This window comes from Python bivittatus, unplaced genomic scaffold (genome assembly GCF_059951505.1).
Source record: "Python bivittatus isolate LINGU-HERP-01145 unplaced genomic scaffold, Pbiv_v1 ctg000020_np1212, whole genome shotgun sequence".
In the NCBI taxonomy this organism is placed as follows: domain Eukaryota; kingdom Metazoa; phylum Chordata; class Lepidosauria; order Squamata; family Pythonidae; genus Python; species Python bivittatus.
The window spans coordinates 47,683,870-47,817,001 of record NW_028277030.1 but is presented as its reverse complement, the minus strand read 5'-3'; the positions used below and the strand labels follow the sequence as shown (position 1 = coordinate 47,817,001).

The 133,132-nt window shown below is 37.5% G+C and overlaps 2 long non-coding RNA genes across 5 annotated transcripts; one reads left to right on the top strand and one right to left on the bottom strand.

The window, feature by feature from the left end:
• Positions 1–32,830: 32,830 nt before the first annotated feature.
• Positions 32,831–124,102, bottom strand: LOC112541014 (uncharacterized). 4 transcript variants are annotated; one of them, XR_015797877.1, is made up of 6 exons: positions 124,016–124,102; positions 95,601–95,686; positions 79,032–79,165; positions 41,289–41,362; positions 39,485–39,597; positions 32,831–36,609 (listed from the first exon to the last, which is right to left on the bottom strand). It is a non-coding gene; the product is annotated as an uncharacterized LOC112541014 (long non-coding RNA). The 4 variants fall into 4 exon arrangements; XR_015797878.1 differs by having other exon boundaries at positions 41,289–41,359; XR_015797881.1 differs by lacking the exon at positions 79,032–79,165.
• Positions 55,350–99,461, top strand: LOC148217051 (uncharacterized). Its single transcript, XR_015797883.1, has 3 exons — positions 55,350–55,440; positions 97,010–97,199; positions 99,438–99,461. It is a non-coding gene; the product is annotated as an uncharacterized LOC148217051 (long non-coding RNA).
• Positions 124,103–133,132: the final 9,030 nt, after the last annotated feature.

Below are 133,132 nucleotides of genomic sequence, written 5' to 3'. Positions count from 1 at the left end.
AATTCAATCAGTAATTACCTCAGTAATTTTCATTTTCCTCACATGCTACCAGTTTATCAGTTGGATTTCAACCTTTCATCTCATCATTTCTCTTCCAAATTCACATCCTTGGGGCCTGGAGTATCACAATGTTTTTTTAAAAAAAAGTTATGTTAGTCCCAGCTATTCAGGACCCATTAACTACTGATCTGACCAACATCCCATTATCAAGGGAAATTCATGGTTGTGTTTGGTTTCTTCAGCAATATTGCTCATCTAATCCCTGTAATAGCCTGTAATCCATTTAATGTTGAAATCATCCTGACAGAATATATTATCAAAAAATATTAAATCTGCCTGTCAAAGAGAATACAGTGAAAAACTCCTAATCCTTATACGGCAGGGAGCCAAATTAGAGTCTGTGGTACAAAACAAACTTCAGAGCCAGTGGGGAAAAAAATTTCCCCAAAGCCAAACTCAATTAGGTTAAAATTCTTGTTGGAGCCCAGTGAAGTTAACAGCACATTTCCAGACTGTTTTACTTCTTAGCAAGACATCAGAGGAGCTGTCAGTTGGTCCACATGCAGTACCTAAATCTGTTACCAGCATCAGCTGTGCATTTTATGAGGCCTCTGCGTGAGAGGATCCACCTCTTTGGCACTGTTGTCTCCCTACTTCTTTGCATTTCACTGGCATATCCTGCTGAGCATCAGCAATATGTTTCGTCAGCCTCTGTGAGAGAGACCGTGAACTCCTACAGAGGGGAGCTCTATGTGTATCTCAGCAGTTCTGGCAGAGAAATATGTAGCTTACACTTTAAGTCTACACTATCATGCTGAATCAGGACAGGAAATTAAATGCATTGTCTCCTCACTGCAGAAGTTTGCCTTCTAATATGGGCAGGATGGTGGTGGTGGGCCTGGGTCAGCTCTGCTACCCCAAGTGGTTCTAATGGGAAAGGAGAGCAGAGAGCTCAAACAATATCAGATGTTCCGAACTGACTAAGTCTTCCAAGAGATAGACCTATCTAACTGGTAAGTCTGTAGAGTATCAGGATTGGCAGTATGTTACCCATGGATGGCACAATACCTGTTACTCCCCTAACTAATATATACTGACCTCCTAAATTCTGTGTGTGTGAGAGAGAGACAGAGAGAGAATATGAGAGAGAGAAGGAGATGCAGGATATATCTACATAATGAGAAAACTAAATCTTGAAAGACCTTTATATTTTCATATGAGATTTTGGCTACTTTTATTTGTTCACTTAAACAAATATTTCGTTCCTTGAAAAGTATGTGATGGCGTCATCATTCAGCAAAGCATGTCATACACACACACCCCTTTGTATGGTATATATACAGAGAGAGTGAGAGACACACACACACACACACAGAGGTGCTAATAAACAGAAGATTGCAACATCTCAATTTATTGGTTTTCAGTATATAAACACATTTATTGAAGAAATCTGTATGGCAGAATTAAAGCCAAAGCTTTCTAGCTCTTTGAACTATCCATAACTGAAAGGAATAAGTAAATGAAAGGGCTGTATATAATCTGGAATATAACTCACATCAGTCATAAAATTAAGGAGGGAAATCACAAATATTTCAGTTTTGAATGGGGACTTTTTTATTATACACGAGATGAAAACCAGAATCTTCTCCGGCCGCTTTTTTTCCCATTAAAGGCCAATTCAGAGAAATGCAGTTCCTCCCACACTTAAGTCCTTAAGTAGCCTGCATTAAGAACTGTAGATATGTTTGTTGGAAATGCAGATTGATAGGTTTTTGATTCTGAGTGAAAAGTTTAAGAATAGGGCACTTTCTATAACTAAGTGGGTGGGTCGTTCAGTCGACACTAGTGGGAGGCAATAATCCTCAAATGAGCTTGGCTGTGAGTGCCGTATTATATCCGACCATTACACCATGGTAGTACAAGATTGCGGTTCTGCCTGGTTACCTTCTCAGCAGAGTTGTCAGACTGCTGCAAGCTTCAGTAACCAATCATGTTATTATCCTTTCATTCATTTTTCTTCTTTTTTTTCCCCCAGCCTGGCCTAAATTATGTACATTCCTGAACCAAATGCAATACCTAAGTTTGAAGAAAGGGAGTATTGTCTTGATCAAACGTGAAATATAGTGTGATTAATGTTGTTTTTATTTCCTGAATTTTTATAAACAAGTAACTTTGTAAAGCTCTACTATTTGACCAGCTTCAGGTATAAGAAAAACATGTTTCATTTGATTGCCAGTACAAACTGTATTGTATTTTCCCATGAAAAACTTCTCCTGAATTTTGATGGAACAAACATACAAACATTAATTGTATTTCTTTTAACTACATGACTACAGACTTATAATGCTATAACAATATAAGCATAATAGTCATGTCACTGTCATCAAAACACTATACAGAAAATCAGATTGTAAACCTATTACATTCAAAAACTGATTCAGTAATTTTTTTTTATTCAGTCTTGTTTGTTTTACACTGTAAATCACTTTGAATATTCAATGAATATAATAGCTGGTTATACATAGAGAATATAATAGTAACAATAATGTAATAGTAATAATAACTCAATCATAGCAAAAACATTAAATTAATAATAGAATCTATTCTAATAAGATGATGAATTCTTCTGGTAGCCACAGATGATAAAGAATTGCATGGAGGCAGCTGGAAGATGTTAGGGAGCTTTATCCAGTGTAGAAACCAAGTGGGTTGGCAGAGAAAGGAAAAACCTCTTCCACATCTAGCATAAGAATGTAAAAGTACTTGTTGCCGCTCCTGGATCAGGGCTTGTACAATGTTTGCACCCTGCTTATTTACAGGGCTGTTAATGTCAAAACTGTAATTTGTATGTTGTATTTTTTCAACATAAACTCAACACGGTTGCCCTTTAAATATCAAATATTCCTCATTTACTAAGTCACATTTTGCTATGCCACCTTATCTCTAGAAAAGCTGATGTCCTAATTATGCACTGTTTAACATATTTGAATATTCTAAGCATTCTTTCTGAACTATTTGTTCTAATGATGTTACATACTTTTTTTTCAGTTGTTCTGAGCACTTAATTAGCATCTAATATCATTTTCAGAACTTCTGACAAACATTACTACAATCTCTAAATGTTTGAGATGTTTAATAGCACAACATTATTAGAAATGCAACTGTTGTATTTTGTTTCATCTAAAAATTCCCTTGAGAAGTCTCAGGTCTTTTCCAAGCGATGTACCCACAGTCAGAGCCTATACACTGCCTACACACTCTGAATCCTGACAAGCCTTTTACTTGAGTTTAAATGAATCTGCCCTTGCAGATTTATTGTCCTAAATGTCCCGGTCGCCAGTCAAAATAATGCTATCACTTCTGAAAATATTTTCATTTTCTGACATGTACCGAGGTGCCATAAAACGGTGCTGACAACTCCATCTCTCACCTTCTACAAATCTTATCAAGATACATCATCAAAAAACCCGCACACGGTCTATGCTGGCCTCTGACAAACCTGAAGCATGGCCTGCCAGCCCAGGAGATAAGGTCTGAAATGTTGGTTCATGAAAAGGTGATAACAGTAACAAGGACTGAATACATGTACCATGTCACCTTTAGACAGTTTCACTTTAGACAGTTTCACTAGAGTCACAAGGTAAGAGTGACTGTGTGGCTTTAAGTGATATGTGTCTTGACAACACTCAGACCGGGGTCTGGGAGCATTTAAGTAGCTGTCCGTGTGCTTTGTCTGGGCCCTGGAAAGAAGAGAGTAGCAATCACATGCAATGGCAAAGGTTTCCTAATTATACTGTGGATAATCCTCAAAAGCTATTTTAAATACATTTAGATGTTTGTTAGACAAAAGCACCATTTGTACTTTAAAAAAACCTAAAGGGTTGATCCATCTGTTCTTTAAGCCGAAAGGCAAAATTGTTTGGGACAAAGTAATTCAGGCAAATTTGCCAAGAAAAAGACAATTTCATTTTTTTTTTCTTAAAATATAATAGGTTGTCTTAGCATCAAAATAAAGATGCTTTATTGCATAATTGCTTTTTTCAAAAATGTGCCCAGCTACATTGATCAACATACGTGTTATATCAGATCCATGTTTTATCCTTACACTTTAAAAAAATAATTTTAAAAAATCCAATTATTTTTTAATTCAATTAATTTGCAAAAACATATCACTTAAGGCCAACTTTACAAAGCCACTTGGTTCTTAAAAATCTTTTTCTCATGCCATCAGTTTTCAAACAGTTTTATGACTATCAAAAGAGATTACATTCTCATACAGTTGCACTATTTCTTGGTATAATGATTTATTTTCAAAGGTTTCACCATGATAGCTCTCCAACTTTGTTCCTTCCTGTGTATCACTGTTCAGGGTCAAAAGCTGGGAAAAGGGCTGGTCCCAGAGGCCTAACATATTTCACCAATGGAGACTCTGGCTTTTCACTTCTCCTTCTCTCCTCATCACTTTATGTTTAAAGAATAACAGATGTGGAAACATTTAAGGGAGGGGGGGAAGGACTAATTGAATTTCACATAACACAATTTAGCATTGTTTGAGGAAGTACCTAAATCAACAGCACATTTTCTGAAAGGGCCAGCCGCTGCCTAATTAGAACACCAAACGTGTGACTAATTGGCCGCACTTCCACCAAAGAGAGGCTCTGTTGCAGATGTTATACGTCCAGTGGTTTGGCTGCAAGGTAACTGTGGCTTTTGGAAGAGCTGTGCCAGGCATAACCTGGAGAAGAAAACACTCAGCATTTGAATCAGGAGAAGGATCACATTCTAGTGGAAGATTATCAGGAGATTATCAGCACATAAATTATTTGATTCTTGATGCTCTGTAACTGGGATACACAAATAGCCTGCCGTTTGTTAGGGCTAACTCCATTGTCTCTCCTCCTCCCGCTCCCTTTTTAAATCCAGAATCTAATTAAAAAAAATAACTTAATATTAAAGTAGAAGAATGCATTATGCCTATTATTTCCCACAGGCAGATCTACTTTTTACGTTGAATGGGATGTTTCCTTTCTTCACATATCCACACCCATTCTTCTTACAAAATAAGGAGAAACACTATGGCAAGCAGACTGGAGGAAAATGAGAACTGTATGCCACATTCTTTATATCTGTCTGAAATGGGAAACATGTCTTGAAAAATTTATACAGTATTCTTTCAGAAGTCCCAAGCAGATTCTTTTGAAAGGATTTGTTTTGAGGTGTTATCCATTAAAACAAAATATTCTGACAACGGGATTGGAAGAGGTAGAAAAATGGGGAGATAACATTAGATGGTTTCATAAATAACTGCTAATAAGCCCAGTTGGTGTGGGATTGTCCAGAAGCTAAGGTTGAGAAATCCTAGACCTGGCCTATGTCCCAAGAATGTTGGCATCCTTCAGCTGATGCAATCTCCTGTTCATGTCTGGTGACTACCTTTGGGGTTTATTTATAGCTGTTACTTAGGCAAAAGACTAACAACTCAGACTTCTATTTCTAGCCAATAGACACAAGGTTTCTGCTGTCTCATAATTGTTCTTCTGTGAATTCATTTTTTTTCTTGGGAAAAGAGGGAGGAGGAATACAGAGGCAATCTCTAGATAACTAAATAACAAAGCAAAATGGGACTTTAGATGCACTGCATTGTATTCCTGATTTAACTGTAAGTGATCTTGGCTAATGGAAACTATGGATATCCAGGGGAAAATCTAAGACAAACCTGACTACCAAGCAAGGGTACAATAGTACAAAATAGTTCTTTCTAGGCTTACAATGAGCATACATCACTCGCCCCCTGGCACTCTCATTTCATTTGGCACCAAAAAAGCAGCAATAAAGCACCAAACAAATGAACTAAATAAGTGGCCACACTTATATCAGAAATCTGTAGTAAGTAACTGTTCAGACTGTTGCTACTTGGTTGTTCTGTTTGCTTCACATTTTGTTCTAAACCTCCTTGTTAGCTCTCCTAATCCTTGGTCCCATCACAGATTTGCCCAGATTCTTGCTCAAATGGCAAGAATATGAAATAAGCACTTGAAAAAGAATCACATATATAATACCATAATACTGCCTTGCCAAAATTTAGATTATAAGACTGTATACTGTATGGGCGCTACAATACAGTGTCAGTGTTCCTTGATTTACCATGGAAGTATTGTAAGCATCAAATGGATATTGAAGTAGCCACAATAGCCTATTTCTAGAGGACAGTTATGTTTGAAAGTTACCAATATAATCCTCCATTTAATAGTGGTTTCTGGTAGAAATGATGCAAAGAATAAGCCTGATGTAAAGATAAAGAACAATCAAGAGTGAGTAGGGGCCTTGAAGCTGTTTGACTACATCATCTGCCCAAGATTATGAGTAGACATGAGTCACCTAGGACTTTTCCCATTTGTACTTAACCACAGTACAAACAGACCCTCACAACTTTTTTGGCTCTATCCCCAGGAAATTGCCTTCATCTCATCCCCACTTAGCTGTGTTAAAGTACTGCAGTGTTTTCCCCTTTAAGCCAAGAGTATTCAATAACAGCAGCAAGGTATATGAAAACGGCTACAATTCATCACCTATTACAGAGAAGGTGAAGTCAGGTGACCTGTTGCGAATGGGATCAGAGGAGAGGGGATGTGCTTATTGGCTGGTTCAGGCTGAGGTAAGCACACCCCCTCTCCTCTGGTTCCCAGTCAGCCTAGCCTGCTGTCATTCTGCTGTTGTCTTCCTAAAAAGCTGGACACAACTTGCTGGGCTGAAAACAATGTAACATGAAATAACATAGCAGGCCAAAACAGTGAAACACTGAAATGATTTGGTGGCATGGATTTGGAGGACTCTGGTATGTGCTTGGGATGGAAGGCTTAACCCCCTTTCAAGTTGCCCAAGTAAACCTGGGCCTATCACTCTTCTGGAAAGCTGCTATTCCTGTGTCCAAATAAAATATCTTAGTTGTCAGGCTAGTGGTATATAGGAGGATGTGTGATTACGCAGGAGCGAGCCTGCAGACACATCAACTGAGTTCACTCCTTGATTATCTTGTGCTGCTCTATGCTCCATAAACTTGGCATTTACAAGGCAAAGGGGGCAGGATAGGAACCAGCAGCAAATTTCCTGTCAATATGATTTTCTCCTCATTCAAGAATAAGGGGGTAGCATTCTAATTCAGTACTGCAGAAAGCCACTATTCAGTCTTATACATGTACGTTGTTGTTCAGTTGTTAAGTCGTGTCCGACTCTTCGTGACTCCATGAACCATATTGCGCCAGGCCTTCCTGTCCTTCACTGCCTCCCTGAGTTTGCTCAGTTTCATGCTCATTGCTTCAGTGATGCTATCTAACCATCTCATCCTCTGCCGTCCTCTTCTCCTTTTGCCTTCAATCTTTCCCAGCATCAGGGTCTTTTCCAAAGACTCCTCTCTTCGCATATACCTGTACACATACAAACAAATATAGGGACATTTTATGCAAATCTACATCCTATTTTATCCTCCTTTCTGCCACAGCCACCTGATAAATATTATACTTGAGTTGGTAACGCACTCTATGGATATTATGCCAAAGTTTTTAGCCACCCTATGAAAATTATTATATTGGTTTCTGAGACACTCTCTTGAAGCATATATTTAACTCTGGAGTGTTAAATGAGCTAGTTATTTCCTTAGAAACATGTCCCACTGGGATAATTATGATTTATCTCAAACAACCAGGTGAAGGATTGTAGCTTGAGGCCTTTTATGGCATTAATTGTTGTACTCGATGTATATTTTAAGAGAGCCTGCTTTTGTTTGAGTGGTCAAGCACTTATGAATTGTGGCAATTCTTAGTTTATCCAGTCTTGTTCCCTCTTTTTAAAAATTACTTTTTTTTTCTTTGCAGCCAATTGGAATTTAGGTGATTTTTGTTTTTTGTTTGTTTTTTAATCCCACTCTGACTCTCTTAAAAAAAAAACAATATAGAGAATTTAAAAATAAACAAGAAATGTCTGTGTTGGTGTATAAAAACCAACAGATTCTTCTGTAGCAAATGAATTGAATGATCTTATGAAGAAAGCCACAAACTGGATAAGCATCTCATTATAATATATGGTCTGCCTTGTCTGCAACAAAAATATCAGGAAATCAGTAAGTACAGGGTTCCCATTATTGTTTGAATATGTTGTCACAGATTTATACATATACATATACATATACATATACATATACATATACATATACATATACATATACATATACATATACATATACATATATATTGTGTGTGTGTGTGTATGTGTGTGTGTATATATATATACACACACACACATATACACACACGCATACATATACATACGCCATAGAATTATATCGGGAGAGAAAAAACAGGACTTATTTTCTTTACAACACTCTGTGTGCTGGAGAAAAAAAAATGCCCGCCTGTATTTGGTTTGCTTTATACATGTGTCCTCTCCTAACCTTCAGCTTGTATCCCTGATTTGTTTCTGTAACATTTTAAAAAATCATTTTCTTACCCACTTACAGTCTAGATGGCCAGGCAATAAAATCTTCAAAAACTGGAAAAAACATTTACATTTTATTTAATCAATGTGTCACTGATGACCAGTTTGAAAATATGGATTGTTCTTTGTAGGTTTTTGTGGACATATCTGTTAAGTTTTCTGTGTAGCATGTATTCATAAATAAACATGCATCATCTCTCATGTAGATAAGTCCTGCTTAAAATAATAGCCAACAAGCCAGCCTGAGGGAGAGTTCAGTAACTCCACTGCCAACATCAAGGACATTTCACTTTTGACAAGCAGTAGATGAGCAGACACATCTGCAACGTGTAGTCGCTGCAATGAAAACCCAACCATACACTCTTCTTGAGGCAAGATAAACTATAGTGCAGACATGCCCTAAATCCTCACGACCAATCCAGACAGCCAAACACAACTGCCTCCTGTCTGAGCCCCATTAAAATAAATATGATTCACTCATGAGTGAATGAGTAACATGGGAGGGGAAATGTTGATTCAGTGCAGACTCTTGCTATACAAGGAACATGGCCTGGTGAACTTTCCTCCCATGCTATTTGCTGATGGCTGAAAATGGCAAACACAGTTGATGGATTTATGGCATTCTAATTTCAATTTCTGATTGTATGTAAAAGCAACATCATATGCTGCTTAGTCTCTTATGGTTCTAATTTTTGCATTACTGCATAGTAACCCTCTGACCTTGTAGTGGTTATATTACTTATAGCCTGGGTGGAAAGCTTGGGCAGTGGGTGTTCAAAGAATAAGAGCTGGGTCTTAATAACAAGCAGCCTGGCCATAAGCCGAGCATTCGGACAGCCAGCCAGCTAGTAGCAGAGTCACCAGATTCTGCAATGTATCAAAGAAGTCCCTAGTCACAGAGGAGAATGGACTGTGCAGACCCCTCCCGTATGCATTTTTTATTTTCCATAATATTAAACATACATTGGGACTGAAATCCAAAATTGGGCATTCAGGACAGAACTGGCTCTACAGCTAGAACTTTGCTTATCATTTCCTGCCATCAAAGGGAGGAGGCAATGGAGAGAGAGTTGACAGTGCCCCAGTTTTTAGAAGTGAGGGGGCTGAATCCCAGAGGTACTGTTTCTCGGTGGTGGCTCCGGATCTCTGGAATGGCCTGTTTCTGGAAGGTCATCAAGGAGGTGCTAATCTGAACTTCAATTCACTGTGGATGTGTTATTGCTTTCTACTAATTTTTATTCAATTATATTATGATATATATTTTATTATTGTATTGTTTTATCCATTTTTGGATGTTGTGTATCGCCTAGTACAACTAGTATCCTAGTTGACTGAGAGAGTAAATAAATCCAAACCGTCTCTCCCTCCCTCAATCAAATGATTGTATTTTAAACTTGCATGAAGCCAACAGTCATGCAATGTGGAGGTATTATAAATTTAACAAACAAATATCTGAAGAGCAGAGTACATATGGGTACAGTACTGCTAAAAAAAAGCAAAGTAATTTCTACCCATGATGCAGCTGGAGCTTTTGACAAGCAGTTGTAAAGACAAAAGACATTTTTGGGGCTGGGGGCTACCTTTTTTTTTTTTTTTTGCAATTTTGGGTGAGTCCAAGAGCTGTGGTATTCAAGGTGATAATGCAATGATACCATGCAAAGGAATAGGGCCTGGAATTCCTGCCAAATGTGGGAAGTGCAATTTGCAGGGGACCCTGGGAGGATCAAAATAAAGGGGATTCATAAGCCTTCCTGTAGCCTGCAGGCCATCAGTTACCCACTCCAGATATTACTCAATTTATGAGCCTTTAGGGGAAGGGAAGGCCAAAAAGATGCTGTGGCCATGGAATTCACTACTCATTCCTAAAATAACCAGCAATGGCCCAAAGCAACTTTCCTGCTCTGTATTTTGTAATATTTTGATTTTAAGTGATAAATGTCTTGGCAGAAAGACAGTGTATATAAATACAGTGCATGAAATAGTGTCTCTTAAGGCTGAAGGCTGTAGGCTATAGGCAACCAGTTGCTTAATTATTATTATTGATCAAAATAATCATTTAGAATACTTTTCATTGACTAAAATATATTTTCAATTAATTGGACATTTTTTTAAAAAAAATACACTTTTGATACAGAAATTATGATACGGCATCTTAGAAGGATATTGGCTAATCTCTCATAGAGCTAAGGTAGTGCCTCTCCTGAAGCTCCCCATGATGACATAATAATGCACTGCTTAAAAAAGTTTTTTCAGACCATAATATTGTATCCATGTGTAAATCTAGTACATCATTTAACTGACTGATCAACTAGAATTTATGAAGAATTGACTCATTGAATGAAAGCCCAACTAATTAGCACCAATAACCTCTTCTTCTTCTCCTCCGCCTCCTCCATATAACTTGAAGGCAGAACTTTCGGCTAATAAAATCTCTTGAATTTTTGCTGTAAGAATTCAACACTTTGATAATGTTTTATGGAAAATACTTATAATAAGTTGCTATCATATTGTAGTGACTATATCCACACTATATTAATACTATATCCACACATAGGTGTCCATTTCTAACCATGAGGGTATCAAAATGACAAAATGTGCAACATGACATACCTGCATCCAACCCATCATCATGCAAAGTACGTAAAAGATGGGTTTGCATCATGAAGTTATAATTCATCACTTCCCCTACCTCTGCCTCTCTAGGGGAGCCTATACATCCAAGAAATATTTTTACTGACTGACTGCAAACAATGGAGTTCCCACTTCTTGAAATAAGGAGGCATGAAGCTAGAATTGATCCAGCTGGTGGATTTAGAAGTGGGGTCCAAGACAAAATATACTGTTTTATGGGAAGAGGCATCTTCTTTTCAGTTGTAGCAACTTCTACTGATAGTCAGCAGAATGCTTTGGAAATTAACATCCTAGCAGACCTGTTTAGTAGTTAGAATTCCTACTTAGATGGCTACAAACTATTTAACAGCCCACAATCATAGCTTAAAAGAGAATTCATAAACTTTCAATAATAATTTTAAAAGCCAGAAAGTTCTAGCAGCTGATCTCATTCTGTATTTTCTGCTTGTTTGACAACATTGCAAAACACTCTGGCACAGGCCCTCTTTGAAATTTCTGGGTACCATGCGAGCTTTGTGATTTCTCAAGAAATCACATTTCTAGTTTATATGAGCACTATGGAGAAGAACAAATTTGGGGTATGGGTGTGTCTGCATGTGTGGGTATGGGTGTGTGTGTGTGTGACAGAGAGAGAGAGAGCTGTTCCTTTTCACTGAAGCACACCATTCTAAGACCACAAAAAGATGGACTGTTGAGTGCTTAGATGACATACTTGGCAACGTCAAAAAGAAAATGAAATGAGTGTTTGACATGTATGAATTATTCTTACAATAATATAATTAAGTACAAGTGGAACCTGTAAGAACATATTCCTATCACTGTGCTCCAGTCCAGGTTTCCATGTGCTATACACTTTCCAAGATACTCCATTATTTTTCTCAGATTTTACAACAGCTCATCAGCATTCAGGAGCCACTAAGCATCTTGAACCCTCTCTGTTGGACATTTCCCCTTCTTTTAAGACTGGCACCATTTTGATTACTTAACAAGTCAGTTCTCTAGTCTGACAGATGATAATAACCAAAGAAATAATCACACAACTTCTCTTAAAATTTCCCAGGATTTTTTTGGGGGGTGGGGGTTAACTGTGAGCTTTTACAAAAATTACTTTCTTCGATCCCACTGGGAGCTTCTGGCATCTTTCCCATCAAATTTGTTGAAATGAAGGGAGGTCCCGTGATCTGTTGTTGTAGCTGAATATGTTCACACAGAATTGAGTAATTTCTCTTGATCAGATATACTTTTTCTATAGCTAATCATCAGTTATGGAGAAAGAGGACACTGATGTCCTGCATAAATGATTCCCAAATGCATCTGTTGGCAACTATACAAAACAAAGTATGGTTGGACTAAATAGGCCTTTAGCCTACTGAGTTCCTTCTGTTATAACCTTATTTGCTTTATGAAGTTATATAACTTAAAAGAATTAGACATCTGTAATGATGTCTGGTTGTAGATTTCCCTATACTTTATAAGCCATCACAGATGTTTTGCAAAGCCTAAATTGCAGTAGAACTGATTTATGAACTCTGTTTGCCTTTTAGTTATTCTAGTCCTCATTATTCATATTCATTGCTACTCACACTTAACCTTTTGACTCCAATTCCTTCTTTTGAATGATACACGCACAGAGACTTTGTTCTTTCTGACATGTCTTATAATTTTTATGTGTTGTCTATTTTTCCAGCCATTAGAAGAATCCAAGCACTTGGTATCTAATTTGTTTACATTCTTTGTTTACTTTGTTTTAACGTTCTTCTTTCAACTCTCTCTTTAAGTTGTTATTTCCCCTTGCCTCTTGCCTTTTGCTTTTCATCCAAATGTCTTTGTAGGATATGGTAGATATAATGGTGCTTGTGAAACCATTTGGTCTGCAAAGAATCTTGGGGTGAATGCCAATGTATGATATAGGCACACATTTCCAGATACAGCAACAGTGAGAGTGAAAGTGAGAGACAGAGATGAGATGGAGATAGGATGATTCAAATATTAACTCAAATATTAGCTCCCAAAGCTGGTTTTTATATGACTGTAGATGCATTGGTCCAAATTCTGGATGAAGTAATTTCTGGGACTTTTCTAAAAGATAGCCTATTGTCGTGTGACTATAGGATTATATATATCTTATTTTGTGTTTGGTTATGACAATAGCTCATACATGTCAATCCCCTGAATCCAAGAAAAAAACCTTCCAGCAGTGCTAATTGACAAAAGCTCCCTACTCTTCTGGTTTTGCTGACACTGTCAAACATTCCAGCCCAAAGTCCAGACAGATTATAACATAATTTATGGCATATCGAGCACATGCCTTCTTGCTGTTTCTAGCCAGCCTGCATGCACAACTTATGATTTACCATGCTAATCATAGCCCAAGAGCCATGTTCTGTACCTCTCTTGATGCTATAGTAAATCTGGTGGATTAGGGAGTCCCTGGCAGATGTTTTCAGACTGGCAAATCAGTTTCTTATGGAAACATTATTCTAATTCTATTAGAGTGGCAAAATTAGCAGCATTAACTCTACATTGATGATTGAGAAATTCTTAATCTAATTCTGTATAATCTCCAGGAAATCTTCTCCTAGCAGTATTTAGCACTGAACTGGAAAACGGAGTAAATTCCATAATTTTGCTTCCAAATCTTTAAGAGATAGCTTCTTGAGGATAAGCATTCTAGATAGACCACTGCTGGCACACTCACCTTCAGAGCAACATTGCTAGACTGCACATTCCCCTACTCTCAGAGTAATTGACTAGAGTTGGCAGGGCCCATTCAACACATCATGTCAACACAGAGGAAACGGTCCCTTAGGAGAAGAACTTAACAATGGACCGCTGTTATCAATGGCACTGACTTATCTAATCTACATTTTAGCTTCATCCCATACCACTTTCTAGATTTTAAAAATCAGGATGCTATGGAATTCACTCTGGCCAGTGGAAAAGTGCTATTTACTGTAAATGTGGACAAAATGGAAAATGAGCATGGGTGGAGACAAGACTTTCAATAGCAAAAGCATCCTTTGGCTCCCAGTCACACAGGGGTTAAGGTGGTTCAGGTACAAGTATGGTGTAGGGCTGAACTTGCACTAGCGGTGCCCAGGTTCATGTCCACCCTTAGCCATGGAAGTTGACTGGATGACTTTGGACTAGCCACTCTCTCTTGGCCAAAACTACCTCACGGGATTGCTGTTGTGGGGATAAAAGGAACAGAGATCCCCGTGTAAGCCTTGGGCTTGAGCTCCTGGAGATAAGACATTATGTAAATCTAACATATAAATAAATCTCCATTTTTTTAGGGACTTACAGAAACTACTTAGTCCATGAAAACTGAGCTCAATTTGATAGAGACTTTACCTTTCTTACCATGCCTACCTGCCAATACACCCTTCTACACACCCAATACACTGAACAAAGTGTAGAGGGGCATACTGTATACAGAATATAAACATGCCATTTTGGTCTAGGAATTTGTTTGTCATCAAATATCATCCCTGTTTGTGGGGGGGGACTTCACTGAGTGCTATTCATTGTGGAAATGTCATGTCTGTCAACCACATTTAAAGTGCATGTGCATGACATTTATTAATACTGTATGTAAATTGTGAGTCCGGTTATACTATTTTTAAGATGAACTCATGAACTGCTGATCTAGCCTCCTCATCAAGAGACGGGGGTACCATCATCCTATGAGTCTGTTTTCTTACTGGAAAATGACCAAACTACACTTCGACATTGCTCGGCTGTTCTAGATAAGAAATACTGAAGTAGCAATAATAAATTAATGACCATGCAAGATGAAACTCCAGTTGCTCAGACGGCTGTCTCCATATAATCTGTATTTTATACAAAAGGAGAAAGAGCTCTATGGAATCTCAGCTGTGACCGGAGGAAAACTGCCAACACAGTGTGATAAGGAAAGTCTAATGTGCGTATTAATCATGTTTATAGCTCCTCATTTGCTGATATATTAGCTTAAACTCCCTTTACATTTAAAAAAAAAATTTAGTAGATACATCTAATAGGATTCCTATTGTTGCTCTGAGCTTAGATTAATTAAAACAAATTGACAGTGACGGTTTTTACAATAAATCATATTTTGTTTATATTATAGAATATATAATATAGTAATTGTATTATAGGCTATATAATATAACAATTTCAGAATTCTTGAAATAGTTAACTCTTTGATAATTTGAATTTTTACCTTGGATCCTATTAAGATGTTCCAGTTCCAATATATTGGACAGCTTTGTAAAGAGTAACTTTAAATTGGCCATATTGCAATTTAGGTAATGTTTATTACTGAATACACATATCTATCCAAGTATTTTAGAAATGTAGATTGTACCCAGTCACTTAGAATTTATTTACTTATATTTGTAGGAATTAAAAGCTTAATTCTCTAGATGGACAAAATTTATAATGCAACAACCCTTTTCATTCTTTATATGTGTCCAATTTAACAGGGCTTGATTTTGATTGACTGATTAAAATAACGTATATGACTCTGAAAAGTCATATACATAAGAGAGAAACTAGATAGATAGATAGATAGATAGACAGACAGACAGACAGACAGACAGACAGACAGACAGACAGACAGACAGACAGATAGATAGATAGATAGATAGATAGATAGATAGATAAAGACGGCCAATTGATATGTTAAAGCATGGCTACCTGCAGTATTTCAATTTTCCAGTTTGTAATAGCTGCTTCTCTTTGAATTTTTGCCCGTAGAACAAAAATGAATAATTACGCAGGTCTTGCAGTGCATGTTGTCCTTAATAATTTGAGTGCGGTCACTTTAAATCATATTCATGCAATATTCTGTCCAAAAATTGGTTTCAGCGCATGCTGCTACAACACACTAGTCTGTTAATATTCATACCAAAAATGAAAGTTAATTTCTAATGATCCTATAAAATCACTGCAATCAATCTACAATAAGTGTCCTCTATGTATCAATGGGAACATTTGCTCATTAATCCAAATAATTTGTTTTACTATACAAATTATTTAAATCGTTTCTTAGTTTTTCCTTAAATAGAAGATATAAAGTTTGACTCAATCCCTGGAATGGAATGGTCAGATGATGTCTGATGATAAAATAAAAGATTAGTGAGAACTGTCTAATTGTAGCCAGTAGAGCTAATGTAGTAATACTTAATGTGTTATGAGACAGCATCTATTTCATTCATGGCAAACTTTGTCCTTCATAGTATGACTTAATCCATCCAGCTTCCTTGTTTGTCAAATAAAAACATTTTAATTAGTGATTCAACATTAGTATTGCCTGTATACACTTTCCAATTCCAACCATCTCTTTATCTATAAAACAGAAGAGCATGGTTGCTAATAATCACTGATTGCGGCACACAATTGAAAATAAGGATTATAATCCTTTGGCATATCATATCAGCCAGCAAGTATACACATAATCACTCCAATTACTATTATGTTGTCTTGTAAAATATGTTCTGATAAAATAATTTCAAATTTATCATTTTAATTGTAAAGCAGGGATATACAGTTTGCAATCAGCTTGAGTTCACTGCTTGGTTGGTAAAATACTTTAGTACGAAGTTTCACCGGCAATATAATGCTGCTGTAGAACTTGTGATTTTAATTTTTTTTTTTAATTTCAGCAGAGGAGGTTAGTTTTAGTAAATAAATGCATTTATCATCATCTACATGCTTCTATGGAAACATTTTAAACATCTCTGTTTTAATGTGTCACCCATAATTATGGACTACTGTACTGTATTTCATAGTTTTCATTTAGGCTACTTATACATTTTTACTTGCCTTGAAAATCCAAATTATAACATTTAATAATAAGTAAAATTCCCAGTTGCATTTTCAATCAGGAATACATTGCTGCAATCCTATACCCACTTACCCATGAGAAAGCTTCACTAAAATCAATGGGACATATTTTAAAGATGACACATAGGATTGCAAAGTTAGTGTCACTGACAAATAGTTTCCCTTCAGCTGCTCTCTAGCAGGTCCTCTCTGTTTTCTTTGAAAATTTTTATTTTGGTTTCATCAACTGGTTTCCAAGCAAACACTGCAAGATTAGATGCTATCATGGATGAAATTTCCTGCAACTGGTATCTCAGGACAGTGACAACTGATTGAGGAAATCCTTGTTATTGCAAGACAACTCCAGGCAAAACTGGAACAAATCACCATCTCCTCCCTCTCAGAACAACTGTCAGAATTCACTGTGGAAGTTAAAATCCATATATTAAAGGCTGCAGGCACCAAGAGCGCCTTGGTTCTGTAAGCCTGAATACGTAATACATTGATGCCAAAACCTAACAAAGTGTTGACTGAATTCCAGCTGGTGGCAACATATGGTACATCAGCAAGCTTATCTTGGCTATCTCTATGTGCAAACAAGTGTGCATTTGTTCCAGCACCAGATTGATTTCTCCTCTTGTCCCACGGGGCAGAGTATCGCCTTTTCAAGGAAACCCAGCAAACTATTTCAGGCTGCAATCCTAAACAACAGCGAGTTAGCTTTGCTGAGTGTATTGGGACATGTCCAAGGAAAAATCTATAGAATTGCACTGCCAGCCTCCAAATACCATTATCAAACTCAAGATAGTGTTTCTCCCAAGAATTTTACCAAGAGAAGAAAAATAATAACTAGCTTGACATTAATATAGTACCGAAGATAGGCCAAGAGTGCTTGAGATCTATAACCAACCAACCTTTATATTCCTTGCAGAGACTAAACAGTTAAATCATCCATAATTACTATAGCCATTTGTCACTATAAAAATCCAATCCATTTACTGTCTATATTAGTAGGGCAATATTCCAGCGTATCAATTTTTGCAGTGTTTTAATCTGTTAAAAAATCTGTATCTATTTTCAATTTTTCTTAACATATTGAGCTTATGTACATAGCTTCCTTTTTTTTCATGAATTTGTACAAATCATGTCCATATGAATCCCTCCTTCCCTTGTCCATGCACTCACACATAGAATGTCTAAAAGGGGTCATATTCTAATTTTGTAGATCAGTAAATCAGAGACTGAAATGTTTTGATTTTGCCAAAACAAATCAAGCAGTATTTATATCAATAGGGCAGGCATTTGAACAAATTTCTTAGCTTGGTATTTTGTCTATTCAGTCATGTAACTGAGCATCTCAGCCCTGCTTAGAACTTTGTAAAATTGTTGTTGCTGTTGTTATGGTTCATTGAGTCAACCCCTGGTGACTGCAGGAACAAGTTAATGCAGTTTTCTTGGCAACACTTTCAGAAGCGCCTTACCAATATCTTCTTTCTAAGGCTGAACAAGTGACTAGCCCAGAGTCACTCAGCTGTCTTTCATGCCAAAGCCAGGACTAAAATTGACAGTCTCCTGGTTCTAATCCAATACTTTTAACCATACCAAACTCACTCACTATAAAGTTACCACTGCTATAGAACACTCAATTTTATTTTAGAAATACAATTTTTATTATTCTTTCTGCCATCTTTAGTTATCCTGTGTGCCTTGAACTAATGCTGGAAGGAAACCTGCACAACATTCCACTTCCTTCTCCAATGTTTACTGACTGGAGGAATATATAGCTCTTTTCTATACGCAAGGACATCTGACACTAACCTCTCAAAAATGGAAGAAAGACTTTTTTCTGGATTTAATTCTGAAAGAAGGAGCAGTTCTGATTTCCTAAGTCTATGGGAACCAGACAGCCATAGGTATGAATTACTCTTGGATTCATCATCCTTGGAAGAGTCACAGTAGCCCATAACAACGCCTACGGTCTTAATCTGGAGAAAGTGGAACTACTTAGGCTGGGTTACTAAAACATGCCAAATATTGGGGATGGGGGGCTGTTAAGAAGGGTTGGGCAATCTCAGGTGGTGAAGAATATAGTAGCAAGCACAAATTCTTTACTACTTATACCAGTGGTCTATTTCTTTCCAGGCTCAATTTAATTAACTCTAGTTTAGAACCAAGTGATTTCCTGATTTTCATGATCAGCTATTAAGGTCATGCTCCCTTGCCAGTCAGCAAGGCATGTGAGATTGATAGGGGCCAATATCTGTGACAGTTCTTTGACCAAATACTATATGTGGCTCCCTATTTGGAAAATGGTAAAGGAAAAAATGGTAACACATTTCACTTCCATTTTTATTCATAGCTGGATTGAGTTTTAAAAAGGTACAATGTGACTTTTATTGAACTGTTAGGCTGTTGTTAAAGTATTCTTGCTTTTTTATAAACCCCATGGACAGGGTAATGAACCCAAAGCAGCAGCTTAAAAGTAATGTACTATAAAACAAATACATATTTGAAGTGGATCTGCAGAGAGATCATTTCGGAAAATATCTGAAAGACAAAGTAACATGGAATGATAAAGAAGTCTATACCTAAAAAGATGTGGGATAAAGAAAAAGAGCTTGAAACCTGGTGGGCAGTAGGCCAAATTCCTTAGGCCTCCTGAAATTCCCACTCTGTCCCTTCCTGTCTCAAGATGTCTGAAGTTCACTGAGGCAGCCCAGGGATTCATTCTGCTCTTCCAGAAGACCAAGGACAGCTGACTTATTCCTTGCACTTTGATCTTTATGTGTATGTAGGAAAGGTACAAATGTTCAAGCAAGTAGGTTGGCAAGGCATGATCCTTGGGGGCTGCAGTCCAGGTCTTATTAAAACTGAAAGGTGCTAGGGCAGATTATTCATCTGAGTCCCTGCACTCACTGTTCTATCAGTATTTTGATATTAATAGATTATTTTTCCTCCATTTTTTTTTTGGTTTATTGATACTAGTGAGCTAGGGAATGGGAGTACTGTATTGGGAAAATCCAAAGTACTAATATACATTGCCTTAAATAAATTGGGTCAATCTATCTGATTATGAAGGACTGAGCTATGCGGCAATTGCACTCTCCTACAATTACCAAATTGCTTCCTCAGAGCCAATTCAATTCTATTCCCCTTAGACTGAAACAGGGAGTACAGTGGTACCTCTAGTTACAAACGCCCCTACTTACGAATTTTTCGAGATACGACCAGCTCCGGCCCCAAAAATTTACCTCGACTTGCGAACTCGCCTCGACTTACGAACCGGATCCACGGCCATTTTCTGCCCGTTCCACGTAGTCCGTGGCCATTTTTCTGCCCATGCCACATGGTCCGTGGCCATTTTCCACCCATTCCACATGGTCCGCGGCCATTTTTCTGCCCGTGCCACATGGTCCGCGGCCATTTTCCACCCATTCCACGTGGTCCATGGCCATTTTTCTGCCCGTTCCACATGGTCCACGGCCATTTTTCCGCCCTGCCGCATGGTCCGTGGCCATTTTCCGCCCCTGACACGTGGTCCGCGGCCATTTTTCCGCCCCTGACACGTGGTCTGCGGACACCGGAACGGATTAACAGTAATTACATTGAACCTTATGGGAAAATTTGCCTCGTGTTGCGACCAATTCGAGTTGCAACCAGAGTCACGGAACGGATTAAATTTGTAACTCGAGGTTCCACTGTAGTTGATAAGGTACAAAAAAAAAAATGTTTAGCCATTGAGGATAACGTGAAACACTTCATTGAACTTGTATCAAAAGAATCATCTCTGTAATTAACATAGCAATTTTGCTATTAAAAAAAGGCTCCCAGAGAGATTTCAGGCCTGGATTCTTACCTAAATAGCGGAGCATCTATACAATGAGTAGGCAGAAGAACAAGAGAAGCTTCTGGCACCATATAGATAGGACCTGAACCCCAGCTGCCAAATACACCACCAAGTAGTTATTTGGAACTTTATTTCTTTGCTGCTGTCAGAGTTACAAAACTGCCCAGTAGTGTAATGTGAGTGTTGCATCTAATAAAGGATCCTGGAGCAATACAAAACTGTAATGATCAAGAAAGAAAGATGAAGAAAGAACTGGATATATAATTGCACAAATCTTGTGGGATTCCACATGCCATTAAAGTAATGGATATTTTCCTGTGCTTTGCTGCTTTTTGTCTTTTGGAGTGGGTAAGTTTATTATAGCATTCAATGTACTTTTCATTCCATAATTGCTCCACGAAGAAGGATGTTCTCTATAGAAACTAGGAATTTCTTTGGTTTATCTATGACCACATAAAAGTATGGCTTCTGGATCATAACCAATGAAAAGTCCACCCCATTCATAGGCACTCTCTGAAAAAAGAATTCCTCAAGATTCTACATCCTGAACAGCTTAATTTAGAACCAACAAGTTAAAAAAGGTAGAAGCTTAACATTTTGATCAGGGTCATATGACCTGGTAGTGGACACCTAAACAAATGCATAAACATTTCAGACAAAAAAGTTAGAGCCAGCCCAAAAAAAATCTCCTGGGTGGAAGACCTGCAACCTCATAATGAGAGGATAGATTTGCACAGAAGGTAAGCCTGTATTTTGCAGGAATTTGGAAATTTGGAACTCTACTCCTCCATTGAATGTCATGATGTTTCTCTTGATAGAGGCTGGGTCCTTACTTTCAGGATGCTACAGACCACTTTACCTTTCATATGAATCCAATGCAGACTTCTTAGCTCTATAGAAGTACAAGAGGAATTAAAGGAAAGTATTAGAGAGTCTCTAGAGTGTGGATGGTATCATTTTGCATTCCAGGTAAATACTGTATTTGATCAGGAACCACTCCCATTAAATGAATTACAACTACAACTACATGTATTGGATTTTTGCCTGTACTTCAATTTGCACAGATGTTCCTCACATTGGTCAGGAAATTTATTTGCAGTGGCAACAGAGGAGTTGACTTCCTAGTAACAACCACACACTTGAAATACATTGTGATCTGAAGCCAAATTTTCCCATTTGTGTTGGTTATATGCTATAATACTCATTTCTCCAAGCAACTGACTACAGCTGACAGACAAATGGGAGTGTAGCTGCAGCAGTACAAAGCAGGAATAGGTACCATCATATTAAATTTGGAACATACAGAGTTTACTGGGAGAGGAAGAACCCCAAATGATATTAGCTGGATAGAAGTAGAGAGCCTTAAATGCTGATGGGGGTAGAAAATTGCTGATGGAGATGGAAGAATTCAAGAATATTCGGACCACTCACTTTGTGGGAAAGAGACCATGTTATGAATTTGTAGGGCTGATGTAGTTCAAACTGGGTCTCTGTCAAGTTGTATTATATCCAATACATCTTTCCAGGAAATATTCACATAGGATTGTAACAATTTTAATAATTTGCTCCTTCTTTCCTCACCATACTCATTTTCTCCAGAAGCAACAAAGATGCATTCTTTGCTATTGGCAGCAAAATCTGTCTGGTGAGTTTCATATAATTCATTTATCAACAGTATTAAGTGTTTCATAGTTGCTGATGAGCAAAACTGAGATACTCCAAAAGTTCATAAACATTTTATTTCTTTAGGAGCAGAACTCTGAAAAAAATATTTAAATATTTTACAATTAACCAAGATAAACTGAGACTCTCATAAATAAGATCATTTCTATTTGTTTAATGACTTACTTGTGTCTGAAAGATTTGTTGAGCTGTGGCTGAAGTTTGATAATATTCCAGTATGCTAAAAATTCACAATCAGACACACCATTTTTTCCACATAAAAAAGCAATTACCTCATGTTTTTATAGCATTTACAGAATGATTAGATTTTAGCACCAGAGGCCTATCTAAAGTTTCAAAATCACAGCTGCCTCTTTCAATGTGGAAAGACATTCTTTTACTATTATTTTTTTTTCTGTCACGGTTATCTATCTGCAGAAAGTTCACTCCTAATGCTGGTGATGAGTATGAAATACAGGCCTACCATAACTGCTAGGAAGTAATTACATTGGAAGATAAATGACTCCATAGACCTGCCTCCTTGAATCAGTGGGATGATCCGGCTTCATCTGCTCCTCGCTATTTAATAAAGTGCTTGTATGTGCTGAAGAAAAATGCCAACCAAGGTCAAATAGCTGCTCCTAAGATGACTCCCAGCTTTGGACAGGCAGGGATTTCACTGTGAGAGAAAAACAGTGGAACAAATTAAGACTTGTGGGTGACAGTTATTTGGCAGCAACAGATAAATCTTCAGTGTGTTGAATCCTAAATACAAAATAACTTTGAGAAATAAATGCTTCTTCTGAAAGAATGTCATCCTGATACACGAGTAAACAACATTCTATGCAGATCTTAGTCTTAAACACTTCAAAAATGGAATAATCACAATCAAAACAATATAAACCATTTTTTACCAATTGCTCACTCGATGGAACTTGACATGTTGAATATATTACACAGACATATACAATGCACACAAACCCACATGCATGACATACAGACATGTCTCACTGGAGCTTGCTACTTTAAATATAGATACTTAGCTCAACTCCAGGAAAGTTACATGAACAGATCCATGCAGTTATCTTGCTATGTTATAAAAGTGGTTTGCCACTGCCGCCTTCTGTATATTGGGACACATGATACTTATGTCATGTCACCAGTGAATAGGTGTCTTCCACAGCCAACTATTTCCTAAACTACTGGAAGGAACTGTCTTTTAAAAACTCACTTTAAGAAAGCAGAGTGTATGTTTTCATGACCATGAAGATACTTTTAGATTAGCCTAAAACACTACCTCTTCTTTCGATATAACACTGAATAATAAAAAAAAAAGTATTTAAATATTATCTTTCCAAACTGTACTTCAGATCAGTGAATAATGATTCAGAAACAAGCTAGATTATTTTCTGCAAAGGCTAATACTTTTAACAAAATCATAGAAGAACAGGATTGCATCATTGGAAGTTCAGATGGAGTTTCTGAAAACCATGTGGAATTTCTGAAGAAACATCTTAAGCTCATCACTTCTTGAAAACAAGCAAGTGCTTATTCAAAAAACCCAAGCAATATCTATGTTGTTCTATACATCTGAGACAAATGGGAAGTTCTTGGAAAGCCAACCTAATTTAAAGGTGGTTACAATTCTATTGTAGGAATAGAGCACCTCAGTTTAAAAATTATCTTTAGTTTTGACTTGAAAACAGCTAACACATCTTTCACAATATCCAGTCCAACCGTAGATCTGGGGATATTTTTGATGCTTCCTTCTAGTAGAAGTATTCTGGAAGATCATCAGTTGCAGTTTCCTCTGTGACCAAAGATATTGCCTGGTTGGGACAAGAAATAACTTTTGCTGCTCTAGGAATGGTGGCCCAGAGAGCTAAAGCTTTTGAGAAGATAATTCTTTTTCCTAACAGAAACTGGAGAAATGAAGTAAATAAACAGGCTGCTAGTGCTGTTTATTGCAAGAAGATAGACTTCCTCCAATAAGCTGACTTTGTGAGGTTACTTATGAACTTCACATCTCATACATGCAGGTTGATTGGGGAAAAGGAGCTAGAACTAATGGAAGACACTACCACTCTTGCAAATGTCTATAGAGGTCAAGTAGTTGATCAAGATGCACTGCTGAAGGCCCTCCAAAGTAAAGTTATAAGGCTGCAGCTTTGGGCAGGATGAATCTAGAACCAAGCCTTGAGATCATACTTTATTACATTTAAAGAATGTCATTTTAATACCTCACATCAGGAGTTCAAATTCAAATCAGTTTATTACAGCCAGATACAGTAAAATATTTAATAGGAGAACTATTGCATGCATGCATGCATGCATGCGTGTGTATGTATGTATGTATGTACATGTATATATGTATGTATGTATGTATGTGTGTATATATATATATATATCAGAAAAACAATGAGTATAATAGGATCTAAAAATAAATAAGAACATATATAATACAATACAATAAAATAAAAATAGTATTATAAGGAGTGCTGAATAAATGAGTATCCAAACTTAATTGTTGGTGCAATGTATTGTATAGATGGTAGCACAAAACCGGGCGACTTGGGAGGATATTGTTGAACGTTGTCCAGAAGAAGTAACAGTAAGTAGAAATCACACTCTCTGCCTGGAAATTTCTTCAAGATCAGATACATAAATGAAGGCCTGTCTTCTAAAAGAAGACTCCCTTCTTATATAGGGTGCAGCATAGTAACATATGGTTTAGTTTCTACTGAGTCATCATCACATGAACATAACCAGAGAGTCATAGAACATCAGAAGCACAACTTCTCAAAGCTTTGCAAAGTTTTACAAAAAGCCTTATGATGAAAAATATTGTTGAAAATATTCTAGCTGGTATAAATGATCTCCCAGTCCCTTATGAAGTCCATGAGCAACATATTCTTCATTTATTGGGATAAAATGTAACTGTTCTTAACATGTTACAGGTAGTCCTCACTTAATGACAGTAATTGGGATTGGAATTTCCATCGCTAAGCAATGCAGTTGTGAAGCATGACATCACGTGATTGCATTGCTTAGTGACAGCAATCTCTGCAGTCCCCGTTGCTGTCATTAAGCAAGGATCATGGGTCATTAAGTGAGGACCTCACATGACCACAACTTGCAACTTCTTGCCAGTTTTCAACAAGCAAAGTCAATGGGAAAGTTGGCAGGAAGTTTCAAGTCCTGGTTACAATAAGCCTTTCCTTAGCAGCTCACAGGCAGGCTGGCAAGGGGTGGGTGCTGCGGCCTGGCGCAAGTGCAGACAGGGGGATTGTTGTGGTGTGGGGCAAGTGTGGGCAGGTGCACAGGTGGGTGCTGCAGCCCAGCATGAGCATGGCCAGGCAGGGGGGTGCTGCAGTGCAACGCGAGCACAGCCAGGCATGCACTACAAAGTGTGGGTGGGGGTGCTGTGGGCGGGATCTCATACTCCATAGCAGGGATTCTTGGGATAAAAAGTGACAGGAGAGAGTTGTGACCTTCTTTGGTGGCTTCCCCATTGACTTTGCTTGTGGGAATCTGGCAGGGAAGGTCGCAAATGGTGATCACGTGACCGCGGGAGGCTGCAACCATCGTAAGTGTGAGCTGCTTGCCAAGCACCTTAATTGTGATCACGTAACCATGGGGGTGTTGCGATGGCCACAACTTCGAGGACCGGTCATAAGTACCACTCATTCAGCACCATCATAGCTTCGAACAGTTGCTGAATGTGTAGTTGTTAACCGAGGACTACTTGTATACAAAAGTTATTAATTTGATTTTTATGTTCATTTGGGAAGAAAAGTCAGGTAAGTAATGTTCCTCAGAAGAAATGAAGAAACTTGCTTTTAAAAACAAAACAAAACAAAAAAACAGTGAATGAAACGCTCTGTATTTTCTTTGCATAAAATTAAGCAACAATGAACAACATATTAGAACTGGTTCTTTGTAGTTTGGTCCTGGGAACATTCCTTAATGTGACTCTCTTTACAACATTCTCCAACATAGTTTTGTAAAAAAACTATTACAACCAAGGCAATTTAAGAAATGATCACCAGTTTAAAAAAAAAAAGTAAGTTATCCTTAAAAATAGAATTCAAGTGCCCTAATTAACCTATTCATTTATTAAACAATTGTTTTGTTAATTAGGAGAGGATTGGAGTTTAATTATCAACGTTTGAAAACCAGAGGAAAATGTTTTATTGGCTTGTTCAGCTGTGAATCTTGATAAGAACAATTTATGAGTTTGTAATAAAGGATCTCTTTATGGAATGATGTATACAAGACAGCTGGCATACAGAGGAAAATTTAAATTGCTCTGTATATTGCTATCCTATTCTATACGAAGCGTTAGAATAGGAATGGCCAAGCTGAATGTATTGAAGAGCAATCTGAATGTTTATCAGAGTACAAGATAAGGATGTTAATGGAGCTTGTCTATGTAAAAGACAGTGCATGGTTAAGGCGTTTATTTAGTGTATATTTTCATTCCCATCTCTTTATTTCATTTGCATTATATTTATGTTATACTTATTAAACCCCCATGCAGCTTCTATCCCTATCCAGACTTTTCATTATCCTCTTCTGCAGTAGTTTCAGATGCAGGTGAGGCTTCTAGAGTGTGCTGGTCAGGAAAGTGACGTCAACACTTCTAATCTCTTCTGAATATAGAAAGAAGAAGGCTGATGCCAAAGAAAGGAGCTATTTATTTGGCCCTATATAATTTGGTATTTGGCCATATATAATTTAGTTTAATAAAATCTCAATGCTACCAAACACACAATTGCCCAAACTGTTTTGTTACTAAGCTAATGGTTTGCTTTAATTCCTCCTGCATTCAGCAAAATAGGCTTTTGGGAGGCAGTGCCAGCTGGTGGTGGAGAGAAGAAACAGAACCTGTTCCATCTGAGGAACATTTAAGTTCCAACTTTTAAACCCCCAAACCTTGACAATTCAACAACATCGTATCCTGAGCATAAGTTTCAAAGACTTTTTTTAAAAAATAGAGTCCATAATTTGCACAGAACATTGCATTTTTTTAATATTATAATGAAACCACAACTTTGTAAATGCTGGTCATTCAGAGTTAGATTTGAAATCAAACCAAACTATAACAATAAAGCAAATGTATCAGAGTCATTCACCCACATGCTGGTGAAGTGAATAATTTTATGTGCTATTTAAACAGAGGATCTTCTTAATGTTATTTATTTTCTTGGCTGTTTATAGGCCAAGCTTTGACAGCCAGATTAGGCTGCAAATGGCCAATAAGCAGAACTGTTCCTGCAGAAGTGAAAGTGGAGGGGGACCAGTATTATATAAATAAACATTGCCAGTCTGACCATTCCTCTAATTCTGCTTTCAACCAAGCATGCCATGAGTGAAAGTAATTAAAGACAGTGTGCAAACGTTGTTTCAGAAATGTGTAAACAGCCGTACAGCATGAGTCCAATCAGAAAAAAAGGAAGGGTTTTGGCAAGGTAGACAGTTCATCTTCTTTGACAAAGTATGGCATTCCCAATCAGGAAGCAAACGTTTGGAAAACCAGCAGGAAATTTTATCAGCGCAAATCACTTCCAAATGACATTTTTTGCTTGAAACATTTGTCAACTGAACTAAAATGACAAAGCAATCTTCCAAATCAGTCTTAATTTTGAACATCTCTCTCCCTCTTACTCACATACTAGGAAACACTTAATATTCTGGTTTCAGATCATAAAAATCTTTTGCCTTTTATACTTAATGCTTATGATACATCTATTTTTGAAGACAGTGTTTTGTAAGGCAGGGCCATGAACATTTGAATATCGAGAGATCAGATTGTTTCCAATGTATGTTTAATTCTTGCTTTATCTTTTGTGCTCCCATACTTCCAAAGGTGTTGTGAGCAAAATTGTCCATAAAGAAATTCAGTTTGAATTTGTAGCTCAGTCAGTTGGGAGTATTATTTGGATAATGAAAACAGCTTTCCAGAAATGTGCATAGATGCTTGTTGCTCAGTAGGCCCACGGGAAGGAAATCTGTGCAGCACACACGTGACTATGAGACAGCTGAAGAAATATGAGTGATGGAGAAGAAAGAGATAACAGAAAGGGATGTGTACTTTCTCAACAATAGTATTACAGGGACTTCACTGCCTGCACACAATGCCACTTAGTTTCATATGAACCTCCACTGTGGACCATCATTGTTGCATCTTGAAAAGTAGGGAGAGAAATAAAAGTTTGTGTCCTGTCCACAAAACCCCTCTTGCAAAGGTTTGTGAAAGCTCTTCACTGGCTCTTCCTGTTTAGGTACTGGCATTCCTCTGATTTTATTTCCATCGCTGCCCAGAAGTCTAACACCCACTTCTCCTTGGCACAGGTTGTTCCCTGACCCATGGCAGGAGGCAGGCAGAGCCATCCTTTAGCCTACTCTCACAGATTTCAAAACCACTGCACCCAGTGGAATAGCAGAATCTCAAGACTGAATTATATTTGACTAGAGACAGCACAGAAGCTGAAAACTCCACAAACAACCATGATAAAAGCAAGAGATAAAAACAAGTTATAGAGGGGAAATATCATTAGGTTGAAACATTGGTATATGTGTCATGTGCCCCATGACTTATTCATAAATGACAGCGCTCAGATAAAACTATGTAGTTTTCTTCCTCCTTGATTGTCCTAAGTGTTTAATGTGTTGCTTAATGAGTTTCCACTTTAATATTTAGAACTGTACTTATAAGTGTTATACTACATTTTTAGATAATAGCACTTCGAAGTGAAAGGAAGGAGACATTTTGAGCAAAAATCACAAAACCGCTATAACATCTGAATGTGTTTTGTGTCAAAAAAGTAATATGAGATAGGATTTCCCAAGTCTAGAGAAAGATTTGAGAATAACTTTCCTTACTTCTGTATCTCTTCTTGTCACTATACCATTTAAATTTGCTAACATTCATTTAGTAAAAAATTGATTTACTGTGGTTTCTTTAAAATGTTCTTTTAGCACAAGAGAGCACAATCGTCACCCCTCCCTGTCTTGGTGAACTAGCAATATTAACAAAAGGATTTCATAATCCAGTCCTTATCCCCAGTTTATTTAGCATAAATGTTTTAATTATACTGTAAAATTAATAGATCAACATAATGGAAGCTGCAGAGTCAAACAAATAAATATGGGTCTCCTTTCTCCATTTGGTGGGAATGACTTTGTTTGTTTGCTAAGAGCCGCTGCAAGAGGAGTGCATTTCAGATGACGGACTTACTGAACAAGCATAGCAATGGAGCACTGCCAAAATGTATCCCAAATTTCACATCAATGCATTCAGTAGGCTCTAATCTTTAAAAGAAACATCACTGGAAATGTCTATTAACATTTCCCTATGCTCTCCAGCCCACTCCCATGCCAGCCATTTCCCAAACCACCATAAAAAGCTGCTTCTTGCAAAGTTTCAGAGGCCAGTGGCCTAGTCAAGCCCACACTAAGATAGTTTCTGCTCTTAAAACAAGGCTATTTAAAGTATAATTCCATTTAATTGCAGTGAACATTTCTCTAGGGCAGTGTTTCTCAACTTTGGCAACTTTAAGAAGTCTAGACTTCAACTCCCAGAATTCCCCAGCCAGCATGGGAATTCTGGGAATTGAAGTCTAGACTTCTTAAGATTGCCAAGGTTGAGAAACACTGCTCTAGGGCTGGAGCTTTAAATTGTAATCAGATGATGGAAAGCTGGCCAAAAGAGGCACAATAGCACAATTTCTTAATAAAAAGAATAATTGTGTAATCTCAGAGCAAGACAGATTCTTTTTAAAGCGTGAGCTAAGTATTTCTAAAGAATTTCTGTTGTAGGATTTTAGTTCATACCAATGGTACCTATTAACTTAGCTTTTGGGAACTCGGTTATTCATGGAGTATTTTTTGTTGGGGTTCTGAAATGTTAGTAACAGAAGATCCCATGCAGAGTTCAGCTAGTTTTAGTGGTTTAGCAGAGTAGAAGCGTTCAAATTTGCACAAAGGCTTAACTAAGTTCATCAAAATAAACACCCTCCACACATTAGGAAAAGAGAAATAAAAGATAGCTCATGGTTTATTTTCAGATCTTCATACAAAACAATTTCATAGTAGAAACGGTCCTGTGCGGGTGAGTAATAAGTTCGAATGAAACCTACATGCTCCTGAATGCCAGCAACCTGAAGGGAAGTAAGAGAGCCACCAGGAGGAGAGAGGCTTCCCCCATACCTCCTGCAGGGCCACGAGGGAAGAAAAAAAAAAAGAGGGGGGGGGGAAACAGGAAAAAAAGGCGGGAGCCAAGCCCCTCCCACACAAAGCAGCAAAGCTAGGCCACAACGGAGTGGCCCCTTCTTTTGTGTTCGTGTGAGACAGGCTAGGTCGAAACCCCATATTTTTCCAACATTTTTGACACCATGAGGCAAAAGTTTAATTTTATGTAGAATATGCCTTGGATAAAACTAAAAGATGAAGATTTTCTCCTTTCCCAGTATTCCGCAGCAACCTTCTTACAAGTATGTATGTTTCTGTCTTTACAAATCCATTTTAAATCCATTTTAAAATAAATCCATTTTAAAATAATTGAATGATGGGGTCTGAAATACTACTGTTTTTGGCTAACGTAAGGCCAAGACATGGAAGAAATGGGCGTAAATTTCTGTCATTGTCACAGGTTTCTTGTGCAACCTTGTTTAACCCACTTATTGTTTACATAATACAGTTAAGTAAAATAGCAATGAATTCTTCCTTCTGGAGTTGCCAGCCCCTGAGAATATTAAGGCTGCAATCCAAAGCCCACATTTTCTGGGAGTAAATTTTATTGAACAGAAGGGAATTACATTTCAAAAGACATACTGTATGTCTCAACAGATTAATCCCCTCCCTTTCAAGTAATTGCTGAATTAATTGTTTAAATTTGCATTCAAACTTCAGTAATAATAACATTATTATTTATAATGTACAATCATAATTTATGATGTAACAAGTATTCATCAGAAAGAAAATCCATTTTAATGCTTTCTTTTTCACTCCCTATTTAATATGACAATTTATGCATTTCACTGCATGGGTTTTTGAGAGGACGAGCATCATAAAGATTATAGAGGATTTTATATCCTTTAATAAACAGCATAATAAAAATACCTTGGCCACAATCCATAAACAGCTGGATGCACTCTTGATGTCCATGGGTCTATGCTCCTATGCACATTTATGTCATGAAAATTGCTTAGTAATAAGCAAGCTGAAGCTTAGGCAATTTTATATTATGGCTGCTGTTTCTCCATTAACACTCAGTATGCTTTATTGGAAAAGACCCTGATGCTGGGAAAGATTGAAGGCAAAAGGAGAAGAGGATGGCAGAAGATGAGTTGGTTAGATAGCATCACTGAAGCAATGAGCATGAAACTGAGCAGACTCAGGCAGTGAGGGACAGGAAGGCCTGGCGTGATATGGTTCATGGGGTCACAAAGAGTCGGATACGACTTAACAACTGAACAACAACAAATGCTTTATTAAGAATTCTGCTCTGTTCTTAGAAGACCAAATAAATATTGACAATATAGCTCTGCATTTGTATTCCATCCATAGTCCTTTCCAACACCTGCTTGTTCCTTGTGCTAATCAGTCACTCCCACCTCCTTCCTTCTGCTCCACCCCATATTCAGGAACAATAGCTGAGACCAACTATCAGGGAAGACATGAAGCAAATCCATGGTATACAGTACATGCCAAGCCAGGAACCTGGGGCTGATGTCGCAATCAGTCTAGCATGGTTGTGCATGACTGACTTTTTTTTAAAAAAAGCTTAAAATATTCATGATTCTAAGTGGTTCATCACACTATATTCAACCAAATTGAATTTGTTCAACCAAATTTGCAGTTATTTTCTGCACATTTTCATTACTCAATAGTGCTTGCTGCCACATCCACTGTTAAGCTCCACTTAAAAGGTTAACATTTAGTAGTGAGATGAACATTTTTGTTTCAAAACCTTATTTTCTAGAAAATTGGCACTAGAAAACATATTTCTGTTTCATTATTATGACACATAAAACTTTATAAAATTGTCGTACTCTTTTTTTTTTAGTCATTGGACATGCTGAAATATGTAATGTATTTCCAGGTATATAGTAGTATTTTTTCTATGTCATTTTCAATAGGATTTTAAGTGTATTTGCAATAGATTCATATTTTAAATATGCAGTAAGTTACCTGCAACATAGTACAATGAGCAACAATAATTGGATTTCACAAAATCCTTTACACAGCTATGATGTGGCAAGTCAAACTATTTTTTTTAAAATATTTGTCTTTTCTCTTAATTTTTTAAAATAATCCTAAATAAATATAAGCCTCATTATATTGTATCCATCATTTTAATTTATTCATCAAATGTACATGGTAGCAAGTTACAGGTAATTATAAATATCTGTGCGCATGTATGTGCCTTCAAGTCAGTCTTGACCCCTGGTGACTGCCTGGACAAGTCCCTGAAGTTTTCTTGACAAGATTTTTCAGAAGTAATTTGCCCTTGCGTCCTTCCTAGGGCTGAGAGAGAGTGACTGGCCCAAGGTCACCCAGCTGGCTTCGTGCCTAAGGCAGGACTAGAACTCATAGTCTCCCATTTTCTAGCCTGGTGCCTTAACCACTATACCAAAGTGGCTCTGTACCACTCTCTATCTGTACTATCTATACCACTTTCCTAACCCAAAGAATTAGGATAAAGAACAATAAGCACTATAATCAGAACTAGAGTGGAGCTTCAATGGATGCCTGCAAGATTCCCATATGCCATGAAGTGACCAAAATAATAATAATGGATAAAAATGCCAAATCCAGTCTAAACATCTGGCTGACTATGCGACCAATAATGAAAATAAGAAAGACCAAATGAAGAATAGAAAAGAGACATGGCAAGGCAGAGTATTACATGGCCAGTACACAAAAAACTAGCAGGCAAAGCAGATAACAAGAAGACCTGGCAATGGCTAAGAACAGGAAAGTTGATGAAAGAGACAGAGGGGCTAATTCTGGCTGCACAAGACCAAGCCTTAAGAACAAATGCATACAAAGCCAGAATCAAAAAGAAACAAAAGACAGCAAATGCTGCCTCTGTAAAGAAGCTGAAGAAACAGTGGACCACCTAGTCAGCTGCTGCAAGAAGATCGCACAGATTGACTACAAACAACAGCATGACAAAGCAGCAACAATGGTGCATTGGAAAATCTGCAAGAAATACCGTTTGCCTGCAAGCAAGAACTGGTGGGACCACAAAACAAAGTAATAGAAAATGAAGAAGTGAAAGTGCTCTGGGACTTCAGAATTCAAACATTCAAATACCTGCCACATAACACCCCAGATTTAGCAATTGTTGATAAGAAAGACAAAAAAGTCTGGATAGTGGATACTGCAATACCTGGAGACAGCAGAAGAGAAGAGAAAGAACTGGAGAAAATCACAAAATACAAAGACCTGCAAATAGAAATAGAACGACTGTGGCAAAAGAAAGCAAAGATAGTACCAATAGCAGTAGGCTCCTTGGGTGCAATCCCAAAACATCTAGTACCACTTGAAAACTGTTGGCATTGACAAAATCACCATCAGTCAATTGCAAAAGGCAGCTTTATTTGGAACAACTTACATCCTGCAATGATACCTTTAACACCATCAAACAACAACATCTGCCTATCCCAGGTCCTTGGGCTGTGTAGTTTGATCAATAATTAAAGGGGTTGGTGTGAGTCTTCCGGGCTGTGTGGCCGTGTTCTGGAAGTTTTGTTTCCTAATGTTTTGCCAGCATTTGGGACTGGCATAGGCAGCCCAGAAGACCCACACCACCCATCGTATTCCGGCCGTGAAAGCCTTCGACAAAATTAAAGGGATCCTTAAGCCTCTCACCTCAATAGAAAAAAATTACACATTCCATCAAATTCTCTGCATATACAGCTGAATTATTACTCTCCATCACTGGATGCGATCAAGCAGAGGCTAGGCAGATATTCATCAGGGATCCTTTAATTAAGTTTCCTGTGCTGGAAAGGGAAGTGGACGATGCCTTAAATGACTCCTTTCAAAACGCTTCAAGCCTAGGATGAGGCTGCGTTTCTTTTAAAGTACTGTTTATAACTTACAGTATACACTCCCTTTGGGTATTTGCCCCATTTTTTAAAAAAATGAAGACCCTATTTCCTTGACTAAACTATTCTCACAAGTTTTGGTGGCCCAAAAGACTGACACCAAGTTCACTTTTACCCATGAAAGATTTTCTGGAAATTCAGCTTCTCCACTCCACCTTTTAAGGCACAGATTCTTAGGTTAACATGACTGGCTCTTGGCCCCAGGAGGGGAAAAGTCAAAGTTCATTTGGAAATGACACATTGTGACCTGCAGTCTGCTGTAGCACATTAAGTCTGACAAATGTTCAGAAATGATGACTAACACAAGCCAAGGGAGAGAGTCACACTTTGGTTATTGTACCCAGCAGTTCACCTTCTGTAGTCACAATGTGGATGGTATGTTGGTTAAGAATAAACACAGGCAGTAAAAGGGTTTCCTACATCGTCCTTCTGTGTTAATGTGGTTCAGTGCCTCTGTCATGAAAATGACAGTTTCCCACACTCTGAATCACAAAGAACGTAGTATGTAACTCATAGAAAGGTGGCATTTTAAACTTCCCTGAACACTTGGACATGGCAATGTTATATTACATAATTTGGAGAAGCCAAGCGTACAGAAAAAGTTTAAGCTTTGTGTGTTTATGTGGATATTAGATAGCCAGGGAAGAGTTCAATCCTATGCCAGATCATAAAGCATTAAGTCCCATTCCGTTCAAGATAAGTATACACAAAATTATATGTGATTTATATTTATCTGAACCGAGAATTATAATACAGTACCAAAGCAGCCATGCAGAGTTTTGGTTAATCAACCCAAAGGGTCATTTTTGTTATGTCATGTTTTGTTATCTTGCCTTCACAGAATAAAAATATTCCTTTAGGGTTTTTTTTAAGACTACGTAACAAAACAACAGTTGGAAATGGAATATTACCTTGCTGGAGGCAATGATCAAACCTATTCCTCCCGCCGCTTTTTTTTTTTGCATAAGTTGACTGTGCAGCCTTCATGAATCACATTTTATTAAACTCAGAGGGTACTTTGTGAAGCTTTAGAACAGCAGTCCTTAATCTAATGGCATCTGCAAGGAGGGTCAAAACAGGCAAGATGACGGTAGAGAATGGAGTATACCTGACTTGTCAATAGTACTTGTGGGGGGAAAAATTGAATAGTAGTTGACTACAGACTGAAAATCCATCAGTAATAGGATGTGACTGCAAATGAAATTTTAGGCTGCATTAACAGCCTACTTTCTCAGTACTAGGAAGTATTTAGTAGTTAGTATTTTTTAATATTTATTCTGAGTTGGTCAGACGTTATCTCAAGTATTATGTCCAGTTTGGGCTGATACATGAAGAAGGACTCAAACCAAGTGGAACAGTTTTGGAAAAGAGAAATGAGAATGATCAAGAGACTAAAAATTGTGACAGCACTCTTGAAATACCTGAAAAGATGTCACACAGGAAAAAGTCCAGGCCTGTTTTCTTTTGTTCTAGAATGAATGACACAGAAGAATGGATTTAAGCTACAAGAAAGCAGATTTTGGCTGAATGATATGATATGATTTTATTTTTTTTTAAGAAGAGCAATAATGAAACTTATAACTCAGAAAGTAGGTGAACAGAGGCTGGACATCTTTATGGAATGCTTTAACTTCGGGGGTTGGATTTGATAATCTAAATGGCCCCTTCCAATTCTTTAAGTTTATTACTGTATGATTTACATTTTTTTAAGCAAATACTATCAGCACTTATATCTAGAAAATTACAGGATTCATTTGCACTTTGTGTTGTTGGGCATGTTCGTGTGTCCTTGTATGTGTGTGTGTAAAATGAGCTTGATTGAGGCTTGGAATCTATTTTCAATAGCTAGTATCTTAAGTAAGGAAAAATAAACACAAAGTCAAAATTTCCTGCAGGACAGTAGGAGGGAGGGGGTGTATGCGATCAGATCAACTAAAAGTTGATTATATGTTTTCCCAGGATGTTCCCCACTGCATCTCTTTCATCCTTTGTCCTTCTCCATAGCTAGAATTTCTCCATGGTTTACAAAATAGTTTCAGAAGTGAATCCAATCTGCAATAGAAAACATTTTCTTGGTTTAATTGTTGTCAAGCCAGTAGCTTATAGCCCCAAAACAAAATAAAACAAAACCCACCTTTCCTAGGAGAAAGTCTTGTTCAGATCTGAGTATTAATGAATGCTCTGACAGATGGAAATCCTGCTGATAATTTTAGGCATTCGAGGAATGATAATTGGAATTTATGGGAAAGATGGGGGGAGGAGTAAAAATAAACTCCCAAGGCCCTAGCACCTCAACACCTTTTTTGTAAAAAAACTCAAGGCATACACACGCACGCGCGCGCACACACACACACAGTTGTTTCCCTTTTCCTTTTTTACATGATTGAATTTAGCACACTGAGGTCACTGTTTTCCTTCTATAGATAGGTGAGATGCAGTTTAGTTTAGAGTTGTCACCAGGGGGACTTCAATTTTCTGTAAGATAAACATTACTAAATCCAAACTTGTCTGTTAATTCCTCCATGTTTGTCCCTATGCTGAAAACATTTTTTTTCTTCTTTATATATCCTGCAGCTCAAGACAAAAGAAAATTTCTAAAACTCTAAATAATTGGGCTGTTTTCTGTGAAGTTAGATGCTCATTCACCACCAAATTTATTATGGCCATGAAATACAGTCTTTCTAAAGTTAAATTAAAAGAAACATTATTTGGCCTCAGTTTTCTTCACATACGTACATTCCTGCTTCTTAAACCAATTATTTCTATAATATATTTGAAAAGTAATTCTAAAGTAGAAAGAAAAGGAAAGGAAATTCAAGTTTCCAAGTTTGGGTTTAAAATGAGAACATAACTATTTGTTATGTATCTGACGAATCATGATTCCTCAATAGTTAACTTGTATGTCTTGGTGGCTGCAATCACAATACTTGAACCACAAGATCACAATTTGCTTTAAATTATGCTATTCCAGATTAAGACTTCTATGGAATGAAAATGGTGGATGGGATTGTGCATGAATCCATACTAAGCAGAATTCAGAATTTTATTCAGTATTTCAAAACTGCTAAGAGCCAGTTTGGCATAGTGATTAAGGCACCAGGTTAGAAACAGGGAGACTGTAAGTTTCAGTTCCACCTTAGGCACGAAGCTGGCTGGGTGACCTTGGGCAGTCACTCTCTCTCGGCCCTAGGAAGGAGGCAATGGCAAACCACTTCTGAAAAACCTTGCCAAGAAAACTGCAGGAACTAGTCCAAACAGTTGCCAGGAATCAACACTGGCACCCCCTCTCCCCCAAAATTCAAAACTCATGCTGAGATGATGTGGTGATGGTAAAATTAACCACCTGTCTGATCTGCAGTAATTCTACTTGAATGCATTGAGGAATTTATGTAAGGCACACACAGTTATGTCTGCATATTATACTTGTTATTAGTTTCGAGGGAGAACAGTATTCCTGAGGAAAAAATAAAGTGATTATGCATGTGGAGGCATACTCACTTGTACACCTAGCTCTTAGAACTAAAGCATATGGCTTACAAAAACAAAGATAGTAAAGTGGCATTATACTTAACTCCTTCCCCTGAAACCTTGTCCAATCTACATAGACAAAAATACAGGGACCAAACATGATTCACATATATTTATTTAAAATACTTTTAGGTTGCATTGCAGAATACAACCAGCCAAGGCGATCTATACCAGGGATTTTCAAACCTGTTCAGGCTACAGAACTAGTTAGTTTTTAAAAAAACTGTGGAACCCTTGATCAAAAGGCAAAGCTTCTGACAAGTCCTGCCCTTTCCACTGGACCTTAGAAAAATTGCTATGGATGCTTTTGGCCTGACTGAACTTTTTCTCCCCGCTTAATCCCTACTCCATCAAGTTCTCACGGAACCTTTGATTGACAGCCATTGCAGTCTCATCAAAACACAAAAGATATATGGCTGCAGAAAATATATGAGTCTTCCACCTTGGGTCTATATCACAGAGTTTGTTGCACTGCAGAAATGTGGTTCTTAAAACACAGGCGAATGGATGGTGCATCAACCAACATTGAATGGTTTCTGTGTATTCTCTTGTTGGGTCTATCCTTGGTGACCACTGTTGGTTTTTTTATTTCACTAATATTGTTTTTATTCTTTTAATGTGTTGTTAGCTACCCAGAGTCACATTTGCAAGATGGGTGGCCATATATAAAGTTTTCCCCAGCTGGTGAAGAAATTTTTGACTCTTCCTTATTCCTGTACAAGAGCTCCTATCCTAGTCATTTTCTTCCCCTCTCTTCTCTCATGCACCCGCTATTTGTAGATTTCCCTATGCCATAGCCAGTTGAAATCAAGAAGAGCAAGTTATTTCTTTTTAAATCTCACAGCAATATAGATACACTCAGCTACAATTGAGGAAATAATTAAGGATGGCCCTAACCCTGCAAAAATATCCAATCACAGTAAATGTCACATTTTCAAAATTAATAATAAATAAGCAAATTAAGGATGCAGTAGGCATAAATACTGAAAGGGACAATAACTTTTGTCAAGAGCTAACTCCCTGCTTTATCCAATTAACTAAGGGGTCCATGAAGCCATATACTGAATTTTCTGAATGGCCAACTTATCTATTGCTAGAATTGGCTTCTATGATATATGCTTATTGGGTCAATCTTCTGTAGTTGACTCATCATTTAAAATGCCTAAACTTCTCACTTTCCACTTCTGTTCAGCATTGACCAATACCTTTCTTTTAAGCTCTCAGCCACTACCTACTAATATCTCAGCCCAGATATGACAACATTTTCTTTACATAATGTTCCTCTCTATATAAATAAATATAAGGAAGCATACTGTTGTGGAAGCAATATATTACAGGAATATAAATTGGGATCTAATGGCGTAAAATAATAAGTAAATCAGGGATAGTATTTGCTCACCTGAAATTAATATGTTTCCTTATGAGATCCTGGGTATTTGGAAGCCAACAGTTGGCTTCAAATTTAGTCACTGAGTAACTCTTGAGATGAAATTTCTCTTCTTTCTTGAAGTTCTTTAAAAGCAAAGCAAAGACTGTTATGACATTCCCTAGAATTTTTCAAAAAAGAACTATAGAAATGTAGAAGATAGTGAAGGGTACATGTCTGCTCACACCAATTCATCTGTGATCATTTGCCCAGTCAAATAATCACCCCTAATGCTTCTTTTTTATAACTTATGAAAAGATTCAAGATTTAAAAAAAAAAAAATCAGATGCACAAAAGGCATGTGTGAGTATAGCCATGTAGGTTATAGATTGACAGTAAAACTGTTGCTTTTATGTTACCCCAAACTCACGATACTCCACAATGTTCATGATCACATATTCCGCTTTATGATAATTTTAAATAAAATGCTATGCCATAAATGAAATGTAATTGTATGTGCAAGTATTGACATTTCTTGATTTGCGTTATTTAAAATGTGTAGGTTTGTAACTGAAATCATAAATGCAATACACAGCTGAAGAATTTAATAAAACCTCAGGTATGAACTAGCACTTGAAGAATATTGGAAACTTGTGATCAGAAGCTGACAAAGGACCATATAATATCACAGTTGCAGTAGCATATTAGATATTGTTCTGACTTTGACTTGTCATAAAATAACAATTGTAAAATTTTCATTTAATAACCAAAAAAAAAAAGCAAAATAATTAAAATATTTGTGAGATTTCTTAGTTTTAAAAAATGTTGGGAAATTTCAGCTTTGACACATCAGTAAGAAAGAAATGTCCTGCTCCCAATTACCAAGATTTGAAAATATATATTAAAAGTTAAAGTATGCCATTCAATATTAGGGAAAACTGGAGCTTCCAAAGCCTATGCATCTCAGTTGTCACTCTGAACTTTGGAACAAAGGCTAGACTGTAAAAGCAGTTTATAAAAAATATTATGAAATACTCCAACTGGCATTTTTATGACCATATTAAACAACATTCAAGGGGTATAAATTATATGCAATGAAAATAAATAGGTTCTTTGACTTGATTTTAATATCAGATGCATACTTATTAGTTTCAGGGAGGATCTATTTTCTGTAGAGAAAGGACCTTTAATATTTTTGTTTTCTTGCCCTACCAGCTATCATGTGGAAATCATAAATGTCATCTTCCATTTAGTTCACTGAGTAAAATTATAATTAAATCACTTGAGGTAATGACCTGCTCTTCCCTGAAGGTGTTAATTTAGATTCAAAGCATTCTTGCTTATTTTAAAGACACATTACTTTCCCACATGTACAAGATGTATAAATCAGCATCTATAGTTCCAAAAGGTCATCCCATGAAGAATGGGAAATTCTGAGTTTCCTGCCCTCTACTTTCTCTTTCAGTAAGAACTTCAACATTGCTATTTATTCAAGGTTCAAGGATAGTGGGAATGGGGCTGGGAGGTTGGGACGATGAGCTAATAATTTATCATTTATAATTGTTAATTCAATGAAAAGCTATCAATGTAGACCAATTTATTGATTAGCACTAAGATACAAAAGAAGCACAAATGAATCAAAGGAGAAATTGCTGGGAGACATCATCATCACTTCTAGTTCTTCAAATTCATCATGCTTTCATGTAACAAAATTACCTGATTCCATAAGAAGTTACATGGAGAAGGAGAATTTATATTCATGGTTCTCAGTACATATACAAAGTTAAGAGGCAGCAATTTGATATTCACTGAAGAGGAGACAAAAACTTTATCTTACCTTAGATACTGAGGCTACCAGAGACATGGATAAAATTTATTTACCAACTCAGTTGCAAAGACAGGAAGCTACTGCTGAAAGAAAAAAACCCTGTGTTGAGCTCTTCCTTTTGTTCATATAATGTCTATGAATGTTGCAATCTTATGACAACAGTGTCCCACAAGAAAGTTCCTTTCTGAAGCCCAATTTTTCATCATGAAAAGCTGCTTGCCCTGGACAACAGAGTAACTGGCCAGCTAATAAGATGAGCCAACCCAGTTTAAAGAGCTAAGCAGCTGATTAAACAAGAAAGTTTAATCCTGAGATTTTTTTTATTCTTGCTAATGTGGGTTATACTGTATATGGATAAATAAATCCATTGTAATTAATCAATGTGTTCATTTTAGGAACATTTGGATTTTTTATCTGTGTCCATCTGAGCATAAATTTGTGCATAAATTTGTGAAATTCAATCTAGCAATTAGCAGAAATTAGAAAAGGGGTGGAATGATGGGGTGGAGAAAACACAGACATGTAATCTGGAATCAGTATAAGAAATAGAACTAACATTGTTGACTTTCCCAAATTGTAACTTTGCTCTTTTTGAAACAGGAGCTGATCAGGTCAAGGTACACAGTATTAGAAAACACAACAAAGGTGTAATATATTTATTGACTACACAAGGATCTTGTTTTACAGTGAAATTTTTGAAGCAATTGCTGCTTAAATAACAGAAATCAAAGAAATTCATGCTAAAAGATATTTTTAAATTATCTAAAATTAAGAAAACCAATAGCAAAACTATCAGTAAACCAAATGTTTAGCAAAGAAAAAAAATCACTAGTAGTAAATACAGTTGGTTGTAGAATTGTTTTCAAAAACATTAATAAGATAATATTACATATTGGGTTGGATTCAGAGTAGTCTTATTTAGAGTTAATTCACTGAAGTCATGGTTAATAAGTTCCAGTGATGTCAGTGGATATACTCCAGCTATGACATAATTCTATACTTTTGAGACAGGCCAAAACTTAAGCTATTGTTTACTTATTTATTGAATAAACCATAATTGGGTGGATTTGCATAACACATGGAGCCTTAAACTATAGTTTGCAAATCAGAGTTAACAAAATAGTTTAAGCCAAAACCAAGATAACCACACTGTGATTTAGTCTGATATATAAATCCAAACACAAACTTTCATTTGCTGTTATCACAATCTCTTACATAAGCTGAAATGCATAACATTTTCTTCTACATATATTCTATCTATCTATCTATCTATCTATCTATCTATCTATCTATCTATCTATCTATCTAATTTATATGCCACATCTCCCCCAGAGATGGGTGGCATATAAATATTCATATAAATATTCATCTTAATTGCACGTGTCATTTTCTCATTTTTTTTTAACTGTAAACAGGCCTCACTTGGTCATCCACAAAATGATTTGTCTTTTCATCCGATAGTCTGTCATGTAGCCACCAATGTAATATGCAACTCCTGCTTATCACAACCCCTTCCCCCCATTCCCATATTTTTGACAAGGTATCAGCTCTTTGAAAGGTTTTCACATATGCTTGAAACTGTATTGAGAAAATGTGGTTTCCCTAGGTCTCCATCTGGTGTTTTGGGACTGATAGTAAATCCATTTTAAATGAACCATGAACACTATAGAATTTTAACAAGGATAACATTTAAGACACAGTCTTTTTACTTACATAAACTCTATTCTGGAATTTGGACAGCAGCTAATTTACTACAAAAACACCCAACTTGATATATTGTCATTAAGCAAGACTTCTAAAAAGCTATGATAACTTTAGTTATCTGATATCTCTAGTATCTTACCATCTTACTTTTGTAAAAGATGTGACTTCTTTTGTTGTCAAAGCAGCCTTCAATTCTGCCATGAAGGTTGTCCAAGGACCTCTGGTAAAATGAATTCAGATGTCTTCCTCCCCACCCACTGGCCTAATAAAGACCACACTATGTTCCCTTTGAAATCTCTCTGCTGGAGAACTGCCATTTAATTTGCAGGGAACATATCAGCATATGGGATGGTCAGGATTTTATGGTTCATCCATCTGTAACTTCAGAATGTCTGAAATTGGTCTCTGGGTACTGCTAACATCAGGTGTGGTCTACTGCAAGAGACTTTATATCGGTTACATCATCTCTAGCTTCTTGATGAATCGTATTTTATCATTTTTTAATCTGTAAGTATAATATGAAGAAGGCATAAACCAATTTTAAAGTTCTGTATGAGATCTTTTTATTAAAAAATATGAATATAAAGAAAGAGAAAGAACAGCCTTTATTAAAAGAGATCTACTTTTCTTATGTATAAATAAATAAAAGAGATCTACTTTTATTATGTATGTTTTCCTGAGCTATTGTTGCATATCCCAGATTCTTGGAAACTGACAAAATGAAACATAGTTTCTTAAAAAATACTATATTACTATAGGGCTTACTTTTTCCCCTGCATTCAGTTTAACATCAAGTATTGTGCAATTCATTTATTTATTTGGAACTCAAAGTAGCATTCAGAGCACTCCTGTCTCCAGTATTTAACCTATTACACCAACCTTTTGGTAGATTGGGCTGGGAGAATCTGGCTAGTCCAAAATCAGTTGCTGAGTTTACATGGCCAAAGGTGTACATGCTGGAAATAGTGAAACCTTCCCAAAAAATATCATGCCCTCTTAAAATGTTTTATTCGGTTCAGATTATGAAATGATTGATAGAACAAAATACTTGAATCTTAAAGCCAACTGTGCACTAGAATAAATGATTGGTCCATCCATATAGTATGCTAAATGCAAAATGAGCACCCCACCAGGATCCCCTTCTGTGGGCCCCAGAACCTTCCAAAGTGGGGAAGGGTATGGCCAAAATTTTTTGTAATTCTGAGGTTACTTTAAGACTGGTAGTTACTTAAGGCAGTCATGCTGCTCCCTTCACTCCTGAACCCCTCTCCAAAGTGGCTCCTTAACCCACCCATCTTTGAAGTGCAACCCTTAGGTAATTCTGGCTCAGTTGCACTGGCTCACGGTTGTTTTCCAAGTCACATTTGATTTATAAACCCTTTATGGCTTGTGACCTGCCGATCCCAATATGTCACTAGCTGGAAGAGCAGCTCTTCAATTAAGAGTCACTTAGGATGTGATGCCACCCAGAAAAGGGCAAGAAATAACGAGGCCAGGGCCTTCTTAGGGGTGGCACCAAGCTGTGGAATTCTCTTCCCCTTGGGGTACAGCCCTTGTCCTCTTGGCTGCTTTTAAAGCAAATTTGAAAACCCACATTATAAATTGCCCTTCTCTTCTTGATTGGTACTTTATATTTATTACATTTAATATCTAGTTTAGGAAATACTTGTCTTATTGAACTGGTTTTATGTTTTATCAATTGCAGATTTTACCATTTATCTTGTTTTGCAAACTACCATGTGCTGGACTGCCAGAAGTGTACAGGTAGAATGATGACCCTAAACCAGTGGGCCTGGGATTTTCCTGTCCTTGGAGAACTCTAGCCAACTTATATAAATGGGAACCTTCTGCCATCCTCTTCAAATACATTCCACACACCTTTGGTATAGTTAGTGTCCTACAGATACAACTCTGATCATGATACTTGACCACCACAAGCCAGGCTCAGTTAGTCTGATGGATCCAGGCTGAGAAAGCCTAGGCAGAGATCATAGTTCTTTAGAGGCAAGTCAAATGAAACAGTCCATATCACTTTTGTCACTTTTCTTCTGTATAAATATACCTCCATTTCTGCAAGGCTATCCAGTAAGAAACACTGTCAAAGTTCATAGACTTTGTTCATAGAAGGTAGCAGAGAGGAGAGCCAATTTGGTGTAGTGGTTTAGGCACCAGGCTAGAAACCAGGAGATCAGGAGTTCTAGTCCCGGTCTCCCTTTAGGCACAAAGGCAGCTGGGTCACCTTGGGCCAGTCACTCTCTCTCAGCCCTAGGAAACAGGCAATGGCAAACCACTTCCAAAAAACCTTGCCAAGAAAACTGCAGGGACTTTTCCAGGAGTCACCAGGAGCCAAAAAATGACTTGAAGGCACCAAAAAGCAGGGGGAGAGAGGAGTGAAAAAGTTGGCTCCCTGACTACACCTGCCCTATAGGCATCTCCAGAAAGGGCAGCGGCTGCACACTCCCACCATCTGCTCCTTGCATTGAAGTGAGCTGCAAATTGAAATTCCATTGGAGTGTTTTCAGATTCAGCTGAAGCAAAGAGACCGTCAGAAATCCTCTTTAAACTCACCCTTATCCAAACAGGAAGCTGACCCCTGACCCCCGGATGTAACTGAACACCAGTGGAAATTTCATTATCCTGTTTCAGCTGTACTAAGTGAAAATTAATTGTGTAATTATCTGGATGAGCGCATGTGTAAAGGTTTACAATGTGCCAGTTACATTATGTAACTCGTTAGGGATATGGTTTTGAGCTGAGGCAAGACTGTTGTATTAAAAAAAGTGGAAAAGATGTTCATAAATTCTTTTGATGGAAGTACACAAAGGATGTCTGAACAAACTTTGATAATGACAAAGGAATGCTGCACTTAATATTGGAACAGGATTCTTTCCCTACATCTGGTTTGGGAAAGAGTTTCTCATGTCATGAAATAGATTGAGTGTGAACACATTAAAGACACAGCTTCACAAACCACAATTTATCTGATATTTAATGCTTTACCAATTGAACAAAAGGCCTTTATCTTGATATTTATGTATGTACAAGCATTAAAGAAATAAGAAAAAATGGACATTTTTCTTCATTATACAGTAGTTTAGCAGCAATGTATGATCGCAGCATGGTCTAATTATATTTTTAAATGTATAACAACGCTCATAAATTGAGGAGGGGGTAATATTTTATGACTCATTCTCTGTAGTCTTGGGAATAACAAAAATTACCAGGCAGTCAATGGTATTTGCATTTCAAAGCTACTGTGCTGTTTAGATAAGAGGATACCAGGATGAAAGGTGCAGTTTGGATCATTCTGCACAAGGCTTTGAAAAGACATATTCCCTTTCAACAGCCAGCATCCTAGTAAAATAGCCTTTATTTACCCAAAAGCAAAGGCGGGGGGGGGGGCTTTAAACAAAGAATTCTGAACATGGTTACATATTTGGAAAGAAAAGCAGCAGCTGACTCTTGATATAACTGTGCGGAAAACACACGAACTTCATGAAGTTTCAGTCATCTAGCAGAAGTGAAATGTTTGGGATTTCTCTCTTTAGAATGTCAAATCAAAGCAGTTGATTTATAAATCATCAGTTCCACATAGTGGCATTTCTTCCTAGTCCTAAATCATCCTTTAAAACAAGGCACATATGAAAACAATCAGTGAAATTTGCTTTAGATTAAGGCTGAATCTCTACATAGAGTGGAATGGGGTGATGGAGCGGGTGGCTGATCTTTAAATGCTCCACTGCATTTTTTAAATATCTTGAAATGAGGTGGATAAGAACTTTTATTATTTACTTGGGGTTTAAAAAAATAGAACACTGCAAAATATATTCCTCCCTACATTCCAGAGTGGTTCAGGCCTGTTTCTTTTATAAATTTCTATTACCTTATCCTCTAGATCCTCATCATCAACCTCATCCATTACAGATCTCCAATACTGTACCTTCTTGGTACATCAGATACCTTCTTCAACCACATTAAAACAAAGAAGAGAAGATGGACATCATTTACATGGGTGTCAAAAGCAAGGTGTTAATAGTGTCTTCTTTATCCAGAAGGATACTACCATAACAGTATGAAATCCACTGAGACATCCAGGAGAATTAATCTCCATCCAGTTCCTCATGATGAACTCACAACAGGTATGTCATGGGGAACGATACTGTATGAATTATAATTTTACAAAGAATAATCACTCCTGCTGGGAATCCACCATTACAGCATATATTTTAATGAAAATCTACTTGCATTCCATGTCAATAATAATTTCAAGAGAGCATATGTAGAACAATGCCATTGAGAATCAACTAGTGTAGCAAAAATTTTTATATATACTGTATATACTTATGATATCCAAGCCAGTTATTTTATGGATCCAGATTGATTCTGGCAGGCACTTGGGGATTTTTCTCTGTGATCTGACAGGCAGTTCTGTCAAGTGCTTGGTCAAACTGCTGGATGTGATTGCTTTGACCGGCATCTCCCTGTCCACCAATCCCAAGGAGCTCCTTAGTGTACAAATGAGCTCCAGGAGATGAAGTGACACAAGCAAAGCCTGATGTACCCATGGAAGAATCTGACAAACACTGGTGAGGGCTCATGTTTAAGTCTGCATTGTGACCATAAGGGCAGCAAAGCTCCAGTACTTCTCTTCCCTATTATGTCATTGAGATAAGCAGCTCTAGCAGCTCTTTTTAAAGTGATCCTTTTCCAGGTATGAGAAGACTGGGCAAGACAATCCACTTAGAATTTTTTGTAAGTTATTTGTGCAATTTTTTGCCAATAAAATCATTCACATTTGCTCAAGCCTCAACTCTGTATAGGCAGGGTCAGAAGGGGGTGACTAGGGCAACATAACAGAGTCACCTTGTGTGAGATGGGCGGCTATATAAATATAATAAATAAAACAAATAATATTACACTTAACTGGGCTTCTTTTTGGCTTGTAGATTTGAGGAAATGGATAGGGTACTCAGTGGTATGAGTTCCATCATTTAAGGGCTGGACCTATGCGCCAACTAACTTCTTCAGACAGCTGGGATAGATATGATTTTTTGAATCCAGGGGCTTTCAACTCTTCTTAAAACCTTTAAGAACTTTCTTCTTTAAAAAGGCAATGGCATGCCTCCTCCTTAAGAAGACTTTCCTGGATTCAACCATATTGGATAACCATCACGTCATCAACTTTTACTTCCTTAGGAGGATTGTAGAGAAGATGGGAAGAGTGTTAGCAGCAGATTGCCTAGATGAAAAGCATTCCCTGGACTTCTTTTTTTAATCTGGAAGTCCAAAATCAGTGTTGGGATAAAAACTGCCTTAGTTGTTCTGAAATTACGTTCATCAGGACCTGAATGGAAGTAGTGCCACTTTTCTAGTGCTTTCAGCTTTCAGTGGCATTCAGGACCATCAATCATGGTATCCTGCTAGACTGCCAAAAAGGGGTGGAGTTAGGGAATTCTTTTAACCAGTGGTTCTGCTTTTTCCTCTGTGGGGGTTCCAGTCAGTAGGGGTGAAGAGAGGTCAACCAGATGGTTGCTCCCTTGTTTTGCAACATCTACATGAAACTGCTGGGAAAGGTCATCTATCAGTTCAGGGTGAGTTATTATCAATATATCTTCATGCTGGGCCAAGCTGGAAATGTGATGGAAGTCTTGACCTGGTGTCTCAAGTTTGCAGGGGACTGGTTGGGATAAAACAAGCTGAAATCGAACCTTTCTAAGACTGAACAGAAATCTTGTACTGCTCATCCAAAAACCAACTGGTTTTCTGTCAGCTTCCTTTTTGACTCTGGACAAGGTGAAGGAGCAGGCCTGCAATGTGGGATTTTTCCTGGACTCATGACCACCGTTAGATTTGCAGATGGAGACCATGGCCAGGAGAGCCTTTGCCCAGCTTCTGCTGGTATATTTGTAGTAATGGTCCTTCTGGACAGAAAGGCATTGATTATAGTAACAAGTGCCCTTCTCACCTCAAAGTTAAATTACTGCAATCCTCTTTTCATGGGACTGCCCACGTGGCAGCCTACCTCCTAACAGGAGAGATTCAGTTCTACAGGCACTGCATTGGCTTCCAATAGCATTTTGGGAACAATTCAAAATGCTGATTTTAATCTATAAAGCACTTTATGGCTTGGCTCCCAGGTATCTTCAGGACAGTCTTGTTCAGTAGAATTGCCCTGCCATCATTCTCTTCTTGAGAAGAGATATTAAAGGTTACACCCCATTCAAGAGGCTGGAGGATCAGAGTCAAGAGGTCCCCTGCCAGGTTAGGATGACACCCACTTTGAAGTCACTTAGGAAGACCGTAAAAGCAGTGTGGCTTCAGACTGTTTTTGATTTGTAATTGCTGCCATGGGCATTGGTTGCCTTTGGGCATTATTCTCTAAATTGTTTCTTGATGGTTGTTGGTTGTGTTTGTTGTTATGTGCAAACTACCTAGTTCATAACATGCCTGATATAACAGTTACTGAAAAGAAGACAGTCTGGTTCATTGATGTTGCTATACTGGGTGATGCTAGGATTGAGGAAAAACAACTGGAAAAAATTACAAAATTCTGGGACTTGCAGATTGAAGTTGAATGCTGATGGAAAAAGAAATCTGCTGTTATACCAATTGTGATTGGAGCCCTTGGAGCAATAACTAAAGGTCCCCCTCAATATTTGGAAATTTTGTATTTATCGGACCTAAACACCCTAATTTTACTAAAAACAAACAAACAAACAAACAAACAAACAGCTCCCTGCTAGGAACTGTTTATATTCTCAGAAGTTATCTTAATAATTCTTAGGTCACTTGCTAGGACTTGAATTATTAGGCTTCTACCAGTCTTAGACTGTGAATTTAATTGTAGAATAATAATAATAATAACAACAATAACAATAACAATAACCGAAGGAACAGTGGACCATCTAGTCAGCTGCTGCAAGAAGATTGCACAGACTACCAACAATGGCATGACAAAGTAGCAACAATGGTGCATTGGAATATCTGCAAGAAATACCATTTGGCTGCAAGCAAGAATATCTGTATATCCCAGGTCCTTGGGAAGGACTCGATAGGTAGATAAAAATGCCAAATCCAGTCTAAACATCTGGCTGACTGTTTGACCAACAACAATAACAATAATAATAATAGGCATTATTACTACCTTGACATAACTGTGGGGCTTGAGTGCTCCAAGGAGGATGAGAGCTATACCAAAGGTTCATCCATACTGGGCAGGTCTCATCAGAGGAGCTAGATGAAGAGTGCTCTCCCATAAACAATATGATGAGACATAATTTACAGATATCTATACCGGATCAGTCGTTGCCTGGGTCAACAAGGACCACACTAGGTGTTCTAGTTCCTGGACATCTGGTGACAAGTGAGCTACAGGACTCAGGACTGTTGGCTGAGCAACCAGGACCAGCAGCTGCAGGACTACTGGAAGAAAAGTTGTTTACCCGTTCTAAATATATGAAGACTGAAAACAAAGAAATAATGATCTGCTATTACAAATCAAGTCCAATCTGAAAATAATGCACCAGTTCTGGAAAGAACATCCAGAATCGGAAATAACAGAACACAGGCTAGCAGATCAACATTAATTTGTAATACGAAATAAAGTATTCACAGAAGTAGAATTGGAAGAACTACAAAGGTCTACCTAGGGCAAAGAAACCAAAGCCTTGCCAGACTGTTGCTCAGATGGTAGAGGCAAACCAAAGGGAGTCAGCAGTAGAGGAAGCCAGCTTAGCTATTGAATCATTTTCATTCCCAAACCAGGCACCCTCTCCTCTGCCTTTTCCTCAGAAAGAACAAAATCTTTAACTAAAAAACAAGAACAATTGAAACAAAGAATAACTGAGCATCTAGAACCGCACAAAAACAACAGAGTAAGGTTGCCTGCATTGAAGCTCGTTACAAAGAAACAGCTAGCACAAGTATTAAAAGGTGCCAATACTGTAATATCAAATATAATCACCAGCTCACTGAAAGAAACAAACCTACTCATGTACAGCATGGCTGCAGTTATAACTGAATACCTTGGATGCAAAATCAACAAACAAGAAAAAAAGCCAAACAGTGCACCACCAAAATGGAAGATCAGGTTGGAAAATAAAATCAGCATGCTAAGATCAGATGCAAGCAAGCCAGAACAGTTGAAAGAAAGAAAACTGAAGATCAAGAAGACCAAAGAATACCTGATCAAGAAATATCACCTAGAGACAAGGAAGCACTGGAAATAGAAAAGCAGCAAATAGCAGCCATAGCCAAGAAGATTAGCAGATACGAAGCTCAAACTGCACACTATAGGCAAAATCTCCAATTCAGTCAAATCAGAAACATTTCTACCAATCCATCAATGAAGAGACTGCAATGAACTATTCAACACCTGACAAAGAAGAAACAGTACAGTTCTGGACACAGCTATGGGACAATCCAAAGAAATACAACAAGAATGCAGCTTGGGTAAACTGAAATGAAAGAAGTTGTAGTAACAGCAGAAATGGTGGAGAAAAGGGCAAGGAAGATCAAAAATTGGTCAGCACCAGGTGAAGATGAACTGCATGGTTTTTGGTTGAAACATCTGACTGGTCTGCACCCACTCATTGCCAAGCAGTTTATCAACATACTGCAAGGAGGTGAAATTGAAGATTGGTTAACATCTGGCAAAACCTACCTGATAATGAAAGATCCAACAAAAGGGGCAGCAGTAGGCAACTACAGGCCAATTGCCTGCTTACCAACAACTTTCAAATTGCTAACTGGTGTGGTAGCTGATGCAGTCCAACAGCTTCTAGTTGAAAACAAGCTCTTTCCACCTGAGCAGAAAGGAAACTGCCCAAATAGCAGAGGAACTTAATTGACAAGATGATTTTGGAAAAGTGCAAGAGAAGGAAGGCCAATCTGAATGTAGCTTGGATTGATTACAAGAAGACTTTTGACTCCCTGCCACATGATTGGATAATCAAGTGCCTAGAAATAACAGGAGTCAATAGAAACATCAGAGGTTTTGTGCAAAGATCAATGGCACAATGGAAGACACAGTTGTTGGTCAATGGTGATAGACTGGGAGAGGTTAATATCAAGAGAGGAATCTTTCAAGGAGACTCACTATCACCACTACTGTTGGTCATTGCATTGATTCCTCTGTCAACAGTACTGAACAAGTCAGGCTATAGCTATCAAACATCAAAAACATCTACCAGGCTATCCCACCTCCTTTACATGGATGATCTGAAGCTGTATGGAAAAAACACCATCTGAAATAGAATTGCTGCTCAATGCTGGCAGATGTCCCAATATACAGCCAAGATATTGCGATGGAGTTTGGACTGGATAAATGTGCCACCCTTATCATCAACAGGGGGAAAATAGTGAAAACTGAAAGAATCAACATGCCCTCTGGAAATAATATCAAGAGTCTGGATGAAGAAGATCACTACAAATACCTGGGCATCCTTCAAGCTAACAACATCAAGCACACTGAAGTTGAGAAAAAAGGTTAGTAGTGAACATATCTTAAGAGTGAAGAAGATCTTAAAGTCTAAACTCAGTGGAAGAAATACCATCAAGGCAATTAACACTTTGGCATTTCCAGTTATTAGATACACAGCTGAAATAGTGGACTCTACACAAGCAAAACTAGAAGCCTTGGATAGGAAGACCAGAAAAATAATGACAATGAATCATGCCCATGCAGCAGCGTTGACAGATGTTGACATTACTTACCAAGGAGCATGTAGCAAGTACACCAGACAGTTGAAGAAGAAAAAATTGAATTGGAAGAATATCTGAAGGACACTGAAGAAGATGCACTGAAACTAGTATACCATGAAGGCTTACTGAATACTGAAGAGACCAAACTGGCCTAGAAGAAAGACCAAATGAAGAATAGAAAAGAGACATGGCAAGGCAAAGTATTACATGGCCAGTACACAAAAAAACTAGAAGGCAAAGCAGATAACAACAAGACCTGGTAGTGGCTAAGGGCAGGAAAGCTGACAAAAGAGACAGAGAGGCTAATTCTGGCTGCACAAGACCAAGTCTTAAGAATAAATGCATACAAAGCCAGAATCGAGAAGGCAACAACAGACAGCAAATGTTGCCTCTGCAAAGAAGCTAAAGAAACAGTGGACCACCTAGTCAGCTGTTGCAAGAAGATCGCACAGATTGACTATAAACAACAGCATGACAAAGTAGCAACAATGGTGCATTGGAAAATCTGCAAGAAATACCATTTGCCTGCAAGCAAGAACTGGTGGGACCACAAAACAGACAAAGCAATAGAAAATGAAGAAGCGAAAGTGTTCTGGGACTTCAGAATTCAAACAGACAAGCACCTGCTGCACAACACCTCAGATTTGCCAATTGTTGATAAGAAAGACAAAAAAGTCTGGATAGTGGACATTGCAATATCTGGAGACAGCAGTATAGAAGAGAGAGAACTGGAGAAAATCACAAAATATAAAGATCTGCAAATAGAGGTAGAATGACTGTTGCAAAAGAAAGCAAAGATAGTACCAATAGTAATAGTTGCCTTAGGTGCAATCCCAAAACTTCTGGAGCACCACTTGAACACCATCAGTGACAAAATCACCATCAGTCAATTGGAAAAGGCAGCTTTACTTGGAACAGCTTACATCCTGCGACGATTCCTTTAACACCATCAAACAACAACATCTGCCCATCCCAGGTCCTTGGGAAGGAATCACTAGGTGGATAAAAATGCCTAATCCAGGCTAAACAACTGGCTGACTGTGCAACAAACAATAATAATTTAAAAAAATGGATAGATTGCCCTATCTTCCCCAGTCTGGGTCCTGTAAAAGCCTAAGTTGGGAAGGTATTTAGAGGCAGTTTTCCATGGTTCACAACCAATTTCTTGCAAGTCTGTATCTGTGACAGGAGAAGAAGAGACATCATTCAATCCAGGTTAGCTTGCTTGCTGAATGACCAAGCAGCCTGATCCTGAGTTGGACCAAGTAGAACCTCCTCCTATTAACATTTGAAATAAATCAGAGTGCTGTGAGCTTAAGGGGACACTAATATTAAAAAATGTTTTCCTAGGTAGTTTGGGGTTAATGTAAGAAGCATAATAATGCAGTAATATTGTGTTCTATGTGTGCTCAGAAAACACTATCAAATATTTCTTAGACCAACCAAACCACAATTTATAATTGCATTATTTTATCGAGAACCATTCTGGCATGTCATATATTTTATCTGGTATCTGAAAGAGCTCTGGAGGGAAATCTAAGCAGGAAAGAATGCTTTGGGATTCAAGAGCCTGGAAGCCTAGAGGCAGTCATAAAAAAAGTCCAGTTTTCCTAACTATTTTTCCTTCGTGTTAACTTCCATTGTTTTCAGTGGGTTTGAAGGACAGCTGCCTAAGATGTAGCTTAAGAAAATGAAACTGATTGTAAATTATCAGGAGAAAGACAGAAAGGGAGAAACTGAACTGGAATACTTGGCAAGTAATTTTCCTAGCAGAACTTAATTAATAGGGGGGGGAAACACCCAGCCACAATGGTCTAGAATGCAAGCTTGGTTTTCACAGTTGTGGGAACATGCATGAAATAATACTATGAAATGTGAAAGGTATAATCAATTTTACAGCCAGACTTGCAATCCTATTAGAAAGTCAGAAAGCAGAAGTTAGAGAAGACAAATTATTCCTTCACAGGATTTTTTTTAAAAAAGAGGAGGTAAAATGTAAAATAATACTGCTGGTAAGCTAAAAATAAACTGCAGAGTATCAGATCTTAGAAAACATATTTTCCTGAAAACAGAAATATAAGACAGCAAAGGGAATTCTTTCCTCACTGTCCCACTTTTATCCCAGAGATCAGAGGAAGTCAAATGAAAATTTCCTGGCGTCCTGGGGTAATAAAATAATCTCTGTCTTCTTGTGAAACCACATTTGTGTGGATGTTGAACAGTGGCTCTTTGAGAATCATAAGTGCTATATAAGCATCATTTTCCCCAAGAAATTCAGGCTTTGCTTATTTGCACAGATTTAAGCATGAATGTAATGTGAAATAACCTGGCCCAGTAAAAGGTGAATCCTGAAAATCAGGCCTATTAGGTGAGAATCTAATGAGTCAGTAATGGATGAGTCTGTAATTTGCACCTGAAAGAACTGCTGATTATTATAATACCAATCCACTAAATCCGATGTTCTTGTCATTATTTCATTTAATTTCTGCTTCAGACTTTTCCTAATTCATCTTTTTTATTTAATATAAATATTGCCTGACAATCCCGGAAGACATAGTGCACCAACTCTGAAAGGCACTAAGTTGGGGGAGGGTGTGGTTTTTAGCTGTCCCCAAATACAGTCTGTTCTTTTTCCTAGGCAACTTGGTTTCCAGAGTGGCACCAGAAAAAGCAGAGATGAGTATGCCTTCAGTTGATCAGCTGGACAAAGCTGAGAATTTATCGGCTCCATATCTGCCACGGGCCAACATTCCTGGTAAGTATGGCTCTACTAGTGCCATATCTAACCTAAGGAAAGTAATGTCTTAGAGTTGGAGTCAGATGTTATGATTTTCTCTCAGCTGTCTTCCTCAGCCATCCAGCCCTCCTACTGAACAAGTAGCATTCCTTTATCTATCTGTTGGGATGATTCTCAGCTCAAACTTGAAGAACCTTCACTATGTGAAGCAGTGACACTGTTACTGAAGATCATATTTCTGATTATAACACAGATAGATTGTGGTTTGAGCTGGATGCCAAGCTGCATGCTTTTATATTCATAAGATGGAAGGGATGGATTAGGAAATAACCTTTTTGTTCCAACTTTAATCAGATGTCTATCTAGATTTTCTGGAACTGTCTAGAGATATGAATGGATAGTAACCAAAAGTCTCTTTCACTTTGAGCAATATGATTTGAGCAAATAACTGTTTGGGATCTATTATACATTTCTGAGTTCTGTCATTTAAGCCAAATCAAGGAAGGAGCCATAGCAGTCCTACACATACCTAATCTGAATTCAGTGAAATGTAATCTCAGAAAGGTTGCAGCCTTTGTAACCACTTTGTTATTATTTTTAATCTATTGATTATACATTCCATCATATCACAAAGCATGGTGTCTTTCTAGCATTTATTTTATTCACAAGAGTAAAAGTCAAGCCTGTTACAATGGAGCAAATTCTCTAAATCAGATAACAAAAGTAATAATATTGACTTGGAATTCCAGAAAGCCAGTATTTCAGTAATCCAGTTCCCCAAAGCTGCTTCCCACTTTTAACAAACTCCATATTACTCAGATATACACATGGCCCTAAATTCAAAGTGTGCCCAGTTTCTCTGTTCTCCTTCCTAGCTGAATGATGTCACCTTCTAAAGGCTAGAGAAAGCCTTAAGGCCACTGTTTCCCAAAGGGGCACCCTCCAAAAGTGTTGAACTGCAACTTCTATCCTTGCCCATCATCATGGCTTTTGACTGGCTGGAAGAGTTAGGAGTTGTAGTCTGAATAACATCACAGCGATTGTAAATGCCAAACTGGCAGATAAGGACACTGTGATATACCACCCAGACTCATAAAATTGGGTACTTAACAAGTATACTTAATAAGTAATGTACATGCACACATGCACACACATACATACTGTATACATATGTCCTTTTTTTCTAGTAGAAATTAGATGAGTATGTATTTAGTATCAATCAAATCTAGTGTAGCTCTTTCTGCTGGCCTCAGTATGAAACTATCTTACTATTACCTACTTCTACAATGTGTTCTGTCTTCCCATTCTAACCTATCACTCTGGTATTTCTTGGCAGTCCTCCATCCAAATGCTAACCCTACCCAACCCTGCTTAGCATCTGAACTCAGACACGATCAGCCAGGTGCTGCCACCAATCAAGACCTTTATTATTGCTACAGCCTAATTAAATTTATGCTGTATCTACAGATGAATGAAAGGTGAATGCTTTCATGTAAATCAATTTAATCTTATGAAATTTAATGAGACTGTAGGGCATAAACCCAGCTTAGTGGTTTGTGGAGCATAATATAGAATTGTAATAAATTGGTGGATTTTTTGTGGGCTCTGACCTGTATTTTATTTAGGTTCATTTTTCTATATCCTTATTTCTAAAATATAGAGTTTCTTCTCTAATAACTAAATCCCCAAGGGCTCTTTCAACTCAAAATATAACTGGACTAATTTATTTGATTTAGAGCAGGGTAGCCAAACACTCAAGTTCTCAAAGTATTTAATGGGCTTTTCTGACAGGCTGAGATGCTACAAAATGCAAACACTCCAAATAAATAACTAGGCAAGCCCTAGCCTCTCTAATTATTAAGTCTCTGAAATGTGATTTGGAAGATAAGACACAGAGACAAAATATTTACACTGGGGAGGAAGAAGGGGGAAACAGGGATTAAAGAACATGTAGGTAAATCACCCAGAAACCAGAAAGGGTACACTGTGAGCTAAGGGGACAAACTGAGCTTGTCTAATCAAAAAGAGAATTAAAGATTGTCCTTATATATGTCATGGGGCGTTGTGGGATACCTCCTTAGATTGCTTTCCTCCAGATTGTCAAATATTTATTGCTTTCCTCCAGATTTCTATGAGTGCCTACAATTCTCTTCCCAAGACTGGGATTACTAATTACAGCACTGCTAGTCTGTTAATTTCTAAATCATTACGATCAGTATGCTCCTATTGCTTATGTATAGGACAAACATGTTTTAGGTTTACAGGGTCTATTTTGTTTTGTTTTGGGTTTTTGTGTATGTGTGTGTGTCTTTGCTAGAACCTCTAGAGTCCTCAATCAGAACCTGGTAAAAAAGAAATACAGTTGCAGAATACTGAAGGATCACCCCAAGCGTTCATCTTCGTAACAGTTTAATTTATGGAAGAGTAGTTTTGCTATGGGAATTCAGAAACCCATTCCAATCTTCCAAAATTGCTCAGAGATTTGCCAATATATTATATCCAGTTCTATCTTTTCTGCACACCTTTTTAGCAAATAGCCATACTGAGAATACTAGTAACTGTAGGTTTTTTCCCCCTGGAAGTACAGTAGACACTCACTTGTGTGTATGACAGCAACTTGCAGTAGTGGTCTGCAGACCAAGAGAGGTACCTTTTTTAAAAAATCAAGAAATATACTCAGTTAAATGTGTGGGCATGGCCAGGAGAAGTAAATAAAGTCAAGCTGGAGAAAATGGCTAGGCCAGAGCACAGGTAAATAGGATATCATTATGTAATGTGTTCAGTAAATAATGTCATTAAAAAATAAATATACCACTTTGAATAGAGCCCAGCCAGGTACTCTTCTGAAGTCCAAGGGGAAAACATGGAAGCCCCACCAGACAGCACACTTGTTATATTTATAGTTTTCCCTCCATTGCCAATATGGTTCTTTCAACCAGAATATGAACACTTATCATTTGTCAGCTTCATTCTTCTATTTCTAAGAGATACCAAGAAATCGTATCAAGTGAGTTGCCTCAGAAAGTTGGCAGCAAACTATACTGCCAGATTTCATTAGTAAATTTAATGGCGAATGAAGAAAGAGGCAATGTACAATTCCCAGCTTTGTGACATGCACTTGGGAAAGGTGGTATAAAAAGGGGTACAGTGTGTGCAATTGTGGATAGGCATGGAGTGAAATACCAGTCAAGCAGAGAAGAAAGTCCCTTAGGAGATCCTACCTCAATCCATTCCCCACAAGTGGATGTCATCCAGATACTATGCTGAATCATAACTCCCTTCACATATCCAGGAAAATGAGCTAGATTGTTCAAGAAGCCATCATTTAAAGAAGCCCATTTTTTACAGTTTGGGATATATGATAATTTATTCTGGCATTTCACCAACTTAACATCTCAACATTTATATATAAACCCCCCAAAAATCAGCTGCAAAGAACATTCTGTAGCAGTATTGGCTTTTCCTTCAGGCAAAGTCGATAGAACATTTCTTGTTCTCTTTATTCTGTGGTATCATGATGATGGACGGTCAGAACTAGATGGTTTTCAGTCTATGAATATTGCCCCATGTAAACCTCCCTATTCTTTCACTGTTGTTTTTCAACCATCACCAACATTTTTATTGTTTTTGCATGGGATTGAAGCATACATATTATGGGTCCCATGAAGATAATTTTGGATCGCTTACCCAGCTTGCCCATTCCCTGGAGTGTAGTGTACCTAGCATCCAACACTTGATGTGATCTTTTTATTTGTTCCTAACTGATGGAAGCTTTATAAATCATGATGCTCCCTAATAATACTTTGAGTAGCTTGGTCTCATTTTGTTAGCTCACATAGTTCTGAAGTATGTGTGACTGTGCATGTATGCAAATGTATATACATCATATACATATGTATAACCCAGAGATGGGAGTGAAACTTCTTATTTTTAATGATGGAATGAAAGTCAGTAATCCTTTGAGATTTGCACTTCTTACAACCCAGTCCACCTTCTAAGAAAATGTAAAACGAAGGGTATATACATGTAAATAATTTAACATATATTATTATGGTATGTATATTGTATAAAATTGCAAACAAAAATGTGTATCTTTGAAAATGTGCCCAAATATACATACAAATTATATTATGACTATCTTTTAAAATAAATAAATTTCTAAGTAAGATGTGAGTAGGGTTGAATTAAACTTACAAATGAAAAATTGACAAAGGATGAAGAAATCAGAATAGCACATTCATCCTCCCTAATACAAATACATATTCATTAGTGCCTGAAATAATAATAATATTAATAATAATTATTATTATTATTATTCATTAAACTTGTATGCTGCCTGACTCTATTTCCTACCCATGCAGAAATTATGTTCTTTTTATATAATAGACAATTGTGGCTATGCAATTTTTAAAACTATTTGCCAGCAATTAATTCCTATAAGATTCAGGGTGAAAGTTGTCTGCCTTATCCCTCTCAGAGATGATGAACACAGATTAAAAGATCTAAACAATTTAGATAAAGAGTGGGGGAATATAATCTTGTGACAATTAGAGCACTTAAGTACCCTGCTGACAGCTGTGGTGAAAACAGGCAGTAAATTTACACTTTAATGAAATTAGAAAAGTTCCTGTCTTTTTTATCCCTACTCAAATAAACTTACATGCTTTGTATCACTAGCTAGTTCATTAGGGAAATTTATCTTCTGGTGGCACAGAAATAAGAAATAGCTTTAAATATTTATATACTATCCTTTCAGTTTGCATTTTTGAGTGGCATAGAATTTTAAATTCTTACACATTGCAACAGTATTAAATCTGCAATTACTCATGAAAAGCAAACTCACTTTAACTGATCAATTAGCGTTCAAGTGGCAGCAGATTCAGATGCAGGAGTATTTATTTTGTTTCTGCATGAGGCCCGAAAGATAGATTGCAACATTGGTGCCAAGCAAGGCTATTTAGGAAGAGAATGCCGTAACCCAGGAGCCACAAGTGAGAAAGTTCTCTCCTCCTGCTAGTACAACAAGCAACCAAAGAAGGACGTTAGAAGAAAATCATAATGCCAATAGAAAGCCAACACTAACAGCCCTATTAATTGGGACAAACAGAGCCAAAGGTATTATATTGTACCATTACTCCTTCTGCTTAGGGTGGGTATCACAATTCTATGATGGAAAAATGCAGCAGTTTGCCAGAGGAATCATGGAGGTTTGGTCCTCACAGGAATTTGAACCCAGAGAAGCCCTGCCCACCCCAGGCTGGCTCAGCGTCAGAGGGAGCAAGTGGAAATAGTTTTGGTTTTGCTTTGAGATGTTTATGCCTAGCATTGGAGTGGAGCACACAGTCATGTCTCCCTAGGAAAAGTGAGTTACGAGTGTGATCAAAATGCCATTTTACAGGAGAGACAACTTCTCATTTAAATAAAAAAAATTACAGCTGCCTTTTGAAGACCTTTTGTCTCAAACAGGAAAGCAGCAGTCTGGACAATATACATTAGCCCTCCTGTCAGAGTAAATGTTTTCTTCCTTTACCCCTTCATTGTGGCTGCTTGCTTTTTCCCATTTCTCGGACCATTGTGTCCTGGTACAAAGAAGAGGTCTCCAAATGCTAGTGGTCAGTCCCCAAGAATTGGCATTGCATGGCAGTGGAGAATAATCGATCCAGTTTCTGCTGGCACTGTCTTTTCTTTAGTTTTTATCTTGGGGGGATAACTTAAGGTGACTGAAGAACAAATGTCCCTTTCCTTTTTGCTCCCAAAGAGGAAAGGTTCAAAGGAAAACTACACGTTGCTATATAGCACTTCTCATGTAGACCTTAGAATTTCAGAATATTAAAAACTTAACCCAAGGGCCTCCTGGAAAAAGGAAATAAAACAAGCATTTACTATCAGTAAAGAGTGATAACAGCTGAAGGCTTTAGGACCAGCCTACAAAATCCATACTCTTTGCGTGAGGTGGGTAGTGAAAAGCTGAAATATAAACTAAGTAAATCCTTTCAATGCCCTGGTTCATACTGGGTTAGACCAATATGGTCATTCGTTTAACCAAAATGACAGGCATACACAGATGGATAGTCAGAAAAGGATTTATACTCCATATTCTAGTTACATGAAACATGTAGTACGACACCTGATGCCTCTGATGTAAAACATGCATGTCAGAACAAGTCATGAAAGGTTCATTACAATTTCATCCATAAGTGACTACACATGATGTTGGAAAGCCACCACTAAATATATAGTTCTCTACATGTGTATATTCAGCAAAAGGTAAGAGTGACAGTAGACGTGTAGGTCCCATGTAAAAGATTCCCATTTTAAAATCTAGAAATGCCATTGAGAAAAAAAATTAATAGCAGCAGAGTACAATGATTAAAGTTTCTTTAACAACTTTCAGTGTTTAGCTAAAAAGAGCTAATAGCCCAAACAAATCTTAAAAGATGAACAGCTGTAAGTAATAACTTTGGCACTAGTTGATAAATAATATTTTTAATATTCAAACCCTCTTCCCATTAACACTTACAAACAGGCTGTTATCATTAGACAGAACCAACAATCTTGTCAGGAGACTGAAAGTCAAATGCAATTTAGTTACCCTCGAACTTAGCCTCTTGCACCAGGAAAGGAAGGAAGCAAGGAAGGAAGCAAGGAAGGAAGGATTTTTACTTTGTTTTTCCTGATAACATGTACTGTACATTTCTTAAAGACATTACCACCCCAAGATGCAGATTTCAAAAACCAGGGAAATGAAAAGATCTTCCTTGCATAGTTTCCCATAAGGCTTTACCCAGTGCACAATCTTCAGTAAACAATTCCAATCTATGTTTTCATGCATCAATATAGAGGATACAGATGAAAAACTGAAAAAAAAATCAACACACATTAGGTTTAGGACTGGGCTAAGGCTGCAATGATATCTGATTAATTCAAGAAATCAGTAGTGCTCAGTTAAACGGTGGATTTACTCAGACATTTCTATCGGTGCTTAAAATAATTATTATAAAAGGCCTCATCCTATTTTGCCCAGAAAGCAGCTCACTTAAAATTAACTGTGATTAGTAGCGGGAGAAGGAAAAGAGAAGCATGAAGTCAGATTCCTTCTTTCATAGAAAAGAGAAGAGCGTAAAAATCAATACGCCTTACGCTGCCACCTACTGGTGGCTCCAGGGAAAGAGCTACGATTCACTATCTTTCTTCCAGGGCAACTCTAGTTTGCAACAAGTACCTCCCCCATCTCCCAGTTTTGAATGTATGCATTTCTGTCCTTTTGTACAGGAGTCTAACAGTACCCATTCCTCTCCTAGAGAAGGGTTCAACTGCTTTGAAAATTTGTTGTAGCGGATTTTTGATTTACAACAAACAATGTACACTTGTAACATCTAATGTATGTCAAGGAGCCACATCAAACTTTTCAAAAAGGGCAGGAATTCAGGAAGGAGATAATATCACGTGGCTGAAACAATCCCCCTTTAAGGAAAAATCATAAAAGTTGAGGTGATTTTGCTTAGGAAGAAGAGGCAAGTAAGGAGGCATATGGTAACGAGAGGAAAGAACATATTATTTGCCATTCTAATAATAGTAGAAACTGTGACCAACCATGCAAAATTCAGAATAAGTCAAATAAGTGTGTGTTTGTATAAATACATAATCTGGGTATGAAATTGACTGTTACTAATATTGTGAGGGCCACTAATTCATATGGCTTTAAAAGAATTTTTGTAACCAGAGAGAGCATTTACTAACGGTGGTGATGGTGTTATTTTGGGTTACTGAAGGCTGCAGGGTACCTGATGGTGATGCAGGGACATCTTTGGGAAAGAGGAAGGAGATGGAACTTTCAGCTTCCTAAACGATATCTTTTTCTTCATAAACTGAACCTAAACGTGTAGCTACATTAGCTGAGATAGCCTTCTGTGGCATGCATATTTCCCTTTCACTTCTTCGGTTCCCTCCTCTGTAAAAATTTAGAACATGAGTTCCAGGAGGCATAGGTTACTTTCTGCATATGTTACTTTTTATGTATACTTTTTTTTCTGTTTGCAGTTAATAGTATAAAGGTATTATTTATTAGAGTATTTAACATTATATTTAGAATAGTTTAATACTACATGCATTGCATTGCATTGCTTTGAATGTAGAAATATTTTTATATGGTTTGACTAATCCACACGTTTTGGCTACAATCCTAGCCAACCACAGGGCTCCCATTATAGATTAAAATGAATGCCACCTATGAAGGGATGGATTTTAGTTAGAACACAGTTTGGTTGCTATTATGTCTTCCACAGAAAACTTGCAGAGGAAGCAAATGGGATTTAGACTTAATGTCTAAGCTTTATAAAGTGGCTAGAAGGTACACAGAGAGAGAGACACACTTCTCATTTAAAAGCCTGGCTGACAAAGAGATTCTTTCTCTTCTGGCACTTCCAGGAATGTCCAAGTATATTGTGGGTAATGAGAACAAAGCAAGACAGAAACAAGGAAGTCCAAATATTAACTGGAGATTTCAGCCACCGCTGGATGAGTTTATCATGTCAATGTCAAATTGCACCAAGCATTTAGGGCCAAAGAATAACGTCCAATTATACAAACATATGCACACTGATAATTCTGAAAACATAAGAGCAATGAATTCCCAATTTATTTATTGCCAGCGACAAAGCCTGCAAGCTAAGTAGAGGCCAGAGAAAGAGAACCATTATAATGTTTATATCAGCAATGCAAGACTGTAATATTAGACGGTGCACTGGAAAACAGGTGGTAGCAGCAGTAACCACCAAGCAATTTCACCAAGGCAGGAAGGAGAGGCCAGAGCATAAAGACCCAGAGGATTTCTGGGAGAAGTGGGTTGAGACCTCCCTTCTTTTGCTCCATGGGCTCAGCCCTACTGCTACAAAATCACAGATTGGGCACCCCTGCTGCAGTATAACTGGATAATAATTTGGGTGGAATGCTTGAAGGTAACAAACAGAACTGACAGGTAAAGTATACTTGAAATCAGAAGGACAGGTTTCTAAATAGAAGGAATGGATTAAAATAGTAGGGCTGTGCAAAACATTTTGATGTGGTGCTTCTCAAAGCTTGTTAGCATGATGAAAGATCTCTCCATGAACATGTTAAAGAAGCCATTGTCTTCTGGAAAGTTTAGGAGTTGGCTCTAAAGGCTTTCCCCAGTGGTCTGTGCATGGGCATGGATGGAGAGGCAACAGCAAAACAGCTGCAACTGCATATACATATGCAGTTCAGGGACAATCTAACATCTGCATGAGCCTTCCAAAGATGTGGTTGCTTCAAAACATCGAGGAGGGGCTCTGTTCATGCTAACTTGCTCTGTGAATTACTCTTTTCAAATTATCTGCAAAGCCCTATTCCACAGATTAGAATATTAAGAAATACTGTAGGGATCAACACATAGTTGGAGTTTTTCCATGATAAAGGTTAAAAGGCCATGATGACTGAACTAGCAACTAAGACACTTTCCTACTTAAGAACACAGCTGAAGGGTTTTGACCACTTCTCAATGACCTGCTCCTGCTCACCATTTTTTTAACCTTGTTATTTATTTAAGTCCTATATACTAATGTGCTTTAGAAACTGGCATGCTTAAGATTTACCAAACTGGGCAATTTCAATTTTTAATAATATCTATATCTATATTTATCTTTTTATAGTAATGTTATTAAAATTACAATTAAAAAGATAAAAACTAATACAAACTAAAAAAAAGAAAAGAATAAAAAGAAAAATAGAAAGTGCAGAAAAGAAAAAAAATAGAAAGAAAAATAGAAAAGAAAGAAACAAAAATAAGAATATAGTAAAGAAAGCTGTGAGTTCTAGTCCTGCCTTAGGCATGAAAGCCAGCTGGGTAACTTTGGGTCAGTGACTCTCACTCAGCCCAACTCACTTCAACAGGGTTGTCATTGTGGGGAAAATAGGAGGAGGAAGGAGTATTAGGTATGTTCACTGCCTTGAGTTATTTATAAAAATAATAAAGGTGGGATTAAAAAAATGTAAAAAAAAATCTAATCTAAAAATGAAAAAGAAAGAAATATATAAAAAATGACTTTCCCCTTCATTACAACAAGTATAAACAATTTTAGTAACTTATCACCTTCTGTTAAAATAAAACAAATGACCTCTTCTTCCCATATCCCATCTCTTATCTATAAACAGATCTGTAAAGCCTTGTAATTCAGTCCTGGTCAGCAAAAGTCCATCAAGGATTACCAGAGATATCTATTTTAACACATCTATTTTAATCATGATCAAATAAACCAACTTTATATTCCTTCCTTTTACTTTTAACAATCTTGATCTATAGTCCCTTTAAATAATGTCCTAGAGCTTGATTTCTTTTCATTCTTTCTCTGTCCATTCTCACAAAATTCTTCAAAGCTTTAACCAAACCTCTTTTGTAAATCCAGTATAGGAAAATTATTCACGTCACTCTCTTGGTTTGTTATTTGTATATCCCTTTTATTTATTAAGACATCAGCTGGTTTCTTTCATATGTCCGGTATAGCATCTTTTTCCATATCATTCTTGTAGCCTGTCATTTTTAAATCCATTTTCAGATCAGTCTCAGTCTTGTCCAGTAAAGTCTGTCTATAGAGGCAGACACTCTTAAAATTAACTTGAGTCCATTGTTCAACAATATCCTTCAATATGTTAAAATATTTTGCTTCATTCTGTATTAGTAAGTCAAATTTAAGTGTTCTTCGCTTTTAATCATAACCTTTAGTTCCTTCTGGTTTCCTCTAGTGTCCAACCTTCAAAGTCCCATCCATCATTTTTTAAAAGAGAATTCAAAACAAAAGCATTTTCCCACGGGAAGGATTCTTATGATTAATTCAAAAATCTTATTTCAAAGCCATCTGGACCCTTTGTCCATTTGTAACTTTCCAAAATCAAAGTTCTAACCACCCTTTTGCTGTTTATTCCAAAAAAAAATGTTTAAGTCCTTAAGCTTGTATTTAAAACTTCTTTTGCTAAGGATTGAAGGAAACTCACCCAGTGCTATAAAACTTGTGGATCTAAAAGTTCCCAATAGCTGAAAAACAGTTAATAAGCAATTTCCAAAAGTGATTAGAAAAGGATGTGTACGAACCCAGTATTCTTTTGAAGGCACCAACTGCAGTTTCAACAAGATGGTTATTCCCTTATCTCCCAGAGCTCTAAACCCACTGGAAACCACTGTCTTGTGGCCTCCTCGTGAGGAGTAGCTGTATGGAGCACTTGTGAACAATCTCCAGTCCTTTCCTTGTCCGGAGAGGAATTATGAAGGGCCGGTCTACTTGCCTGCTCTTCATTCTGCTGTGGTCATTGGCTCTGCTTTTAGCGGAGCCATCTTCAGTTTGCAGCTTCTTCCCCAGAAGTCCTCTGTCTGTCTGTCTGTCTGTCTGTCTCTGTCTGTGTCTGTCTGTCTGTCTGTCTATCTATCTTATATTGTTGCTGTTTAAAAGCCATGGTTCAAGATTTAATTTTTGCTTGTTGTGCAGAAAAGATCAACAGAAATTTGACCATTCTTAGTATCAGAATTATATTTGGCAAAGATCGTTTTCATTTCCCTGGTTTTTGAAAACTGCATCTGAGGTGGTAATGACTTCAAGAAATGTACAGTACATGTCTCTCTGATTATGAAAAACAAAGCAAAAATCCTTCCTTCCTTTCCTTCCTTCCTTCCTTCCTTCCTTCCTTCCTTCCTTCCTTCCTTCCTTCCTTCCTTCCTTCCTTCCTTCCTTCCTTCCTTCCTTCTCTCCCTACCTCCCCCCCCCGGTATCCTTGAAGATACACACTCCAGATGGTTTCTTTTCTCAGCAGTGTCAGCAGTGACTTTAATGCAACTTGAACTTGGCCTGGAGTTTTTATATTACTATCTCATAGAGTGACCCGACCCTGGTCTCATTTATATTGGTATAATAATGGATAATAGCCACAGAACTCAGTAAACCTGGTGTAAAGAAGATTAGAATCAAGCACTAAATATCTTGACATTCCCAGTTTATAACCATGCAACCGCACACATTTTTGGAAACTTGAAAAGTTCAACAAGATCAATGTTTCTGTCTTCAAAAAAACATTTTAGATATTAAATTTTTCTATTTACGTTGTGTCAGCATTGCTCTTTGGGGTGCCATGACTTTCTTTGTTTATCCACTGCTATAATGAAAGTTTATGGTGAACTACATTTTATGTTTTAGGGAAAACAATATTTACTGCTTAATGTTTATCCAATAGTCCAATAGTTGCTATTGCTCTTAATGGTCATGTGTGTCTTATTATATAGATGCCAACAATTCAAGACCTTCCACCCAGTTTAATTAATATCTTCTCAAAAAAGAAAGTTCAATGTTTTTTTTTAAATAATGTAATGCACTTTCTGAGAATGCTATGGCAATGACTCAGGTTGACCCATGCAAGCCTAACCATCATGTGCTCTCTCATGACTCGCATGTCAGTATCACATATGTGAAATTCACATCTAAAAACTAGTATACTTTAATTGGGATCAGGTCACATGAAACTACTGATTTGAATAGGCTGATTCATACAGGCAAGTCATTACAATGTTATTAAACAATACTGTCTACCATGCTTAGGACTTTAAGTGCTATATTATTAATACTAATACTATATTACAACTATAATTCTATTACTGAACTGTCAATAGCAAAGCTACAAATGAATGCTAAGGACAGATATTCAGAGGCAGAGGAGAAAGACTCCATGGTATGCTTTCAAATGTTAGGTTTTGTTTGGAAACATATTTTATTTATTAGTACATTTATATGCCACCCATCTCCCCCAGAGGATGACTCTGGGCAGTTTACAACTAAAAACCAAGACAATAAAAACAATAAAAATATAAATATCCCCCAATTAAAATCACAAGTAACAATTCTATAAAAGCCAGTATATGACTCTCCTGAAGCACCAACCCTCAAATAAGGAGAAAGAACTTTCATCTTTCAGCCACAGAATGTTTGAACAAAGATTCCAAGCAAGGGTTGTTCTCCTTCTATTAATTAACAGGGAATACCAGCCAATGGAATGGAAGAATGCAGGAGGGAAGGAGCATGGCATAGAATTCTGAGAGGAATCCTGCTTGCATAATCAAAATCTGCAAGGAATGAACATTGTGGCACAGATTACCTTACCATTCTTACAAACATGGAGGGACTATGCAAATTCTATTATAGTATAGTTACAAAAATCACAGAAGAAATTGGTAAGCAAATGAAGTAACAGCGAAAAAGAATACCATTCAAATATTTCTGAGGAATATACAATGAATGAGTTAACAGATGAGTTCAGTTAATGACTGAAAACACTGAGCAGCACAAAACAATATAAAATTCAAGATAATTAAGGAGAAGCACTAGAATTCAAATACTACTACCAAATTTAGATTTACTTCCTTCAACACTTCATTTCCTTTCAAAATACAAATGTGATTAATTCCTAACATCTGCAGCTGATGTTGGATTATATCTGCAAGAATTGCTTTCATTTTCAAGAGAGGAAATTATGAGAACAAATATTCAGAATCAGATTAGAAGAATTTTCAGTAATTTTTGGTCAAAATCCTTAATCTTCCCTGAATTTCTGTTCATGATCCCACTGCCACTGCTTTCTTCTGATCCTGACTCAGCCATCTAACATAACATCATAGAACCACAATGTTGGAGGCATCTATTTAGGCCCTTCAGTCTATCCTCCTGCTCATTTAAGGCAATCCCAACAGATTATTGTCTAGCTTCATATCCAGCAAGATAGAGTTCACTGTTTCTCTTGGTAGCTGGTCCCACATCAAGCTTAGGCAAGATCCAGGATGAGAGTCCATACTGGAGGAGGAAGAGCCAGGAGAGATCAAGCAGGCCACCTGGGTCAAATCAGGAGACCCAGAGATAACACAAGAAGATGACTGGGCTGCAAGTGCAGCACAGCTGGTTAAGGAATCAAGTGGGGCACAAGAAAGAACCTGTATTCTTGAGTTTTGAGTACAAGTCCTGTGTCCCCCAGAACCGAGGTGGACAGTTTGTAGCAGAACTCCCTTTTCCCTGGCTAAAGAAAGAGAAGGTAACTTCCCTGCCAATTACCCCCCACTCCCACCTGCCTCTCAGCAGAACCAGGGTGTAACTTGTCTTATGATTGTTTTTCCTGTCCTGCAGTCATTAGACCAGATTCATTGTTTCACATCTGGCCATAGTTTGTTTCCACAGCCCAGGGCAGAACTCTGAATGAAAGTGGCTTGAAAACAGGCAAAGGTCCTCCAAAGTCAGGACTTGTCATCCCAAACCCATCGTTTGCTCCCCATTTTTAAGCAGCAGAAGGAAGGGTGGAGGTAGGGATAGGGGAAAAGGAGAGGGAAAGTGGTAAGATTAGAAAACTGGATTTTGCCTAATTTTCTTTGGGATAGGATAGACTTGTCAGGTATTTAGGAATATCACATGCAGGGTCATGAGATTCTGCAGCCTTCAATATAGGCTAATGTTGAGGCTAATGTTGAGGTCAGTTTGCTTTGAATATCCATTCAAGCCAATCACTTGTTTGGGGTCCCAGGTTTACATCCTGTCTTCTCAGTTCCTCTCCACTTCAGTGAACTGATTCTGTAGTACAGAACTCTCTCTACAGCAATTTGCTATTTCTGCCTGTGTTTCAGATCATATATGATTATTCCTTATTGTTGTGTTCCCTCCACAAAAATAGCTTATTTGAAAGCATTATCATGTTATTAAAACATTAGTCTGATCTATGGGAATAATAAAAAAACATTCTTTGATGGAATTTAACACTGAAAAGTAACAAATATTCAAGCTATGTTAAGATCGATTTGCATTTTGCATATGAAATTCATTTTTCCTTCCTCATCCACTGTTCTCTTTCCTGAAGAGTAAGGGATGACATGCAGCATGAAATAATGTCATGCTTGTTTTTTAGTTCTCTTCATGCGCCTCCAGTGTTAATTTATGGAACAGCATGCTTTGGAATATTATGGGCAAAAATACCTTTTTTTCTAAAAGAAAAACAAGTTTCTTTTTAAATGGCACCTTCTGTCATGTGACCTGTGCAAATAGTTGAGTGCAGCTCGCTTTCTTTTTTCTTTTTAGTTTCTAACTGGTTTAAAATATCAAAGCTATGCCAGTTGTCCATGAGGAGTTTTCAGCCCCTGATCTAAGGCCCCTGTAGATCCAGCACCATGGCTGCTCCTGTTGAAGGCTTGTACAGATGCCTAAGGGCATCTTTCAGCAACAGTATCAGATTTACTGTACTTCTATGGCTGAAGTAAATATTTTCATGGGCTGCCACCTTGATTTTATTAAAGGTGTTGGGCTCAACTCTTAAGCAGCTTTAGAAAAACCTCCAATAGAGCCTTTACATTGTCTCTGGAATTTATAGAAGCCATTTGTTTTCGGCCAACAGAGGCCTTTCTTGTCATGGTTAATTTGGGGCATTTTTACAATTTCATCGATATTAACTTTTTACTAGGCATTCTACCTTGAAATTTCTATATGTTACATAGCTATGAAGTATGATCTCAAATTTACTTACTGAGAAGTAAATAAATGCCATTTAATTAAGTTAAAAACTCAAATGTATGCATAGGGTTATAGCCATATTATTTTGGGTTAATTAAAATTTTCCTGTGCTAAAACAGACACATAACATATAAAAATATTTAAGTCCATCTGTTTGTACATTTTTAACAAGATACAAGAATACGTTTTTTAAAAAATGTTGAGGTATCTTACTCAGGAGCATTATTTATGAAACTGAAGAAAGATCTGTAATTTATGCTATCTTAATTTTCTTCAAGTTCATATATTTTTGTTAAGAAATTTTTGAAGTCTTTTTTTTAACATCACTGATATACTGCTGAGTTAAAAAGCTTGAAGCAAAAATAATATGTATACCCATGTAAAAAGCACTGTGCCTGCTGTTTATACAGCAAGGGTAAAGCAAGTGTATGCTAGAGGCTCCACATGCAAGCCAGAAGATTTGTGTGTGGTCTGAATGAAATTCTTTTTTATTTTTTCTTTTAATCATCCTGTTTGGGAACAAATTCAGGAACTGTTTCTGTTGGCAGTTTCCTCCTGTTGTGAATACGCTACTATCGTTCTCAAGGTCTCTGTAGAGATCTGCAATGTTAACAATGTGAGCCTGGGGGCTGATAAACCATCCTGCTCCATTAGATCAGATGTTGGTAATGAGATGAAGAAGAAAAGATTACCTCACAAGAAAGAAAAGAATGAATGAGACCATGACCAGCTAGTGGACTCTAACTGCCATCTGTTTCACCATAAATGTCCAAGAGGACCTTATCTTAGCTCTGAAAAGATTATGAGAAAGAAGTCGCCATATTCTAGGGAAACCAAGTGGATCTAAAGATTAACAACAACAAATCATGAACTGAAGAATAGCCCTGCCAGATCAGATCAAAGCCTTATATAATCCAGCATTCTGTTCTCTCAGTGTCCCACAGCTGCCTGAAAGAATCCCATAAACAGGACATAAGAGCAATTGCACCGTATTGTCTGGGGTTCATTAAAATCCATAGAAAAGTAAGTTCAAACAGTTTGGTTCCATCACGAGTCAGGGAATGTTTTGTTTATAAGTATCAGTATCAATTCCTAGCAGCATCAGTTCTTCTTTTTAGAACACTCAACCTCTCTCCTGTATTTGGAGCTAGTTTATATGCAAAGAGCATCCAACTGGAAAATACATTGTATGGAAACTGTCCATTATAATCATCTTGTGCAGGATCTCCAAGCCACTGCTAGGAATTTTGAGAGACTTCATGGAAACTCTAAATAACGTGATAGTGTATCTATACATGTGGCAAATTTCTCCAGGCCTCAAAGTTGCCATGTGGAATACACATCAAACAGATATAGTTTCAAGGTGATTTCATGTGCAGAATGCAGTATGCAAGTATGTTCACTAGTCTCCTTTTAGTTTCCTTTTCATCTTATCCTGTTCATCATCTATACCTGTTTCTCCCACTCCAGTATTTCTGCTTTTCATTTTGCTCCATTTTTCCTGATACAACATTCTCTTCAGAATTTGTCAAGCCACCATTCCCTCTGCCTTTCTGACTTTCTATACCTGGACCTAAACTACATAATCTTGCCGTCAAATCTTGTTTGCCCTCAAATCTTGTTTGTAGTACTGTACTGGTGAGTCTCTGACTTCTTTCATCTTTGCCTCCTCTGTCAGACTGCCAAGGACTGAAACTGAGGATTTCAGTACTTCTGTGACCTTTGCACTAGTGGACAATCTGTATTACAATCCTATCTCTACTCAGAAGAGTTCAATGAGGCTTATTATCAGATGTGTGTGTAGGATTGCAACATAAATGTTAGAAAGAGTAGGAGTAATCATTTCTTTTATTGTATGTTTACAACCAGTTCTCTTCTGTGCATACGTTAGCTTTGTGAGGTAGCCCAGACAAGAAGCACAATTAGGAGTACTAGCTCTATCTTTATTGTCAGGTTACATTAACAGAATCTCACAAGACTGAAAGTATCCCTCCCCTCCTTTCCTTTCACCCTCCAGAAAACTCTGGAGAGTCCCTTCTGAGATGCTTCCCATGCCTCCTCTCCTTCTGTGGGCTGAGACAATTTTTACATGACGGTTGTCCAGTCTAAGGCTCTCCCTCCTGTCTCCCAAGGTCATTCCCACATATCATTACAGCATATTTAATTCAGGGGCAAGTATCCGCGTAACATCCTTCTTGTGTTCTAGGTATGCATAAGATTTCAGCCATAGTGAAGACCATGAGGGATTTTCCCCTTACAAAGCAGAACTGAAAAACAGAAATGCCTCAAAACACCCAAAACGTCTGAGCTCAGATTAAGTCTCAGCTACTCACTTGTAGTACCAAGCTTTTTTTAATCTAAATGGGCCATTCTGCCTTCACAATGCAAAAGCAAAGACAAAACAACCCTTATTAAAATATAGCATCTAAATTTTCATCCTAATTCTCTCCTAGGAAAAGTTTACCTTACTAACTTTTCAGATTATGAATGATTGGATAACTAGACATCTTGAACGGCTCTGCTTTAAAAGGATAACACGCAGTATGTATTAGCTTCAACGTAATAGTTACAGAGCTGTAAGACTAAAAAAGTCCTTATAATTATGGAGCCAAGTTCCAGTACCTTACATCAATTTATCTGAAATTTTATGCATACTCCTTTGGAATCAACACTGGGATATTACATCTGAAGTTTTTTTAAAAAAAATTTTTTTTAGTATACAACACTCTATATTTGAAAGGAGAACCAATAAATCAAGATCCAGAGAATGCTGTTCACTTCCTAGACCATGATTCTGATCCATATTATTGACCTTTCTCATACAATTTTGAGATGACCAATTTTTTATATTATATATGAAACATAAACCTGGCACCATGTCTGTGATTTTTTCTAACTCAGAGTGCAGTGTAGTCTTCCACACTGCCCTGTCATTTTGTAAACTATGTGGTTGGAAAACAATTGGCCATGTAAGCTTAGAGAATCCAACAATACGCCGCCCAGAATCCACTGGAGTTGGGCAGTCAATAAATTGAAATAAATAAATAAATCTGAAGGGTACAAGGCTCTCAGCTTTCACTATACAGTTGCTGTTCCACCTAATTTTGAAGTAATGTAATTGAATATAACTACGTGACAATTTTGTTCCATTATTTAAAGGAATAGAATATTATTCCAGTGGTAGTCAGTGTTTAATTATAAAAAAGAGGGATTGCTAAAAAGTGAGCGGGCACACACATTCTCTTGGAGATGTGTTTTTTCCTTTGCTTTCTGATGCCATCTTCTCTCCCAAGGAGAAAGCTGCAGAGAAGGGACAGATATTACTTACCCAAGAACTGAGTCAACCTTCTGGAGATGGCTTCTGAAATGAGGCTGAGGGCCACTACTGCTGCTGCTGCTACTATTACTACAAAAAGTAAATGCTTTTGGAGAATTGATCCCCCACCCCCAAATAATTCTACTCCTCCTGTAATGCCAGATAGTGTGGTTTAGAAGATAAGGCTTGGACATTCATTCATTCATTCATTCATTCATTCATTCATTCATTCATTCAATTTGTATGCCACCCATCTCCCCCAGAGGGTGACTTTGGGCAGCTCATTTCCATAAATTACTGGTAAAGCAAGTTTTACTATCTGGTGTCACCTTCAAATCTGATCCCACAAAGTTCATTCACAGGAAATGTGTTCAACAGTCATCTAAGTACTGCAGTAACAGCATACTGTAATTTAATTTTCTGTCTGTGAAAAAGAGAAGGGTTGGAGGGTCCTGAGCAATGCAGAGCAAAAGTCCAGACTGAATGTTTTCATGTGTAGAAGGGGGAGCTTATTTTTCTTACTAATTAACACTTCCTTGTTACAATTCCTTATATGTGCCCATCCATAAATATGATCTACAGCCTTTGCAAACCCTCTTATGGAGGGCATGATGTAGTAGTATAGACTTCATAAAGATAGAGGAACAAATGACAAATTACTTGGCCACCTCCTCCCTCTAGTGAACATAGTCCACTGGTTCTGAGTTGCTGATGGAAGCAGTCTGACCTTCCAGGGAGTATTAACACTGGATCTAGTCCCACCTCCCCATGCTTAGCTCTGACCCAGTCCTACATTTCTGGCCCACACTTCATCTTCAGTTCCATCTCACAAGGTAATTTCCCAAACCCATCTACTGCCTTTTTGCTAGATTTCCTGATTTAGGACTAAAAATGAAGTATAATCCATATTACCTAATAACCAAATAACCATGTCTGTTACTTCCATAAAATACTACTTGGCCACATATGTTAAAGACATTAGAGCTGTGAACAAACCATATTAAAGTAAGCAGTTTTAATATATGTATGTATGTATCCCTATGTATATATAATTTGTATATAAATTTTAGCTATGTTATTTCCAATGTAAGGCATGTGTCAGTTCGAATTCTTTGCAGCTCACCCAATAGTTTACTTCTAATTTTTCAAATATGACTAGAGCAACAAAACCAGGAAACATCCTAACACTCAGGAAAGATTTGGCAAACACTGGACTTGTGACTAGCTCATGCTTTCTCTCTCTGTATTTCCAAGAAGAATTTGCACAAGGCAGGGTGTGCATATTTATCATCATACATGTGCAATATGCAAGGTTTTGTTGTCAGAAATGGTGGCACAGTAGCATAGCTCACCTCTTTCTAGTGTTTCCATGCAAAGCCACTAGATCACAGTATTCCAGGTGGTTCTTTTAATGTGCATTGGCCATGATTTATGTTTGCAGTTTCATTGGGCATCAAGAAATCATTGTCATTCTCTAGTAATCAGCCTCTATTTTCTTGTTGTACATTTCTTTAAAATGGGCTTGGAATCCATTTGGCCAGAAAAACTTAATCAGAAGCACTGTTTTCCAAAAGTGTCTCTGTCCCATGGTGATTAGTGGAGGGGAGGGGGTGGGAAGCAAAACCTGTAGTGATCCCTCTTCCTCTTCACTTCCATAAACACTTCAGCTGTTCTGTGCTTGAGCATAGGTGTGTTTTACCACTGTGCACCCACTATTTAAAAAAATTAAACTGAAATTCCAGAATTTCAAAGTACCGTACACCAAATGTACTATTTTAAAATTTGCTTCGTGTTTCACGTTTCCTATCTTTCTCATTCAGAATAGAATAAAAATGTTGTATACACATACACAAATATGCACATTTGTTTATTGAAAATTAATTATTTTCTCTAGAATTCCACAAGCCACAAATACTAATTGATCTTCAGAATTTATTTTGAAATTTTAGAATTTCATTAAAAAAAAAAAGGTAGGTGCACTTTGATAAAACAGCAGCAAGCGATGAGTGCAAAGGAGTGAAGAAGTATATAGTGGAAAGAAGGTCTGAGGACAGCCTTCATTTTCTGCAATAAAATCATTTAGCAAGATTAAACTGTGTATGGCTCTTATCCTGCTGTTTTAAGGAACAGAAGCCATAGAAGCAAAGACTGAATGAAAAAGAACGGGCCTGTTTAGAAATAACCCACACAATAAAGTTTCCTGCTGTAAACCTCCCCGTGTTTTCCCAGCAGTCTTTGCATTAAACACACACAAAGAGTACCAATTTTTTAAAGAGGGAACAATAGAATATCTATAGATTTTTGCTTTGTTGCATTAGCAGCCATACATCCAGAATCACCCGTAATTGCGAACTGTTGCTGTGAACATATCAGAAGTACATGAACTGCCTCACAAACATTTATTTCAGTAGCACACTAATACTCTCAGACAACATAAATTAACAAAATACTTTCTTTTTTCTATATCTGTAATATACAGAAAACTTTTTATGCACTCATATTTATTTCTATTCAGTGATTCACAGATGCCTTGATCAGAGGAAATACACATATTGTCTTGCATATGTTTGCCAAAATTAAAAAGTGCTGCAGATCACAAACTGAAATCTACAGCAACAGAAAAAACTAAAGCACCAATCTGTGTAGTTATTTCTCCTCCTCCACAACAATGATGGCCATGCCCCAGCTCAAGTCTGTGAGTGTAATATTGGCATGAAAGACATAGAACTGAGCACTGCAAGATATATAATCAATTTTTATTTATAGTCAAAGACTAAGAATAAATACCTACATACATAAAAATAGAAGAGAGAAAAATATAACTCAAATGCAACAAGATACATATCGAAGACATCTACAAATTAGCTATAATACTAAATAACAAATAGCAGTATCAAAATTTGGCTATACTTCTGATCATTTAAGAAAATCTATTAGCTGAAAGGAAGAGAATATTCTCCTCTTAACTATCATGGCTTTTAGCTGGAAGAGGTATTATAAGATCTGCCTACCAGTTCAAATTAAAGAGCTGGGTAGGAACTTTTTGTGAAATTATCTTTATTTCTCCCACTGGAAAAGGGCGTAGATTCTCTTACACAGGAGTGTTATAATACCTTCCTTTCAGTAACACAGAGGGCAGCATTGGGATGTTGTAGCCAATAATTCAGATTTTTTTCTTTTATTCTTTAAATATCCGTGAGGTTCATAAAATCACAGGCAGTTTTTGTCATTCCAAAAGGTTTCTTAATGTCATGTGTGCTTGTAAGCTTCTTGTAGACTTTTGACTGATCAGAATGCTAAGCTAAATAGGCCTCTAGCAGTTTGCTGCAAGACTGATGGATAGTCATTTGTGTCTTCTATAACGTTGGGCACTCTCCAGCACTTTTTACATTACCCTTTTCATGTACTAATGATCAAATGGGTTCCATAATATTATTATTGCATATAGTAGCATATTGTGTGTGTGCATATAACAGTATATAATAGCAGTCTACTATGATCAAGGTGAAAAATTGGGAACATTCAGCTAAATTTGTTAAATTGTGCCAGAACATCTCCATGAATTTTTACTGTTTAATGACATAAGATCCCATATGAAAGCATTAACATAATTTGGATATCATACAGCTGTGCCCAGACATATTTTTATTCAGCAATTATCTGGACAGTTTTATTCTGTCATTATGAAATTGCAGGGAGGTATACTAATTTTCTATGTTCATACTTCTCCGGTTTCTGAAACAATGCTCCATGAGGATAGATTGACTATATTTTAAAAACTATTTTCATCCTGATTTAATACCTTCCTGCAAAATTTGCCTTATGTTATATCTATGACAAACAATCTGATTTACTGATGCAGGCTTCCTCAGCCAGCACCAGTTCAATGCTGATGAGCTTCCAGGCTACGAGGCTGTGGTATAATTATCTAGTAACCTAGCATTTTGTCATTATCTGTGATTGGCATCTTCAGATCTGCTTGTACCATACTTCTTGGCAGCTCGCAGGCAACTGAGCAGGAACTAACTGAGCTCTTGTATTTGTAACCAAAATTAGCTCCTTTGGAAATTCTTCATATCAGACCAATTACAAATCCATCTGGATGAAGAACCAATCAGAAATTGGCTTTCCAGAATTCCAATGACATGGTCCAATTAGAGATTAGTTCTAATCATCATTAAAATACAAATATAAAACTGAATACACAGATACAATGCATTGGGAATATACATACATTCACACACACACACACACACACACACAGAGATATAAGCGCACGCACACACACATCACAGGTCCGGTGCAGGTTGGTACATAAATATTTTTTTACTTCCCAATCTAGGGAAGTAGGTCTAGGGTTAGGAGAGAATGATGGCCCAAAGTCACCCAGCTGATTTCTGTGCCTAAGGGAAGACTAAAATCTGGATCCCTCTGCTTCTAAGCCAGCCTCTTTGCCACTATATCACACTGGCTGTCCTGTATGTATACATTTACACGTTTTTCCACCAAGACATGGGTAGCAATACAGAGATTTGCATTTTCCCATTATGAATTCAAAATTAGGGTAATCATCAAGGCATTTGGAACAGGAGTGATTGAGGAAAGTTAAAAGGATATAACCTGTCTTTCTGCTGTTTGATGAAGCTCCACTCTATTTTTCTACTGCAAGGAACTCTTTTAGCCTTTGTCTTTCTACAATTCCGTAAGCTGGCAGCAAAGGCATTGTCTTTTGTTTATAGTGGCTTTATTTTACATACCTATCATAAGGTGTCCTCAGGAAGAAGGCTAGAAGCCCAAACACCTTCTTGGTCCTGCCACTACTAGCCCATGATTCGTTATTTGTGTGTGTTTCATCCAGAAGGCATCCCATCACCCATCTTTTGTAGACATCCTAAGTAGAAATAAAATTGTATCTAAGACAGATATATCCAACCTTAATAAGGAAGCATATTCTTTTTAAATTCTCTCTAATCACCATCTCTTTTCACATTTTTCTCAATGCCCTGAACCTGATGCCCACAGAGGTCAAATTAGCCCCCTCCTTGATGGCTTCAGAAGGTTGTTCAGATCTGAGCTTTTACAGGGAGCATTCTTTCTTTCTTTCTTTTATTGTTATGGTATATGTGGGTTAATGTTATGATTAGATTATGATTATGGCTATACACATCGAATAAATAAATAAATTTCCTTATTTAGCTTATGATTGTTTTACTCTTACCATGCTTGTCTTAAACCTTTTCCTTGAATATACTGTATACCTCCAAGAATCATGAGACTGTAGTGGGATATAAATTCAACAAATAAATAAACTATATGTTAACTTTACAAAGGAATAAGGATCTGCATATGCAAAAGTGTAATGGTTTCCAGCCCTAAAGAACTGATCTAAGCAAGGTCACGTCTGTGCAGATTATGAGCAAAGCATTCCAAAATTTCAGGAGCCATCAACAATGTCTTTATAGTCTGATTCCAATTCAAGGGCAATTAAAGGCTCTCAGAGAGAAAAGTGCTAACAACCTAATCCAACAAAAATAGAGGGGCTATTCTGAATGCAATGGATGGTAACAAATGCAAATTTAACTAATGTGAACTAATTTATTCCTACTTTTAATGGGCAGTATTTCCTTTCTGCATAGCATACAGGACATAGATTCCTATCCTGTTTTAATGTTTGGCCCTTGTTAAAGAAAGGGGAGATGGGAAAAGATTAAACTAATGTTCCCAAAACTTAGATTTACATATAAACTGCAGTTTGTTTCCTAAATCTAATTTGCCGTTATAGAATACTAAGTTTGAGGCAGAAACCTCTTCTTGCATCAGGTGGTTTAAATATAAAAATAATATTAAATATTAAATAGTATTAATATTAATACTATTATTATAATATTAAATAATATTAAATAGTAAAATTAATATATTTTAAAAATGCGTCTCTTCCAGTATCTGGTGGCTAGGAAAGCTAAATGAAGTCTGAAAGGCTGTTTAAGCCTCCTCATGTTATATAAGCTGCATTTCTGAAAATATTAAAAATCTTTAAAGGTAGTACTGTAAGAGAGAGAAAGTGTACAACTTGGAATTCCTTTAGATTTATCACTCCTAATAACTTTTAAAACCTCATCCATTCCAATTTTGTCCCACTTGCTCTAGTTTGGGGAACTGACTGCATCACCAAACAGTCACTTTAAGAGCCTGATAAAAGCTTATGTCCCTAATAGTGACTAATTTAGTGTATTGCTTAACAACAGAAAATGTAAAGGTCTAAGAATTATTTTTACAACTATTAAAAACAATGTGCTGGCCTCTGAGCATGAAAATTATTTTATTTCATATTTACTCATAATTTCCATTCTTCTATCCGTTGTTTTGTTCTGTATGATTGTCAGTTTCTTTTCTTCCATTTCAGAGCAGCTAAGTTCATGTTTATATATAAACTTAGCCGATCTAAAAAAAATAGCAATAGTGTATGAACTAGGCTTGAAAGTGCTAGCTAATTTTCCACCAAACTCCAGAAAACTGAATGTTTACTCCCCAGTACTTTCCCATGGCCAATTATAGATATATTAACATATGAGGATTCATAAGCATCCATTTTATGTTCAGTGTTTTATTGGCAACCTCCTAGGTAAGAGGGAACTGCTGCTTGACCAGTCCAGTGCCAAGTATTGGTACATGACAATGTCATGCAGAAATTTATACCAAAGCCATTTGCAGCAGCCACATGAAGGCCCTGACACAGAATCAGAAAGGTTCTGATTCTGCTTTCCTGCAAGCTTGTGGGTGGCTCATACTAATTTAGAGACAGAGAATGTTACGCTGTGATTGTGGTCAGTTGTGGAAAATCATCATAGGACTGCCGCCGTCAACAATTGGGATGCCAAAAACATGGCATGCAAAGCAGCATGCATCCCCCCTGCCTTGATTTTAATCAACCAATAATCCCATTCACCAACACATGAAGAATTTGGAAATTGGTAATTGTTCTTCTCTGCCTGTAGCTGGGAAGAGAAGTACATTTCAGGTGATTTTTAAAAACAGTATAATACCAGAAAGCAATGTATTCAGAAGATCCTGTTGTCTGTCTGCCTGTCTGTTTGTCTTTCTATAAAATAAAACAAGAATCAAATGCACATTCTATGGAGTATTTTAACAGAATTCTAGCAGGGGGATGAACAGCGAGTATGTACATAACTACACACATATGTATGGAGAAATTTACAAGCTATAACATCCAGACATCATGAGGTTCTGCTAATAATTTTCCCAATGTTGCAGACTGTAGCTACATTTATGATGGGTAGATTTATTGATTTTAGTTCTTTTATCCTTTCCATAATAGGAAACCATTGACCTATTCTTGTTATAAATATATTATAATCTACTTTTTTTCATAGCATAAAGCATTCATCTGGAGTTCTAGATGTTATTTTGAAGAAGGTGGCTATTAAAAAACATTTAACCTTTCAAACACATATCAAAGATCCTTTTTTGCACATCTGTTACTGCAACCGAGCTGGCTAGCCAAATGCAACAAGTCATAGTGACAGTTTTGGCATATACAAACCATGTGGCTCCCTTAAAAGTACTGTCATTTGAGAAGCAGTCACTAATCCAAACTAGAAGACTAAAGAAGGATCCATAGAAGGCCCACAAGTTATTGATTAAGGGGAAATATTTAGGATCTAGTCATTTGTGTTATCCACAGATCCAGACTACTACAAACCTTGACAAAATTACATGTTTCACCACCAAACAAGCTACAAAGAATAGTAAAGTTTTCTTTAAAATACTTGACAGAATAAAAGAGACCGAGAATATGTGGCCCTCCAGATGTGGCTTTGCCCCTTGGCAAAGATGCTGGCAGCTGTAATTCAACAGTATCTGGAGAACCACAGATTCCACCCTTCATGTAAATCAGTGACAGAATTTGGAATGACATACGTTTTTCTAGAATCCACCAAAATTATAATACTTTAATATTTGAAACAATCACTGTATTTGTATATGGAATGTAACAACTGGGGCCAATGAGTTACAGTAGTAAAAAATAAAACATAATTATCTAATATACTGATTTTGCACATTCCAATATTTCTATCATTAGCTATCTTAACTCAGTACTTCAGCTGATGGCAACACCTAACTGACTGTGGCTGATGGCAGTGGCTAAGCAGAGTTTGCCTTGATTAAGACTGGGGTAGGGGATCACTGGGGGATTCCAAGGATATTGGCTAGACCAGGAAATGTTTTAAAAATAAAAAATCCTAAGCAACACAAGCAACTGCATGGGTGGTTTCACCAAAAGACGTGTCTTTTTTAAAAATATAATTTTATTAAGAATTTTAATTACAAAAACTAATGCAAACTAAACTTAGAGGAAGAGAAGAGAAAGGAAAGACAGAATAAAAAGTGCAGGAAAAAAAAGAAAGAAGAGAAAGAAAAGAGAGAAAATAATAAAGAAAAAGAAAAGAAATAAATAAATAAATAAAGAAGTGACTCCCAACCTTCATCACAACAAGTATAAATGAATTTAGTAACTCTTCACCCTCTATAAGGGTACAAACAGATATCTCTTCATCCCATATCCTATAAGCAAATCCATAAAACATCAACTTTTCAATCCTGGTGTCAGCAAAAAGTCCATAAACAGTTGCCAGAACATTGCCAAAAAAAAAAAAAAGTCTTATTTTAACTTTGATCAAATAAACCAACGTTATATTCCTTCCTTTTACTTCTAACAGTCTCAATCTTTAATTCAATCAAATATTGTCATAGGATTTGATTTCTCTTCAATTCTTCTTTATCCCAATCATGCAGATTTCTTCAGGGCTTTAACAAGCCTCTTTTGTAGAACCAATAAGAAAACATTTTCCAGGTCATTCTCTTAGTTTATCATTTGTATTTCCCTTTTAATTTTTAAAACTTCAGCCAGTTTCTTTTGTATATCCAGTAAAGCATTGTTTTCCAAAACATTCTCTTGGCCTGTCATTTGTAGGTCGACATTCTCTACTTCCTCTATCTTTTCAGATAAAATTTGTTCCACATCTGTCATTCTTTTATTAACATCTTTTAGACAGTCTATCCATAGAAGCAGACATCATTACTGACAGTGTTGATATTGTAGTTAATAACTTCTGGCTCCATTCTTCAAAGATCTCCTTTAGTATTTGTGATGTTATAATGTTTTGTATCATTCTGTAACTCCCGGTATTAATTGACATCAGGCTTGTATTTTTTTTTCTTCTGCTTAAAATCTTTAGTTCCCTCTAGTGTCCAGTTTCTAAAATCATCACTTATCTTTTGTTATGACTTGCAATTGCCAGGATAACAAAAATAAGTCTGTTTCCCACAAAAACCTGTTTATACTTTACAGTTAATTCTAAAATCTTACAGCAAAAGTCAATATTCCAAATTTGTCTGGACCCTTAATCTGTTTATAACTTTCTTAGATCAAAATCTTATTTAGCTTTTTTGCTGTTTATTTCAGTTTCTTTAAGTTCTTAAGCTTGTAATAATTTTTTCTTTTGTTCAGAGTTGAAGATAAACTCACCCAATGAAGACTTTTCAAACCTGTCATTCTGAAGGGGTCTAATAGCTTTAGAATAGTTAATAGGCAATTTCTGAAAGTGATTAGAAAATTAGGTTTGCAAAGTGTCCTTTAAAAGTCTCCACCATAGTTCTGAGCAAGATGGCTGATCCCATCTCCCAGTGCTCAAACCTGCGGAAAACTACTGTCCTGCAGTCTCCTCGCAAGGCACAGCTGTCCAAAGCATGTATGGGCAATCTCCTGTCCTCTCTTATCCAGAGAGGTTCCAAGGAACTGGTCTACTCACTGATTCCTTGCTCTTTGCCACGGTCGTCAGCTCTGCTTTCACAGAGCCATCTTCAGTTCACCATACCTCCCCCAGAAGCCTCCACCAGAAATCATGTTCAGCTAGAGGGCACATTTTAACTATCTTGTCTTTATAACTGCCTCTCTAATTGTCTTTCCATCTGTTACTCCCTTTCAATCCCCATATCATTCCTCTTGTTTTCTTGCCATCTTTGGCTTCTCTAACTCATTCTGTTATATGATGTTTACTATTTCATCACTCCTCAGCATAATAGGATTGACTTAACAATTGAGTTTATGGGTTACAACTATCTTAACAACTTTCACATTTGGATTCCTGATTTCTCTCTTTTAACTATATCATGACTGGTTATGACCTAGCTGAAATTAGAGGCAACACAACTATCTACAGATACACCTGCCTATTCACCTCATAAGACATACCTAACTATTGAGTAGGACTCAGATAAACATCACACTGTGGGAGGGGATATGAACCCAAATCACACTTCTATGCATATGCAAGACACATTATTGTGCAGAAAGCTGACTGCATTAATGGCTTTCTCTTCCTGGGTAATCAGAGGTAAATCTTCTTTCAAGTGAATCTGTGGTTATGCAAAAAAAAGAGAGAGAGTGTGTTTATTTAAGAAGCATTTCTAATGTCCACTATGGTGTAGTGGCTAGAGTGATGGATTAGGATGGGAGAGAACTAAGTTCAAGCCTACAGAAAGTCTCATGGGTTGACTTTGGGCTTGTTGCCATACCCAAGCTATTTCATAAGTTTGTTCAGATAATAAATTTGGAGGAAGAAGTATTGAACATGCTGCCTAAAGCTCTTGAAGGAAAAGAAGGATGGATGGATGGATGGATGGATGGATGGATGGATGGATGGATGGATGGAGAAACACTTTAACTTTGTCTTATTTGAAAACAGATATCTCATCATATCTCACATTTCAGATGCCTAAAGCTTCCAAATCAAAGTATGAATGTATTATATGTTTTTTTGCTCATTCCAAAACCAGAAAGTAAATCTAATGGAAACAAGTCACATAAGTGGAATCAGTAAACACTAATGAAATTCACAGAACTTATCCTTACTTTATACTGGATGTTTGATGTGCTAACCAGAACATGATAGGCTTTATGGTATAACACTGTAATGAATTCTGATGAATTGGACACAATTCTAATTAAAAGAACACCTTTAAAAACATGTTTAGTGTGCAAATCGTAAGCAGGAAAAAGCCCCTCTCAGCTGAAAAGCCTCCAGAAATGTCTAACTAAATAAAAGACGGACTATACTACACTTTCATTTAAATCCGTTTAATCACATTTTGGAAAACACTTTTAGTGTTGGTTTTTAAGAGTTGGTTTTTAAAATCTGCCTCTATTTGGAAGTATTACTGTGGCTTCCCAGCCAAATCGGTGGAATTTCAGTTATGTTATTTAAAACATATCTGAAGTTTAAAAGATTGACAATTCAACATTACTGCTTCATATTTTGGCTCTTGCTGAATTTATTTAAGAAAATTACATTTGACAGGACCAATTACAAGATGTCTAATGGTTTAATTACAGTAAAAGTAGAAAGTAAAATTTGGCATCCTTCTTTCATGAACTTCTTCCCAACGTATTTTTTCTATTCAGAAAATTGAAAAAGCCCAAAGAAGGACATATCATCAATTAAATGTTGATAGAAATATCTGTATAATGTATGGGTTACTAAGCAGTTCTTCAGCACTGTGCATGGTACAAAGTGCTTTATAATTCACATTTCATTTATCTGACAAGCTTGCAAGGTTATGTTGGCTGAGAACTACTCACAGATTCCCTAGGAAATTTAGGTTTGAGGCCAGTCATCTAAGCAAAGGCCCTTAGCAGCAAGACATCTTTTATATCTATTTAGGGCAGGAGTTATGTAACTCTAACTCTTTTATGACATCTAATGGTCATCTGGATTTAGGCAGATCAGATATGGTACCCTTAGCTGATGGTCATGCTTGCAATTATATGGATGTATTCTGGGTACTCCCACAAAATAGCTGCATGTGAAGGCTTGCCCATTCACCAAATATCTTCCCAAGGGGCATTACAAAATACCAATGTCCCAGAAGTTCCCTATCCACTCCCTATATTCTTAGACATTCCCACTTAAAGCTGTCCAAAGCTTTGATTCAGAGATTTGCACTTTGGAGCTTAGCCAAAAGTCCTGACATTACTTGCAATTTATGAGCAAGTTTGCTTACAAATGTAGATTATATATAATTGTTGTTGTTGTCTGGTTTCTTTTTTCTTTTCTTTTCCTTCCCTTTCTATTTATTTTTTATTTTTCTGTTCTGTTTAATTAAGTAATGCAACATTCAAACAAAACCATGTAGTTCTATTTATCAAACTGAATTGGATACCTTCTTTTCTTCAAATTAAATTGGTTTTCTGAATCAAATCACTTTGAAACATCAAATCAAATTAACCTGATTTTCTGAGTTGAATTGACAATTCAAACAAAAAAGGAGCTGATTCACACACTCATACGTCCATTACCCCTGTTTTCCTTTGTCCTTAGAACTTAGAGAATGCTACTTTACTTAGGACTGACATCCTTCAGGGAATGAACTCAGAGAATGGGTGCTTCCAGACTCAGACACGGGATTCCTAGCACTGCCAGTTCATAATAATGTCCAGCCATTCTGACTTTTCCTCTCTAATGGATGTTACTTATAAATTAAAAAAAAAAAGATGGAAAAAAGACACAGAAAAGTACAGGAGGGTTTAAAATCCCACAAATTGTTCAGAACAAATTCACAATAAAAGCTCATTTGAAAGCCCATATCCTCATTTTAAAGTCATTGCAGTACAAGGCTTTTTTTACAGACGCAATGTAAAGTGGTTTATTGTTATAGAAGCAGTTTGCCCTGTGTAGAGAGCAAAGGACTGTAGAAGTTTTTCAGGACTCCTGTGACTTTAATGAAACATTTATATTTGCATGACCTGCTCATCATCAGCCTTGGAAAACCAATGGAAGCCCCCAGTTTCCTGGCTTTGGGGAGCAATAGCCAGGACTATGGTCCTAAATTAGAGCAATCAGCTGCCTAAATTCATGTTTTTAATTTGTCCCCTCACTCCTCCAACCACTAAATTCAGCAACATTCATAGCTTAGAACCAAGTGGAAGGGTTAAGTGGTAGCAATTAAATTCTTTAAAATTTGCAAGAAATCTGAAATAATATTTCTCTGAAAGCAAACAAATAGAAATAAAGAGCACATACCCAATCCATATGTGTCAAAGAGCCACAGAGCTTTAATTTAAATATTTTTGTGTGGCCTCCGACATGGTGGCTATAATGCTGAAAAATATGATCATTTGCAAAGAAAAATCCATGTCACTCCAATGTTTAATAATTAAAGTAACATTGTTATTTGAATCTCTATAATATTATACTTTTGGCTACTGAAGTTAGTAAAAAAATCAGTTTAATTCTTATTGGAATCATACTCAAAGCATGATTAGTTTTTGTTTTGTTTTTTGGTAGCTCTTTTCCAGAACTACTTCCTTCTATGAAGTTACTTATGGAATATTTTAAATTCCTATTAACACATCATTTCTATACCAAACTGCCTGTAAACATTATTACTTACCTAAAAAAAGCCAGTTATATGATAGGCAAATACAACAGACATACACACAACCATGTTTTATGGCAACTTAAGCTATGAAGATGCATTCTGTAGAGATGTTATTGATCTATTGTCCAGTTGCTAACTAATAGTTCAGATGACTGAGATGTAACAGGCTATTTGGCAATCTTCACCCCCATATTAGGAGTGTAACATAAGACTTTAGTCTTTCAGTTATAGCCTGAGTAGATGTAGTTTCATAAAGGGCCTGTCAGAAAATATTCTTTCAGATCTGGTTTCAGCAATGGTTGATAGTACACACAGCTGATGAATTACTCTGAGGAAGCCAGAAAAGGACAACCTACTAGGTTTAAATATTGTATGAGGATTTTGCTCATGTCCATTTCAGGCAATGAATAGTGTATCCATAAATTGTGTAGGGTTTTCCCCCCCACTCCCTTATCCAGCAGATAAATCTTAGCATTTTGATGTATCGCTAGGGTTTTCCATTTTTTTGCCACTTTTCCACTTTAGAATATGTTTTTCATCTCAACAATGATGCAGCATTCTGAATGGGGGTGGTAAAAAGATAAGAAGGTGGCCTTCTGTGACATACCATTAAAGTTATGATGCATATAGTCTAATTATGGCACTCCATGAATTGAATATTTCCTTATGGGTAGTATTTGAGCAGATATAGCCTGGCTATTACAACACTTCAATCCATCTGCAATTGCTAGTTTTGACTAAATTTCTTTCATTGCCTCATAGTAGATTTGTCTTTAACAGTGCCAGAAGTTAATCTGCACAAATAAGATGAAAAGGCATAGCTTTTTCCCTCTTGGATTGTATTTTTCACTGTAGTCCTTCTTACAATGTCTTTCTTGTTTGTTCAGTTATCTTTCTTTTCTTATGCTCTCATTCTGGGGAAAAGGGGAATTAGTGAAGCTTTAAAATTGATGATCTACAATTTGTAGAACATTATATCTAATAACGCGAACTTCCAGCTATGCATCTTCGCTATTATTTTTCCTGTGGGAGCTTCTATCTGGCTAATAACACTATAATTGGAGAAATCACCATGACTCATGTCCTTTTCCATTCTTCAGGTTGTTCTAAACTATACAACTGTTTTTATTAGGTGTGGGAGCTGTATCAATCTACAAATCCTTCTGTATTTCCAGTATAGTTTCTAATGAAATGACACTTCCCTTTCCTCTCCATTTGCCCAACTGTTTTCAGTCCTTGCAGTCATGGTTGAAATTGTCAATCAAAGAACAGCTTATCAGTCTGAACTTTTCCTTTTAAACTTAAAGTTGGTGACTTTGGAGAGCTGTCAACACCCAGCAGCTTTTAGCCGTAACAATAAAGTCACACTCTATCTCCCACCTAGTAGCCTTAGATTGAATTCTGATGGCATAATTACATAGTCGAAACTCATAACAAAGCAACCCAAAGGCAATAGGATGTAATAACCGTGCAAGAGAGCCATTTCCTGTCTCCTTTTCTTTCTCATATTATATTTTGACTAGTTTATTGGATGTGAATGTTTTAAAAAATGAAACTCATCTGAGGGGAGATGAGAGATGTGTTCACCAGGAATGAGGTTGTAGAGGAATTTGACTAAAAGAGCTGTAAATGCCTGGCCACTTCTGGAATTATGAAACAAAAGCCACTTTGCTATCCTCATTTATTTCCAAAAGATGAATAAGGGTTTTGCTTTTTGTTTTTTTGTGGGAGGATTATATGTTTCAACAGTCTAGATTTAATATGTTTGTTTCTATTCACGTTAAAGAGAAACAATTAACTTGGAGTCAAAAAGCCTTAAAAACCAACCATTTTACTGTTTTCATTTTAGGGCACAAAGATCCATTGTAAATATAGTGTAAAGGGAACTTTGTTTCCCCACCTATGTTTTAAAGCCTTTAAAAAACAACCTATTGAGTTGAATCAGACATTTTCTTGTCAGTCTTTGTAAGGAAGAGGAATAGAGCCAATAAAAACAGTAATTACAAAAGAAAAGTCAATTGTGTGTCCCTCCAAAGATACTTCCACCACACCAGCATCACCACTCCCCAGTCTCTCCCAGGCCAAGTTCAAAACTAACTCACAATTGCCTTCACTTCAGTTGACCTTGAAACATCAGAGAACATGGAGAGAATATGGTCAGCCAATCACAGCTCACTTTCTCTCTCTTCAACCAAAGCTAGAAGAGAGCAAAGAATGTCCAGCCCTATGGGCTACAGTGGAGTAGCACAAATCCCCTTCCCTTTCACGCTACACCAAAAGGAAAGCAAGTAAATTGTTAGCACACACACAGATGTTTTTCAGTTTATGTATTTGTGTGCATTTGCCTGTGGTTTGGAAGAGAAACTCTGAGAGGATGCTATGATGGGAAGCTCTATAGGGGAGGTTAGTGAAACAAAGTGTAAACAAAAATACTGAAATCCTCCCAAGCCTTCCCAGCTCCCTGCTGTCATTCCTCTGTTGCATTTAAAACCACCCTGAATTGTGAAGATCTAATGATAGCATGGCAGCAATTTTACAAGCCGGCAAGTTCCCAACCTGTTATGACCGTGATTGCATGTTGCTACAGTGGTTGAATTGGGAGAGCAAGGCAGTACATTCTGAGCAATGCTGGAGGAGAGGAAATAATAGATGGCTTTTGCCCAGGAGCTAGAAGACAGGGTGAGGCAGAGTTCTTGCCAATGAGAAAACAGATTGCCAACAAGCTCTGCAAAGGCATAACAATTCAAAGGAAAATACCAGATTTGCTGCAGTTTCTAATAAGCCTGAGCATAGTCAGGAATAAATCAACTCAGCTCCCAAAACCAGATGACTGTATGAGATCAATCATATCAGGAACTGATTCTAAAATGCTCAAACTCTAAATGAAACCATTAAGCCTTGAGTCCCAGTCAAGAGTTTGGCCTACACTTCATATATACATAGTTAATTTCCCCATTTTGAAAATGAAGAGTTACTCTCTACAAATACAAAAGAATCCACTCCTTCCATAGGTCATGCATCTCCACTGAGGTAAATGATGAAGGTTTTAAAAATAGGGATAGTTCATCTAGTTACTGAAGGGATGGAATAAAAAGGGGCTCACTGCCTTTCTGTAGAAGGCTATTGACTAGTGCAGCACATTTACTGATTGCTTCAACTAGGAATGTATGTGGTATCTTCTTCCCCATTATCCTGACTTCAATCCTGGAATTTGCCTATCTATAAATGTATATTGATCCACCCATCTGGGACTCCTCTGGCACTCCCAATGCTCCAGGCACCTGTGTGCATGTTGTAATACAGAAGTGTGCTGAAAGTGAGCCCCTATCATTGTTAGTTAATTCACTTCTTCTGTATAAAACATAAACACTGACTGATGGGGTTTGGTAGGGTTCACCTAGATGCGCCGGGTTCTGAGTGCTGTGTTTTCCCATTTCCTTTTGGGCTCAGTGAAGATATGTCATGGCATCTTTGAGGCCATCCAAAGCTGCACTCAGTGGAACAAGATCATTAGTTCATCTGCTCTAGGAGTCCTCCAGGACTTCAGGCTGGATTTTTTTTTTCCAAGATGGCATGGATTAAACCTTCTGCATGGAAGGAACAGGCTCCATCACTGAACTGCAATGTGGCATCTCCTGTCCCAAATGCCCACCCACACACAAATGAGACATAGAGTAACTGAGATGAAAGATGATGTTATATTTCTTCACTTTTTGTTTTCAATATAATTGGAGACCCATTTTATATGCTACTGTCTTTGGCAATGTCACTCCTTTATTTCTACTTCCTTAGACAAAATAATGGTGGTAGGAAGGAAACCAGAGAGAATTGCTGGTCATCTTCCATAAATGTTCCTTATTAGACTTCCTCAGGAACATGGTGGACTGAAGATGTCTCCGCAAAAAGCAGAGCCAACAATTGCGGCTAATAACAAGGAGCTGATCAGTAGATTGGTTCCTTCAACCCTCTCTGGAGAATGAGAGGATGAGAGGTTGACCACGTTGCACTTCATACAGTTGCTCCTCACAAGGAGACTGCAAGGCAGAGGTCTCCAGAGGGTGGGAGAACTGGAAGATGAGGAAATTTGCCATTTTGTTCCAGCCACAGTTGGAGCTTTTAAAGGACACTAAGTTTGCACTTCCTTTGCTAACCACTTTCAGAAATTGCCTATTAACTGCTTCAAAGAAGTTAGACACCTTCAAAATGACAAGGCTGGAAACACTGAGTGGGTGACTTCAATCCTTAATATAAGAAAATGAAGCTGTATTTTTATAAGCTTTAAGAATTTAAAATACACAGCAAAAAGCAAGTCAAGGTTTTGTCTATAGAAAGTTTTAAATGGATTAAGGGCTCAGAAAACAGAATATTTGATTTTGAATATTAAGACTTCAAAATTAATTTTAAAGAATAAATGCATTTTTGTGGAAAATAAAAATTATTTTTCATATTGGAGACATAAGCAACTTATAATGGCGTTCAGAGATATTTTTGAGGACTTTGAATCAACAATGTCAGCTGTGTTGTGTTTTCTTATGAACAGTCTGTTCCCAGAAGAAGCTGTTACAGAAAAAGATTTGGAACAAAACTTATCTGATACAACTGTGGAGAACAATATGAACAAGAATTTGTCACTGGATATGCAAAAAAAAAAAAAAAAATTGGACGAGGCTTTAAAAATTAAGAAGGAAATTGAAATACCAATTCCAGAGAGTAATTGGAATAATTTCTTCTTGCTGGACTTACAAAAGAGGCTTGTTAAAGTTTTGAAGAAATTCGAGACCAGGTTCAATAATAATTTGAATGGATTAAAGAGCAAGATTGTTTTATGCATAAGGAAGGAACATAAAGTTGGCTTATCTGATCTAAAATGGGACATGTTATTTTGGGTGGTTCTTTGTGGACTTCCTGACATCTGGACTGGAAAAGACATTGTGTATTGGATTTGCTTACAGTTAAGAGCTGAGTTATGGAATGATAAGTTTTATATTTGTTAACTAACATTATTTTAGGGCTCTGTTTGAACTTTTTGCTGACACCTAGATTGGAAAAGATGTTCATTATTGGACTTGCCTATAGTTAAGAATTGAGTTATGGGTTTTATATTTGTTAATTAAGAGGAGGTGAAGAGATAGTGAAACTGTTCATACTTGTGATGAGGGTGGGAAGCTGCTTTTTTTCTCTCTCTCTTTTTCTGTTTTTTTCCCCTTTCTTGCAGCTTTTATTCTTTCTATTTTTCTTTTTAGTTGTATTATCTTTTACTATAGTAGTTAAAGCTCTTAATAAAAATATATTTTTTTAAATGTTCCCTATTATAACACAGCCAGCCAGCAAGAATAAAGACTATCCCTCATTCCCATGGCAGGACACCTTTGGTTGGCAGAAAGGAACTTGTCATAGCTACAGAATGTATGTATATATGTATTTATTCATCTTTTAATTTATATAGCTGCCCATTTCAGATCAGTGACTTTAAATGGATCTTAAACTCCTAGGCAGGGGATTTGAAAATTCACTGTACCAAAACAGTAGGATTTACTTCAGAGAGATATATCTTTAAGATAGGAAATTCAGTGTGAAATATAGAATGTTTTTTCTCTAAGAAGCTAAACATCTTAAATAAAATTCATTCCTCCTGGAAAGGTACCTAGACTCTTTTAGGAATCCCTCCTTCCCCCACCCCAACAAAGTATTTTCCTCATGCTATTACTGAGTATAATACTAACGCTCCAGAACAAGTCCCAAATGAAACAACAGGTCCTCATTTTCCAAAAGGCATGATAAAGAATCCCCAATGACTTCTGCTAAACATATGCCAATATTTTATTCAGATTGTCCCTTTGCTCTTTATTTTTATATACTGTATTAGGTCCAATCAGCTGCAGGAGGGCAGTTCAGCTTTTTGGTTCCGTAGTGTGGCCTTGTGGGGCTCTTCGGGGGGGGGGTGAAGATGGCCCAAAATCGCTTCAGATCGTTCCTGTCTATTCCAGTCAAGCATCTCACGCCATTGCTTTGTCCCTGACCCTCATTGCTTCTGTACAGGGTTTCAGCTCTGCCATGCAGGATCCCCTGGTGTACTTCCTTTTCTTCTCCTGCCGTGCCCACACAGACTAGGATATTTTCTACTACTCAGGTCTTTTGGCATACTTTTAATATACTGTATTACCCACCTTAAGTTATAACTATAGTAATTCCCAAAGACTAAAACATGGAATTTAAATAACTTAACCACAAAAGTGTAGCACCTTAAAATCAGCACAATAACCACAAAGGGAAAAAAGCCCAGGGAACTTGAGTTGAGACTTACTTTTGAGTAAAGATGCTTAGGCTTGCATTGCACAGTTATAAAGATTGTTTATCCATGCTGTTGCATGGATAGTATAGCCTTGCCAACCAATCATTTGAATATTGTTTCCTCAAAAAGATGTATTAGTATTTAATGTTGCAAAACATTATGGAAACAAACCAAATTTAATCTCTTTCCTATTAAATAGAGCCAATACAGTAGCTGCATTTTATACTATTGTTCTGAGGTTTATTAGCACAACAGTTGAGACACAGCAGTTTATGTTGGGCATGGACCAGAGAATCCATAATGAAAGAAGCCACCAATCTAAAGCCTGGATGTCTTTGCACCAGATGGCAGAGTTGGCAGCTAGAAGGAAACTAGCTAGCTGCCCTACTGCATGGAATGGATGAAGCGGTTGCCATCAGTAAAGATACACACTGCCATCTGAAGAGCCCCTTATAGTTCTTTTCAAGTAGCTGGCTGTGACTAGAGCTGCATCAGGACATCTACACAGATAACAGATAACAGATGATAAAAGAATAGAAGAACAAAAGCTTCACAACAAAATTTACATAGAACAGGACTGAAGGGAGCTGAAGGGATGAAACTAGGATCTATTTCTTCATGTTTCTTTGCAGAAAGACCTGCAAAGTGTCAACAGGAGTGGTACAAGCTCACAAGTGTGACTTTCTCAATTACAGCTCTCCAAAACTGGTCATTAATATTAGCAGATTGTCCTCTCTGTCCTTTCCTCAACTGAGATGGGAAGGAGAAAGCTATAGCTGGCTTCTTGACTACAAGGAGAAGGATAGCACATTCATTCTACCACTGGATCTCCTGATAGAAGGAGGAAGAAGGAATTCCTGCTTCTCCCATTCTCAGATAGGCATGGCCGAATGCCACACTTCAGAAGGGATTTCTTTTTCTCCAAGATCTTAAAGTATGGGCTATAAGGTTAATTGTCCATGGCAGGTGAATGGCTATTCTCCAGCTTTATCTCTTCCTTCCCACCTTTATTTCCTCTTCCATGATAACTTATTGTTGTCATTTTACTTTTCTAGATGCAAATCTATCTTACATCTGGGGGTCAGATCTCTCCAAGTCATTCTTTTATTCATCTCAGGTGGTCTCTCTTGCTATGATTCAGGGAAGGTTTCAAGGTCACTTCTACTCTACTACTGAGTAATATACTGTAGTAGTAGGGAAAAAAAGCTCCGTTTAGCCTTCTTCCTTCAACCTCCTTGTATTTTGCTCATATAATCAGAGCTGCCCTTTCTTATATTTGATTACTTTATTTCTGGAGTTAATGTTTGTATTGCACACAGGGAAAATATGTACTTTCAATGTAAGGCCTTATAATGTGTAAGGCCTTATAATGTATAAAGGCCTTATAATGTGTAAAGCCATGCGTGTACTGACAATAAATGTGTATGCTTCCTAGAGTGGTGTCTGCCTCAGATCACACTGTTATGCACAACAGCATCATCTGTTTTCCCATATGATAGCTGGAAAGAAGAAATTAAGATGTACTGTATGCTTTTTTTTTCCTTTTCCCAGCAAGCAGATGAATGAAATGCCTTACCTTATCTTAGCAGTATCTCCAAAGATTCCCCAGGAGAAAAGAGTTCATTTGTGGAACTTTTGCAAGAGATGGGAGTCAGGGTGTCTCTAGAAGAAATAGTAGAAGGCAACTCATGACTACCCCAGAAAGGATTTGCCACAAAGCCTGCTGGTTGGTTCATTGCACCAGCCAGAAGGGATACCCCTTCTTGAACTGGGTCATGCAAATGACTTAGCAGCCTGTGTTAGATTTAGACTGCAGCATGATCAGTCTGGATTCAGCCAACTTTTGAATAATCTCTAGAAGGTATACTGTCTCTCAGCTCATATGAAAGAAGCATGCACTGAACTACATGTGGAGACCATGTGGAGGAAGGTACTGAAATTACCTTCAGTTTAGAGACTAATAACTTAGACATATCATCACCATTCTATAGAAAAAGCCACATACTGCTGAGACCAAAATATTCTGCTAGGTTTGCAAAGCCATTACCATTGTCAAAGAATTAATCTTTTAACATCAACTAAACAAAAGTTACAAAGTGAGAAGAATTGTCTGGGTTAGATATGGTGGAGGAGTCTACATTTTGTGAATTCAGAAGCAAATTGGCCTGATGAAAAATAATTATTTTTCACAGTTTGTATTTCTCCAACTTTTGCATTCAGTTTTTGGCCCAAGCTCAGCTAGGTGACACCAGCTTTCTGACCAAGGCTGATCTTGGAAAGCTAAGCAGGATTGGACCCAACTAGTATTTGGATGGGGACCTAGTAGGAAATACCAAGATTGTGGGCTAGACTGGAAAGTTGAAAAACAGCCTGGAAGAAGACAATGACAAACTGGTTTATATTGCTGCTGAGAAAATTACATGAATCTGTTTGTGAAGTCACCAGAAGTTGAGTCTGATTTGAAGGAAACTTTGTCTTTGTTTCCGGGCTCAAAAATTCTTTTCTCATCTGTTTTGCTCCAGCTATGCTCACCCTGCAGCTTCTAGAATTCCCAGGCTACGTGACCAAATTTGGCTGGCTAAAAGACCATCTCTCAGACATGTCGGGGGTGGGGGGCGCACATGTTGGGAGAAGGCTGAAGTATCATCAAGCATTTTAAAACAATCATTATAACATCATTATTCTTGACAGGTTTTCATTTAGGTAAAATTGGTACAGAAAAGTTATTTATATAAAATGCAACTAGCAATTCATATTTTTGCCAAATTAATGTGTGAAAATGTATTAATGCAATTAAAAACAGCAGTAGCCAAATAGTGACTAAAACTAAAGATATAAGTAAAGAATTCAAACATTTTTTTCAACAATTATATTCCTCAAATAATCCATCACTAACAAAAATTAATCAATATTTAAATAGATTAACATTCTCAGAATTAGCTCCAGAGGATATATAATTTATTGAATCTCCTTTTTCTATTTCAGAAATCTCTGAAGTCTTTAACACTACTCAGAACAGAAAATCTCCTGGCTCTGATGGACTGTCAGGAATTTTATAAAGAATTTAAAGAAATATTGATACCTGAATTTCTATTTTTATGCAATGCTTTGCACTAAGGGGACCCCTCACCAGAGTCTTGGAAACAGTCTAAGATAATTTTGATCCTTAAATCAGGTAAAAATTCTTAGCATTTTATAGGTCCATTTCATTTCTCAATATAGACTATAAACTATGCACTATATTGTTAGCTAAACATTTAAAAATTATTAGAAGTAAAATTGTTCATATAGATCAATCTGGTTTTGTTCCAAATCGAAATATATCTGCCTCTATCAGGAAATTATTAAATATTATACAAATTAGCAAAATTAATAAATCTTTACTAGCCATGTGTTTTTTTAGATATATTTAAAGCCTTTGATTCTCTGGAACTACAATTTTAAAACAAATGTTACATAAATTTAAATTCGGGGTTGGTTTTTGTAAGATGATTGAACATATTTATGGATCAACTAAAACTCAGATAAGACTTAGCAGTTATGATTCAGACTCTATTACGATCTTATTACCAAGCAGGGTGGCCTTTATCATTTTTATTACTCAACTTAGCTATAGAAGCGCTGGCAATAGCACTTAGATCCAACAATCAGATTTACAAGATAAAATTGAGTGACAAGACTTATATTTTAAATCTATTGACAGATGATATGGTACTGAATCTCTCAAATGCTTTCCATTCAGCTAACTATATTAAGAAAGAGTTAGAGGAATTTGTAAAGGTGTCAGGGCTAGAAGTTAATTTTCACAAATCACATCTGATGTTTTTTCATACAAAAATTCAAAAGGAAATTTCTACAGATTTAGGAATTCCAATACATTAGTACATAAATCTTAAAATATTATTACTAAAATATTAATAATTTTTCCTAATAATTATATACCTACATAAAAATGTGCATTTAAATGTGTTTATATGTGGATTTCTATGCAGACTTTTTAAAAAATCAGATAAAACAGCATCATAGGGCTAGATGAGGAATGGAGAGAAGAGGAAAAGGGTTTCATTTAGATCTGCTGAAACCTCTCCTATGGGAGGCTGAGAATGAATGTTGTATTGACTGATGAATCACTATTGTCATTGCAATTTCAGCAGAAAACCAAAAACAACTAAAAGTGCAACAGTAGGAAGTCTGTTTGGTTAGTATTAATACCAACAAGTTTCATAAGTTCATGTGAGTCATCTGATTAATTAGCTTGTATAGTTTTTAACTTGTGCTCTTCAAAACCATGAAATGAAGAATGATTCTTGAAAATACTCATATGTAGTTTGACTGAACCGTGATTGTGATCATTTCTAGCACGGCCACAGAAATTCTTTGAATGTGTTGAGAGCAGAAGTCAGCTGAATGCAATGCAAATACAGCATTGATCATTCCTTTTGTCTTTGTTAAAGCCTTTAAAATTTCCAGACTGCTTTAGAATAAGAGAGGTTTCTTCCACAAGAGACATGGGTAATCCATTGATTTGATCCAACTGCAGTGCTTAATAGTATGAAATACAAAAGCACCCTCTACTGCCATGATAGCATCTTTTGATTTGCTGGGTGAGGAAAAGAATGTGCCAATGTTTCCGTTGAGGGTCCAGTGAAGGCTTCCAGACCAACTAATATCAGTTCTAAACATTGAGTTATTTGAAGAAACAAAGCCAATAAAAGTACTGCTGAGAAGTGTTATTAGAAATATAGACAGGTGCATATATGGCTTTGTTCCCAAATTAATGCAGAATTATTGTCACATAGTCATGCTTTTTTAAAAAAATATATTTTCTTTTTAATTTGTTTGCTAATGTCATATCAAATAATATTGGTGAATATCCAGTCCTGGGGAGAGAATTGGGGCTTGAATTTTCTAGATGAGGTTTGTCATCAATAGATATTACATTAATCACTAAGAAGAAATGTGAGAAAAAATAGTTGGTAAATTTTTCACCTGTTTTCATTTCTACTGTTAGTCAGTTTGGCAATATCATTCCACACAGGTGGTCACCCAGTCAGCCAAGTTGCTTAACTACTGAATCCAGAGGAATAGTTTGTCAGTCACAGCAGTAAATAATGTGCTGATAAAATATTTTTATCACACCATTCCTCCAAAGAACACAGGGTAGAATATATAGTTCCCCTTTAACCCTAAACCCCCAACTCTATAAAGAAGTAACATGAATATAATGCATAACAAAATAAAGCAATACAGAACTATGTGGTGATGGCCTTTCCTGGAAAGGTTTTCTCAGAAAACTGGTGCCACCACTTTGAAGACCCTTCTTTGTGTCTTTGTGCCATATGTTTATCTACAGAACTGCAGATATGTATATCTGTTTCTTTAAGAAACAAATTGACTTTTTTTTTTCTTTCAGAGCACAGAAGCTGAAACATGTTTCCCTGATCACTGCAGACATTTTTCACAGCCTGATTGCTTTCTGTTCAGCAGCTGAAATCCATCATATGCCTTCAGCTTGTTCTCTATCTGGAACAGAAATCTTCTATGCAGCCCCTGTTGCTTCGTTTGTTGCTGAGCCCCCCAAGGATCAGCCCCAAAGTCTTTTCAAAGCCAAGGTTCAGCTCTGCTTGATATGAAATAATTATAATAAAACTATAGTCTCTTCAAGCATGTGCAGAATGCTTTTTCCATCACCACAAAATAACTAAAGTCAGTCCCACATATTTTAGATGAAGTAGACATGTTTCTAAAATAGAAATGTGATTTTCCAGGAAATATGAGTTGTGGTTTCTTCTTCTTCCTTCCCCCACCATCTGGCAAAAATAATCTACAAAATATCCTGGCTGGAGTTGTAATGTTTTCTATTGGGTGTGAGAGAGAGAGACTTATACCCAATCCAGCACTAAGGAACAACAGAAGAGTTCTGTCTTAATATAGGATTTGAATTCAGTGTTCTTAGTGCTTCTACTGTCAGTAGGTGGAATTGCACTTGCTTTGCATATATTAGATTACAATAGGAGTCTGCAAACCATAGAATCATGATACCACACATAGTCATGAGCTATTTAGTGGCAGTGGGGGTGGGGTTGCAATATTGTTTTCAAATTTCAGGGTCAGGCAGAGCAGACAGCAAAACCTGGAGCAAGTTTTTAGAGATGTCTAAGCCCAAGGTTCTAGTCATCTATCAAAATGTCACCCCTCCCAGATAAACCAGACAGGAATCATGAGCAGATGAGCTAATTCTACTTTATTGTTAGGCTCCAGTAACAAATTCTTGCAAGTCTGAAAGTACGAATCTTCTGCCGTCCCTTTTTACCACCTGATCAGTTAGGGCAGATCCTTTCTAAGTTTCTTTCTCCTCCTGTTAGTCAGTTGCGGGCTCCTCCCTCTTTTATCTGATCATTCCCTAGGCAGCCTCTCTTCCCTGTCTTCCAAGGTCATTCTTACATTCTATTACACAAAGCCATGTTCCAGTCACAGCAATTTTATTTATCCATTCATTCCATTTTAATCACGAAGAGGCTCACAGATATTCATTTCTCTTTTTAGAGGGCAACCATATTGCAAAATTTGACCTTTGATTCAACAAATGAATTGGGGAAAGGGACGTCCATTAAAGCAGAACCTCCATTAATATAAATTGGAGATCATGCATGCATGTTTTGCATATTTTACTTATGAATCTGCTATATTTTTTATACCCCACACTCCCTGAAATATAACATGAGCAACAAATAGTCCAATAAAAACAATGTATCATTGGGTTCTTGGTGATCTCTAAGTTTTATTGTTTCATTGCAGATGTTTCATCATTAGGCTCAATAACATCGTTGGTGCAAGGGAGAATGGGGTTTGCTTTTTTTTTTTTTTTTTTAAGTAGGGCAGTCTTGGTGGGAGTGTGGCTTCTTCTTTGATGGCTCCTTGATTAGGAAGTGTTCAGAAAGGCAATTCCAATCATGAACACTTTCATTACCTCTTTTTTTGTGATTCATGTACACCAGCCTCACTCCAGTTTGTCAGTGCTTCAAGGTAGTGACGTTAGGATACAGGAGACTGTAGCAGTCATGGAATGTACTTTAATGAGGTTAGGAGAATCCTGAAAGCCTGTCAAAGCTCTTCTCTACTTCGTCTTACACCTAACACAATCTTGTTTTGAGTTTTTTTCTCATGCTTTCTACTTTCCCAAGATTCAAATATATTTTCTGTGATGGCTCTATGTTCTCCTGACATTCCATGGCACTGTTCTTAGTTTATGATCTCTTTTGGTTCTCTAAAATTGTCATGTGCATGAATGTACATGGTATTTCAGAAGTATTTGTACTTGTGGCATTCCTGTTTTCTGAACCCCTTCTTTTTCCTCTTAATTAATAACTGACTTCCTTACATTGTTACATTCTTATTGGTGTGGTCGCATAGAATGCAGTCATGGATACATCATGGCGTCAACTAAAGTAAGAATGTATTGTTTTCTTGTAATGGTAATAATTACATGTGGCAAGGTAGAGATATACAGGTTCAGCACAGAAATAATATGGCGGGGGGAAGGAAGTAGCAACATAAGGCATCATCCATCCATATAAATATAAGTGTAATTGTTTTTCATACCTTACTGCAGATCTGCAAATGTTCTGAAAGCTTTACAATCCAATCCTAAACCTATCTACTCAGTAATGAATCCTACCAAGGTCTATGCACTTGTTCCTGTGGAAAATTTGTATTGGACTGCCACCTTTTTCTGTACTCTGAGAAAGTGTGATACGTCCTTCTGAAAGATAGAGTCTGACTGCCAATGTATACACTTAATTATGACCAGTTAGTGGGCTAGCACTCTTGGAAAATACTGGTATACACAGTGCATCTCATATTCCTAGAGCACCTTTGTAAACTTTGCTAACTGCTGTTGTAATTTCATAGACAGAGCACAAAAGAACACACAAGCCTGCAAATCTATGTGTGGCTTTAAAAAATAAAATAAGACAATGCTCAACTCTCCTCCCAAAGCTCAGTGAACTTCAATAATTCCCCCCCTTTTCCCCCCTAAATTTGGGCATGCATTCTTCTACTCCACACCAAGGTATTGTGGGTTTCCTGTTTGTGTTAATTTTTTAAGTTCTTAAGGAGCAAATAGCCTTTCTGACTTCATTGCTCCTCTATCATCCTTCCAGTCTCTAAGAAACCATGTACAGTTTCTACTGAATTGTTTTGTCAGTAAAGTCAAAACATCTGGATAAGGATGAGTACATGTGGGATCCAGACATCTTGTATCCATGTTCCTCTCTTCTGGAAGATGGGTCTCAGTATTGGCCCACCATTTACTGTTTTATTTAGCAACAAAATGTCTTGGCCGAGCCCTGCTCCAAAATTTTTTTTCCTTAAACAAAAAGCACTAGGAAGATTTGATGCTAAACAAAACTAAGCAGAGGAGACAGGACAGGACCTTAGCATTCATGGGTGACTGCCTTAATTCTGCCTTAATCTGGAAATTTAGGGCATCTTTCAGAACATGCTAAATACCTAGATAAATTTAAGATTACTAAAATAAATGTATACATGTATATGGAGAACCTACATACTTGCAAGCCTCACTCAACTGAAAAAAGAAAAAAAAAGAAAATTATATTGATCCCAATTTAAATGTGTTGTTGTTGTATTAATTCATAAGATTATAATTTGAGCATCTTTTAATAGTACATCTTGGCTGGGTACCAGTATTCTCATTTCAACTACCTATTGTGGTATTGTTTTGCAAACGTTATACGTAGCATATGGATAACCACACCACTTCCATTTAAAGCGGGCAATCAAGACACCTTCCTTAAGCACACCTCTCGATACCTCCCCATGAATGAATGTAAAAGTCAATTATTAAAGAAGAATGGTAAGCAGTACCATCATGCTAGCTTTCATGTTAACTAAATCCAAAACACTCTGAAATTTTAATTTTAATTTTGCCATTGAAGAAATGCTCATTGCTTAATTAAAAATAATCTGTTACAATACATATTACAAAGTAGTCACAGGAAATCTATGAGCTAGTTCATCCTGACCTTTCACATTCTTACGTTTGAATGCTATTTTCCTGTCCTTCTGCTTGAATTGTTAGTAACACATCTTTTGGGGGGGGGGTCCCTTTTCTTTCCTTTTTTCTGACTGTACAAAGTCAGCTGTCACTGGAGCATATTTAAACTCCAACTGTTAGAGTCCACTGAATCATATGTATGCCCTCAGGGCTTAATGAAATCTAAAATAGAGGAGAATAATTTCCTAAATACCCTAAAGAGAAATGTTTCTTAAAAAGCAGGTCCTGGAACTCTTCTGAATGTTACAGTTAAGTTCTAAACCAAGTAAACATGTGATGTGTAGACTAAAGAAGACTGTAGTGCAGACTCTAAGGCGTTCAATAGCTGAAGGTCTGACACCACCGATATGACGAGGAGAATCTATCTAGTCCAGTTTTCTGGCCAGGCAGTAATGCAGAACAGATATTCCATGGATGCCATCAGGTAAGAAGGTAAATGATGATATTGGGAGGAGATTATAGAAAAGTTCCTAAACTTGACTGCAGTTTCAGAACTGGATCAAGCACTATGTAAAGAGGGGGAAAGCAGCCCCTTAATCACTCTTACCATCTCGGGTCTTGCCATCTCCCATCACCATATCCCAGAGATACCAGATAAAGTGGCTCTATTTGCAGTGACAAAGCTTCATCTGGTCATGTAAGGCAGAAATTTTGCTGAAGCAGATCTATCTAGCTAAAATATCTGGCTCAAAGGCACTTTAGTAGCCCTTTCAAAAAAAATGGTTAATTTCACAATGAAAGAAAAGAGCAATTAAAGGGACAAAGCATCATTGCAAACCACAACACTCTATTGTTTATTTTAAAATGCTAGATTTTAAGATAACTTGAAGTTTGGCATCCTTGATCTTTTTGACGTTCTCTACAACTGTGACAAATTTCAAACCAATTTCATGCAAAATGCCACAGATGCATTCGGTATCCACAAAGTGGATCCAGGCAGGTATTACATCCTACCAGCATGATAGCTGCCTCACTCAGGGAGCACATGGCGCATTCTACAACCCATTCCCCTATTTCTATTTTCTTTCTTTTTTTAACTTTTTAATGATGTGACTTAGAGCAATTGTCACTTCCAACCGCTGCCGAACACAATGTATAAAAGTAGTGGTACCGTCATTTTCAGGTGTGAGATACTGCTAGAGGAAGGTGTATGCTGCTTATACCACTAAGGAAAAATAAACTGGGAAGACTTAATGACATTATAAAAATCATGATGGCCAGATTGGGGCTTTTGATGAATCTGAAAAATGTATAATTAATTATAGGATGTGCAAAGGACTAAGGAGACAATGGGCTTAGAGCGCTCTCATCTCTATCCCCCACCCCAAGATTTGTGAGATGGTTGCTTCCTTTTTAAAAAGAAATTATATCCAATTATTCAGAAAGAAAGAAATGAGAGTTCAGACTCAGAGAGAGAGAGAGAGAGAGAGAGAGAATGAGAATCTTGGGCTAAATCCAAACAACCTGAACAGTCACTAGAGCTGTGATCTGCAGTGCTATTGAAAAAAAGCATGTGTCCTTTCTAACACCTTCCACTTTTGCATTTAAGTGGTGTATGCCTTGGGCTCATGTTCTGAAACAAAGAGCACACCCTGCCTCACCATGTGTCCTGTGCGTACTTAGAAGCAACCGTGAACTGGAAAACACTCTGTTGCACAGCGTCAAACCCCCAAAGGAGATCTGGTATACAGTTTTTGAACAAGAAGATAATACTGTATATTGACTCCAATATGTGAAAAAGCAGAGTATATGTTTCTGTCAAATTTTGGCAAAAGTTGAGGTAAGTTGTTCAGATGTATCACGTTATTGAGATTTTCCCGCCCCATCAAAGCTTGTGCAGCAAGCATAGCGTTTTTGGTTTCATGCTGAAGGCAGAAGGCTCCTGTTTGGAAGGGGTTCTTTGCAAAGAGAATTTGCAGAGAGAATTTAGTGGATTTGCTGTGCAGTGCATATTCCTTTAGCTGTTGAATTGATGACATGGAACAGAGTCCTAATATGGAGCAATAGTAAGCTTCAACCCTTTGCTCTTCTGCAAGGAAGCTACAGCCCAGTCCTTTCTGGCCTCCTTTCTATGGAGAGATGCTATAAGAGATTTGAAGGAGGGATTTAAGATGGATCCAGGAAAGCTATCAGAAGAATAATTAGAAGGCATCCATATCCTTACATTCATACAGCATCAGTTTTGTGATGAGTCAGTGAAAGTGAAAGATTTACAGCTGCATTCCAGCCCAATATTATATACTGGCAGACAGAGAAACCTACAGTGGAAGAAACTGAATGCTGGTGCTAGAGAAAATAGGTTGCATTTTCCTTAAAGGGAGTTTATGTTTAAAGCGTAAAAAGTGGTGCTCTGCAACGCACGAGAGCTTGAACAAAGCTTTACATCCCTCTGCATTGTTAAATCAGCTGTTTTGCAAGGCTGAAGCTGCTTCTGGCAGTCTCTGCATGGGTACACAGGCACAGCCTCTTCACTTTGTTGAGCCAGTCTAGAAAAGGGCATGTCTGCTTTAACAATTATAAAGAGGGGCTTAGTTCATGCTCACTCATGTTGCAAAGCATTTTGCAAAGCACCCAATGCTTCAAATGCCATATTAGAAGCAGAGAGCTTGAATTAACAGGCGTGCTCCTTGATAGAAAGAGAAAACATGGATATGATTGCACTGATGCAAACAAAGAATTGTCTGCATCTATTTGCGTTTAGGATTTAAATGCATTTTTCCTGTTTTTTTTTAAATTATCTGTTTATTTACATAGGCCTAAGTTTTAGTGGCAATACAGTGCAACTCTATTACAGCGCTGGACAGAGTCATATGAAATAAGTCATGAAGGAAATTACAGGGCAACTGATAGAAAAAAAAATGACACCCAGGATCTGCATTTGTATCTTAATCCTAACCAAAATCAAATTTCCCATAATACAAAAGATCTATGGGTATGTTCCCCTTCATGGATCACTGCCTTGTCATGGCGAAGGGGCTTGCGTAACTCAGTGAAGCCATGAGCTATACCGTGTAGGGCCACCCAAGACGGACAGGTCATGACAGAGAGTTCTGACAAAATGTGGTCCACTGGAGAAGGAAATGGCAACCCACTCCAGTATCCTTGCCAAGAAAACCCCATGGACAATGTTAAAAGGCTAAAAGATATGATGCCGGAAGATGAGCCCCTCAGGTCGGAAGGTGTCCAATATGCTACTGGGGAAGAGCGGAGGGCAATTCCAAGTAGCTCCAGAAAGAGTGAAGCGGCTGGGCCAAAGCTGAAAGGACGTTCAGCTGTGGATGTATCTGGAAGCGAAAAGAAGGTCCGATGCTGTAAAGAACAATATTGTATAGGTACCTGGAATGTAAGATCTATGAACCAAGGCAAGCTGGATGTGGTCAAACATGAGATGACAAGATTGAACGTCGACATCTTGGGAATCAGCGAACTGAAATGGATGGGAATGGGTGAATTTAATTCGGGTGACCATTATATCTACTACTGTGGGCAAGAAACCCTTAGAAGAAATGGAGTTGCACTCATAGTGAATAAGAGAGTGGGAAAGGCAGTAATGGGGTACAACCTCAAAAACGACAGAATGATCTCAGTGCATATCCAAGGCAAACCATTCAATATCACAGTCATCCAAGTCTATGCCCCAACCACTGATGCTGAAGAAGCTGAAGTTGACCGCTTCTATGAAGACCTACAACACCTTCTAGAACTAGCACCAAAAAAGACGTCCTTTTCATCATAGGGGATTGGAATGCTAAAGTAGGAAGTCAAGGAGTAATCGGAATAACAGGCAAATTTGGCCTTGGAGTACAAAATGAAGCAGGGCAAAGGCTAATAGAGTTCTGTCAAGAGAACAAGCTAGTCATAGCAAACACTCTTTTCCAACAACACAAGAGACGACTCTACACATGGACATCACCAGATGGTCAATACCGAAACCAGATTGATTATATACTTTGCAGCCAAAGATGGAGAAGCTCTATACAGACAGCAAAAACAAGACCAGGAGCTGACTGTGGCTCAGATCATGAGCTTCTTACTGCAAAATTTAGGCTTAAATTGAAGAATGTAGGGAAAACCACTAGACCACTCAGGTATGACTTAGATCATATTCCTTGTGAGTACACAGTGAAGGTGATGAATAGATTTAGAGGATTAGATTTGGTAGACAGAGTGCCTGAAGAACTATGGACGGAGGTCCGTAACATTGTACAGGAGGCAGCAACTAAAACCATCCCAAAGAAAAAGAAATGCAAGAAAGCAAAATGGCTGTCTGATGAGGCTTTACAAATAGCTGTGGAAAGAAGGAATGCGAAAAGCAAGGGTGAAAGGGAAAGATATAAGCAACTGAATGCAGATTTCCAGAGAATAGCCAGGAGAGATAAGAAGGCCTTCTTAAATGAACAATGCAAAGAAATTGAGGAAAACAATAGAATGGGGAAGACTAGAGATCTCTACAAGAAAATTGGAGATATGAAAGGAACGTTTAGTGCAAAGATGGGCATGATAAAGGACAAAAAAGGCAGGGACCTAACAGAAGCAGAAGAGATTAAGAAGAGGTGGCAAGAATACACAGAAGAACTATACAAGAAAGATCTTAATGTCCCTGATGTCCACGCTGGTGTGATCACTGACCTTGAGCCAGACATCCTAGAGAGTGAAGTCAAGTGGGCCTTAGGAAGCATTGCTAACAACAAAGCTAGTGGAGATGACAGTATTCCAGCTGAGTTATTTAAAATACTAAAAGATGATGGTGTTAAAGTGCTGCACTCAATATGCCAGCAAGTTTGGAAAACGCAACAGTGGCCACGGGATTGGAAAAGGTCAGTTTACGTTCCAATTCCAAAGAAGGGCAACGCCAAAGAATGCTCAAACTATCGCACAATTGCACTCATTTCACATGCTAGCAAGGTTATGCTCAAAATCCTACAAGCTAGGCTTCAGCAATACATGAACCGAGAACTACCGGATGTACAAGCTGGGTTTCGAAGAGGCAGAGGAACTAGAGATCAAATCGCCAACATTCACTGGATCATGGAGAAAGCACGAGAGTTCCAGAAAAATATCTACTTCTGCTTCATTGACTGTGCAAAAGCCTTTGATTGTGTGGATCACAACAAACTGTGGCAAATTCTTAAAGAGATGGGAATACCAGACCACCTTACCTGTCTCCTGAGAAATCTGTATGCGGGACAAGAAGCAACAGTTAGAACCGGTCATGGAACAACCGATTGGTTCAAAATAGGGAAAGGTGTACGACAAGGCTGTATACTGTCACCCTGCTTATTTAACCTATATGCAGAGTACATCATGAGAAATGCCAGGCTGGAAGAATCACAAGCCGGAATTAAGATTGCAGGGAGTATCATCAACAACCTCAGATATGCAGACGATACCACCCTAATGGCAGAAAGTGAAGAAGAACTAAAGAGCCTCTTGATGAGGGTGAAAGAGGAGAGTGCAAAAGCTGGCTTGAAACTCAACATTAAAAAAACTAAGATCATGGCATCTGGACCCATCAATTCCTGGCAAATAGAAGGGGTAGAAATGGAAGCAGTAACAGACTTCATTTATTTGGGCTCCAAGATCACCGCAGACGGAGACTGCAGCCATGAAATTAAAAGACGCTTGCTCCTTGGGAGGAAAGCCATGGCAAGCCTAGATAGCATATTAAAAAGCAGAGACGTCACCTTGCCGACAAAGATCTGCATAGTCAAAGCTATGGTTTTTCCAGTAGTAATGTATGGCTGTGAGAGTTGGACCATAAAAAAGGCCGAGCGCCGAAGAATTGATGCCTTTGAACTGTGGTGCTGGAGAAGACTCTTGAGAGTCCCCTGGACTGCTAGGAGGTCAAACCAGTCAATCTTAAAGGAAATCAACCCCGATTGCTCATTGGAAGGATCGATAATGAAGCTCAAGCTCAGATATTTTGGCCACCTAATGCGAAGAGAGATCTCTTTGGAGAAGACCCTGATGCTGGGAAAGATTGAAGGCAAAAGGAGAAGAGGACGGCAGAGGATGAGATGGTTAGATAGCATCACTGAAGCAATGAGCATGAAACTGAGCAAACTCAGGGAGGCAGTGAAGGACAGGAAGGCCTGGCGCAATATGGTTCATGGGGTCACGAAGAGTCGGACACGACTTAACGACTAAACAACAACAACAATGGGTATGTTGATATATTTTTGTAGAGTATTTCCTGTACAATCCAACCTCAAATATCCTAGAACCTAATAAGTCAGTTAAGAAATAAATCAGTTAGTTGAATTCTTAAAAGATGTCTTGAAGCTGCAGAGTCAAACTAATTTGACTGTTGAGTTTTACTAAAAGAAGTAACTTGAGCCACGTAAGAAGTGTCTTTTACTGAAAGACCAAGCAAGGAAACAAGTTTTTTTCCCCAGTATCCCAGAGCATACTGAGAGTGTGTCTGTGTGTCTGGGAGTCTGGGTGTGTGGCATTGTAAGTGTTCTGCAAGCTTTATGGCTTTCTGCAGAAGAGAAGTCTTTTGTTATGATAGGTATAAATCCTTTTTTTCAGGAATGTTCCTTGCTACCAATGCTTTATATTTATTTACCAGAGAATATTGGAGCTTTGCAGGCTCACGACTACCAAACAGTGAGCCAGATTGTCACCTAATGTTTATTATTCAGGATGGGCTTCTTCATTATGCTAGGCCAAAAACCAACCAACCACTTCATAGTTTATTGCTATGTATAAACCAGATTATGGAAGTGGTTTAGGGAAGAATCAATTTATGACGGTATCACTTTTCATTATTAGATGCATATCATGTTATCTTGAGTTACAGATGTATGATTAAAGGAGGGATTAGAGGGAGGAATTGTGAACAGAAGGTTTTGTGCACACAGCTGCATACAGGGAGAATGCTTTCCAGAAGTTATCAACTGGAAGTTAACTAGATTATTGTGGCCATGGTGCCTACTACATAAGAATGATGGCCCTGTAACCTGCTTTGTAAATTAATTTAATGCAGGAAAAAGGTCATATCTATTCCTTTATGATGACACTTTTTAAAAGTTGTCTTTTTATGCCATACAATGGCCCATCTCAAGCAACAAAATGCCTTGGTCTAGCATAATGTTCACTTGTGATCTCCCCGCAGTACAAAAGACGTTATCATACTAACATTCCTATCCATATCCTAAGTCTATTATTATTGCAATTGTCTTTGATAGGACCTAATGAGGTTTAGGTTTGTGTGTCCTCAGATTGCTTGATGGCCAGGCCTGAGGGATTAGCCATCTGTCAGAACTCACCAACCCTCTTTACTTGCCACCTCTCCCAGCCTGAAGATCAGCTCTTCAGGTTGAGAGAGATGGCAGTCACAGGGGAAGAGGCTTTTTATTTGGTAAATCTCTGAGCCACATCCTACTCTCAGATATTGTTTGAACTGCTTTTGAACATGGATGTAGTTTCTGGAAGAAATTAATTTTGTAGTTTATTGAATATGGTTTAGCAGCCTTCTAGAAGAACAATAAACCCATGTTCAAAAGCAGCCCAGATCTCTGCCTCCCATTTTATTGTGGACTCTTACCACCAGCATGAGTTAGTTGCTTTTGGGTTAATCCAGGTCTCTAAAATGAGGATTAGCTCACAGACCAGGCAGTATAAGGAAAGAGCTTGACTTGAGATATCCAGATTCTATCACTGCCCCAAGCACAATGTAACTGTCAGCCTAAAGTAACCAGAAGGTACCAGATTGATCCTAGGGATCAATCTTTTGAGGGGTCACCTGAGAGTGCAACCACCAAAATGATCATTGAGAGAGGTCACAGTGTACCTACAGTGAAACTACCATGACTTATTATCTGCTCATGGGGAAAAGAAACTACTTGAGCACCAGAATAACTAAGGACAACTTAAGACTCTCTGGAGTTGGGCTGGGGATGAGAAGAAGGCAACAACATGGGAACTCAGCAGATAAAAGCAGTAACTGTGGCACATTCATTTCGTGATTAGATGTAGGTGGGGAAAGACTTAGAGAGAGGAGGCACATTTCAGTCTGTGAGTTAGCTGGCATGGAGAGAGCATGATCTGATAAAGAGAAGGATTTGTGTAAATCAGTAGGGAAAGGGAGAGAAAAAGTTGCCTTCTATGATTTTTAAAATATTTACTGTATTTCCATTTTCTCTGTGAATTGGACATTTTGCCAGAATAGAGCTCTGTGGATTTAGAGGAGCTGTTTTATGCTTTGGAGTTCAGATTCAGCTCTGCTTTGTATGTTCTTTGTTTATTACCTTCTCTTGAATGCTACTGAGGTTCCCTGGCTGCCCCAGCAACTACTTTGTATTGACATCCAGAACACTGTTAGTGTTCCCTAATGTTAGTGACAATCTTCACAACCTCAAAAAGGTTTGGCAAAAATGAGAGTTAACATAACATCAGTCCTGTATAAGGAACTGTAACTTTCTTCCCCTAACACTGCAGTTCTAAAAGTATGAGAAGCAACAGCCATCAATTTCCTAATGAGTATGAACATCCTTTATACGAAGCATGTCATGTGTACAAAGTTCCTCACATGCAGATGCTCCAGGACAGCCATGAAAGATATAGGAGCAACAGCAAATATATCTCCATGTATTCCCATAGCTTGATGTGTTTCACTCTTGAGTTATATATAAATATGAAAACATACGTAATGTACATACCTATCACATTATTCCCTTTCAGGGTAAGCAACATTCTACAAAGCACAGAAAAGGAGCACGAACTAGTAAGCTGAAGAAATTAAAGGCAGGAAATATGAGAAAGGAAAAGGAAATCTAACTAAATCTAGTTTAATCCACTATATTTCTCCAGATCATTCTATCCCTGAAAATCACCTGGGTATGCGCCCTTTTGTACATCAGTCTCTATGATGCATGTGGCTTGAGAAAGCCAGGGTATAATTCCCTGGCTCAGCTCTCCCCTCCCACAGCAGAGAAAGTGGAAGAATTCCCAGCAGAGTTCCGTCGTATACTTAGACCCGAAAATGGAATGTTCACCAAAGGCTTTGCTGGCACCACCAAACAAGAGCCCCAAGAACAGAGACTCAGCCTTGTAGCCCAAACACAGCTTATCATAATCCCTTGCTGCCTTCTGTGATTCTGTAATACAGGCCTACTTGAGTTACAAGGCACTTTGAAGGTCTCATCTTCTTCCATTATTTGTCTTTCACCTAAAGTATCCACAGATGTAAGCCTGCTTGCCTGTCGGAGCACTGTACTTAATGTTTTATAAATCAGTACTTCCAACCTCTTACATGCCTTAAGATGATCATGGGGGAGTGTTGGAGCAAGGCAGGCAATCTTGCTGCAGGAGCACCCCCTGCTGATTGTTCAGGAGACCAATATTAATAACATGGTGACTGCTGGGATCCCTTGCAGATGATCAGGTGTGAAAATTAGTAGCCCAACTTGGTTCCTATCCTTCTGAGATGAGGGTATTTTAAAAATATATCTTCTGGAAAATTAGACAGACGGTGCAAACGGGAACTTTTGTGGGATGCCTCAGCTGAGAAGAAAACCTGCAATATGAGCACCTGTCCAAAAAATATTTCCTGTAGAACAAAAGCGAGGGAAATCAAACTACTTTTTAATGAAATGGAAGACAATTTTATCAAAGCACTGTTTTCCATGACGTGGAATGGATAGAATGAGTACTTGGTGGATGTATCATTTCATGATTTTAAGGAATATTTTAAATGGCTATTCCTCCATTTAAAGCTCAGATGTCTCTTGCTGAATGGTATGCATTCCCAACAAAATGGACTGCTTGTCACATTAAAATACATGGAACTACTAGTATGGAGCTTGTCTGGAATATTTCAGGGATTAATACATCCCATTTTCCATATGCAGATAATTGTCCAAGGTAATGAGAAAGTCAGCATAAAAGGAAACATGGGCAAGAAACCTGATAGGCCTAGTGTATTTGCTGATACCAGTGTTCACAATGGATATTTAAAATACATAAACGGTATGGTATACACTCTAGGAACACTACATAACTGATGTTGCCCATAAAATTGCCTCTACTGCTTTAAGATTTAATTTTCTCCAAGGTAATTATGTCAGAGAATGTACAATCAACATGAGTGAGTCTAATGGGGCTTGATTTGCATAAAACAAAAATTGAAATTGAATAAAATGTCTGACTGAACCACAATTCTACAGGAATGTTTTTACAAATTAGCCTATTTGATATAAGATCTATGCAATCAATAGTTCCTTTTAATCCACAAAAATATGCAAACCTTGCTGGAAAACTTCATAGTCACAGATACATAGATAAATAGATATATACCCCTTTCCTGTGCTGGCATTGTTAAAAAATGTGAAGACTCTTTAATTTACATGATTTGGTCATGTTCAGTCATAGCTCCCTTTTATAAGTTATAAGCCCTCAGGAAAAAAAATATAAAAGTTAAAGAGGCAAATGTGAGGCATATACCCAAAAAATGGAATTTGACATTTTATGAAGAACTCTGGTTCTACCAAGTCTACGGCTCAGCAAAAAGAATAATTCATAATCCATAAATCAAGGCTATTCACTTCATCATATGCTTTCTCTACATCAACAAATAGATAATAAACTTTCTTTGTACTCATTGACCCCTTCCATGCCCTTCTGATCAGGATTCTGCCAAACACCTTCCAAGGCACACTTACAAAACGAATCCCTTTGTAGCATTTGCCTTCACCGGTGCTACCTTTGCTTTACATTGGAGAACAGTGACAGCATTTTTCCAAACATCAGGCATGGATACAGCCTTCAGCGCATGTTAATTAAGGTGCACATCCACTCCATAGACAAACCATACCCATATTTTAACATTGATTCATTTATACCTTCTATTCCAGCTGCCTTAGTACTTTTTGACATTCTCACATTTATGCCTTTTTTTCATCATTTTTTTCTTGCACACTAATATTTGTCGCATTCATTTCAATTCCACTTTACAACATATCATTATCATTCCCATTCAAATCTTTAAAATACACTTTCTAGCATTTTCTCACTTCAGTTTCAATCCAAACCACTTCATCATTTTTATTTTTAATTCTATTCACTCTGAATGCTACTTCTTTAGCCCTCTTCATCCACTTCCAAAACAATATTTTGTTTCCATCAAAATCACTCTGCATTTTCTCTGCCTTGTTTAATTTTAATCCTTCGATTACATTTCTTGGAAGTATTTATCCTTTCTGTACATATTATACAGTACCTTTCCCTCAACTTTATTTTTTTCAATAATTATTCTCATTCATATATATTTATTCTCATCCTCAGTCACTTTACTTCATGATTCCACCAAACATCCTTTCTCATTCTTCCTATTAGCATAAATACACGCATTTCTGTGGCCCTCTGTAGAACAATTCTTTTTACTCTGTTCCAAACAGCTTCCACATATTCTTTCCTTATGTCTACTTTCCATTCATTTTATTGGGGGATTAATCTATTCTCCAATATTTTTTCTTACAGAACCCATACTTTCTCTTCCTGCTGTTTGTTCAGTTTCACTCTCCTTTATTTCCTTTATTTTCTCTGCTCTTGAGCCTATGAAAAAATGTCTGTCTCATTCAGTAACATGGGTCACCCTTGCATCATTCATCAATTCAATTTTTAATCAGCAACATCATGCTTTTTTATTCATTCCTTTTCCAAGTATATAAAACCATAAATTTCTAAGCTGATACTTGACCAGTCATCATTATTACTTATTTTGGGTTTCCCAAATGCTGGATCACTTTTTCTATAGCCTAGTTTTGTTGCTGCCCATCAATTGATGTCACTGAATGGGATATGTCTTCTCTTGGATTGCATAGCTCAGGATATTGCATAATTATTTTCCCCAAACTTATTCCTGATTCTTCCAATATCACCTTTCACTGAAGCTTAATGCACAGCTAGCTGATGGATTTCTATTTTAAGATACACCCATAACAACCTAAATGACACCAATTCACATTTCTGACATATACTTTAGCCCTTTTGTTCATAATTAAGCCTACACCTTCACTTTCCTGCAGGAAAGTTTATCAACTCCATTCCACAATCAGACCAACTTTATTCAGTTCTCTCACAACCTTCCCCTTTTTCTTAGTTTTATAGACACACAACATATCTATTTGTATTTTATGTCATTTCATTTCATTTACATTAACAAAATAGAATCCATTTTCTATTGTACCATTTTTTGCCATTCCAAGTTGCAACTTTCTTTTTTTTAATTTATATTTATTAAGATTTTTTTTCAAGGAAGGAAGGAAGGAAGGAAGGGAGGAAGGAAGGAAGGAAGGAAGGAAGGAAGGAAGGAAGGAAGGAAGGAAGGAAGGAAGGAAGGAAGGAAGGAAGGAGTAAGAAGTAAATGAGAGGGAAAATAAACTAAAGTTAAGGAATATATGAAGGACTTCCGACCTTCTTTTCAAAAGATAATTACAGTCTTAATATCCTTCTTCCCTCTTAGATGTTATACAAGTCCCTTCAGTCCCTCTTTAATCCACATAATCTTCCAGTCTATAAAACATCATTTCATTTCTTTCTTCTTTCAGCAAAAAGTCCATATAAGATTTCCAGTCTTTCCAAGTTGCAATTTTCCATATGCCATGATTGTCACCAAAATGGTCCATAGATAATTGACCTCCACTGCCCATTATGACCTCCACTCAAGACTTAAAGTTAAATTAAAAGTTAAAGTTGAACATTAATTTTAGATCACATAGTCAGACCTCTTGGCCTATTGGTTAAGAACAAGTATAAATAGTTCAAATATTCCTCTGGCAATGCTTCAATTAATCCCCTAAGGATCACTGTTGTTCTAAACCAAAGACAAAGTGCCAATTTATATCTTGAAGGTCATATCTGCAGTAACAATGCAAGCATACCAGAATCAGAAACAAAAATAAATTGAAATGAAACCATGTACATATAATACATTCATCAAATTTACCTAATATAAAATGAAAGGAACAAATAAGAATCAACAAATTTTTCTTGGCCTCCCAAGTCATGATTCAACCCCCTCTAAAATAAACCAGTCCTAGAACCAGCTCAGAGTCTAATACAGCCTGTGGACTTTTTTCCCACTTTTACTTGCAGAACTTTTCTAGCTCAGAAATGTTCTTTAGCAATCTTGCAGGTATCATATGTTTGAGATCTCCCACAAAAATTCAGTAATATTCACGTCTGGAGAACGTTAAGGCAATTCCAAAACTTTATTTTTCTTTCCTGTAAGTATTTCATGGATAATTTGGAGGTATTTTTCAGATAATTGTGTTGCTAAAGTATCCTTCTATTTTCAGCTTCAATGTCTTCACTGACTGAGGGAAATTAGCTTTTTAAATATGTTGATATTCAGTTGAATCTATTGTTCATTTCACACACATAATATTTCCTGTACCACAACCCCAAAATATAATACAGCCACCCCATGCTTACCAATTGGTAAGATATTATTTTCTTCAAATGCTTCACTCTTTTTTTTTTTTATCCAAATGTATCTTGTGAGGTAGTGGCCAAACAGTTCAATTTTTGATTCCTCACTCCAAACTACTTTGTTCCAAACATTTCAGGCTTATCAAGGTTTTTGTTTGCATACTTTAGACAATGACTTTTGTCATAAGCTTCGAAAACAACTCTGCCAAGCAGATCATTGTTGAATAAGTAATGCAGTACTGTGGATTTGTGCACAACTATTCTAGTGTCAGCTAAACTTTTCAGCAGATCATTTGCAATGATTTGTGAGTTCCAGCAGAGATTTTTCTTGGTCTTCCAAATCTTGCTTTTTCTTCAACAGTTCCATGTAACATCAATTTCTTAACCATTTTTTTCACAGTTGAAATTGCTAGCTGGAAGTGAATGGATGGATGGATGGATGGATGGATGGATGGATGGATGGATGGATATAGATAAATAGATGATAGATAGAGATCCTCCCTCTGCTTTGTAACAGCTTCAGGTGTACCTGGGTGAGGCTTAGGGTACTGGCGCTTGCAGCATTGTTAGTTTATTAGATTTGTTTTTACCTCAGGGGACATGAAAGGTGTTATATATTGGATGGTTTTGGTTCTTATTTGTATGGTGTCTTTATCTGTTGTTAGATGCCCAGAGTCACTATGGTGAGCTGAACAACCATATAAAACTAATTTAAATAAATAAAATAAGGTTGCTCTGAATGATTCATCTTTCTTTGATATCAAAGACATCTTATGTATGTTTTACTGACTTCTGGACTTGACTAGAGCTTGTGCCTCTTCTTGAAACTCTGATGTCAGACTGCTGATTGAAATCCTGGTTGCTGCTTCTGCCTAGCCCTTCCAACACTGATGAAATGCTATGGTCTGATTTACAGCATTAAGACTTTGTTCAGTTGTGAGTGACTGTTTTATGGCTGCTCTAGTTTACTCTTTGCCTGAATCTTGCCAGGCTTTGAAACGAAGTTTAGGAAGTTTGCTATAAGGGGTTGCCTAAAGTACTTGTACCAAACAGATGCTGAAAAACCCCTTTGCTGCCATCTAGTGCCAGCCTGGATATCTGTAGCCTGGATATAGTAGCCCTATGATTGCATTCTTAGAAACAAACACTTCAAATGCTACAACCAGTCAAATAATAGATTCACAGGTTCCTTTCATAAGAGAACAAAAAAAATCAAGTGTCATTTTTCTCCCTGAGATCTATACACTATGTATTTTTCCCTTCCTTAGATTGTAAAATATGCAGTAAAGGAAGGAACTATGTTTTTAAGCTTGCTGTGCAGAAGAAATCAAAACAGGTCTTTGATACTCCATAAATAGAGCCCAGGTATTTTTTAAAATAATAATCTCTTTGTCCCTGTATTGATTTTGGAGAATTAAAATGAGTATCTAAAATCAGTGTATGTTGCATTTTAGCATGCATTTTAGTATGTTTAACCTGGACACATGGTTTTGTTAATAAGTTACAACAAAAATCAGCTAGTACTAAAGTAGAGGTACAAAATGGTATAAGATAATCAGTGGATGACCAGTGGAGAGACAGTAGATTCATAAAGACAAAATGAATTATGATTTTTAGAATGAAGGGCATGTCCAGGCTCAACATTCCATTTCCAGATGGCAGACAAAAAAGAAGGGGAACTTTTTTCAAATAAATATGAGCATGTTTGTTTCATTTTTAGAAAATGAAGGATAGAGACTACTTCAGAGTCATTCTTTTAAGTCTTGTGTTGAGCTTACAGATCTGGTTTGAATAAGATTTTTGTCTTTCTTGAATAGAAATCATATGTGATTCCAGGCAATAGCCTGGACCATTTGCTAAAACTAATTGTTTGTTGGTTAAAAGTAGGGTAGAAGATTGTTAAAGCCTTCCCTGGAAATGTACTTTACAGGAACTATAATGTTTTTTGCAGCTGCCAGGAATTTAAGACAGCTATGGACATGTGATTCCTCTTGTTTTCCAACTGAATAGATCCCCACACGATGCCATTTTCCTAGCTGAATGATTACATGTAGTCTGTTTCATTCCTCCTCCTCCTCCTCCTCCCCTCATACTGCATGCAGAAATAATTACTAACAGTAAAATCAACAAAAAATCCCAATCTACATTTTACACTTAAATAATTATTTTCAATGTGAGGCAGTGGCCTCATCCTTATGGCCCATTATCTGTGGCATGAAGATATCTCATTAATGGCTTTCAAGGTGTCATCTTTGTCTCATCCCCATCCCATTGTGGGAACAGCCTACATTCATCTTTAGCTGTTCCAGTTTAGAAGTAGTGTTTGCCTCCTTCATCTGATGCAAATCTTGCATTACAAATGATTTATGATGCCTGTTCAATAGGATGCTGGAGATGACACACTGGGTACCAGAACCTGCCCAGCTTCTATTGGCCAATTGGGCTGGTGCAGTAGACACTGTTTTCCAAGGCCATTCTGCTTTTGGCAGCAAGGGAGTCCAGTTCTTTACAGATTGGCTCTTTCTCTGGACCTGTTGGGTTTCAAAACCCAGGATACCCATGATCAGACCTGGGTAATGAAAGAACTCCCACCTCTCTGCAAGAGCTCAGAAGAGGAGCAAGAGAAGTGGGGTAGAAGTAGACTCTTTCCTCACCAATACTCCAATTGCCAGCTGATCCATGGGATTGGATTCCTGCTAACAGGAGAAATGGGGAGAGAAGGCTGTTCCCCCCCCCCCCCCCCCAGTCTCCAATGACATGGAGCTAACCAATGTGATTGGAGAGCCAGTGGAGAAAAAATTGGCACCTTGCCACAGCCAGGAAAAGGGTTGACAGGCACTGCGGGTGGGAAGAGCTCCTGTTTCATCACATGGTCCACCATATGTCTGTCAATCTTTTTCAAGCTATTTGTAAGCATGGGTTTAGCGTTCTTGTGGAAGATCTGTACTTAAATATAATATAGTGCTCTCTATTCTCCTGCCATCTGCAAAAATACAGTAGGTGAGAGGTGGTAGGGTAGTGCAGTGAAGTAGTAGGAGATCCCACTTTGCCAAACAGATGGACAAGTTGCCAGGAGAAGTGAAGAGAGCTATTTCTAAACCAGATCTTGCATGCTTCAAAAGCTAATTTGTGGAATGGGTGGGCATTTTTCATTAAAGCAGAAGAGCCCTATAGCTTAATTGCAGTCAGCACATTTTGGGAAACTACTGCATCAACCTAAACATTTGTTTAGCATAGGTCACCAGCAGTACATTAAAATACAGAAATAATGTAGTGAGAAAAGGCATGTTATATAAGATTATGCCATTGGATACCCACTAAAAATGAGCAATTCCTCTGTTACCATTAAATGTAGATTGGCATTCAAGCTGCAATTTCATGCATACATACTAGAAACAAAGTTCTAATCTGACTGGCTTTACTTTTGAGTATCTTGTGGTTCCAGATCCTTTTTAATTAGTTACTTGTACAGAGGAAAATAAAATACAATTGCACATGTCCAGTGGTTGTCCTGTTAAGACTCAGACCCTGGCCCCTAAATAATGGTGCCTTTGCTTGTCTGGGGGAATGGCTTCTGAGTATTAGATACACCATTATCTATTAATCAAACCAATCAATTCCAGCAATTGTTTTGAATTTTTGACAGACCTTGATTAGGTGATAGTAGATATTCCACATAACTCTTGTATCTCTTGCTGAACCTGCAATATATACCCTGGGAATGATTTAATGCCATATGGGAAGCATTTTTAAATCTCACTGATTCTGCCTTGTTTACTCATATGTTAAACTGAGTGCAGTGGGGCTTATTTCTCAGTAACCCTGATTAGCACTCAGACTTAAAGATTGTTGGAAGGCTGGTAAAATAATAGCACAGGACTCTACAATTCTGTCATTCTTGAATCAGATTTCTAGGAGTAGGGTATTAGCTTGTATGCTTTGAGATCATGCCTGACAAAGAAGAATCAAAAACACTGGCACAGAATTAAAAGGCTCTGTTAATAGGTTGTCAAAAGCTAGGAGGATCAAATAGGCTCTGATGATCAGAGAAGATGTTCCTTTTTTCCCAAACTCATAAGGGCCAGACGCTAACCTAGCTGACTACTTAGGCTATCTGTAGAACTTGGAACTGAATAGGGGGCCTGTGTGTATATTTAAATAAGCCTTATATTTAAGAAACACCATCAGTCTCCAGTGGTCCCACTTCAAGTAAACTAAATTTTTAGTAAATTCTGGCACCCCTGAAACTTCCTATCAGTCAGATGGGATGCAGGTAACAATGTGTCCATAAACATATAATTGAATAAGCTTTAAAAAAAAAAAACAACCTGCAGCTAAACCATTTAGATTATGCTGATCCTCATCCTGTCATTTATCTTGATCTTAAACTTTACTGATAATCCCAGTTCATGAGATGACCTGATTCTATTACTCTAACCAGATTTTTAGTACATTATTTGATCTACAAGTCTTGTCATTTATCTGTGCAAGCATTTGCCTTCTAGGAAGATCCCTGCCTATGTCAATGGATTAGATGATCCATATATACATCACCTGTTCTACAAGACAAATAAAAGGAAGAACTCTGAAACTACTTACCAATACATTCACAAATTGAGGAGTTCAATCTGTAAACTTTTTGTTGGCAGATCTAATTCCTTATGACAATAATCAAGTAGTCTTTTTTTTTTCCTTTACAATCTTTTCAAAGAGAACCGTATTTGCTAGAACTCCTAGATATTAAGCTAAGTAGTATTTTGGGTAAATTTTCTATTACTTAGAGGTTCTATTAGTTGTAACTTAAATTCTTTGTTTAGAACATTTCTATGGGATTCTTCAATTTCGAGAACATTTTTACAGAAAATGCAATTACCAATTAATGAGGGAGGATTCGGTTTTTCGAATCTGGAGCTATATCATCATGCTTACCTATTGTTAAGTATTAAATACCAGAAGCCAACAATTAGTATTAATTTTCCAATTTGGGCAACTTTGGAATATACATATATAGCACCTTTGGTTGGATGGACAGTATTAGAGTCTAAATACACTAAAATTCTAGTATCTCTGGAAACAATTATCTCAGTTAGAAAGTTATGGTCTATAATGTCCAATAAAAAAAGATTTGATCCTTTTTCCCATGCTAAATTGATGTTATGGGGAAACGAACTTTAAAAATAGGGAAGAAGATGGTGATATGGAAAAATTGGATAGAAGCAGAGACTTTGGGCCAACTGATAGAAGATGAAGACGAATTTTTAACATACGCTGTGTTGGGAGTTAAATAATATCTATCAGATGTAATTCAGCGGCAATATTTACTAAGATCAATATAATATTTCATGATTACTTATGTTATATTAAGGCCTTAGAAATAGGAACATGAAATTGTGGCAGAAGGACAGCAGTACACAAATATTAAAAACAAATAAAAATCTGACTCCCTGCAAATAGGAAGTTTGTTCAAGCAGAGAAACTTTTAGGAAGAGAGAGAATGGCTATTTTAGCCATTTGATTGAAGGATAGAAGGAGCAGGACATGCTGGCTACCTTATGCCTTTCTATAGGGCATTTTGGTGCATGCCATGACACCTGCCCCATATCCTCCCTAGGCTGGTTTTCTGTCCTCAGGTGGAATGAAGAATGCTGCTTCATCACCTAAATAAGTTTCCATGGCCAGCTCCTCAGTTACTTGGTTTACTCAGATAGTAAAATGCTACTTATAACATTTATAAATATAGCTTTAGATTACATCCTTCAAGAAATCTCTGCAGCTCTGAAGGACTGGCTGCAGTATCATTCTTTAGAGAAATTTTGAGGTGCAGGAACTGCCTTCCTTATCTTTCACTCACTTGAGTCAAACCCTTTATTATGTAAGTAACTTCTGCAAGACCATTTCATGTTACCTGGCATTTTGATTTCAATAAGCGTTAAGCCAAGTAATCTTTATTCTGTGAATGACCAGCACAAAGTAAACAAAGAGACAGACAAATAGCACAAAGCTACAAGAATAAGCATCATTTATCTTGGAAGGAAAACATGTTAAGTGAAGGAAGTCCAAATCCTGATGACGACACAATATTTTTGATGGCACCATTAGTAGCACTGTGAAATTTCACATTAGAGTGATCTATAGAAGTCATCCTACCAAAGAGAATTTGAAAATAAAACATTTCAGACTGGAAGTTACATTTAGTAGTTCCAATGGAGGCGAATATGTGTAGCTCAGGGTTGAACTGTGGAGTCAGAGAACCCCAAGGACTCCACATTTAGTAGTTCATATATTAATCGATGTATATATTTAAAGTTGAAGGGAAAATTGTGAAATAGCCCTGCTTGAAATGTTCTAATTAATCCATTATGGTCTGTTTTTAGCATAGCATACAAGTGTGAATAGACCCAACCCATTCAGAGTATCAGACTACTGTACATCTGATGAAGTGAGCTGCATCTCACAAAAGCATATGCTTTTTAATTAAATGTGTTAGTCAGAAAAGGTGCTACTAGACTCCTTCTGATTGATAAAAAGCCAATATTTCTGAGCTTACTATCCTCAAGGTGGGGAAAAAGAGGAGAAGGAAGAGGAGGAGGAGCTCTATTCCTCCTGTAGGAACTGGGCTAAAGGAGAGAAAATAAGAGTATCATTCTTCTAATGAAGAAAAAGCAGAGCAGAAACAAAGACCCTAATAGTCAATAAGAAGATGTAAAGAGCTGAAGTGTGAGTAACTGCATCTGGAGCTAGGAAAAAGTATTGGAAAATAAAACCATTTAGACCTGAAATTACATATGATAGATCATATCAAACTATTCCATCCGGAATTTTCATGATCTGCTTCATGTGATAAATAATTATTTTCTTATGTTTTGCAACTTTCAGAAATAGTCACAATTTCTAAAAACTAGCCTAAAACCAACAGAGGACAAAAACTAATTAATGCTAAGATTTTTAAAAAATGGACTAAATCTGTAATTAAAGAAGCTTAGAAAATTCAGGGGAAAGTCTTAAACTGATAACCAAAAGGCCATATTCTGGAAGTCCCTTTGGGAAGGGGGTTCCATAACTAGGGTGTCACACCTGACAAAACCCTCTCCCTAGTATCTACCTCTCTTATTTTTTTTAGCTAGTCCAACCTGGAAATGGGCCTCCGTGAAGAGGAAGGACAGGTATCAATTGTCAGGTAATCTGGCTAAGCAATTTAGAATTTCAAAAGTTAGTGACAGAACTTTGAATTGCAGCCCCTGCAGATGACAGAGCATTTATGGGATGATTGGGATCCATGGAACATTATCTGTGAAGGAATATGCTCACTGACCTGAACAATTTTACATAACAAATTGGACTGAGAAGCTTACCAGGATAATTCTCAGGAGGCTATATCTGACCAAAGCAGATCACAGCTACTGTATCGACTAAAGCTGATAAAAGATGCTTTGAGGCCTCAGGCCATATGCTAGATTTAAAACCACTCCCCAAATACTAACCTGATTCTTTCAGAAAGCGCAATTCCCTGGTTTAAAACAGACTTAATACCGCTTAGCTGAGCAAATGAACAACCCATGAACTATTTCTGCCTTGCCTGGGTTTAGTCTGCTAATTAACCTTCAGTCAGTGCTTTGCCACGCTGGCACCAGTTCAAAATTCCCACTGCCTCATTTGCACTTTGCACTTTGATGAAAAAGAAATGGGTGTCATCTGCAAAGCTGGTATGGCAACTTGGGTGGTTTTTCAAAGCAGCTCCCAAGCTAGTAAGTAGCAGCTACTGTTACAGAAAGAAAACAAGAAGCCCCATTTGTATGGGACCTTATTTTCCTTGGTTGTGGCCATCCAGGACATGCCTTATTAGAAGGTCAACCATCACTCCAATTAATATGCCAGTCCACTGACTATTTTGTGTTATTTATTCATTCATTTATCTATGTTAAGTATTTTTACATGCAGCAATTTTTATATATTTACTGGAATGTTTTTAAGGAACCTGAAATGACTACGTAATCTTCCACTTCTTCCACAATGGTAGCACTGTATTTATGCCTTATGGCATGTGATCCAGCTGTAAATACAAATCATAAACCATACCTGATCTTTCAAACTCTGCCTGTTACTTCCACACTCAAAATACTGTGCACTACTCTGTGACACTTGACAGCAGGTTCTGCACCATTGTGCAACCACAAAATGGTAAATGCATATGAGAAAGGAATATGTCTATGCATGTGCCCTGTAGCATCTTTTAAACAAATGAAGGCTCCAATGTAGAGTCTCCTTTGGTCTCAGTTAAAGGCTGCATTGAAAAACAAATTCAATGACCAACTAAATGCAAGCACTGATAGGGCAAGTCTAAGGCCTTTCGAAGGAAATTCCACAGCTGGAATGAAACACCAAGGGCCTGATACAACTTTCCAATTTGGTCGTCTGGGTCATCTTTTTGTTCCAGCCAGAGACTTGAGCCTCAGCAGGACAGTTGGCAAATGCTGCGGAATAATTCCACAAGAACTTCAAAGAGCTCTCTGGAATCCATCCATCTGTTGAATAAACTCCTCTGTCCCCACAGAAGAGAAAACTCTGAACAGATAATGAGCTACCTCTCACCCAGTCCTATACAAAATATCAGATACAGCTTCTAAGATGATAGAATCTAGTAGGGATGCTGTTTCGGGTATCATATTTATAATATGGAGAGAGCTTGACCATGGGCATTATTTACACTGTTGGGGAGCACTTGGATGTACTGGATTAGTATCTGTTTGCTCATGCCAGGTGGTTACATGTATGCCTTCTATTCTTGCAATCAAATTAGACAGACATACATATCTCAAAGTTTTTCTTGAAATCACATATCCTATTCCTCCACCACAAAGCAGTGATACTTCTAACGCAAAAGGACCTGCCATTTTTTTTTAGTCACTTCTTTATAACTAAGGAAATGTGGAGTATATTCTGAAATATTAACTGAGAATTCATTCACAACCCTGTGTTTCCAATAACCATTGCCCTGGAATGTCAGGAAGTAAATTTGACATCTGTAACTTACTTCCTAATGGGACTACTCCCTATGAGTAGTCATAGTATTAGCAGTAGCTGTCATCCTAATGAATTAGCAATTTCAGGGACATGACATTAGAAAGAAAATAGGATTTGCTTCTTCATATCTAAAAGTCAAACTTCCTTTTGTCAGTTATTTTTGCACACCCACTGAATGCTGACCTCATCCCAAGGCAAATCATAGCCATGTATCTGGTTGAACTGCAGCTTGCTAAATGTTCATCAGTGAAATCAGCACTTTAGGATATGTGAGTTTAATAGAGCTAAACTGTTCATTGAAGCAAATACACAGTTTCCATAATATCAATAACAGATGGATGCTGTAATGGTAGAACACAGTACCACATGCATGCAAACTGGATTAACAGAACTTTATCTTCATCTCATTTCTATGGATTTTCGCTGACACTCCTAAGTAAATCAATAGAGACAAGACTGAAAGTTTATCCCGTATATGTGCTGGCTCCATAAGTGTTTTTCAGCATTATATCAAACCCTCAATTACTTATCTTAGTATTTCTGCAAGCAAACCTCTTTGCAACACAGTCTACGCAAAACTGGAGTCACCAAGGGCATCACATTCTCTATTAAAACAATTCTAATCTGGCATTTTCACACATTACTAGTCAGTCACAGCTCATACTGACTTCAGCCAACAGGCTCATAATCTTCACGGTATGTTACCATCCCATTCTCCCACCCATCCATTTCTATTCTATCTTATCCTCAACATGTGCAAATATTACCTCATCCACCCCAGTGCAGCTCAAGAGATTAACCCCAAAGTGATATGATTAATGTCTCATTAAAAAAAATCCCCTGATATTTATTTCTACATTTTTCTTTTAAGTCTTCTGGAACAGTATGACATTGCTACTAGATATTGCTTTACAGATTTCCCAGGCTTAGGACCAAACAGAACATTAAGTTTATATGAATCTTAGAAATTCAATCTTTGCATAAGATGGACAATGCAGGTTTGACAATTTATTCTAAATTTTCTTCTTGCAGTGGGGTATGAAAGGAAATATATCATCACAGACATCTAACATGACACTGTATGTATGGTGTGTGTGTAAATGTATGTTTCTTAAATCTTATCTCAGTGGAATTTCCCAAGGCTCAGTCTTAAATTGGGCCATTGTTCCTTTAACATAAAGCATTAGCATGCCAGCAATTTACAGTCTAGATGAATGCTATGTTGATATGATACAGCAGCACATGTAGGTGACAAGGCAGAATTTTAACCGGATCCTGTGGAGCACCATACAATAATCATGTTTGAAAAGGAGAAATAAAGCTTTCGAAAATCAGTATCATTTCTTTTTCTTGTATCTCTTGATACAAAAATAGCTGTTAATAATCATTGGTGCATAGACTGGCAGATAGCCAATTTCTTTTAATAGAAGAAATCACTTGCATAGCCAATAGCTGGAATTATTCTTTGTTTGTAGCAAACTTTTATAAAGATCAAGAACATCTGTTTGACTATCAGTCATTGAGAAGTACCTGAAGGAAGACCTTTTCCACTTATACGTTGGTTGTGAGTTCCCTCTAGATATGTTGTTGCTCGGTATAGAAAACACAGTGATGAGCTAAACAGATCTTTAGTCTGATCCAGTGTAGTCCTTGGTTATGTTCTTTTTTTTTTCTTTTTTTTTAATAACAGGAGTCACATATCCTCCAAAACTGCATGGATAAGTTACAAAATACAGTATGGACGCTCCCACTCCTTGCTTGCTTTATACCATGAGACAATGGAAAATCTGACTTAGGCCGTTGGTTTTCAGCCTGCTAAAATAAAGGTGGGAAAGTTGGCCTAACATGACGGAGACATCCTAGAGACTCTGTAAAAGCTGCTTGGAGCTCTTTGGACTGCACAGAGGATTCTAAAGTGTAGAAAAAATTGCATGGAATTCACTGAAAAATGAATTGTAAACTATAGTCACTGATGAAGTGGGATTTTTTTTAACCTCTCTAATCTAGTTCTCTTACCCTGTACAAGCTGTTAATCACAGATTCAAGTTGCATCAAGCCCTTTTTAAAAAATCAAATCAACAGGCAAGTAAGAAGGAACAACCATCAGCATCTGTGCAGACTCGAAGTCCCTAGAAGAACACCCGCACAGGACATTTGTCACAAGAAAGCAGCTGCTGTAGCCTCAGAAAACAGCACTTTTCTGCTGGTCAAAAGGAGCAGAAGGCAAATGGGTTTGGTTTACATACAACTATTTTTGTTTGTTTTTGTTAAACACCCTTACTGATTTTAACCATCTGTATTTGTTAACTTGTTTCATTCTTTCGTACTTCGGAGTACAAACAGTACCATATGTGCATTCATACTGCTGGCTTCTTGGCTCAATACAATGTAGGACCACATTTCCATTTAGCATAGGGGTAATGAGCTTCCCAGTGAAACTGGAAGAGAACATCAGAAATGATAAGATACATGGATCAATACGAATAATAATAAAACTGGCAAACGTTTAGCTTATAGTAAGCTAAATGGGCAGAAACCAAAGAGCTGTTTCATATCTTACAATGTTAATATTATAGAGCTGCATATTTTAGAGCTCTATAATATTATTAGAGAGCTGGTTTGGCATAGTGGTTAAGGCATCAGGCTAGAAACTGGGAGACTGGGAGTTCTAGTCCCATCTTAGGCATGAAGCCAGCAGGGTGACCTTGGGCCAGTCCCTCTCTCCCAGCCCTGGGAAGCAGGCCAGGGCAAACCACTTCTGAAACCTTGCCAAGCAAACTGCAGAGACTTGTCCAGGCAGTCGCCAGGAGTCAACACTGACTCAAAGGCACCAAAAAAAGAAAAGAAAAAAGTGTGCCATTATTCCTAAGCACTACATGAATCATGATACAACAGTATCAGAATAGAATTGGAAGGAATTATTCAGGCTATGGAGTCCAACCCCCTCTTCAGCGCAGGAATCCAAACTAAGAAATCCACAACAGATTCCTGCCATGGCCTCTGCTTGAACACATCTGGTAATACAGTGCTGACTGTGTCCCTCCACTGTCAAACTGCTCTTACTATTAGGAGTTTTTCCTCAAAGTCACTTTGAATCCACCTTCCTGTCACTTAAACCCATGATTCTGTGTCTTATCTCTGTGGTGATAAAGAATGGGACTTGACCCCTTCAGACAACTAAAAAGTACTATAATATCCTGTCTGTCATCTTTTCTCACAGTAGCATTCAGCTTCTGTTCATAAGCTTGAGGAAATAAACTTTAACAGCTCGATTAAAGGACTGTCTACCCGTCCTTGAGCAACCAAAGTTCTCATTTAGGTGTGCAAGAAATGTTAAGCAAAGCCACTGGATAAACCCTCTGGCTCTCCTGCCCTCCCCTTTTCCTAAAATAATACCATCCACCAAGAAACCATCCGCCAATCACAGCAGATGGTTTTGATAGATGGCTGAACCCATGAATTTAACCATTGGTCAAAAACTAGTACCTCCCCCAACTGCCAAACAGCTGATCTCTGGGATAGGGACCCTGCATGGTAAAGCAGCTACTCCTGCTCTACGAGTCAGCCCCAGCCCCTATCCTAATCCCCAGATGAGGCACTCAGCTTACAGATGCTATAGGGGGTATGGGAGGCTGCCTGGTAAAGCAGAGGCAGTTCAAAGCAAGCCACACAAAAGTTGTGGGAGGGCTGGGAGTGCCCTATAAATCTCTGGCATCCTCTCTTTGTAGGCAGCCAAATAGTTTGTTCTGCAATTGCCCTTTCTTCCCATGTCCATCAATGGCCTTCTGATGCATTTCTCCTACATTGATTTCCCACCTTCCCCTCTCCCCACCACTTCTCTCTTTCACTCTTTCTGTTCCTCCAGAATAAATTGTATTCTTCAGTGATTGCATTTCACTCATAAGAATCATTCTACCAGGTCTCAGATACACCTATTAAAACCAAGTTGCCTTCCTGTAGTAATCAAGGTCCTCTTGTTTGCTTCCTATACACTTACACATTACTATATCAGCCACAAAGCCCATGGACTTTATGAGTCAATGTCCTTCCTGGTTTTTCATTTAGTGGTTTAATTGGCCCAATTTACTTACTCTCACTTTTCCTGAAGAACCTAAATCCTTATCCAAAGTTCTAGATTCCAGTCCCAGCAAGGGATTCAGTTTAAAGTCCTTCTGATCAAACATGATGTGGTTTGCATTAGGCATGGCTTATGAACCTGCAGGTAATGTATATTTACAAGGAAAAAAAAGGATTAGGTTTATGGTGATCCTGGTATATTCCAGAGAATTAGATGGTGCGTGGATATATATAAAAAGGGATTATTCTTGAGTAATGGACATAATGGGACTTTGTGATGTTGTCCCTGTTCAAACATTCTCTCTATAACCTTACAAACAAATAAAATGTAAATGTAAATATGTGAACATATGTGAAACTGTCTTATTTTAAAGCAGGATATTGATCCAGGTCTCCAGCTGAGATCCTTTGTAGCTGTGCTACATGAGGTCCTTTATCTGGAGATATTTGAAATTAGATCAGGGATATTCAGCACATCCCTGGTACTACAATAATACTGTAACGTACATTGGCATTTATGCAACACAGTCCTTCTCTGGGTCAGCAGGTGCTTCAGCAGTGACCTTTAATCAAATTCTAACCACTGGTGTATGTGGTCCAGCCAGTATTAGTAGAGCTACAAAGCTGCTTGCAAAAACCAGGGTTAGTTCACTGGCCACACTAATGCTATTAGGAAATACTGCTAAGCTCCATGGCAGCCAATGTTCTTTCATGAGATAATTACAGGAAGGAAAATGAGACTGCATTTTGTTGCATCTTATCAGGATGGTTGGATTATGCTTTAAACTGAATTACAATCCATTCACACTGGGGAATATAGGGTTTTTTTTCAGAGTTCTAAGAGTTTTCCTACTGAATGTGGGGTTTTCCCAGAAATATGGTGCCATATTTCCTTTTCAGGAAGATGTGGCCACTAAACTTTAGAGTATTTTGGACATCTAAAAAGATAACATTTTTCCTGTTTTATATGCTTTTCTTTTCTGTTAGTAATTTAGGATGGGTAGATTAAAGGTTGTTTTTTATTATTATTTTGTTTGCAGTATATATGAAAGCCAATGCAAAATATCTAAATATCAGAGTTAAACTGAAGTTACCAGATTCAAACCTTCAATCAGCTATGACAAGATGAAAATAGGACACCTTGTATACCACTGTGAGGAAAGGTGGTAATTTAAAAAATGAAACATTTCTATCCCTTACATTTGAGCATCTTCTTCCCTGGACTGTGCAGAGATGGCCTTGTGTTAATAAAAGTCAGGTCTAAAACTTTGAACCACATCACACATTAGAAGGAGAAGCAACATTAGCTTTTCATTGTACGTTATGCCTGCTATTATAATTTATGTATTCAGATCAAACATCCTCTAGTGTTATTTCCACAAGATCTGGTTGCAGTGATTTTGTTGGCACCAAATAAAATCAAACTTGATTTAGTAATGAATAAATCATCCCAGGGAGCTGGGGAGAGAAACAAATCCTCACACATGCCAGTGTTATGGCCCTTGCCTTTCCCCCTGCGCTTGGTCTGCAGGGCCACATATGTTTTGCCTTATGCAACCATTTGCAATACAGGTGGGCTGCTGCATTTTTTGATGGAGTGTTACTATTCTGGAGTACTCTGTCCAAAACACAATCCCACACATGCCATCCAAACCACCAAGGATGAGTCAGACAACCAAGCAGGACCACAATAATTACTGTGCACATTTTCATACAAAAGTGAAAATACTATTTATCATTAGCCACCAACTCAGCAAAAGCAGTGCTCCAGAAAGCTTCAAAGCTGAAGAGTCTTTAATGGTGAGGAATGTATAATTTTTCAAAGGCATGTCCTGGGAAATCTATGTCTGAATCAGATCAAATGGGAAATCTATGTCTGAATCAGATCAAATATCAAATGGCCAGAAAACCCGACTTTTAAAAGCATAAAAACACATATATGTTTTTCTATGCTTTGGAGTAAATTACAGAACTGTTTGGGGATATATGTCAAGGAATTTCCATAAAGCAACATATAATCAATTAAACCTGACATATGTTCTAAGCAATCTGAATTAATATTGATCATATGGAGAAAAATCTTTTAAAAGCATGAAAAAATGGAAGAGAGGAAGGAAGGAAATCAAATAGCCCAAGTAACTCACCTTGTTTTAGGCTTTTTATGCTTTTTCATGGGACTATTGAAAAGTACCTCCCATTTTCAGTGATTTATAGTACTTACAAATATGTAAGCTCCATAATGGTCTGCTTTGGGACATGTGGAGTCTCCACCCATTCCAGAAATGTATTGGATTACAATACAAGACTGGAAGGCAAGCTCACAGGACGTAGTGGCACTTACTATTTAAGCTGCACCCATTATGTCCTCGTGGCATCTTGAGTTTAAGTCATCTTAAGGAAATCCTGTCCAGACTGAAGCACTTTGCAACAGCTTGCAAGGTATTCAGTTCAGACGGCAGGTTACCACTTCCTCCCACTGGACAACTGTCCTGCTGCTGTGCCCCCCACCTTCTCTTCCAGGAAAGCAATGAACAATTGCTTTTTTCCCTGTAGGCAGGTCTTCCTGGATATATATACTTCTAGGAGTGTGTATACACATTAGAGCCAGTGTGGTGGAGTAATTAAGGTGGTGAAGTAAGAATGGAGAGACCCAAATTCTATTTTTCCATTGGGAATAGAAGCCAGCTGGATGACCTTGGCCAGCCACTCTCTCTCTCAGGCCTAGGCTGAGAAACATCAGCAACCTTCACTGGACCAACGTGGTAGATTACAGTCCATAGCCTTCAATGAAGAGGAACTCATCCTGCAGTGGATTTATTTGGGATAAGAAGGAGGAGGAGCAAAATTATACACACATACACACAGCAAGTGAAGTTAAATTTTATGTATACAAATGCCTGTCTGTCTGTCCGTCCATCCGTCCATCCATCCATCCATCCATCCTGTATGTGTGTGCTCAGAAGTAAGGTACAAAGCATTCAGTAGAACTTACTCCTCAGTAAGTGTTCAGAAGGTAGCAATCTTGCTGCTCAGTTGAACTTTAAAGTTTGTAGAAGTTGACAGTTTTTACAGAAAAGTAATTTTTGTGTTATTGTTAACTATTAGTGGACATTAATCCCAGAATAAAAGCCATCTAAACATTCTTTGTGGACAACCAAAATTTCTCCTAATCACACTTAGCAGGGGTGGGAGGACGTTAGAAATTAAACTCAACTTTGATCCAGTTAAACTATCAAAAATGTGAAAGAAAAATGTCTACAGTTTTGTCTTCTAGATGTTGCTGAATAGCACAGCATCCTCACCATCTGACATGCTGACTGAGGCTGCTGGAAGTTTTAATTCAGTAGCATCAAAAAGACGTACCTTCCCCACCATTAAAGAACTTTTTCAACAGTTAAAGAACTACCTATGTAGGACTCAAAAGTCCTCCTCAGATTAATCATTTGGCGTGAGAGTAAGGTTGCCAATACTGCACTGAAGAGTGCAAGATGTTCCTAGAT